Source organism: Corylus avellana, chromosome 7, assembly GCF_965113065.1.
Source record: "Corylus avellana chromosome 7, dhCorAvel1.hap1.2, whole genome shotgun sequence".
Taxonomy (NCBI): domain Eukaryota; kingdom Viridiplantae; phylum Streptophyta; class Magnoliopsida; order Fagales; family Betulaceae; genus Corylus; species Corylus avellana.
This window is the reverse complement of record NC_142496.1, coordinates 21,992,879-22,136,712: the sequence shown is the minus strand read 5'-3', so window position 1 is coordinate 22,136,712 and position 143,834 is coordinate 21,992,879. Positions and strand designations below refer to the sequence as shown.

At 35.9% G+C, this 143,834-nt stretch overlaps 10 protein-coding genes, 1 long non-coding RNA gene and 4 pseudogenes across 16 annotated transcripts; 3 read left to right on the top strand and 12 right to left on the bottom strand.

Annotated features, from left to right (window-relative positions):
- The first annotated feature begins 4,976 nt into the window (after nt 1-4,976).
- LOC132183873 (uncharacterized) lies at nt 4,977-12,443 on the top strand. The gene is made up of 3 exons (XR_009440526.2): nt 4,977-5,217; nt 11,522-11,734; nt 11,982-12,443. It is a non-coding gene; the product is annotated as an uncharacterized LOC132183873 (long non-coding RNA).
- Nucleotides 12,444-14,893: 2,450 nt separating this feature from the next.
- Nucleotides 14,894-15,798, bottom strand: LOC132183872 (ethylene-responsive transcription factor RAP2-1-like). Its single transcript, XM_059597332.2, has one exon. It carries the CDS (start codon nt 15,792-15,794, stop codon nt 15,207-15,209), a length of 588 nt encoding a protein of 195 aa, XP_059453315.1. The 5' UTR covers nt 15,795-15,798; the 3' UTR covers nt 14,894-15,206.
- Nucleotides 15,799-18,269: 2,471 nt separating this feature from the next.
- Nucleotides 18,270-27,521, bottom strand: LOC132185851 (C2H2-like zinc finger protein). 2 transcript variants are annotated; one of them, XM_059599650.2, is made up of 4 exons: nt 26,021-27,521; nt 22,412-22,929; nt 20,547-20,694; nt 18,270-18,451 (listed from the first exon to the last, which is right to left on the bottom strand). In XM_059599650.2, the coding sequence occupies exon 1, from the start codon at nt 27,452-27,454 to the stop codon at nt 26,252-26,254; it is 1,203 nt and encodes a 400-aa protein (XP_059455633.2). In that variant the 5' UTR covers nt 27,455-27,521; the 3' UTR covers nt 18,270-18,451; nt 20,547-20,694; nt 22,412-22,929; nt 26,021-26,251. The 2 variants fall into 2 exon arrangements, with proteins under 2 accessions (XP_059455633.2, XP_059455632.2); XM_059599649.2 differs by lacking the exon at nt 18,270-18,451 and having other exon boundaries at nt 19,613-20,694.
- Nucleotides 27,522-28,369: 848 nt separating this feature from the next.
- On the bottom strand, nt 28,370-32,049 carry LOC132185093 (putative carbohydrate esterase At4g34215 pseudogene; annotated as a pseudogene).
- A 3,147-nt stretch (nt 32,050-35,196) lies between these two features.
- Nucleotides 35,197-37,476, bottom strand: LOC132185094 (putative carbohydrate esterase At4g34215 pseudogene; annotated as a pseudogene).
- Nucleotides 37,477-40,658: 3,182 nt separating this feature from the next.
- LOC132185095 (putative carbohydrate esterase At4g34215 pseudogene) lies at nt 40,659-42,236 on the bottom strand (annotated as a pseudogene).
- Nucleotides 42,237-45,822: 3,586 nt separating this feature from the next.
- On the bottom strand, nt 45,823-48,770 carry LOC132185096 (putative carbohydrate esterase At4g34215 pseudogene; annotated as a pseudogene).
- A 7,155-nt stretch (nt 48,771-55,925) lies between these two features.
- On the top strand, nt 55,926-57,762 carry LOC132185033 (uncharacterized). Its single transcript, XM_059598852.2, has 2 exons — nt 55,926-56,897; nt 56,988-57,762. The coding sequence occupies exons 1-2, from the start codon at nt 56,018-56,020 to the stop codon at nt 57,461-57,463; spliced, it is 1,356 nt and encodes a 451-aa protein (XP_059454835.2). The 5' UTR covers nt 55,926-56,017; the 3' UTR covers nt 57,464-57,762.
- A 1,794-nt stretch (nt 57,763-59,556) lies between these two features.
- LOC132185631 (SUMO-conjugating enzyme SCE1) lies at nt 59,557-63,880 on the bottom strand. 3 transcript variants are annotated; one of them, XM_059599392.2, is made up of 6 exons: nt 63,709-63,880; nt 63,371-63,516; nt 63,178-63,261; nt 60,205-60,357; nt 59,984-60,097; nt 59,557-59,885 (listed from the first exon to the last, which is right to left on the bottom strand). In XM_059599392.2, the coding sequence occupies exons 2-6, from the start codon at nt 63,437-63,439 to the stop codon at nt 59,823-59,825; spliced, it is 483 nt and encodes a 160-aa protein (XP_059455375.1). In that variant the 5' UTR covers nt 63,440-63,516; nt 63,709-63,880; the 3' UTR covers nt 59,557-59,822. The 3 variants fall into 3 exon arrangements, with proteins under 3 accessions (XP_059455375.1, XP_059455373.1, XP_088374747.1); XM_059599390.2 differs by lacking the exon at nt 63,709-63,880 and having other exon boundaries at nt 63,371-63,580; XM_088518621.1 differs by lacking the exon at nt 63,709-63,880 and having other exon boundaries at nt 63,388-63,580.
- Nucleotides 63,881-72,610: 8,730 nt separating this feature from the next.
- FRA1 (P-loop containing nucleoside triphosphate hydrolases superfamily protein) lies at nt 72,611-85,322 on the top strand. 3 transcript variants are annotated; one of them, XM_059597241.2, is made up of 26 exons: nt 72,611-73,129; nt 74,231-74,377; nt 74,459-74,608; nt 75,231-75,484; nt 76,137-76,324; nt 76,412-76,536; nt 77,322-77,358; nt 78,056-78,147; nt 78,238-78,348; nt 78,630-78,743; nt 78,957-79,050; nt 79,208-79,323; nt 79,857-79,955; nt 80,039-80,152; nt 80,276-80,392; nt 80,476-80,556; nt 81,058-81,129; nt 81,916-82,009; nt 82,237-82,274; nt 82,363-82,460; nt 82,541-82,639; nt 82,768-82,989; nt 83,208-83,370; nt 83,759-83,914; nt 83,997-84,303; nt 84,835-85,322. In XM_059597241.2, exons 1-25 carry the CDS (start codon nt 73,013-73,015, stop codon nt 84,204-84,206), a joined length of 3,108 nt encoding a protein of 1,035 aa, XP_059453224.1. In that variant the 5' UTR covers nt 72,611-73,012; the 3' UTR covers nt 84,207-84,303; nt 84,835-85,322. The 3 variants fall into 3 exon arrangements, with proteins under 3 accessions (XP_059453224.1, XP_059453225.1, XP_059453226.1); XM_059597242.2 differs by having other exon boundaries at nt 84,757-84,845; XM_059597243.2 differs by having other exon boundaries at nt 72,612-73,129; nt 79,211-79,323.
- A 7,949-nt stretch (nt 85,323-93,271) lies between these two features.
- Nucleotides 93,272-99,260, bottom strand: LOC132184659 (uncharacterized). The gene is made up of 2 exons (XM_059598375.2): nt 98,884-99,260; nt 93,272-93,974 (listed from the first exon to the last, which is right to left on the bottom strand). The coding sequence occupies exons 1-2, from the start codon at nt 99,058-99,060 to the stop codon at nt 93,609-93,611; spliced, it is 543 nt and encodes a 180-aa protein (XP_059454358.1). The 5' UTR covers nt 99,061-99,260; the 3' UTR covers nt 93,272-93,608.
- A 4,463-nt stretch (nt 99,261-103,723) lies between these two features.
- On the bottom strand, nt 103,724-108,398 carry LOC132184152 (Leucine-rich repeat protein kinase family protein). The gene is made up of 2 exons (XM_059597665.2): nt 106,351-108,398; nt 103,724-104,467 (listed from the first exon to the last, which is right to left on the bottom strand). Exons 1-2 carry the CDS (start codon nt 107,798-107,800, stop codon nt 103,902-103,904), a joined length of 2,016 nt encoding a protein of 671 aa, XP_059453648.2. The 5' UTR covers nt 107,801-108,398; the 3' UTR covers nt 103,724-103,901.
- A 4,398-nt stretch (nt 108,399-112,796) lies between these two features.
- LOC132185020 (uncharacterized protein At4g06744-like) lies at nt 112,797-114,171 on the bottom strand. Its single transcript, XM_059598833.2, is given in 2 exon segments — nt 112,797-112,918; nt 112,920-114,171. Coding segments are annotated over 2 exon segments (1,260 nt in total). The 5' UTR covers nt 114,132-114,171; the 3' UTR covers nt 112,797-112,870.
- Nucleotides 114,172-119,284: 5,113 nt separating this feature from the next.
- Nucleotides 119,285-121,769, bottom strand: LOC132184153 (leucine-rich repeat extensin-like protein 6). The gene is made up of 2 exons (XM_059597666.2): nt 120,907-121,769; nt 119,285-120,122 (listed from the first exon to the last, which is right to left on the bottom strand). The coding sequence occupies exons 1-2, from the start codon at nt 121,682-121,684 to the stop codon at nt 119,536-119,538; spliced, it is 1,365 nt and encodes a 454-aa protein (XP_059453649.2). The 5' UTR covers nt 121,685-121,769; the 3' UTR covers nt 119,285-119,535.
- Nucleotides 121,770-131,518: 9,749 nt separating this feature from the next.
- Nucleotides 131,519-133,924, bottom strand: LOC132184365 (putative WRKY transcription factor 7). Its single transcript, XM_059597978.2, has 3 exons — nt 133,095-133,924; nt 132,882-133,007; nt 131,519-131,993 (listed from the first exon to the last, which is right to left on the bottom strand). The coding sequence occupies exons 1-3, from the start codon at nt 133,820-133,822 to the stop codon at nt 131,828-131,830; spliced, it is 1,020 nt and encodes a 339-aa protein (XP_059453961.1). The 5' UTR covers nt 133,823-133,924; the 3' UTR covers nt 131,519-131,827.
- Nucleotides 133,925-143,834: the final 9,910 nt, after the last annotated feature.

The following is a 143,834-nucleotide window of genomic DNA, read 5'->3' as shown; positions in this document are numbered from 1 at the left end:
TCATCCTTCTTTTTCCTTTTTTCTCGAGAAAGAGAAGGAAAGTTGAGAGAATAAGCATGATCGCATGGTGAGAAAAATAGTCATGTCTTGTAAGGGAAAGTGGGTGCAAATGTGCAGGGAAAGCGTTTTTTGTTTTTGGAGAGAAGTAAATGGATGACAGTCCAAGCACAATTAATTGAATTGATGGCACTGAAAGATCCTCCCTATCAAAATACCTTTTTCTCTTTTCTCCCTCCTTTCCCTTTTTCCTTCATATATTCTTTTTACTCCTTTGTGGCCTTTGCACAAACTCGAAGAGTTAAAATTTTGACTCTTCTTACTAAACGTCTCTTTCTCTGGCCTCCCTCCTCTTCTTCTTCTTCTATCTTCTTCTTGCTAAAGATCTCAAGCGCGTCTAAATCACTCTCTGGTTTTAACATGTCCCACATGCATGTTTCATCTGTATCCCAATTATCCTCAAATGAACTCCATCTACTGCATGTTTCCCGCCAAAGCAAACAGGGAAGAGAGAGAGAGAGAAGAAAGAGCTCACGTTATATCAAGAGCTCTGTTGGTTTCTCGTCTTCTTCTTCTTCTTCTACTTACCTTTTATTTCTTAATCATTTTTGATAACTTTTTACTTTTAGTGCCGAGAGATTAAAGAAGAAAGGGAAAAATATACCTATCCCATCATGCTAATATTCTTTTTGCACATACATCCCTAAACTATATATTATTTGTGTGATATTTGCTCTTTTCAAACTACCATTTGCTGTTGCTTTTAAAACTTAAAATAGACTGAAAATTACGCAAGTGACATGCACATGTAAACTATAAACACTATTAACTTTCATCATATCTCTAATATAAATACCAGTGTTCCCAAGAAGTAGTTCAATCGGTTGAGACTACGCCTAATGAAGTGGAAGTCACTAGTTCGAATTCCCTTCTCCCTCTTGTGCGGACATGTCAAAAAAAAAAAAAAAAAAAATAATATAAATACCAGTTCCCAAAGAGTAGCTCAATTGGCTGTGAATCACGCCTCATGAAGTGGAGGTTACTAGTTTAAATTCTCCAATTTTCCTTGTGTGGACATGTCAAAAAATATATATATATATATTATTCCATAATCATATGCATCAAGTTTGTAACTTTATCAACTTTAAATACTTCCCAAGTCCAAACATAATTAATACAAAACATCAATCAAACATAGGCAAATTCTTCACTGGTTACAATATTATAGATACAATTTGATTTTTTTTTCAACCCAAATCCTATTTATGATACACAAAATAGCATCTCTAGTTAAAAAATAAGTTGTTAGAGTTCGAATCCCTCTTAACATGCATGTTCAATCCTCTAGGATTTCAGCTGGCGCAAAACTTGTTAATCCCATTAATTAAATGGCCAATTTTGCTCTAATTCTTATCTTATGCTTTGACTGCATTTACAATATGTAGGGCATTCCCTTTCAAATTATATCATAAAAGCCCATCTCCCTACTGAAATTCGCAACATGATAAGAAACCAAAACTTCAGCTATAACAGGCTCTGCCAAAACATATATATTTTGTAGTACTACGCGTAGCCAAAACAGCTCCCTTATTATCACGTACTATAATACCAATTCTAATACCCTCATAGGTCTTATCCACAGCTATATCTCAATTAATTTTAATAAAACCAATGTGGGGTTTCTTCCAAAATATCGAAGCCTCTTCATTGATAGGATTTCGTAAATCCAACTCTTGTAAGTCGAGTCTTCTAAAATCATCAAGAGCTAGAATTACTTTCTTCTTGGAAGACTTGAGTAGGATGAGTGAAAGTATCTCAATGCACCACAAAATTCATATGAAACCAGATTTTGCGTGCCACCACCGCCATCGGTGGTGGTGGCTACATTTGATTAGCTATATTTTTATCTATATCATTTAAATATTAATTTTTATATTTTTATAAGGATTGTATTTTTTCTAAAGATTATATTTTTGAACTTTTTGAAAAAAATAGATGTGTGTAGAGAAATAGTAGGAGAAAATTTGGGAAAAGAGAGATGTGGAGAGAGAAATAAAATGGCTCACTTGAATAGTGCCGCTACGAGAAATGCTATACATCCCAAAATTTATTCCCAAAAGTTGGTTCCCAAATGATGTGTCACCATCCCATGAGTTAGTGACACACTTCTCAAAATAATAAATCTCATGAGATGGTGACACATCATTTGAAAACTAGCTTTTGAAAAGAAAATTTGAGATGTGTAACACTTCTCGTGCTGCTACATGTAGCATTTCTTTTTTTGCTAATCCAATATAATATCAATTTTTTTTTTTTGGATAATCTAATGTTAGGGTTTTTTTTACAAGTTGATTAGCCATTTTAGATAAAAATACCATTTAACTCCTCAATTGTGAGTGCTCTTACATGCTCACTTTGTTTATTAATGGATGTGTAACATTCTGTGGTGTTTTTCTGTTTTATGTAGATGCTTGCTTTGCTGTCTTTTTATCTTCTTTGGCTTTTTTTTTTAACGTAGTCACGGCCTAACGTTTATCAGGGAAAAAGAAAAAAAAAAAAGAATTAATAAATTTATTGCATTTCCTGCCCAAAAGAACAATATATATTCTTTCAAAAAAGAAAAAGAACAATATATATTAGAACTTAGTAGGTTGAATATCAAACCACAAACAAGTTAAGACTCATCCTTATTCTAGAACATGGTTCACATTGCAACAGACAACCTTGACATAAAGAAGGAAAAAAGAGCCAAAAGAACGAAAAAACAAGGTGAAGACCTGCCGTGTCCTACGCCATTTTCAATCGAGTAGCTATGATGCTTTTTATTTTTATTTTTATTATTATTTTTTTTTTTTTTGCCCTTCTTGGAATCATAATAAAAATTGGGGGAAAAAAAAAAATCATTTTTATTACCTAGGTTTTTGTCTTATTTGAATTTAATTCTTAGGTTTTCAATTTCAACCCTTCGTTATTTTACTGTCAAAGTTAATAGTTTGTCATTTATCACGGATATCTCATTTAACGTTGTAATACCATGGTAACAAAACAAAACAAAAAAAAAAATCCACTTCACTCTCCTGAAGTTTAAGGAGTTTTTCAATTTAAACCTCAAAGTTTAAAAATTGGCAATATCCCTCCTAATGTTTCAAAAAATTTCAATTTAAACCTTCCGTTACTAATTTCCGTCAAATTGGACGAATATCTCTAAAATTACATAATTACCCTCAGGCTTTTTTAAAAAAATTTCCGTCCAATTTAACGGAAATTAGTAACGGAAGGTTTAAATTGAAATTTTTTAAAACATTAGGGGGATATTGTCAATTTTTAAACTTTAAGGTTAAAATTAAAAAACTCCTGAAACTTTTGGAGGTAAATTGAATTTTCCCCTAAAAAAAAAAGAACTAAAACTAAAATAAAAGATCACAAAAAAGACAGAAGCGGACATATAAAAAAAATAAAAAAATAAAAACAATGACGAAGCGGCAGAGCGAGTAGTTTACCAGAAATATTGATTTTTGTATCATTTATATTGCTGTGATTACTATCTCTACAAAAAGTACGAACAGTACTGCTAGAGAGCTGCAGTGCCAGTGAGAGAGAGGAGACTGTTCATTTGAATCATATTGGGCTAGAGATAGAGATAGACGACATATCATTTGAATCATATTGTTTAAGAAGAAAGCTTCTTATTTTTGAGTGACAATCATGATAGAATCTGTCTACCAACTCAATATATCTTCTTCAGAGATGTTAGAAGGAAGCTACAGTAGACTTCTCCCAACAAGTTTTGCACGCAACACATCCTTCATTGCATCAAGGACCCATGTAGAAACTCTATCATTGTCATGGACAGTTAACATGTAGTGGATAGTTATCATATGAAAATAGAAATTGGCATCAGAGCCAGGTTATGAAAATAGAAATTGATACCAATTGCAAGATTCTAAATGGAAATAGAGAAATTGGATTGATTCTGGAATAGAAACTGTACTGAAATAAACATAGGTAGTTAATTCGAGATAGCTAATCTCCTAATCTAATAAGGATTACAAACAACATTACACATCAATTCTCTTTTGCCCCTTTTGTCTTCTGCAGCTGTATTTAAACAACTCAAACACAATTCCTACGTTACTAACTACCCGCCCAGTAAAGTAACCCTCCATTAACTGCCCGCTAAATTAACTACCTATTATGTTCTAAATTCTCATATGATAACTACCCACTGCATGTTAACTGCCATGAGCCCATAACAGTCATTGTGTGCAAAAAAAATTGTTGCAACTCTTGTTCAAATGGCAAATGTCGTCATCATAGGCAATTCATTACAATTAGTGTAATACACCAGCCAATTACTCTTATTTAGAATAAATGCAAAGGTAAATGTAATCCAACATAGACCAAAAACTAAGGAAGCCATTTTCTAAGAAGTACCCACAACCTCAGATTCTGTGAGCCATAAAAATCACTCCCACCATAGTCTAAACCCACCTTGAAACAATGGAAAAAAAAAAAACTAGGAATCATGAAAAAACAAAGACTGTTTTCTGAAAATAATTTATAGAAACTGTTCTCAAATCGCAAAGAGAAAAATCTTTCCTTTTTTATTTTTATTTTTTTTTCCCGGCAACAAAACAAACCAACAAGTGAGAGCCACATATCAGCATTTTACCCCATATCTGTGGATCACACTACCAGAGGAAATCAAAAGGAAAAAAAGAGAGAGAAGTTACCTATGTAGCCGGTGGTGGCGTTGGGAGTGCCGGGCGTTCGTCGGGCTATCCGGATTTCGTTCGGTGGGCGGCACTCTCGTCTTCCGGTGGTGGTGTCAACGAGTCCGGTTGGCCGTCGGTGGCGGCAGTGGTTGCTGGTTAGTGGTGGCGGAGGCCGAACTTGAGGAGGGTGGGAGGAAAGTTTCGGTGGGAGAGGGAAAAATGGGGGAAAATGAAAATGAAACCTGCGTGAATCTCTACCATGTGTTTTTTTTTGCTCGATGACGTGGCCTATTTTTAGCCTTGGATCTCTTTATCCAGAAGAACCGAAGCCTACTACCGAGACGTTGCATACAGGGACATACTAAAACCGAAAGCCGTTTCCTTCAAACATCCCAAGTGAAGAAAGACCAAGAAAGTGGAACATGATTTGCTGCCCCACCCGGCGGCCGGAGCACACTGGCTCTGTCCTTCTCCGCGCCACTCCAACTGCAAGGTTTTTTTTCCGGTTAGTTAGCTCTTTTTTGTGTGTGTGTATTTCTCAAATTTTGTGGTCCTCAAACAAATTCAGTGTTGAGCTTTGTTAGTTTTCTCCTATCACATGGAAGTTCTAATCGATTCTGTCAATGTTTCTTGAGATCTTTGTTCGGTTCTTTCGGTGACCGATGCTACTTGTGGTATTATGAACGTGTGGAATTATGAACGACTCTTCACTGTTGGAAAGAGGCGTTCCAATCTTGATTATGTATCTGAACATGTCTTAATACAATCACATTATCCAAAAAGATAAGTTTAAGGGATAGAAAATAATGAATTTAATTATTTAATCAATATTTTGACATTCCCTCCTCTTGCGTGTAGATCCAGACTTCCTTTTAATAAGCAGGATTAATATCTTAGGAGGTATAATGTGGAGTCAGATTTGGCTTATGTGCCGTAAAAAAATTACCGGAGATTTTCTATAATTTTTTCAACGGCTTAGATTTCATTCCAAGAAAGAAATAGAAGAATAAAAGTTGGACCGTTGAAAAAACTACTAAAATCTCTCATGTAGATTTTTTTTTAATATATATAGCACCTGAGCTGAATCCTTTGGAGATAGGGGCTATGATAAATTATCATTTATTCCAAAATTTTAACTAATAAGGGATAATAAATTTAGTCTATCTATATTCTAACAGGTAATTGTATATGATACCTTGGGTTATTTGTGGAAGGCTGGAAGCAATGGGCAAGCATAGAACTCATTTAACCCTAAAACCTAAAGGGAGGGGTGACATTGCAAACCTTTTAAATATGCTAAATTTAGTTTCTAAACTTTAGGGGGTGATTGCAAAAGCAATGAAAATTCAGGGGGTCGAGTGAAGTTTTTCCTAACTTTTTAGATTCTAGACACCTCTAGGATGATTGTTTATCATGTATAGTTTTTAGATTTCAAACACCTTTAGGGTGATTGGCGTTTCTTCTCAATAAATTATTATTCAAAAAAAAAAAAAAAAAAATCAAATGCTATAGTGACAGTACCAAGTTTTAGCTAGCAGTGTATAATCAGTTTTTCTGTTGAGCTTCTTCTAGATATCTTTTTTTATTGGGGGGGGGGGGGGGGGGGGGGGGGGTGGGTGTGGGGGGTGTTTTAGGGTCTCTTCTTGTCAGCCAAAGTACTTACTTGGAAGAGGAAGTTTTAGGCATTGTTGGTGGAGGCTGTGTCATGATGATGTTGATCTTGGTATGTTATGTTGCTTCAAAGTTCCAAATTTGAGAATTCTTTTACTTCATCAAAGCAAAGTGTCGTCTTGAATGTTGTTGTTCTATTTTGAAAGAAATTTTTTTTAACTTATAATCTTGTCTGGTCATTGTGAATACGGCCTACCAATAACCTTTCTGGCCAGAAAGATGGTAGCATCCACCTTGTCCATGAACTTGGTTCTTGTAAACTGTGCTTTGCCTTCCCATGAGCATCTGTCATTTCACAGTGTCTTCTTACAGGGAATCCTCAGTCTAGTTGACAGAGGTTATTTGGGCAGATAATGGTCACTGGCACATGGAAGTTCCGTGCAATTCTTGGTCCAAGGCTACAGAACAAGTTTTCTGACTTGCAGATAAATAGGAGTCCCGAAAATTTATAGGAAAAACAGATGCATTGTCAATCCTGCAGAACTAAGGATTATCCAGCCCTTTTTTTTGGAGCACATATAGCTTTTATTCTTGGTCATGGTGGTGCTGGATCTGGCACAGTTATCATAAAGGAAATTCTCATCTTGGTTGTTGGTTGCAGATAACCTTGATGCCCCCCTTGGTCTCTCACTTCTTTTAAAATGTCTTAAGGGGGTTGTCAGGCACCGTTTTGTTATGTTTTCTGGCTTGATCAGCCAAGAAAACAAAATCAAATTGTTCTTTCTTCATGCCACATGCATAGAGAAGCCCGTATCTTTTAGATTTGTCATTGAAGATTTGCTGGCTATTTAATAATTTTAGTTTTCCAAAAGAATTTCAAATGAAAGAGATTGCCTGGTGATCTATTGGATCCCCCTGTGTGGGCACCTGTTAACTGACAATATTAACAGGTTTTGTTACCTTCGAGCAAACAGTCAAGAATACTCAATCAGGAATCCAGACATTGTGGAAACTAACTAGATTGAATATTCAAGTGCGATGAGCATATTGCAACACATTTGATTGTCATTGTAAACATGTTATATTTTCAACAAGTACAATAAATGCAATAATCTTGTGAAAGTAGATGGTCTAAGAATCACACACAATTTTGCACTTTTTATTTAGAAAAAACACCAGGACCTAGCCCAAGATATCACTACTTGAAAGTACATGTACAAGACTTATAAAACTCGCCTTTAAACTTAGGGTCCAACTCCAGCTTCTAGAGATGCATGCTGTACTGCTCACGATTGTTCACTGACCAATGCACAAATGGTCCTCATACTTTTCACTTGCTGATATCACATGTCGGCTCCTTGACACACTCTTCTCACTATCCACACAGTGTATTCAGATTTCATGCTACGGACTTCACACAACAATATAGAAGAATTGAAATGATGACTTATGTCTTTGTTGGATTGTCTTTGAAAAGGCTTTCTCATGATACATTAGTTCTCATTCGATCTGTATATTCGAATAGGTGTTAAAATATGTTCTCAGGTTGAGCTAAATTATCTGTCTGCTTGAATGAAGCTTTGAATAAAGCAATCTGTGTGAGAACCCCAGTTCACCATTCGAATGTAAAATGTTCCGTTTAAACACTTATGAATAGTTTTGTAAAAATTAAATTAAGTCCAATAATAACTATTTATGTATTCTCATGACTTGACCAACTCTAGGCTATGTGTGATCCAATCTAATCACCTAAGTTCAAGGTTTTAGGTTTCCAAATCACTTTACCTCCCAGAATACTTGAAGCTTTTGACGTGCAACTTGTGACGGTGTATTTAGAGGAACAACACACCACTCTAGACTTAGACTTATACCTTGTGTTTTTTGTCTTACTAAATATGTCAATACAATATGGACTTCACATCAAAGATCAATTTTTTTCCTATGGTAAAACAGTTATTATTGGTTTTAATTACTTATCAAAAAATAGAAAGAAGTTGTTATTGGTTTTACACTTTTAATTTTTCAATTGAGAAAAGTGGTTTTCAAATGTTACATTTGCTATGATTTCAGGATTAAATGATCATATATTTGCAGGCAATATCAGCGGTGCATTTTGTTATTTAATGTCGTTTGAAATTCTTTTTGAATCTGTTTGTGAGTACCGAATAACAGTTGAGTTGCTTACTTAGAGGATATTGTAGGCTATTCACTCAAATAAGGATGTAAGTTTTGCTCTTACTTTTATATGGTTTGCATGGGTCAAGGAGAACATTCTTAAAGGGAGAAGCTTTTGGATTATTGAAGTTTCTCCTAACAGTTTTCCGGCTGGCTGTGTGATTTGGTCAAAAATTTTCTTTCTTTTGAGGTTGGAGATGGGAATTCCATACACATGTGGCTCGATAATTGGCATCTTGCAGGTATATTGTTTGAGAAATATGGATATCGGGTTGTTTATGATGCTCAAAGCAGGATTGATGCTCTATTGTCGACTGTAATCTCTAATGGTGGTTGGTGCTGGAAACCTGCAAAGTCTGATGATCTTGTGGAGATACAAGGTAGACTTCCAAAGGTTAGTATTGTGGATAAAGATAAGGCTATTTGGGTCCCTTCTAAGAAAAAGATTTATTCGTGTTCTGATACTTTGGGAATCATCAAGAGGAAGAATCAAGTTGTAGATTGGGGGAAGATTGTCTGGTTTCCCTATGCAATTCCCAAGCAGACCTTTATTTTGTAGTTGGTAATGAAAAATTGATTATATATTGGAGATCAGTTGGTTAAGAGTGGGTATTTTTGGATCGAGCTTTTGACCATCTCATCTAAAAACCAATTGGTATCCAGTAAGGGAAGCTAAAGCCTTTTATAGCAATTCAAAATCGCACCCCACAAGATATGTTCTAAGAGTCGTCTACGTGAGCAGAGCAGTATTGTTGCACCTCAACGTGACGCTCTCGCGACTTGAACCCATGACCCTAGCTCTAATGCTATTTGTTAGATCGGGCTTTTGACCATCTCATATAAAAACCAATTAGTATCTAGTGAGGAAAGTTAAGCCTTTTATGACATTCAAAATCACATCTCGCAAGGCATGTTCTAAGAGCCGTTTACGTGAATAGAGCGGCATTGTTGCACCTCAACAAGTATATTGGGGATATTCAATTTCCTTTTTTCAAAAATGGTTTGGAAAGTCGTGACCATCTTTTCTTTGAGTGTAGCTTCAGTCTTTGAATTTGGAGAGCAGGAATGAAGGCTATAAAGCGATGTAATGTTGCTAATCCACCTTATCTATGGGAAAATGTCGCGGGGATGAGCACTAGTAACTGGGGAAAGAAGACTTTGTTAGCTTGTCTTAGTAGGCTGGTGTTAAGCTCTACAGCTTTGGCGTACTAGAAATGAGATCAAACATGGTGGCACCCCAAAAACAGAGGAGCAGATTTGGAAAGTGATTTTCTGGGAAGTTAGGTCTAGAATTTTGGGTAAGGGCAGATTCCATTTGTGGTTGGAGAGTGATGTTCTAGGTAAACAATGGAATCTTCCTATGGATTTGTTGGCTTGATGTCTTGCTACATTCTGGTTTGTATTTCTGCAGATGTAGTTCCTGTTTTTTTTTTAGTTCCTTTCTTTGTTGAGTAGTTCTAGTTTAGCTTGTTGGTTTGGGTTGTAAGGAGCCTGGTTTGTAGTCTCCTTTTGTGTTGTCCAGTTTTGCTGGTCTGATTGTAGTTGGTTCAGTTGTTGAATGAAATAGTATCTAATTCATCAAAAAAGTTTTGCTCTTACTAGTTCACAATTATGGGCTAAAGCATTATAGATATTCTGGTGCAATTTTTAATGTTCGACTATGGTGCTGCTTTCTTTTATGATTTTATCAGTGAACTCTGCGACAGGGTTTTCTTTCATTTTCTTCATAGTATTTTATTATTTTTATCGGCTAAAGCAGTATATGATGCTTTCTCTGAAATGAAAAAAAAAAATGTTAGGAAGACAATTTAGCTGTTCGAAGTCTTTAAGGATTATTAAGGTAAAATGGTAAATTTAAACTCGCTTGCACAGGTTTACTTGCAAAGAACGATTAAAATAAGTTGCTATCTGATCTCTAGTCTCAAGAGGATTTTAAGGTTGCCCAGAAAATTTTTCTGCATGTTTTGGAATCTATATATATTTTTGGCCAGTATTTTGGAATATAAGAATTGTGTAATATTTAGCACTTCTTTTCTTTGTATATATTGAATTTAACCATAAGTTACTTTCTCTTGCTTGCAGAAGTAAAATTATGTTTTGATCACTCTCTTGAGTCTTGATTATATTATTAGATTTTTCATGGTGACACGGTCCATTAACTTTAAATGAATCCGTAAATCTTGACTGTGTCAACTGTGCACGGGTTCCAGTGTCGGTTGTTCATTCCAGTATTTTTTAAGCTTTCTTTGTTGACGTAAAAAAAGGGAGTGTGTCTTTTCTATTTGCTAAAGCTGAAGTTAGTGGTGTTACTTTTGATGTGCTTTTTTTTTTTTACCTTATTTTTTTCACCAAAACCTTTGCTTCGAGTTACACCCTTTCATTCTTCAGTTCTAGAGTTTCCCAATGCCAAATTTTAGTGAAAAGAACTGACTTCTCAAGAAAAAGCAATCTGTGATACATATTATAATGGTTTTGGACTAAAAGAAAAACTGATCATGCCTCCTATGCTGTTGTCCTTTATTGTTTTTTTCTCCTGAGCACCTCCTACGTTGTCACTGCCAACTGACTGCCTCTTCTACACCATTATGGGTTTGTACCCCCAGCAACATAGCATATGCATATATCACATCTGATGTGCTTGGTATTCCATATAAATGATCAGTTACCCCAGTACTGAGTTTTCACTGAAAGGACATTTTTACAGAGACAGCAAACCGATAAATCTTTTCAATCAGCATTGCCTTTTGTAGCTTTTTGCTTGGTCCCATTTGTGTTAATTGTACCTTTGATTGGATTGCTTGTTAAGGAGAACTTGACATTCTTGTTGAATGCTCCATATTCTTGTGTTAATACTTGCATAGGGTATCGGTCACTATCCTAGTTTCATCTTCTCTAACTGACCTTTACATTGTGCTGAACGGCGACGTAGTTGCTATCGCAAGAGTGCATGATCAAGGTAAGTAAGTTGATGCAACATTTCACCAAAGAGAAGAGTTAACCCTAGAATTACACTTGCATTTCAGGTGAATTAAGAGGTGCTGCTCATTCCTAGCATGAAGCGGCATGCTTTGACTGTGAACAGGCTATCGATGATGTATGTGGGATAAACAACTGCTGCCTGCTACAACAGGATGTTAGCCACAAATCTAATTACATTGGACCACAATGATTACTTTCTCTTGAAGGGTCCAGCTAGGCCTGTTGAAAAGAAACATCTACCAACATTGGACCACCTGGTAACACTTTGTTTAAGGAATATAAAGCTGCTTTAGTCAAACTATTTATTTGTTAGATGTAGTTTGATCCTATTTATCTTTAAATTCAAAGAAAAAAGAAAAGATTTGATGTTAGAACAAGAAAATAAAAGAAACATAACACAAAACGTAAGAGGGTTAAATACAGGAAATGACAATAATAGAAAAAGTATTACTGCTTTTCAGGACCCTTTGATATGATCTGACATCAATTTAACTATTGTGGCAGGAAAAAGACAAGGAGGGATGTTTTTATTAGACCATGAAGTATCATGTGTGTCACAGAATTCCTTATACAAAGAATTTTATTCTTTTGGATGTGAAGTTTCACAGGTGGGGATGCACTATCTGCTTTTGCCACATCAGTGAAGAATAAAGAAAGATCTCCATTCCTTGTGAATAGCATTTCAAGCTGGCTGTATACGAGAGCGACAACCTGGTCACAGTGAGAGACAACCTGTTGATAACTCTATAGTGCTTTGATGGGTTATTGTTTGTCTTGATGTTGGCTCTTGGAGAGCCCTGGCACTCTCCATGTCAACCCAATGAAGCATTTTCTATTTGCGCCATTTTGTATATTCTTGTACAACTTTCATATGGGTGGGATGTGAAAATTAGTTCGAATATGTGAATGTACTTTTGTATTCTTGTGGAATATTAAATTGTGAATATATTGGTAAACATTCCATGGTGTATTGCTGTTAATTGGTTTATAAGCGACCCTTTTTTAATGATTCTTCTTTTTTCAAACACTGCATACTTCGGGCAAGTGTTCTAGGATTAATTAACAACTCATGTTGTTGCGCGAAATGTACTCAATCATTTTGTTATTATTATTGTTAATGTTTTTCTTTTTTCTATTCTTAAAACAAAAATAATAATAAACAATTTATTGAATCATAATTTGGACGACTGAACTGCCAATGGGTTGCTTGCAAAACAAAAAAAATGGTCATCTCCGAATGAAAACGGAGTGGAAAAAGTGCCCTTTTATGGGATATTCTATGCGATGGTGGCGTGGGCCTTGGACAGATTTATTATACCAAAATAATTCAAAACACAAAAACATTTTTTACTTTCATGTCGTATCACTTTTCTAATGAAAATATAAAAATTAGCCACGAAAGTCCAAAATAAATTAACAAACGTAACATGTATGGGCATTTGCAATTCTTAAACAATCTGTAATCTCAACTCAAGAGGTTACAAGAGGTAGCTCAATTGGCTGAAATCACGCCTAATAAAGCGGAGATCACTAGTTCGAATTCTCCTACTCCCTCTTGTGCGGACATGTTAAAAAAAAAAAAAAAAAAGTTGTTAGTTTAAATAATAAATAAATAAAACTCAAAAACTTTGTTCTTTGGGATCGGACGAAATATAGATCGACAGTATCGGTGGTAAATGCCCCAATAGTTTGTTCCATTGGCCGGACGTATTAAACGTAACGTTTACGCCATTGGAGTCGGCATATAAAAACATTAGGAGTGATGGAAAAGAAATAGAAAAATTTCAAAGGTAATTTACTAATAACTCCCTTCGCAGAATATCTTAATCATCAGCTAGTCACGGATTGGCCGCCATATTGAATGGACTTTTCCCATCTAAATTATTATAGCATTTATAGACAGCAATTTTAAATAACATGGCATTACGAGAGCATACAAATAATACCGACCAATTAAAAAAAGGATAAAAAAATAATAATAATGAAGCAGCGTATAGAATAGAGAAATGTTATAGAATATTAAAATAACAGCATGTATGCTGTAGTTGAATCAACGGTTAAGATTGAATTTAAAAGTTGACTTACTTTTAGAAGTATTTAATAGGAGAGAGAAAATGAAAAGAGATTTTGAGAAATTCAATCTTGACCGTTGATTAAACTACAACATACATGTTGTTATTTTACGGCATGTAAGCCAAAACTGAATATAACCTAATTTTTTTAAAAAAAAATATAACCTAATTTTAAGTATAAAGAAAATAAGTCAAAATTTGATTGGGGGAACACTTGGGCAGGCTCAGATTTTTGCTGCCCACAACAAAATGAAGTCCAATTTTTATTTTAAAAAAAATTGCATGTTATGCATCATTTTTTTAATTATTTTTCAATCATTGCTTTTTGGAAATTCAGTACATTTCATTATTAGATTTGTGGACACACGTGGGTCTCATACAAATTCATTAATGGTGATTTCACCTATTCATAGAAACGGGTAAAAGATGGAATGAAGAACATTTCTTAAAAAATAATACTATACTAATTACAATCATTTTAACAGATTAATATTTAGAGCCACCTCACAAAATTTAACACTCTTCAATAACATCCCGACATGTATTGTTGATATAGCATTTTTAAGAAAAAAAAAATTAACAAAGTTCGACGGTGGTCACCATTCAATTAGAGTAATATCGGTCTCCAAGAGGTAGTTCAATCAGTTAGGGACCACACCTAATGAAGCGAAAGTCACTAGTTCGAATTCCCCTCTCCCTCTTATGCAGACATCTAAAAAAAAAAAAAAAAAAATAGAGTAATATTGAATCTGCAACTCTCATTTTACTCGCATTTTATTGGACTAATGTGAGTTTCTCAATCATTCGGATAAAAAGTTAACGCAATTAATAGTTGAAGAATAAAAATGTGATCTTTAATGGTGGAATAAAAAAAATAAGAAAATAAAAATGAAAAATGGAAAGAGCTCAAACCGCCCACAACCCCATCACCCATCAACTTCCAGCAAACAGCGCTTTCGTAAGCTTCCACCATCCCATGACGGTGACAACCTCTCTGATTGAGGACCACTATGCACACTCTCTCTCTCTCTCTCTCTCTCTCTCTCTTTCTCTGGTTTCATGGTTTTTTGTGGTGTCCACAGGCACGTCATGAGTACCGGTTCTTGGTGCCCAACTCTGCCTTATCTTCTTATCTCTTCTCCTTCCTTCGCCAACTGAAATTAAGAAAAAGAAATTTTATAAAGCTTGGTTGGTAGGCCATCGCTGTTCCCCTCATTCCACGGCCGCTCTTCTTCTTCTGGCCTCCTCCTCCTCCTCCTTATCAATTTCCCATTTTTTTATATTTCCAAACACACACACACACACATATATATATATATAAAACAAGATTTATCCAAAAACATAAAATCAAACTATGAAACAAGTTAATCATTAAATTCAAAAAAGAAGAAAAAAACTTGGTTTATGATTAACAAAAAAAAAAAAAAACTATTGCTTGCTGCTGCTGCTGCTCAGCTGCTGCTTAGGTCTTGTTACAACTGAGAGACAGAGATCATCTAAACCTATCAAACAGAAACTTTTGATTCTATTTTCACACCCAACATCAACTTTTGGCGTGTCAGATATTTTCCTTCTTTTTTTCTGTTTCTTGCAAACCAGAGCGAACGACGTCGTAGAAGATCGATGGAAATAAAGCATCTGTATATATATTATTCATTCAATCTTCATCGGAGTTTTCCGGACCTGGGTACTCGTTTAAATCGGGCGTCTCGGAGACCCGAGCAGACTTTGACTGGGACGACGCATGGAGGGCGGTTTGGAGCGCGTCGACTCTGGCTCCGACTTCGGTGGCTTTCTTGCGTATAGAAGCGGCGGAGACGTCACGAAGTTCGTCGTCGTCTTCTTGGAAAAGTAAATCGGGGAAGTTAAGGCGAGCGGAAGGGCCGCGGAGATAGAACACGGCTGTGTCGTAGGCACGTGCGGCGGCGACAGGGGTTGTGTAGGAGCCAAGCCAAATCCTAGACCGCTTGTTTGGTTCTCTAATCTCAGCCACCCATTTCCCCCACTTTCTCATCCTAATACCCCTATACGGCTTCTCTTGCTGCTGCCTCTGCTTGCGCTTTTCTGCGATTCTCGACGAAGAATAACAGTTTCCTTCCATGGCAGGATATAAAATCACCACTATTTTTTCTATAACATATGATAAGGAAAAAAGAAAACAAAACCCAGCAACGGCAAGAGATTCTGATTTCAGTTCCAGAAAGTACACTTGGCCTCCGATGGCAGAAACAAGGTTGTGGAACATGTAGTCGCAAATATATATATATAGAGAGAGAGAGAGAGGGGCAAATTAGTTTCCTACTTGGCTGCTAGTCTGTCTTCAGGGTACGGCCGCCACGTTGATCTTCCTTTAAGATAAATCCAAAATTGGCCGACACAATCCATCAGCTCCCATCTCTATTAATCCCTCTCTCCCTCTCCCTCTCCCTCTCCCTCTCCTTCCTATGTTATGGTACATGGTATATGTGTATGCTACGTATGATTTAGAGGTGCACGGCTACAACCCTACAAATTACTTTAAATTAAGTAATTAATATTCCTTTGCATCTCTACGTCACTATTGTAAAATAAAAATACGTATATAAATTAATAATTTTAATTTAGATAATTCATTTTAATTAGTAAAGGGTTCTTCTTAAAGTTCTCTTAGAATCATTCTAAATATGATATGACTTTTAAAATCACAAATAGATCAAAAGTCAATAAATCGCATCTGAAATTCAACGGTGATTTTAAAAGTCACATCACATTTGAGGATGATTGTAAAAGAACTCTAAAAAGACTTATAGCATTACTTGAAATCAAAATATATATAATATGGAAGAGTTTTCGTATCTCGTTTTTTTAACCGTCTTTTTTAATTTATTTATTGACTGCTTTTCCATTACTCTTTTGCGACGTCTTCATCACCGTCGAGTTTCTATCCCTCAAACCTCTCTCATTGTCATCTTGTCGTGTAGAGTAGCCATATTGTAAATTGTAAATTGTTTTTAATGATCAAAGGGCACTGTTATTCAACTACTCAAAAAGTGGATTTGATCATCTCATGCGATAAGATAATACTGAAGAATGCGGTGAAATAGGAGCTAAACAATGGTAAAAAGGTTATAGAAAAGCAAAGGGAGAGAGATCCGTGGGAGGTGGCAGGATAAAGATTTATTATATTTTTTGGACCTTTTTTTTTTTTTTTTTTTTTAATATTGGACTTAATAGACTATTCATTAACAATATTAAAGTTATTTTAAAAAAAAAAAAACAATAATAAAGTTATTGCACCATACAATAAACCTAGAAAATTGCACAATATCTCCCTTCTCTCTCTTAAAGCATCAATAATAGATTGTTTAAAACATCATATTCTTTACAATTAATTTTTTCAAATTCACTCTAACACAATCTTTTAAATATAGAGAATGCTATAGTAATTCTTTAGTTTCAATAAGTATTGTAGCATTCTATTTCGTTTTTTTATGCAATTTTAAAAAAGTTTATATATATATATATTAAAAAACTAAATAGTTAAAATACATAATGTTGCTTTTAGAAGAGTTAAAATGAATAATAATAACCCTAACGGATTAGCTCAAGTAATAACGTATCCATTAAGTTTAAAATTTGAATTATTTTAAGTGCAAACAATTTTTTTAGCCACGTTCATCGGTAAAGTCATTATTTTATTCGATATGAAATTTATCCGACATGAGTAAATATACATTAATACGAAGCGGCCTTGCCTTATATCTAAGGTCTCTCGACATAATAATGATAATAATAAGATGAGGTAAATATTGTAAGTGGGAATTGAGAGAAGGGCATCTTTGAAATAATATCCACGTAGCGGGTTGTAGGAATGTGAGCGCCGACGTGGATGGTTACATCTTACGTACGCAATGAGTTTGTCAAACTCTGGTAACTTGTGTGAATGACAACGCGACATGTTCGGTTTTATGGACAAGTGGATCAAATTTTTGAGGGGTAGAGAGATAGAGAGATAGGGGTCGGTGGAAGACGGATGGGATGGATAGAGTGCCTGTTGAGAATGACTTTCCGTCCACGCAATGACGAAGCCAGGTAGTGGAAATAGCAAAAGCTGGGGGGACTTTTTATTTATTTTGGTGGGTGGGGGGGGAAAGGAAAAATTATTATTAATTAGTAAAATTCTCAAGCCGTTCCTTTTGGATATTTGGCACGTGTGTAATTGTTTGGCGGTAATTAAAGGTTCTGGGTTAAAAAATAAAATAAAAAAATGCCATGGATCAATACAATACAAGGCTCACCGTCTAAATAAGAAAAAGAAAAAGAAGTGGAATAATCAGCTGCTTTTAATTAATTGGGAAATCATACAATTTTTACTCTTTTTGGCACAACACATGATCCGACGGATAGGAGTTGTCAGATGATTGGTCATGATCAAATAATACACCTATGCGGCAAGTGGTGAGTGATATGTTTACATGTCTGGTCTGGGACACCCAACACACAAACCCAATTTCATTTGCTTAATTAAATCATTTTTTTTTTTAATAAAAAAAAGTAAAGCCTCCACTAATCATGCCGGTCTTTTGACTGAAAAAAGAAAAAAAAAAAAAATAGACATAATTTGTATACAAGAAGTGGGGATCAAGAATCTGGAAATACTTAAAATATTGATTGATTCTTAATTAAATCGTGGTTGTTTATTATAAATGAAAGATGAAGATTATATACGTCACTGGAAAAATAAAGATTCACATGTAAGAATTGCAGACCAAGCTCTCCAACTTGGAGATCTCAGTCGGCAGAAGTGACAATAATAATGAATAAATAAATAATCATATACATGTATACCACCATAACCATGTCAATCATGAACAGGAATTTTGTGGATAGTATCAGAAAATATCATGGAATTTGCAATAATCACTGCAACAGGAAAGATGGAAAGAAGGATTATTAGACTTCAATCGATTGAATTTTTGTAAACCGACTTTACACGTGAGCTCTTAAGCATCCAAAACTATGAAAGCGAGCAGCACACCTTCTAATATTTATGCAAGTATTAATAAATAATAGAAAGTTGGTGGAAAAAATGTTCTTAAAGCTTGTATTGTTTTAAATTTGATCGGTGCGTTTGATAAAATAATGTTACGAAGCAGACGTGATTTTTTATGTGTTGTGATCTAAACCGTCCATTTAAATCGTGAGGGCCCTGTGATAGCCTTACTACTTCATCTTGAACTTGTTTAATCATGATCTAACGACTGTAGTCATTTGCTTCAAATTTAATTCAACAGTTTCTATTATGGATTCCTTTGAAACTTTCTTGGCTAAGAAAATAGATAGTGAAAGAGAAAAGGAGAGAACTCAAATCATCCACAAATATTACATCAGATAAGACTATGATCCAATCTTTAATCTTAATTAAAGATCCAGCTTCTAAAGGCTTTGCTTTGGAGTCTCTTATTTTGACATAAGATAAAGTTTTCAACCAAAAATATTAAAATGATTTATGCTTTGATGTTTGTTTGAGGACACCCCTCCCCCCCCCCCCCCAAAAAAAAAAAAAAAAATCTAATGTTTAGTTAAATATAAAACTTTTATGTTAAAATTAGGGTTTTAAATTAAACGAACTTAAGCTCGACTTCAATTTCTTTATTAGACGAGTCAAGTTTGAAATAATAATTATTGTTCGAATATTAAACGAGTCAAATTTGGATAAACTTGACTCAGCTTGTTCAAGTCGTTTATATATATGTCTATATATATATATATATATATATATATAACATCAAAAAATTTATAGTAATGGAGGATGTAAATCCGTTGGAAAATAAAAGACTTTAGGGTTCAGGTTTGATTGTAACAATTGAAATTTTATAATCATTATGTTAGAAAAACAAACCAAATGTGGACAAAAAATCTATTTAAGAACAATCCAAAATATATGAACTTATTTGATAAAATTATAAACTCCATGATCTATTTAATAACAGTCCATAAATACAGGAGTTAGTTTATTATTTTCCTCCTTTTTTTAACCATTAGAAAAGGTTTATTCATTGGTTAATGGTTTTCAATTGCATCAGAAAAATAAATAAATAAATTAGAAGATTATTTTACACCGAAACAAATAGACCTTTCTTCTTTTCTCTTAGTATTACATACTTGTCAGTTAAAGAAGAAGACAAATACTTAATTTTTGCAGGTATAAAAAAATTGAAAAAACAAAAAAAGTAGTTGTCTGGCCATATTCAAGGGAAGAGATGGGTGTTCTGGCTGCCCCAGTTACCAAAACAGGCCAAGGGCGGACGTGGGGTCTCCATAATAGGCTGGGGGTGACCGCAGGCGGCTGCCCGGATCAAACTTGTGTTCACTAAAAATAAGTAGATGTACCCACATAACATTTTCTCAAACGTAGACCCCACTAAAAAACACATCACATTTATATCATATCAAAACACATAAATGATAAATCCACTAGCATAGACCGACCATGTACTACTGACTGCTCTCTCTACCCACACTGTTATACCCACTCCATTAAGACACCTAAAATGGTTTCCTGATAATTAACGGCACAGCAACCATGGTATATCAGACCCATGTTTCTACCAGGGGATTGAATTTGAGGCTGTTAATCTCATTTCAAGACACCTTCATTTGACTTCCTATAATGAACAGTTTTTGACATCTACCGTCATAACCGGAGGCAACCGTCATTTCTGAAATTCAGTGAACATAGTCCTCACCTCCTCATCCATTAATGAACCCCAGAATAGTTGGTCAACAAACTATTTCTGTGAGATTTAACTATTTCATACAACTATTTGCATCCACAATCAAGACAATAATACGTGATAATGGGGTTGTGAATTCCCCTATCAGGGGGTTTCAATAATTTAATCGTTAATCCATTTCTAAATTATATTTCTAGTGCCCCACTACAATTGGACCTATGCATCTCATAATTGATCAAAAGACAAAAAGTATAGAAGCATTGTGCATAATTAGGCCTGACCTCAGGAAGCGTAAGGTGAAGGACCCTCCATTGTGTGAAAGGGACTTCAGCGTCTGGGGCTATGAAAACCACAATAAATCTTCATATAAACAAGCCTGCCGCCCATGATCAATAAGCCAATTTCACGTCTCATTTATCAAGTCAATCACTGCATAACTCCAATAAATAGATCATCACAAGGCAAGTTGGACTCTATTATAAAAAGAATCCATTTTCTAATCACAAATCAAGATGAAAAAAATTGTGGTGGGGAGCAAATCCTGTTTGTCTCTAGTAAAGCAACAAAACAGGTAAAATCCCAGTTGGTAATATGCATATGGGGAATTGGTGATGATGGATTAAACAGATAGAGCAGAGTGAGCAGGCACAGATGTTATATTTGATGACATTACAACCAATAGAATAATATAGCATAGAGTGTTCAGAAAAACTTCCATCACTGAGACAAGGACATCGTGATAAACATAAAATGTAACATAAATCTGCAAAATTGTAGAACCAGTTCAATCTAGTAGTATTCATGAAAGGAAAAGTAGTTGAGACTGCTGGACAAAATAAACATCATCAGATAACTATGTGAGAAACTCCATCATACAACAAAACATTTTCAACAACTAAGTAGGACAGAAATTCCGTATTATTATCTAGACTGATCAGTGATCAACTATTGGTATTTACTTCTTTAAGTGTTTGTTTAGGATGAATAGACACAGAAATCATACACCAGGCTCCAGACCAGACAATAGGGATTATGAGCATAGAGGAATTATATAAAAAGTATTTATTAAATTACTTAATCTCTAATCTCGTGTTTTATATTGATAAATAAAGTAGTATGAAGAAGAACTAGAGTCTTACTGCCTCTATAAATGACAAGAACTTAGAGAGGGCCAATTACTTTATTAAAAAAAAAAAAAAAAAAAAGTTCAGAGAGCCTAAAGACCAGTGAATCAGTGCAAATAAATGACACTAATAACTTCCAGAAAAAATCAAGAGAAGCACAAAAATCATGCTCTCACACTCCCACTAAACTAATCAACTCTTATAAATGTTCATGAGTTGCATTTGCGTTGCCCTCCCACCTTCCTAGCCCCAAGTGTGGCTGGGGACTGTGCTGGGTAGATAACTGTGTGTTTTAAGCAGTCCCAACAAGGTTTAGTCAATTTTAAAGGCATGATCATCTGTTGCTACTAAAGAATAAAATATTCTATTTTCACCTAAACATTTTTTACTAGTATTTAGCATTAACATCTTCAATACTACATTTGTAACCTCGCTCGGTACCAGAAATATAATTTTTCTAAGGTTTTAATTCCTTCTTAATAAAATAGTCAACAAAGCCCTTACTCCCATCTAGCCAGACAAATCTTTCTTCAAAATGCAGCTTCTTCCAGGAGGTATTCTAGAAAATCACAGGCTTTGTCGTCACTAAAAACCTTTCTGCTACATGAAGCTTCATTTCAAAATTTAGACTTGGCATTGATTTTTTTTTTAGCAAGTACATTTTTTGTCCAATTTTAATAAGGTTTCTATTTAATCCCCATTATTCAATTGCGACAATATTGTCTTCCAATCTTCAACATCATTTCATTATCATCCCTGCATCCAAATCTGTTTAAACTTGATGAAAATGGACATGATATTTGATAGAAATTGTTGACATGGCATCACTTATCCATTTTTTTTTCTCCCTTAAAGAAAACAATCTCCTCCTCCTCCTCAATCCACCCCCTACTCACTTCAATCCCAGAAACCTCAAAAAAGAACAAACCAGACAGCCACATATAAACCAAACAAATCTGTAGTTTCACACCAACGAAATAATAATAATAATAATAATAATTCCAGGAATAAAAATTACTCACCAGATCACCAATCCTGCGGGGTAGAAGAGGCTTTTGGATTGTGAGAGGAGCTCTAGGGAGGAGCATTAGTTGGGGTGCTTGGGCAATCGTGGTGGTGCTAGTCTTTATGGGGTGAGTCGAGGTTTGCATGTAAGGGTCATTTGGGTGGTTTCCTCTGAATTGGTGGGGCAAGTGTTGTTGGTTTGGATGTTGTCCAATTTGGTGCAGGAGGGAGCACTTGGTGACAACAAGCGTTTCAACAAGAGATTGGCGGAGGAAGAGAGTTGGGCAATAGGGGTTGTGGTGTTCCCATTGAGGTGAGGGTGGGAATCCATGGGAGGAGTGGAAGCATGGGTTACCTTCTGTTAAGTCAATGTAGACAGACTTGGACAGAGAGATGACATTGAGATAATGATGACAATTAAAAACATCATCACAATTGGGAAAACAAATACCAAATGGAAACACTATTACAGGTTGGAGGACCAAAAAACATAATTTGCCCTTTTCCTTTTCCATTCATCTTCCTCCTGCCATAACTACAATCACTCAAGAAAAAAGTTATAAGGGATTTTTACATAAAATTGAAATAATTAAGATAAAGCAATAGTAACAACAATCACAACCAGCAATTAAAACTGATCTTCAGGCTTTTACTAATTAACTCCACAAAGCAAAAGAAACACAAACGATTTGAAGCATACATATACCATTTTTGCAGACCTGAAGACCATGAGCATTAACCTTAAGAGTCCGATGGTGAAGGAAAGAGTTCATGATGGGAAGAACAGATTATTATCTTCAAGTGTGTTTAGCCAAACAAACAAATATCGTATTAGAGATGTTTTCGTACTACAAATGAACATTTTGGTTTTGTTAGACACGTTTCAAACTTGCTTGATTTGTGGCTGCGCCTGATGATGAACTCTGAAGACTGGCACAATCAAAATTCCTAACTCATAACCTTGGTTGGATTTGCAAATAAATGATAATTTTATTATAAGCTTGGCAGTTCAAGAAAGTTCAACAGTTTGCATGACAAGATGAAACATCATCAAAAGAACTATGTGAGAAACTCCATCACACGATTAAGTTTTTCAACAATGAACACCAGTTAAAGTAGCCAAAGTAGTTTCTGTTTTATCAAGGATGATCCACACATGTTCTTTTATATGTAATTTAATCTTATTAGAAGCACAGAAGCGCGCTCTAATATAGAGAAAAAGAAGAACAAAAATCCAAAAACTCAAGAAAAGTAGAACATGGCAGACTATTGAATGTTATTGTCCATGTATAGAGGGATCTGAACAGAATACTTTTCAGCTCTAACACCGAAGTTTCTCGATTTTCAAAGCTCCTTGCATTCCGCTCTCTCGAAATATACCGCATTAAACACAAAGGAGCATCCTCCAAACTTCCAAAACATTACAATTTCCCATCTATCATTTCCCACTCACCAACAACTCTCGCACTTCTAGGCATAACCTAGTCAATGCTAAAAAATTGGAAAAAGGAACTCCATAATTCTCTTACTATTTTATAATGAAGAAGAAGGCGATCAATAGATTCCACACTTTTCTTGCACATACAACACCAATCCAACAAAGTGACGTTCCCCTTCCTCAAATTATCCAAAGTCAATATTTTTCCTAAGGCCACCGTCCATTCATAGAACGCCACTCTCGAAAGAGTTTTAACTCCAAATACTCTTCCAAGAAAAAAGGTAACTTACGGGGATAAATAACACATGAAAGTAGGATTTCACTTCAAACTTTTTTCCTTTCAGAAGGAATCCAACAAATTCTATCATCACCTCTTTGTCTTACTCTGTGAGAATACAACAACTCAAATAAAGAAGAGACCACTTTGCATACCACCATAACCACTTTCCCAGAAGAGCTTAGTTAAACTGAATCAGATTCTTTCCTCCCAAACCTCCTAATTTTACCAGAATACAAATTTTCGACCAACTCACTAAATGGAACTCAATCTCATTAGCCAAGTCCAACCCCTAAAAAATCCGTCTAAAGTTTTTCAAGCCTATTAGCCACGATTACATGAATAGGAAAGAGAGACAAATAATACGTTAGCAAATTAGAAAGAGTGGTTTTTTTTTTATTCAAAGTCAACCTGCCTCCTTTGGATAGATAAAGCCTCTTCCAACCCGCCAAACGATGTTCCATTTTTTTTTTCCATAACGTCATTCCAAATAATTGTAGCCTTGTAAGAAGCTCCTAAAGGAAGACCCAAGCACTTGGTAGCTAATGATATTATGGTAAGTCAACATTCGAGGATCAATTGTTGGCTTTGTTTACTGCGATCATAGAAAATACAGGGAACACCAATCCACTAAATAATTGAAATCTTGGCTTCAGGATAACTGGGACCATGATACGAGTATAGTTATGTACACATAAGAATCATATAAAAACTAATTTAATCTATTAATTTATCTAACCGCAAACCTCACTTTTTGAGCACATGCAAGATAATTGATGAGCAAAGTAATAGAATTAGAGCTCTACTAACTCTTTAAATAACAAGAACTTGAGGGGGAACACCATCAATGGATGCTATATTCTTTAAATGGATAAATTCTCATATAAAGTTGAGATAGCCTAAAGATTAGTGAATCAATCCCCATATTATATATCACATTTTATGAGTTCCAGAAAGGACAATCATGCTCTCAAACACCATTGAACTAATCAAATTTTATGAATGCTCACCTAATAAAAATGTTACATTTTCCTTTCTCATCCCACCGCCCCACCTCCAAGGGTGGGCAGTGCTGAGTGCTGTGTGCGCATATGCGGCTTTGTATTTTAAGTAGGCCTAACAAGGTTTTAGTCAAATGCAGAGGCACTATACTCTGTTACATATAATATTTCCATCTAAACATTTCCAAAATTTTAATCTCTAACCTCATTATTAGCGGTAGAAATATAATAGGTTAATTTTTCAATTCCCTAGTCTAAAACTCAAGAAAACTTATAAACCCATCTAGTCAAGGTCATGTAGACATCTTTCTACAAAATGCAACTTTACTTAGAGCCACACATCTTCTAGAAAATCACAGGCCTAATCTCCCCTCAAATGTTTCTGCTAGAAGCCCAAATGCATCTTCCTTTCAATCTGTAACCAATTTCTTTCTCTCTCTTTTTTCCCATTCATTTATCCAATATTCATCTTGGCATGACTACAACACCTCTGGAGCTTGTAAAAAGGGTTTTCACATAAACTTTTAAGTAGCAAGAAAAAACAACAGCAACGATATTCAAGATCGGTAAATAGTATTATGATATCAAGACAAAACCAACCAAACCAGTGTTTAAAGTAAAGCAGCAAACAATTTGTCTTATAACTGTGCGAAAATTTGTTCCCCGTGGAAAAATAAACTAGTTCTTGCGCAGATGAATACAAAACACATAATGCTACCACAACTAAACACCTTTCTGCTACTGATTCAAATTTCAGGACTAAACACCATACCAAGGCAAAATGCTAAGAAAACCATCAAAACAGAAACAGGTCCTGAATGAATTGCAGTATCGTTCCAATTCTCATTATAAATCATTTATAAAATCAATTCCAGCTTTTGCTAACTCTACGCAAACATTGGAAACATACTTGGATGTTCTGGAGCAGACAAATACTATTCTGCAAATTTGAATACCACACTACAAGCGACTTTCAGAGTTTTGATGAACATTGTGGTAATTTCTAGAAAAGCCAATCTATCAACTTTGTACATCTCGGAAACAGTGAGCTGCATATTCAGTCTCTTCCCATTTCCTAAGCGTAATTGCTCCAAAAATTCAAGCGAAACATCCTGGTTGCTTAAAACAATGCATTACTACATCAGTAATATCCATCCTCCTCCTCACCATCCCATTCCTCCTCCTCACTATCCCATTCCTCCTCTTCCCCTTCAGAAAAAGCTGAAATCCTCAGACCATTAATCTCGGTCCTCGCAGCAACAAGCTCATCCACCAGACCGTCCAACAAGTCGCTCTCACTATCCACATTCCCATCCAAACTAGAAACCGAAAACAACTCATCCTCCTCCTCCCTCCGCCTTTCACTCTTGGGCACCAAATCCTTCTCCGCCACCTCCCCATTCTGCACACGAATCCAGGGCATCCAAAGATCCGCGTGCCTACCTAACGCCCTGTCCCAATCTCCCACCACCACCGTCCCCAAATTCGCCTCCCTCGCCTTCCTCAACATCTCCGAGAAATCCGAGTCGTCCGACACCAGAAACAACCAATCCACCCCTCGGCTCATCGAGTGCTGCATTTGCCTCTTCACCGCCCAATCCGCCGCCTGAGGCTTATCCTCCACCGTCTTCACGAATACCCCGGCGCGCCTCAGCTCGGAGGCCAGCCCGTACCCGACCTTGGGAGCGATCAAAGACCTAGCCGCCTCGTTGTACTTGTCGTTTCCGGATATGAACCTCTCCTTGTAACGCTGCCGCTTCTTTCCCTTCAGCGACCTCATTCGGTTCAGCTTCTTCTGGCGCTCCCGCTCGTGGAGCTGCTTGAAGTGCTTCTTCAGGTCGAGATTGGTCTTGCACTTGCGGCCGCATACCCCGCACACGTAGGGCTGGGAGGGCACGGTCAGGCCCTTGCGCTCCAACACGTCCAATTGCTTGCGCTCGCGCCGTTCCTCTACCACCCACTGCGGCATGTGGATGAACGCGTGGCGGTTCGCGTAGGCCGACATGTCGATGACGTCGCCGAATCGTTGGGCCAGCTGTTTCAGCGCCATGGCCGCCTCGTACGGCGGGCCGCGCGGGGGTTTGTTATCGAGGTCCCAAAGGACCACGACCTTTTTCTGCTTCGGCGCGTACACGCCATGCTTGTTCTTGACCATGTCGATATCGGAGGCCGCCGAGAATACGACGCCGTTGGAGGCGCTTGTTATGGTTCGGCATCGGGGAGGAAGTGTGTTGGTGGATTTGAATGGGTAATTGAGGAGGAAGGAAGATTGAGAAGAAGGGAAGGAAGTTGTGTGGAGGAAGAGCGAGGGGAGGGTGTGCATTGCATTGACGAGGAGATTCATCGTTCATTTTATGCTTTGCTCCTCCGTAAGAGATGGGCGTTATACTCTCGTTCACTGATTTTTTAGCTTGGTGTATCAGATGGTAAGGATAAGGAGGCTGTACATATCCAGATATTCTATAAGGATCCCTTACAATTTTAATTTTAAACAAATATTTTATTCTTAAATTATGTAATTTTAGCTGCTTTTAGGCTTCGAAATGATCTGAGTATAGTCTTTACAAAAGTGAAGAAAAAGCGTTTTTGAAAGGAAAACACTTTTTGGTTACTTCGATAACATGCAAAAATTTTAATAGATTGTATTTTTTTAATCATTTTGATGCCTAAAAAAAGCTTAAATTACGTAATTTGAAAATATACAATGTTAAAAAAATTATAAGAAATCCTGATCGTTCATGTTCATCGGAGTTACTAACAAGTAGGAAATAGTCTATCATTATATTAGATTAATACTACATATTACATGTTCCTGTTAATGTGGTAGTCTTAACGAAACATTAGATTTTTTTTTTATTTTCAACAAGAACGGATATAATAGTTGTTTGAGAGTGTCACATTATTTTTGTAAAAAATTATTTCTCTGTTATTTATAACAACTCTTATGTTCAAATTTCTCACTCCCAATAGGACGTGAATTCATACGTGAGTTCTACAAATTTAATGATAAATTTGAAAAACACATAAATAAAATTAAGCAAAGTTGGACAGGAAAATGCAAAAATAAAATTGATATTTCTCATTAGATAAAAGCGATCATAATAAAAGTTAAAACATGCACCCCCAAAACATTTAAAATTACTGTCAAACAAACAAAAAAAAAACAAAATCTTTAAAAAACATTAACAAACATAGTATTAGTTGAATTTATTTAATATGAATGTAATAAGAGATCCGAGTAAAATGTTAGGTAATTGGACTAGGAGATATGAGCAAAGGAGGAAAGAAAGGCGTCGGCCAGTTTGAGACCCACGCAAATCTCAGACTTGGTATCCAAGTGCTTGTCATCTGCTAAAAAGGTTGAGCCCATGCCATCAACACACTTGACATTTTTCTCATCAAAATTCAGCTGAACACTTCTTATAAGATTCATAAATGGTCCTTGATCTGCTGAGCATATTCCAACCTGCACACAAAAGGTCCACAATTTTTAAAATTTTTTTTTTCTTCTTCTTCTAATTATCTGCAAAAAATAAATATATTTAGTGGTTGAAATCTCTACTTCTACCTTTTCTCTAAAATTTTAACAAAAGACGTACCAGTTAACAAATTCTTTATTCAATGTTAAATTTAACTCTGGTCAATAATGCTTTTTAAATGTAAGCATTTACGTATGTTGAGCTCTTCAAAATTTCTTTATACTTATTCTGACGGTTAGAATATAGAAATATTCAGAGAGTTCGATGTTTAGTAGTTTTGAAAAGTGGATAACTAAATCAATTAAACTAGATTTTTAGAGTTAAATTTAGAAAAATATTAAAGAACTCATTGTGAATGCTCTAATTAACCGGGTGAGATTTGAGGGAGCCTATTGTTAGTTAATATTTAGTTATCCTATATCTTGGAGGATTTGATTAGTTTACATTACTATAAATAAAGGGATTTGATTAGATTTGAATAAATTCAAATCATCAATATATAAGGCCTATAAATAGAGGCTAGCCCTTAGGGCTTTTTAGTTGATTCACTCAAATTATTAATAATTCTCCATGGTTCATAATATTTTTGGACAACATTAACACTCGAAAAATACCCACTATTAAGCAAAGAACTTGACAAAAATACCATGATTATGGGGAGATCAGGTTGGTCGAGATCCTGTCGGAGATCATTGATGAATTTCTCAAATCTGCCCTTATACAACTTGGAATCTTGCTCCGACGTATCGCTCTCACCTTGGTACCAAAGCAGCGCTCGAATTTTACCCCCACCGCCATTCAAGGAGGCCTTCGCCCTATCCACCAGCTGGTTGTATAATGCAGCCCCCCGAGCCCACTCCACTATCCTGGTTCCTCCTATGGCACAGGGGACCAGACCAATGCTCCCAAAGCTCGGGTCTTTGGCCAAGATTGCATTCGCAAAAGGCATCCCGGGTCCGATCCCACAGGTCTTCGAACAATCAATATCCTGGTGAAGAGGCTCGTGGGCTTCCTCCCAGCTGTTGTTTGCATTAAGTCGGAGGATATTTGGGTTGGGGCTGCATTCCGGCGGGATTTCGCCGTCCCATTTGATGATGTTGTTGTCGGTGTCGTCATAGTTGCCTCCTCGTCCGGACATGTTGCTCTGTCCGGCCAACAGAAAAATGTTCTTGGGTTGACATCCTTCGACCTTCACTTGAGCCATGAGTGCGTGATAAGAAGAGGAAGAAGGAGATCAGAAGAATCGTTTTATTTCTGGGGATGTCTCTTGTGCTATGTTGAATTAAGCAAGATGGTTTCCTTTTATATATATAACTTCCAATTTGCAACTATATTACAGATGGACTGTATAATTTGTTTCCAGGTATGGTATATAATATTAATTGTGTGACAAAATAACAGATTTTAAAGATACGGTTACTTGTTTTATTACATTTTGTTGTAATTAATATATTCTTAGCATCCAAAAAAAGAAATAATGACCGTAGCCTTCAATTTGAGCCTCATTTCCGTAACTGATAAAACAAACAAAAAGTTTCGCATTCATGATGTCCTTAATTCTCCTAATTGACTGTTTTATTTTGTAACAAAAAAGAAGCAATTAATGTTTCGTAAAGAAGAGGTTAAATGCTTTGCTTGTTACATGACTTGTTAATTTCTCATAATTAAAACGTAATGACAAATGCTTTGTTGTTGTTGTTGTTGTTTTTTTTTTTTTTTTTTAATATGTCCATGCAAGAAGAGAGAAAAGAGAGCGGGAGATTCGAACTAGTGACTTCGCTTTATTAGCCATGGTCCCAGTCGATTAAGCTACTCTTTGAAAACTAAACTATTGATGCTGGGAGAAGAGAAATTTCCTTTATTGTCATGTCGTTAGGTATAAGTTATAATGCTCCTGAGAAAATTATATTATTTTATAATATTTATGTTGCGCTACTAATATTTTCTTTATAAAACTCCCAACAAAAGTGTCACACATATATATATATATATATATATATATATATGTATGGCTTAATAGATTTTGAGGCTTAAGACGACAAACTTAAAAAAAGCATTTTTTATATTCAAATATTTAATTAAATAATTTTTATTTAAAATTATTCTTCTTTTTTTTGTTCTTTATTTTTTTCAAATGACTTTCAAAATTCATCTATGTTAGGAGACATTTAATTTCAACATATGTCATATTTTGTATTAAGTTACATATTATTCTTTTTAGGAGAAAGTCTACATACCCCCCTCAAACTACCACCTAATTGACAATGTTCCCCCAAACTTTAAATTGCGACAATGTACCCCCAAACTATCAAAACATTGTCAATGTCCCCCTCATTGACGAAACTACCCTTAGTAAAATTTTTTTAAAAAAAAAAAATAGTAAAATTTCTGAAAAAAACCTAAAATAAAATAAATAAAAAATCTTTTTATTAGAAAAAAAAAATTAAAAAATTTTGATTTTCTTTTTATAAAAATTGAAAAATTTTCGTTTTTTTTTTTTTTGTGTTTTTTTTTTTTAAAGTTTTCTTTTATAATTTTTAAATAAAAATTTCCGTTTTAAAAAAAATTAAAATATTTTTGTTTAAAAAAAATAAAATTTTCGTTTTTTTAAAACATATTTTAAAAAAATATAAAAAAATAATAATTGATTTTTTTAAAATAAAAATTTCGGTTTAAAAAAAATCATTTAAAAATTAAAATAATTTTTTGAAAAAAATTAAAATTTTCGTTTTAATTTTTTTTTTGAATTTTAGGGGTATTTTTGTCATATTGATAAATATAAAGGGGCATTTTGATATTTTTGCTAGCTTTAGGGGGGATATTGACAATATTTTGGTAGTTTGGGGGGTACATTGTCAATTGAGTGGTAGTTTGAGGGGGGTATGTGGACTTTACCCTTCTTTTTATGTATAATTTAATTTGTGCAAAACAAAATTTACTTTATTTTAAAAAGTAGTTTAATGAACGACTTAGCCAATATGTTGGTTTCAAGTTCATGTGACATTATGAGATTAGTAACTGCTTTAAGAGTGCAATTAATGTAACTTTTCATTTTTCTCTTTCTTTTTCTTAAAAGTCTTAATATTTTGGAATTCAATTCTTTATATTTATGTTTTACTGTTATTGGAGCCTTAATTAAAGAGCACCGACAAACAGGCTTCAATACAACTTAAAAGTTCTCCCCCTCCCTTTCCCACCTCTTTTCCCCCATTTACTTTTGTTTACTTTTCTTTTGTTACAGGCTCAAGCTCCACTGGTTCGAGTGTGTCGTCCACCATTTATGCTGTGTCTTTTTTCAGGGTTGATGGGGCTCTTGGATTGAACTGTTCAAAGCTCAATCTACATCCCTCCATTAGACCCACCTCGACACGCGCCCCTCCATCGCTTGCTTCCAATGGTACTTACCGCTTCTGATTTCGGCAACCCCGCGACGGATTGTGACTTGCACACGCCTGCGCATAGTTTTTTCGCGCTTTGGCTAGAATCATCCGGCAGCCTTCCTCTGGTGGTGTTTGTGGGCTTTTATGCCTTTTCTTTATTTTCTTTTTATTTTCTATTTTCCTTGTATTTTGTGGTCCCGACCTTTTGGATTAAGGATGTGAATAATTTTCTGACTTGCGAGTCGAGTAGGATGAGTTTTGGTATGGGGTCTTGGCTCCTTGTTACTACCTATGTATCAGATTGAGTATGCCTGAAGTAGACCTGTTGTTACAACTGAATATTAGTCATGGGTTAGCGAATGTTGATGTCATAGATAGGTCTTGAATGGAAGATTCTTATGTATGTATCTATGATGTTGTAACCTCGTAACTTTGGTTATGATTTTCTCAGAACTTTATACTTTACGATGTAAGAGCTTTATGCTCGTGATCTTTCTTCAATTAATGAGAGCGGAATGATTTCCTCTTTAAAGAGCACCAACTAACCTTTTTATCATAATATTATTTTTGAGAAATGCTTCCTCTTGATTTTCTCATAACTCTACTTGAATATTGTTTTCTAAAAAACTAGGAAAAAAAAAAAGAAAAAAACTTATCCCACCAGTCCCTCATATTTATTTTAGAAAGCAATATCCACATAGGATCAGGAGAATACCAGGAGAAACTGTAGCATTTCTCAAATTTTTATTTATTTTTATTATAATTGGGGTCTTAATTAAAGAGAATTTGGGGCTTTAATTTGTTTTTTAATAAAAGAAAGGGGAAACTACCTTTTGCCCCAATGAACTATAACGCCTTGGCACTTTCCCCCCATGAGCTGTCAATTGTACTACTTTGCCTCCATAAACTACCATTTTGTGCCTAAAACCCCATTTCATCAGTCAAAGCCGTTAACTCAGACGGTCAACCCATCACTTTGCGTCACTTTTGCCCCATGAACTACAACGCATTGTCACTTTGACCGTCTGAGTTAATGGTTTTAATTGACGGAAGGGGGTTTTAGGCATAAAATGGTAGTTCATGGGGGCAAATTAGTACAGTTGGCAGTTCATGGGGGGGAAAGTGGCAAGGCGTTGTAGTTTATAGGGGTAAAATGTAGTTTCCCCTAAAAGAAAACTTAATTATACTATCGTTATTTGATGCCTTATTTCATTGGGGACCTTAGGCAATTTCCTAATTTTTCCTATGCACTAAATACTAGATATTCACATTCATTCATAACTTATATATATTAGGGAAAAGTCCACATATCCCCATCTCAAACTACGATCTAATTGACAATGTTATCTTAAACTTTCAATTGTGACAATGTCTCTCTCTCTCTCTCTCTCTCCCCCCCCCCCCCCCCCCCACCCCCCCCCCCCCCACCCCAACTTTCAAGTGACAATGTCATCTCCCAAACTATCAAAAATTGTCAATGTTTCCCCTAATGACGAAATTAACCTTAATAAAATAAAAACAAAAATACGAAAACTTCCTTTTATTTATAAAAATTGAAAATTTTCGTTTATTTATTTATTTTATAATATTTTTTTAAAATAAAAATTTCTGTTTTAAACATACTTAAAAATTTTCTATTAAAAAAAATTGATTTTTTTTTGAATTGATAGGGGTATTTTTGTCTTATTGAGAAATCTATATGGACATTTTTATATTTTTCCTAGTCTTGGGGGGACATTGACAATATTTTAGTAGTTTGGGGGGACATTATCACAAGGACAAAGTTTTCCTCCAAACTAAGTTGGAGAAAATTTCCTCAAACTTAGTCTCTAAAATTGACATGTGTCCTCAAACATGTGCTTCTCATATGTTTTTTTTAATACCCTAATTTCCACAAACTATAGTTAACTCCACCGTTAGTTTCTCTCTCTCACGTTCTCTCTCTCTCTCTCTCTCTCTCTCTCTCTCTCACGTTCTCTCTCTCTCCTTCCCCTCCCACACGAGACCAAGCTGTCTTTCCAACCCAAAAAATCTCTCCATGGAGTTTTCCAGTGAGCTGTATTGTTGGACATGTTAAATCTTATTGATAGTTTAACTACAACACTTCCCCCACCATGTTTTGTAGCCCCTACTCACATTGCAAGCCCAGATCTCCACCGCTTGGTATTCAACTTTCATAGCATCCTCTTAGGGCATGTACTTGCGTTGGCTGCAATTCTGGATTCTGGTGGGGGTCTGTGGTAGGAAGAGTTTTTTTTTTTTTTTAAAAAAAAAAAAAAGAAAAGATTTTTAAGAGGGGCGATTGGGTTTTTAAAAATCTTTTCTTTTTTTTCAAAAAAACTCTTCCTACCACAGACCACCACCAAAATCCAGAATTGCAGCGAACACAAGTACATGCCCTAAGAGGATGCTGTGAAAGTTGAATACCAAGCAGTGGAGATCTGGGCTTGCAATGTGAGGAGGGGCTACAAAACATGGTGGGGAAGAGCTGTAGTTAAACTATCAATCAGATTTAACATGTCCAACAATACAGCGCACTGGAAAACTCCATGGAGAGATTTTTTGGGTTGGAAAGACAGCTTGGTCTCGTGTGGGAGGGGAAGGAGAGAGAGAGAATGTGAGAGAGAGAAACTAGTGGTGGAGTTAACTATAGTTTGTGGAAATTAGGGTATTAAAAAAAACATGTGAGAAGCACATATTTGAGGACACATGTCAATTTTAGAAACTAGGTTGGAGGAAATTCCTCCAACCTAGTTTGGAGGAAAACTTTGTCCTTATCACAATTGAAAGTTTGGGAAGACATTGTCAATTGAGTAGTAATTTAAAGGGGGAATGTAGACTTTAACAAAAAAAAAAATTTGGTTAGAAATTTTTAAGTGTTCAATTACACCCTCCTAATTTCTGTCTCTTCTTTTTCTTCTACTTCTCCTCCCTCAACCGACTACCACGATTATGGAGATTAGTCTCCATGACTGAAACTTTATAGGAATCGAGGCATTGATATTTCTTATTTCAAAAAAAATCTGAATATATTAACGATCAATTCAAAACACAAAATACTTAAAAAATATTTTTAATTTTACATCATATCAGAACACATAAAAAAACAATCTTTAAAAGGAATTAACAAACATAGTATTAGTTTAATTAATTTAATGCGAATATAATAGCATCAGACTAAAAAGTACAAATACATTTTCCATTGCGAGACATCTTTGGTAGTTGGACTAGTGGGGATGAGCAAAGGACGAAAGAAAGGCGGCGGCCAGTTTCTGACCGACGCGAATCTGGGACTTGGTGTCCAAGTGCTTCTGATCTGCTATAAAGGTTGATCCCATGGCATCAACAGCCTTCACATTTGTATCATTATAATTCAGCTGAACAATTCTTATACGATTCATAAATGGGCCTTGATCTGCTGAGCATATTCCAACCTGCACACAAAAGGTACACATTTTTTTATTATTTTTTTATTTTTCCTATATATACATTTTTTTAAAAATTTTTTCCTATATATAGTACATTATTTAGTTTTTTTTTTTTTGTTGATTTAGCTACCTACTTTTAAAACCACTAAACATTAAATTTTCTAAATATTTATCTACTTTAACTAAATATTATTCTTTATTGATAAAACAATTACCATAAAACTAACTTTAAGCCATACTTGCTGATATGGCATTTATGACAAGACAAATGGTATGAAAAATAAGATTAAAAAAAAAAAACTTTTACTCTGGCTCTTTATATTTGGAGAGGATGTTTAAGAGCATTATTAGCAGTCTCACCAATTATTTATTAGTTATTTTGGTGAAACAATTTGGTAAAAATGCTTCAAAACTCTCATTTTCAGCTTCGCCAATTTGATGGAAAAAAAAAAAAAAAAAATTGATGAGTGGAAGTACTCGCTATTCTCTTCATCCACAAATTGAATAAAAAATAGTTTTCCTCTCCCCTTTTTCTTTTCCATTTCTCTCCACTTTTAATAGTTAAAGAAATAATAAATAAATCTTTGACAAATAATATTTAAATGGAATAATATTGAAATTAAATTGTTAAAATAGTAAAGATAGTAGGGTGCTCTAAAAATGTAAGTAGTTAAAATAGAAAAAAAAAATGTACTTTTAGTTATTTTGTTGAGTAAAATTTGATGAAGCTGTTTTAATAATGTTCTAACAAGAGCTATATTTAACATTGACTAAAAGCATTATCAATGAATGAGCCAAATTTTTATGTAAAATGACTCTTCGAAACTCACTTTATTTAGTTTAGCTAATGAATTTTTAAATGCCTCATACATCCGATTAGTTATATTTTTATCTATATCATTTAAATATTTTTTTTTTTAATTTTTTTTTATAAGGATTGTATTTTTCCTAAATATCCTATTTTTCAACTTTGGGTTAAAAAAGAGATGAGAAGACAGAAATAGTATGAGAAAATTTTGGAAAAAGAGAGATGTGGAAGAGAAATAACAGGAGAAAATTTTGGGAAAAGAGAAAACAGGTGAGAGAAACAATAAAAAAATAAAAGGGCTCCTGAGAAATGTGTTGCTATATGTAGCATTTTTTTTTGGTTAATCTAATAAAACATCTATTTTGCATTTGTTTTTTTTTTTTGCTAATCCAATGTGAGAGGTTTTTTACAAATTTGATTAACTGTTTTGGATAAAAGTACAATTCGGCTCCTCCATTGAGAATGTCTAAAGAGTTTTTTAAATGATGTTTTTTCTGAATTCTAGTTTCATTTTTGACTCTTTGTATTTCGCTTCTAATTATATCTGACATGCAACCAGAAAGTTGATAACCATCATACAGATATCTGAATTTCTCTTATTTATTATAGTTGTGACTTGTGAGTGAAGAGTACGTACGTACCATGATTATGGGGAGGTTAGGATGGTTGAGATCATGTCGGAGATCGTTGAAGAATTTCTCCAATCTGACCTTATATAACTTGGAATCATGCCGTGACGTGTCGCTCTCACCTTGGTACCAAAGTAGCGCCCGAATTTTGCCCCCACAAGTCAAGGAGGCTTTTGCCCTATCCACCAGCCGCCGGTATAATCTAGTCCCTCGAGACCATTCTATTATCCTGGTTCCTCCTATAGCACAGGGGACCAGACCAATGCTCCTCAGGCTCGGGTCTTTGGCGGCCAAGATTGCGTTCGCAAAAGGCATCCCGGGTCCAATCCCACAGGTCTTCAAATAATCAATATCATTGTGGAGAGGCTCATGGGCTTCCTCCCAGGTCTCGTTTGCATTTAGTCGGAGGATGTTTTTGTTGGAGGCGCATTCCGGAGGGATTTTGCCGTTCCATTTGACGATGTTGTTGGTGTCGTTATGGTTGCCTCCTCTCCCGGACATGTTGCTTTGTCCGGCCAACAGAAATACGTTCTTAGGTTGCTGACATCCTTCTACCTTCACCTGAGTAATGAGAGCTAAGCCGCAGAAGAAGAAGAAGAAGGAGAGAAACATCCTTTTTCTCGGGAGGTCTCTAGCTTGCATGTGCTATATGTTGGGAGCAACAGGGTTCTTCCCTTTTATATATATAACTTCCAATTTGCAATATTACAGACTGTATAATTTGTTTCCAGCTATGGTAATAGTGTTAATTGTGCGACAAAATAACAGATTTTAGAGACAAGGTTGCTTGTTTTATGACATTTGTTCTAATGAATGTATTCTTACCGTCCAAAATAAATAAATACTAACCGTTGCCTTCAATTCGAGCCTCATTTCCTAAACTGCTAAACAAATTATAATTTTTTTTAGCTTTTTTAGAGTGCATCTGACATTGCGATTTTATAGACAAAAAGTGCGATTTTAAATCAATTCGCTTGTCTGACAAACGCTTGACTGCGCTTTTAAAAATCACATTTTCAAATCGCAATCCCAAACAAACTTATATAATGTGTTGGTTTTAAGTTCATGTGAAATTATGAGTTTAGTAATTGCCTTAGGAGTGCAATTAATGTGACTTTTCATTTTTCTTTCTCATTTCCTTTAAAGTCTTAATATTTTAGAATTTAATACAAAAAGAGAAATGTTATGGGTCAATAAGTTTTCTATACTTGGTCCTAGCATTTCTCAAATATTAGTTACAAACCCGTTTGTAGCTAATTCCTACAAACCAATATAATAAATTGAGTAATGATACAATGCACGCCTGGCGTGCGTGGCACGCCCACGCACGCCAGTGCAAAATTTTTTTTTTTTTTTTTTTTTAAAAAAATAATAAAAAAAAAATTTTGTGCCTGGCGTGCATCACTGTTAATGCACGCCAGGCGTGCATTGTATCATTACTCTAATAAATTACCATGTATCTCTTATCATGTGAGAAGCACATGTTTTTTTAATAACATGTAGTTCTCATATATTTTTTTAATAGCATTAATAAGAAAGCGTGTACTTTTCACTTGTTTTAGGAATACATGCATGTCACTTTATTAGACTTATTTGTAGCTAATTTATGTCTGAAGCCTTAGGCGATTGCCAAATTTGCCTAGGCATTCAAAATTATGTACATACTCAAAAGCACAACTTGTAATTTAAAAACACCATCATTTAACAAGCCATGAACTTTAGGTATAAGATCTTAAATCACTCTCATGAGAACCATCATTAGTCAGACCATTACATACTTAATTCTTAAAAATCAATTCTACAAAAATATATAGGTTAAATAACTCACAAGCCCCGATGAAAATTAAATAAAAATATAAAAACAAAAACAAAAAAGATAAATTTAAACTTTAAACTTATAAAATGGGAGTGGTTGTTGAACCGCACATCTGCACCTCTAGGTCTTTGAGAGTGAATTGGTTACTCTTGAAACTCATAAAGTCACTCCCAAATCAAATAGGGTGGCTTAGTCACCCTTAAAGGTTTTTTTGGGGCGGCCAATTCAAATGGGTTGACGAGCCGCCCCACCTTAAAACACATAGGCTTTTGAGAAAACCAGTAAAGTAGTTTTCCCGCAAGGATAAAAAGTTTTCACTCTTGTGTGAAAAGTTCAAAAGTTGGTCTCATATTTAGGGTTTTGGCATATTTTTGTCTTGAAATCCAAGAGTTAAGATGATGTAATGTTGCTTTTCTATAGTCTAGTGGTCAATTGCATTAAAAGTTTCATGAACTAAGGTTAAAATCATGCAAGGGTTAATTAAATAAATTATGGTTAGTGGTATGTAAATCACCTTATTTATCGAAAAATTATGTTAAGTTGAAATCAAGGAATTTTAAATCCAGTGCCCTATATGTCATTTGCCATGAATCAAACCATTAAATCATGCATATCATTAAAAAAGAAAAAGAAAAAAGAAGAAGAAATTATTGTCTCTTTAAAAGGCTTAGATCTAATCTTTACTAAGCTATCTAAGCATGTTCAACCAGTTGCGATTAATGGATATTAGCTCTAACGCTAAACGCAGCCACCTAAGGCGGTTATTGGATTATAATAACCACAACTACTCCACTTAGGTGGTTAGCTAGCAGTTACTAAAACCCATAACTGGCGGTTAATAACAACTTTTTATATATGGGCTTTTGGGCCTATTGATGGTGTTTTGGGCATTCCTTGAAGGTGTTTTTTTGTTTTTGTTTTTGTTTTTTTTGTTTTTAAGCTTATTTTAAATAGATAAATGCCAAATCAATCTATGTAGTTGACTTAAATTATAAATTGCTTCATACAGTATAAAAATTAATTTAGAGGTTATCGGGGTAAACCAAAACAACAATTTAGTTTCTACAATCAAATTTCGTCAAAATATTTAACGGATTCCGTTAATGTGCCACATTAGCACCAAAATGATGACAAAATGGCACGTGCCACTCCACATCATCCGAGATAGATGCCAAAAACAAATGCCATGCTTGTTCTTGACCATATCAATATCAGAGGCAGCGGAGAATACGACGTCATTGGAGGCACATGTTATGGTTTGGCATCGGGGAGGAAGTCTGGTGGTGAATTTGAATGGGTAATTGAGGAAGGAAGATTACCTAATTATTGGAGTAATGTTATTTATTACTTTTTTATTTTATAATTATTTTACGATGTTGGCATGGTAATCTTAAAGAATAATAATTTTTTCAACAATAATTTATCTAATAATTGATATTTGGAACTGTCATGTTACCACTCTTTTTATTATTCTTTCATAAGACATACCTCAGTTTTTAAGATCATGATTTTAAAACTTGAGTTTTGGTTTGTTTTTACTCCCCGGACCTCAGTACTTTTTCTCCCAATATTTGGATAGAAATTTGTTAGTGTTCAATTACACCCTCCTTAATTTCTGTCTATTCTCTCTTTCTTCAACCTCTCCTCCCTCAACTGACCACCGCGATGATGGAGATTAGTCTCCATGACTGTGACTCAAGTAGAGGGCAAGATAGAAACTAGAAAATTAACTCTATAGGGATTTAAAAAAAAACCATCATAATAAAAGTTCAAATATATATATATATTAACGAACAATCCCAAACACAAAATATCCATAAAACGCTTCAAATTAATTTTACTTTTATCTCGCTTTATAAAATTAACACTTTCACAAATAAAAAATACAAAAATTATTTTCCAAACACTAACAAACAAAGTACTAGTTAAAGTTATTGAATTTGAATGTATTCACATCCAATACGACTAAAAAATATAAATGCTTTGTCCATACATAGCGAGACATCGACTACTTTGGATGAAGACCATCAAAAGAGGAAAGAAAGGCGGCGGCCAGTTTCTGACCGACGCGAATCTGGGACTTTGTATCCAAGTGCTTGTGATCTGCTAAAAAGGTTGATCCCATGGCATCAACAGTCCTGACATTTGTATCATTATAATTCAGCTGAATAGATCTTATAAGATTCATATATGGTCCTTGATCTGCTGAGCATATTCCAACCTGCACACAAAACGTCCATCCACAAGTACACAATTTTTTTAAAAAAAATGGGGAGATTTGGGACAGCCTATTGTTAGATTATATTTTATTATCCTAGGTTTAGGGGATTTGACTTAGATTAGAATAAATTCAAATCATCTTTAAGATCTATAAATAGAACATTTTTGTACACAATCAAATCATTGATTTTTTTTAGTTGATTTACTGAAATGATTAATAATTTTTTGATTTTTTGGTTTACAAGATTGCAAGAAAAATGTTAAGACCATGACCCCTCTAGAACAGTCCCTACCTATATGGGCACTTTTATTTGGTGTGGGTAAGTTATATATATAAAAGATATGATAAGGGTTCAACTGGGCTCTATTTAAGATTCAACTTTTATTTACGTGGCACAAAGCCATATAAGATTTATGTCATGTTCAAAACTGAAATTCAAAAAAAAAAAAAAAAAAAGACAAAAATCAATACATATGTCTACAAAAATTGGATTTTAGTGTTGGGTGTTCTGGGGCCTATCTTACCCTGAGCCCTAGGTTAGAGCAGCAACAACCTGTTTCTCGAGTGAACTGTTGGGCTGATGCTTGTTGGTAAAGCTGAGCTCTAAAACTAGTGTTGGATGGTCTTGTGCTTATCTTAACCTAAAAAGCTAGCTCAAGAGGTGAGGTTTTCCCTTACACTTATAAAGTCACCACTAGCTCCTTCTACCATGGATGTAGGATAACCCCAACACTTAGATGTGACAACTTTTTAGTAACAAAAATAAATAGAAATCCTTACCATGATTACGGGAAGCTCAGAAATGTTGAGATCTTGTCGGAGATTGTTGATAAAATTCTCCAATCTGCTCTTATATAACTTGGAATCCTCCTCCGACGTATCGCTCTCACCTTGGAACCAAAGCAGCGCTCGAATTTTCCCACCGCAATTCAAGGAGGCATTTGCCCTATCGACCAGCCGGTTGTATAGTACAGTCCCCCGACCCCACATCGCTATCCTGGTTCCTCCTATAGCACAGGGCACCAGACCAATGCTCCCGAAGGTCGGAACTTTAGCCAAGATTTCATTCGCAAAAGGCATCCCGGGTCCGATCCCACAGGTCTTTAAAACATCAATATCCTGGTGGAGAGGCTCATGGGCGGGAACCCAGGTCTTGTTTGCATTTAGTCGGTGGATGTTTTTGTTGGAGGCGCATTCCGGAGGGATTTTGCCGTTCCATCTGACGATGTTGTTGGTATCATTATAGTTGCCTCCTCGTCCGGACATGTTGCTTTGTCCGCCCAACAGAAATATGTTCTTAGGTTGAGATCGTTCTGCCTTCACATTAGCAATGAGTGCTAAGCAGAAGAAGACGGAGAGAAACATCCTTTTTATCGGGAGGCCTCTTGCATGTGCTATGTTGGAAGCAAGAGGGCTCTTCACTTCTATATAACTTCCAATTTGCAATATTACAGACTGTATAATTTGTTTCCAGCTATGGTATAGTGTTAATTGTGTGACAAAATAACAGATTTTAGAAATAAGGTTGCTTGTTTTATGACATTAATTTGTTCTAATGAATGTTCTCTAACCATCCAAAATAAATAAATACTAACCGTAGCCTTCAATTTGAGCCTCATTTCCGAAACTGATAAAACAAACAAGAATTTATCTCTTTGATAGTGAAAAAACTTTTTCTCGTTGGTTTTAAGTTCACGATTAGGCTTCTACGCTGTTATTGAAATAACAGCACATATGCGGTAAAAGTGATGAATGGTTCAGAGTCAATATGACGCACACGGAAAGCAAACAACGGTTTTTTTCAAGGATGCCGTTTGCAGCCTTTCATTGCCATCACCAAGACCAGTCCGTCGGCTCCAATGATCCTCTCGAGTTCATTTGAACTGGATAATATCCAGTTAGTTATAGTGGAGGGGTATTTTTGTCTCCTCAAAAAGTGAAAAGACAAAAATACTCTTCTACTACACTACAAAAATATAGGAGTTTATGATTGCCATATAGTGACCATTTTGAGCCAAAAAAGGTCACTATATGGTTAGTAACGTGCCTTTAGCTAGTGACGTTTTTGAAATGAAAAAAATTGCACAGACTAGAAAAGGGGGTAGCGTCATTTTTACTGTTCAACAGTGCAAATGTCACTACCCTTTAAAAAATTATAAAAAAATAATAATTTTTACAAACAAATATTTATAATAATAAATATATATTTATATTAAAATATAATTTTTATTATATATATAAATTTTTTCAAATAAAATTTAAATTAAAAAAAAAAAATAGAGGGCAGAGCAGTTTGCAACAATTTCAGAGGATCCCTGTCTGGACGGGAAGAGTATCCATCTGGACGGACAATGCAGTGCTTCACTAAACTCAACCCCACATACATGGCCAAATCAGTAAACAACACCTCAACCAATTAACCTTTTGAAAACCTAGGATTTATACCAAAAATTCAAGTCCAAGAACGTACACCCCAAACTGAAACAACAAGAGATGGAGAACCCATAATTAAACTCTGTTACATCCATGAATCAACCCAGAAACAACTCATAATCTCCACCCATTAGTTAATCAAAAATCCTCTAGAGTACCCAAAAACACAAACCCATTCCAAGATCAAGAATCAAAATCAAATAATGATTCAAAACTTACTCATTTATTGTTCGAAAAATTGTCCCTCTCTTCTGCTGTCAATGCTCTCCGACTTTCTTTCTCAATCACGTCTTCTCTGTTCTCTCTCTCTCTCAATCTCCCTCTTGATTTTATCTCTCACGCCCATCCTCCCTCTCCGTTCTGCTTTTCTCCATTTCGTTCTCCCTCACTCCTGCTTCGTTTCTCCCTCTTGATTCCTTGTGAATACTACATATTCACAAGGATAAAGCGTTTTCACTCGTGTCAAAATTTGGTCTCATAATTAATTAGGGTTTTGGCATGTTTTTGTCTTGAAATCCTAGAGTTAAAATCATGTAATGTCGCTTTTCTATAGTCTAGTGGTCAATTGCATGAAAAGTTTCATCAACTAAGGTTAAAATCATGCAAGGGTTAATTAAATAAATTATGGTTCATGGTAAGCAAATCACCTAATTTATCAAAAAATTATTTTAAGTTTAAATCAATTGCCCTATATGTCATTTGCCATGAATCAAACCATTAAATCATTCATATCATTAGAGATAAAGTTGGATTTTTTTTTTTTTTTTTTTAAAGGCTTAGATCTAATTTTTACTAAGCTATCTAGGCCCAATATCAACAACATGTACATCTATGTCCAATACTTTGGACCTAACTCACATGCTAGGCATGTACAACTAGTTACGATTAGCGGTTATTGCTCTAACTGCTAACCGGAACTACCTATTGGGGTTATCCCATATTAGTTGTGGAAGGGGTTAGTGATTAGTTTATAAGTATGAAGGGAAGCTTCACCTCATTAGCTAGTTTTTTGGGTTGAGATAGGCCTAAGACCATCCAATACTGGTATCTGAGTCTAGGTTTACCAACAAGTCTTGGCCTAACAATCTACGGGAGAAACGGGTTGTCGTTGCTCCGACCTAGGGCTCGATGTGTGAGGGGGAGATTGTTAGGGTTATCCCACATCGGTTATGAAAAGAGCTGTTGGTCAGTTTATAAGTGTGAGGGAAAGCCTCACCTCTTGAGCTAGCTTTTGGGGTTGAAATAAGCCTAAGACCACCAAATACTACTTAATCTAGTTATTAGATTTTAATAAATACAACCACTTCGCTTAGGTGATAAGCGGTTATGAGAACCCATAAGCACTAGTTGATAACCACTTTTTATATATAGGCATTTGGGCCTATTGATGGTGTTTTGGGCATTCCTTGAGGTTTTTTTTTATTTATTTTTATTTTTTTATTTTTTTGGGCTTATTTTAAAAGGATAAATGCAAAATCAATTCATGTAATTGACTTAAATTATAAATCGCTCCTTGCGGTATAAAAACTAATTCATAGCTCAACGGGGTAGGTCAAAATAACAATTTAATTTTTACAATCAAATTTCGTCAAAACATTTGACGGATTTTATTAGTATGCCATGTGAGCACTAAAATGATGACAAAATGGCACGTGTCACTCCACATCATCCGAGATTGATGCCAAAAACAAATGACATGCTTGTTCTTGACCATGTCAATATCGAAGGCCGCGGAGAATAAAACGCTGTTGGAGGCGCATATTATGGTTTGGCATTGGGATGGAAGTCTGGTGATGGATTTGAATGGGTACGTAATTGAGGAAGGAAGATTACCTAATTATTAGAGTAGTGTTATTTATTACTTTTTTATTTTATAATTATTTTACAATGTTTTAATAATTTTTTGAACAATAATTTATCTAATAATTGATTAAACCTACGTTACCATTATAAAAATTTGTGGACTCCTTTTATTATTCTTTCATATATAAGACATACCTCAGTTTTTAATTTCATGATTGTAAAACTTGAGTTTTGGTTTGTTCTTACTCCCTGAACTCGTTAGTTTTTCTCTCAATTTTTGGATAGAATTTTCTTACTGTTCAATTACACCCTTCTTAATTTCTGTCTATTCTCTTTCTTCAACCTCTCCTCCCTCAACCGACCACCGCGATTATGGAGATTAGTCTCCATGTCTGTGACTCTAGTAGAGGGCGAGATAGAAACTAGAAAGTTTAACTATATATATATATATAATGGGAATTTAAAAAAAAAAAAATCTATATATATTATAAAACAATTCAAAACACAAAACATTTACAAAACACTTCAAATTACTTTCACTTTTGTGTCACGTTATAACACTTCTATATATATATATATATATATATATATATATATATTCTTTACCAAACACTAACAAAGAAAGTACTAGTTAAATTTATTGAATTTGAATGTATTAACATTCAATACGACTAAAAAATACAAATGCTTTTTTCCATATATAGCGAGACATCGACTAGTACTGTGGATGAAGACCATCAAAAGAGGAAAGAAATGCAGCGGCTAGTTTGTGACCGACTTGAATCTGGGACTTGGTATCCAAGTGCTTCTGATCTTTTAAAAAGGTTGATCCCATGGCATCAACAGTCTTAACATATGTATCATTATAATTCAGCTGAATAGATCTTATACGATTCATATATGGTCCTTGATCTGCTGAGCATATTGCTACCTGCAAACAAAAGCTTGCTACTTCAAAATCACTAAATATGAAACTCTCTAAATATATCTCTACTTTAAATATTTTGTTTTAAGGTTAAATACTAAAAACCTCTCTAAGGTTTGAACCCTTCAATTCCCCCATCTGGCCGGAAGCCTTTGGAGCAGATTGGAGCCGTCAGCACACTTTCCCATTCAAAGAACAATCACCAGCTCCACCTCCCCCACTTCAAAACCCCCACCCTCCTCCCTCCCCAAAATCCCCTGTTTTAAGCCATTCTCTTCTTTATGAAAAGCGCACTTTTTAGCATGTTTTAAGGCCAACAGGCAACACCCTTTTCCTCAACGCATAAATAGTGTAGAAGAGATCAAACAACGAAAAGGGCTTTTTCTGAAAGAACTCTTCATTACTGAATGTGTGAATGTTTACTTATTTGTCTGTATTTGTATCCGGGGCATAAAAATCTGATGGTTTCTGTTGGATAGATTTTCGGATTGCACAAACAGTTTTCTGTTAGGTGTTCCGATTCCAAAAAGCCTCGAAAACAGCAAAGGCAATAGCAACCCTTCAACGTTGCGGTGGGGATCCCAGATTATGAACGGCTTCTTGGCCGACAAGAAAGAGCAGGCGCAGCAGGCGTCGGTCCAAGCGAAGAATATAATTTTTTTTTTTTTGGGTTAAATACTAAATACCCCTTGGGATTTCACAACTTTATTTTTTTTTTCCTAGGGTTTGATTTTTATCACAGGAGGTCTCTGTGGTTTTGATAATAGACCAAATTAGTCCTTCGTTAGTTGGTCGTTAGTTGACTTAACGGAATTTCACGTGGATCAATCAGATGTTGACATGTGGCACTTACTTAATTTTTTTAAAATTAAAAAAAAAAAAAAAAAACAAAGAAAAAAGAAAAGGAAAAAAATTTGGGGTGGATCGGGCCATTTGTGGGTGGCTCGGCCACCCCCTTTGGCCATGGGGGTGGCCAGGCCACCCCCATCTAGCCGACCACCCCCTGGGTGCCCAAGGGGGTGGCCGAAACCACCCCCAACCACCATTGGGGGTGGCCGAGGCTCCATGGGGGTGGCTCGGCCACCCCCAGTACCCACTGGGGGTGGTTTCGGCCACCCCCTTGGTCACCCAGGGGGTGGCCGAGCCAACCCCAAATGGCCAAGAACCACCCCCAATTTTTTTCCTTTTTTTTTTTTAAAAAAAAAAAAATACATTTTTTTATTTTTTTATTTTTTTAAAAAATTAAGTAAGTGTCACGTGTCAACATTTGATTGGTCCACATGAAATTCTGTTAAGTCAACTGACGGTCAACTGATTGAGGACTAATTTGGTCTATTATCAAAACCACATGGACCTTCTGTGATAAAAATCAAACTCTAGGGAAAAAAAAATAAAGTTGTGAAACCTCATGGGGTATTTAGTATTTAACCTTTTTTTAAAAAAATTTAATTTAATTAAATATAATTTTTTAATATTTTTAATTCTTTAAAAAAAATCAAAAAATTAATTATAGAACACGTGGCACAATTTGATTGGTGCTGACGTGGTATTCCGTTAAGTTTTGAATAGAATTTTAATGGATGTACCATCTCCGTCTTTATGAAAACCACAAATACCTCCTGTGATAAAAATAAAAACTTACGGAGCAAAAAATAAAGATTTTAAACCCCAGGGGGTTTTTAGTATTTAACCCTTTGTTTTATTGGTAAAACCAACTTAAAAAAAAAAAAAAAAAAAAAAAAAAAAAAAAAAAAAATTCAAAGAATAATAGGGAAAGAGATAAAAATTTATATTATTTCATATTCATTTGGTGAGTGACCAAATGGTACTCACTATCATTAGTGAGTACTGTTTACTCTCCCTTTATTTTGGATTAAAATGATGAGGCTGAAAATAGAAGATTTTAGCCACTTTCATCAAATTGCCTCATCAAAATAACCAAAAAAAATGAATTTAGTGAAGCAGCAAAAAATGCTATAAAATATGACTCTAAAGAAACTATATCTTATTTATCTCACTTGGTTTTAAAAAAATAATATATATGTATCTAAAGACCCAGAAGACACAAAAGAAAACACTAAGGAGTTCAGCTAACATTTTGATGTATAATATATGACAACTTTTTAATAACAAAAATAAATAAAAATCCGTACCATGATTACGGGAAGGTTAGAAATGTTGAGATCCTGTCGGAGATTGTTGATGAAATTCTCCAATCTGCCCTTATATAACTTGGAATCATTATCCGACGTATCGCTCTCACCTTGGAACCAAAGCAGCGCTCGAATTTTCCCACCGCCATTCAAGGAGGCTTTTGCCCTATCCACCAGCCGGTTGTTTAGTACAGTCCCCCGACCCCACATCGCTATCCTGGTTCCTCCTATAGCACAGGGCACCAGACCAATGGTCCCAAAGGTCGGCACTTTAGACAAGATTTCATTCGCAAAAGGCATCCCGGGTCCGATCCCACAGGTCTTCAAAACATCAATATCCTTGTGGAGAGGCTCATGGGCGGGAACCCAGGTCTTGTTTGCATTTAGTCGGAGGATGTTTTTGTTGGAGGCGCATTCCGGAGGGATTTTGCCGTCCCATCTGACGATGTTTTTGGTGTCGTTATGGTTGCCTCCTCGACCGGACATGTTGCTTTGTCCGGCCAACAGAAATATGCTGTTAGGTTGACATCTTCCAACCTTCACATTAGCAACGAATGCTAAGCAGAAGAACAAGGAGAGAAACATCCTTTTTGTCGGGATGTCTCTTCTGCTATGTTGGAAGCAAGATATATGGTTTCATTTTATATTAATTACTTTCCAGTTTGCAATATTACAGACTGTATAATTTGTTTCCAGCTCTGGTATATGATATTAACTGTGTCAAAAAAAATAACAGATTTTAAAGATACGGTTACTTGTTTTATGAAATTTGTTTTAACTAATATATTCTTACCATCCAAAAAAAGAAATACTGACAGTAGCCTTTGATTTGAGCCTCATTTCCATAACTGATAAAACAAACAAGAATTTCAGCATTGTGGAGATCGAGAAAAAAAAGTACTGGTATATATATAATATAGATATAGATAACTAGCACCATACATTAAACAAAGACCATAATTAATATATAAACAAAGAGTTAATTTATATATAAACAAGTTATGTATGAAGTGTTTGTCAATAGTTTAATCCTGTCATGGCTGAACAATTAATGCGTGAATTAAGAAGAATTGTCTTACTCTCTTCATGTTTGAAATCAACGTTGCTAACACAAGTTAATTTCTTGACATCCATCTGTTATTAACCGACACCGACTCGGCTGTGACAGTGGAAATCTAGAAACTGGTTTCCTACAAGAATGAGAGCGGATGGGCTGTGCTGAGCAAAGGGTCCAACGTAGTGCTCAATGGTCATGGGACAACTATCTTCAAGGTCGTAGAGGAGTAATGCTACACTTACTCACTTCTTGACACTTATTTTCAAACGAGTAATTCTAAAAGTCTCTATAGTATTACTCTTGTATCCTTCCAAAAATAAAGTGATATTTAAAATCTAATAATGATAAATCACAAGTCTAATGGTGATTTTAAGAGCCACGTTATTCTTAGAGAGACACAAAAATGACTTGTAGCATTACTTATTTTCACACACCTGGCTTTTAAGCCATCATTGGATTAAAATTCAATAAAAATTCATCTCATATTTGGTAAATTAAGACTATCTTTAGTTCAAATGAATTTGAGAGATCCGATTAATTATATTTGATCCACATATCTATCTCTAATATATATATATATATATATATATATAACTGAATTCTCACTAATTCAAATGATCGAAGATTCAATTCCGTTAAAAGCCACCTATTCATTAAAGATTTCGTAAAGAAGGGGATAAATGTTTGCGTCATCGTAGGTTATTTAAAAAGATAGACTATTGCTGTTGGGAGAGATAATTTCCTTTTTTGACGACTTTGTCGTTAGATGGGAGGAAAAGGACAATAATTTCCTTTATTGTTTTTTTTTTTTTTTTTTTTTTTTGACATGTTCACATTAGGGAATGAGAGAATAATTTAAATTAATGACCTCTTTTTCATGATTGAACTATCCCTTGAGAACATAATTTCCTTTATTGTCGTTAGAACAGGTGTAACACCACGTGGAATAATTATATTATTTTATAATATTTATAAATTGATATCCCTTAGAATTCTTCTTAATGAGGAAGCTGCTAAGTGATAGAAATTTAATAAGGTAACTTCCTCATTAAATTCTGAAACATAGCTTATTTTAGATGCTTGGATGAGATAGACAGCTGAAATTTATGAATTTGAGAATCTCAAATTTAAAAAGAATTCTAGGAATCTCAATTTTGTTAAGTAAGTGGCTTAAGTAACTGTCTTAGGAGTGCAATTAATGTGACTTTCCATTTGTTTTATATTTCTTTTATTTTAAAGTCTTAATATCTTAAAATTCAATTCTTTGTATTTATATTTTATGGTAATTGGAGCCTTAATTAAAGAGCACTAACTAACCTTTTTTTTTACCATAATTGAGGCCTTAATTAAAGAGCATTGGCCGACTTTTTGTCATAATTAACCTAATGATCTCCAAATAATTTGGGACCAAAAAATACACTGTCACTCTAAGTTTTAATAAGAGTTGAACTTGTCTAAAGTATATCAATCTATATGAAATGGAGGTCATTAGTTTAAATCTCCCTCCCTTTCCCTTCGTGTGGACATGTAAAAAAAAAAAAAATAAATAAATAATAATAATAATAATAGGGGTCAAATCGCACTACCTCGTCAGGCCACTCTGAGTTGTAAGTAACTACAGTTATAAAAGTAACACATTTTAGAGGTGAAACTATGCGTCAACAACTCAATAAGTAAAAGCCCAACTATTTTTTTTTTTTTTTGGACATGTCCGCATAAGAGGGGAGATGGGAATTTGAACTAGTGACTTTCGTTTCATTAGGCGTGGTCCCAGCTGATTGAGCTACCTCTTGGAAACAAAAAGTCCAATTAAATTGGTGTGCGGTGTGTGCCCTCTTTATTCTGATAAAGTATCTCTCTTTTATTGAACTGAAAACGTTAAAATGCTAAAAATTGTTTTTCTACGATCAGGGGACAAAATATTTCAAAATAAAATACTCTTTTTTGCTTGAGAATTCAATAAACTAATTTACTCTGGTTGAAAATTGCGGTGAAATTCTTTTATTCAAACACAACGAGAGAGAAGTTTTCTTTTGGTGAATATTAAAGCTGTAAAGTAGTTATATCTCAAGCTGGTTTTCTACTATCATGCTTACTAAAACTGGAAAACAAACTCATTTGAAATACTTAGAAAATACTAATCAAATCTCTACTAGCAACAAATACTTGATTGTAAAAGACTTGGCCCAACTAGTATGGGCCTAAACTAGCATACTACACAAGTCAATTTGGCCCAACAAAACCAAAACATGATTAAGAATAAACACTTGAAAAAATTGGATCAAATAACCTACTAAACATGTTTTGGATAAATCTCAAAGTTGATTCAATGGTTGTTCTTGATGCAATTTAAGAGAAAAATGCTTTAACACTCAAAAGAACCATTTGATATGAGATTTTTGGCCATAAAAGTTTATGATATGACCTAAGAATCCATGTTCATTACCCATTTTAAAAACACCTTTCACATCATTTAACAAGCCATGAACTTTGGGTATAAGATCTTAAAGCACTCTCACAAAAACCATCACTAGTTAGACCATTACATAGTTCTTAAAAATCTTTTCTACAAAAACATATAGGTTTTCACTATTGTCTCAAAAGTTGGTCTCTTATTTAGGGTTTTGGCATGTTTTTGTCTTGAAATCCAAGAGTTAACATCATGTAATGTTGCTTTTCTATAGTCTAGTGGTCAATGAATGAAAAGTTTCATGAACTGAGGTTAAAATCATGCAAATATTTATTAAATAAATTATGGTTAACCCCAAGGAGTTAGATCAAGTGGTAAAGATCTTGGTCTTGGTAGCATTCTATCAGGTCTAAGGTTTGAATTGTCTTGGGTACAAGCAATTTTTTTGACCAGCCCGACAACGAAGTCGGAGTATTTCTTGGTCATAAAAATAAAATAAAAAATTATGGTTAATGCTATGTAAATAGCTTATTTAGCAAAAAATTATGTTATGCTAAAATCACGGAATTTTAAATTATGGTTGGTGTATAGAGCTAAACACTTTGGATCAACTCACATGGTAAACATGGGCTAGAGTAAGGGTGTGACACAAATATCTTCTAAGTTTTTTAAAAATTAAATGGACAGGCCTTTTCTCAAGAATTCTTATTTGAGAATTTAATCACCATTAAGTTGCGTGTTAGTGCTCCAAGTAACATGGGGCACACGTTTAAATGCAATCACTTAATTGCATCGGACTAATTTGTACTTAACAACATTAATTAACCCATTTGGATCTGGATCCCCTCTAATTGGGGAAAAATTGGAGATTCTCCAATTGTTAATCGTGACCCTTTATTTTAAATCTAATGGTCTATAAAATCATTTAAACCTATGTAAAACAAAAGTCAACATTTAATGCATAGTTATACAAAAACAGCTAGCATTTTATAAATTATTAAATTTAAAATAAAGAATCACGGTTAACAATTAAAAAATCTTTAATTTCTCTTCAATCGGAAGACATCTCAATTCTTTTACAATAATAAGATTGCGGTTCCATTCCTACCCCGTTCGATCCCTTTGTTAAAAAAAGATGACGGTCGCATTGAGTCTTGACTTATTCGGTCAGAAAGTTCGTCGCCCGTGCCTATCCTTGTTTGTTCAGAAAAATCGTTAACTCAATTTGTTTGTTTGTGCCGACTAGGCAAACCAAAAATCGTAGACTTTACTTGTTTTTTGAAAAATTATGGCACATATTCTTTCCTCCTGCTTCCACATTTTTTAACATTAGGCTTCGTTTGTTTTGGTGTATAATAATTTTTAAAAAATATTTTTTTAGGTGTTTGGTGCAATGAAAAATAATAGTTCAAGAAAAATATTTTTAGTTTGACCAAAAAAACCTCTTTAATTTCCGTAAAATGGTTTTAATTTTTGAAAACAGTAAACTATTTTTTAAGTTTGAGGATTTCATTCTTAAATCAACAAATCCAACCTGAACGTTGCTGGGACCCCGCCAAGACTTCACGAGGCCACCGTTAGGATCCAGTTAAGACCCTATCGAAACTTGATTGGGATTTGGCCGAGACACCATCGAGACCTAGTCAAGACACCGTCGAGATGTAGTCAGGACCCCGCTTGGATTTGATCAGGACTCATCGAGACTCAGTCAAAACTGCGTCAAGACTTCACCGGGACCCTTCTTGGACCTGGTCAAGACTCGTGGGGACCCGACAAGGTCACTGTCAAGACCCGGTCGAAACATTGTCATAATTTGCTAAGGGTACCTTTTTCATTGGGAGGAACATCGACAAATTTTTTGTAGTTTGAGAGAACATTGTCATAATTGAAATTTTGGGTGTAACATTGTCAATTTTGTGATAATTTTAAAAAGATACGTGAACTTTCCAAGAAAAAAAAAAAGTTTTCATAGTTGTTGGTGATACCATTTACTAGAGATCCCTAAGGGCCTACTCATATCCAACGAAGCCTGTTATCTGAGGAGTCCAAGAAAGTTTATCCACGTCACCGACAAACATAGTCCCCCTCTGGAGTGTCACTAAATATTGTTTTCCCAAGAACCAATCAGCCTATCAAGAGATTCACTGGCCGACGATCCCTTGACCATCGGACGCCTAACCGATGGATATATGGAAAGAGGGACCATAGAGGGAAAGGCATCCCATCATTAACGGCCTTGCACATTTGGACTTGCAATAATGATGTCATTCCTATAAGTAAAGGAGACGAACCTTATTATGAGGTATGCCCAATTTTCCCTTCTCATTCTCTTGCTTCTCCTAGTCTTCCCCAAAAACCCTCTAGCTACTAACTTAAGCATTAGAGTATCGTTTATCGGCACCTTCAAAAAGTCACCCTTTTTCTTTTTTTTTTTCTTTTAGGTATTCTTGGCTAGACTACCGATGTACGATTATATTCAGATAAGACACAGAATTTAAACATGAATCTTGTAACACCAGTTCCCTACCATTAGGACAATATGGCATCTTTTTTTCTTTTGCAATTTTCAAAATTTAGAATCTTTTGCCTTTTCATTTTCAATTTAATAATTTGCTCCTTGATTTATGGCAATTATTACTAAAATTATGTATGATAGGCACTTTTTTCGCATATATTCCCAATACAAAAAGGATCATCATTCATCCATCCTAATTATATATTTTCATAAAGCTTATTGGGCACGGGATTGTTATCACTTATCAGTTACTCAGATAATCGATTACTCTTTCTATTTTTTAATTGTAATTGATTATGAAAGAAATTGATTAAGTAACCAACTTTGGTGGTGTTCTCTAGTTTACTCTTCTTGAATCTGAGTTGGCATATATGAAGCATCACATATATCCAAATCCACAACATTTTCTGGTGCTTTGTTCATTTCTAGCATAAACATTTTTGTTTTATCTGTAAAAGCATTTTTGTTCTATGTGTAGAATGGGAACTGCTACAATAAAGAAAGATTGAAAGGGGTTGAGTGAAATATTTATAATCCAAAAAGACTTGGACGTTTGGAAGTCCATGACAATGATCCTTCGAATACTATTGCATTAAAATAAAAATAAAAACACAGTTTAGTCAGTGTTTTCAGCAAAGTGTCACCACAAATAAAGTTGAATAGTATTAAATAGACACAAGTGACTAATTTAAAACTAAAATGCCCTTATTGTACTAAAGTTTCTAGTGCGACAAATCTTTTATATGGAATTTGTTTTCCTTCTCTAGATATTATATATGCTCTTGGAGCTCATTTTTGGAAAATGAAATGCAAAGGATTAGTGGTAATTTCTGTTAGGGGATATATTAATCATGTGGGAAAACTAATGAGAACCTTTTGAATTATTGCAACTATTTCCCAATAGTTGCATATCTTGCAAGAGTTGTGCAACTCAATCGAGAGAAACACAATTCTTGAAATGATAGGCGTTATCCTTTACCAACAAACACCTCGTATGGAAACCTATCACTCAATGAGAGATAATTGAATGAGTGAAAGTGCTAGCATACATTATTATACTGTGATCGCTTCATATAAATCGTAACTCATTTCGAAAAATGCCCATGATGCAATGAGACATTAAAATGTTTATATGATCTTTACTTGTTCTAAGAACATTCAATAATAATTTTTATTGTCACGTTAGACAGTAATCACTCAGATATTGGATAGTCCTTCGTTGAATCTCCTGTACTTGATTGGTAAATGATATTAGTTACATAAGATTGGATAAATTGTCAGTCGACAAGTAACTACCATCACGTACAACAAAAAGATCCCATGTTCCTCCGTTTTTCTCTCGTTTCTTTTCACACTTTTTAACTGTCTCCGTCGTTGCCGGTTTGGCGATGTTCCAAATGCTCTCACTGTCCCCTCACAAAACCCAAAAGACAGACAACAAAAATAGGAAACAAGATGGAAAAGACGACAACATGAAAGCCCCCAGTTTTAGAGTTCAAGAATTCGGACCCTTTGGCTTTCTTCTAGAAGCACTGCTTATGCCGTCTTGTTTTCATCCTTTAGAATCAAAAACTGAATCATGGAAACGCGTATTTTCACGTTGAATTAATTAATTAATTAAAGAATTTAGACAATTATAAAAAGTCTTCCACTGTATTGAAAACGTTTCTGCCATCTTTACTGTATTTCACACACCACGCTCGCTCCTGACTTTCTTGAACCAGTCGTCGTCCACGCCTCTCTGTCGCTTCTGCGTAATATACCTTTCTTCCATCCCACAAAAAATCTTCAAAATTCTCCACCTTCTAATACACTAAAATATTCAGAGGAGCCAAAATTGGGAGAAAGAAATGGATGGATTGACAAACGTTTTAGTGGTGGCCTTCGCCGCCGGAGTTTCTACGTTTCTTTTGATACTCGTCATCTGGCGCTGGCTCTGTTTCAGAAAACGTGAAGACTTGGTTCAGACGATCACCGCAAAAGCTCTGAGCTTTCGAGCAACTCATGGGATTTCTAGAGTCCACCAAGCTGCGAGTGTTCATCATCAACCTTACTATCCAGACGGGAAAAGAAGAGGGAATCAGCATGTTTTTCCTCGCGGGGTTTCCGGGAAACATCTGTTCAGTTGGGCTGATCATCCGTCGCTAATTAACGACGCCGTGGAGAATGGATGGTCCCAATTCGCTTTCTCGGGCAACACGTCAGCGCCGGCGAGATCAACGGTGTTGGGTTTGTCATGCGCCGTTGGCGATCATGGAAAAGAGGCAGAGGCTGAGATAATCTGGGAAGTTTTTCAGGGATCGGCGGAATTCATGCAGAAGATAAGGTTTAATTCTGGTTTGAAAAGGGTGAGTACAAGCCAACCTTCTTCATATGCTGCGTCTGTTATCAGGACATCTTTGCCTCTCCCAGGCCCTTCCTTGGGAAACAACTCTGCTTTCCCTCAAGAAGCCTATTTCGAAATCACGATTCTAAATTCTCATAGCGATGATGATGGGTCGGTTGGCAAGGTTAGGGAAGGTGAGAAGATGAAACTCATACAAGATAATTCAAATGCAAAAATTAGCAAGGTTGAAGAGTTGAAGATGGAAGGTGAAGAAAGTAGCAAAAGAGATGAGGCAGTGAAGCTGTCATTGGGGCTCACAACAGGGGGCTCTACTCCATCAAAACTTCCCGGCACCTACCCAGGAAGCATCGGATTCAATTCCAACGGTTCTGTCCTTCTTGACGGTAAATTCTTTTCTGTTTTTTGTTGAATTTCTCTGTTACAGTATTGGGTATTTTTACATTACTTATCTTTTGTTGGGTTTCTTCTTTCAGGGATAAAACTTGTGTTTGAATCGGAAGAAGAAGCAGAATGGGGAAGAACAGAAAAGGTGATTGGTTGTGGGTTTGATCCGAGACAAAAGAAGGTGTTTTTCACGGTAGATTCACAGCTGCTGCATGTAGTCCATTGTAAGTCAGAGGAATTTGGGACTCCATTGTACCCAATTCTAGCAGCAAACGCAGAGATTTTGGTTGTGGTTAATATGGGACAAAGTCTGTTCAGATACGGGCCAGCAAATGCACAACGGACATCAAATCCTTGCTTCATACGCCCTCCTCTAAACTCCCCTGCTGCTGCTATGGGCTATGAAGACAGCAGCGATCTCTTCTCAATGACATTTGACTCCCAGAGCTTTCATGCATCTGCAATCAGAGGCACCCAGAACAGCAATAATAGACAGGCAAAAGCTCCTGACCATGATCCTGAGGTGGAACTATTTGAAATTGTCTTGGAACATGGCAGAAGATAAACATGGGTTTGGGTGGTTCAACAATCAAACTTGAACCAACTGCTCAGAAAGAAAGGAAGGAAAAAAAAAAAATTAACTAAATTTTGGAGTTACATTTTTCTGTTACATCATCAAATGAAGATGTTTTGGGACCTCATTGGCTTGCTCATCTCCGACAGCTGCAGTGGGCAAACTTGTTTTGTTATTTTTTGGTATTCAACCCTTTCTTTCTTAATGTATTTTGTCCCGAAAGGAGTATTTGTTCCTTGTGAATATCAAGACACTATTTATTGTTTGTTCAAGTTGTAATTTTTGTTGTATCACCAATAATGTATTTTTGTAATCAAAGAGAAGGTGATGGCATTAACAAGTAGTTGTAAAATACGTTTATGGATCGTTCATATGAACCATTGTCTTGCATGGGCAATTTGGCATGCAAATATTCAAAGCTATTAATGCACCCATTCATAGAAAAACAGGGGAATTGAAGCAGGATACCAGAGCGATCGATTTTCTCGATGTTCTTCAATTTGCTCACCGATTTTTGACTTATTTATGGCATTAGAACTTTCTGTATTTTCTCTAGTTTTCCATCTTCAAGAAATTTTCTTGCCTTCCTTGGACATTAGACTATTGTTATATATATATATGAACAACGTTGTTGTAGTGAAGAACACAAGTTTTGGCATAATACAATTTCGACTTTTATCTCTTCACAAAGCTATTTTCTTTAGCTTGTTAAGAGTTTTTGGATTGAAGACCCTGATTTTCTTCATTTTTATCGCTTCAGCTACGTCAATTGGAATCAAAGCCTTAATTAGCGTGGTCTAATTACAAACAATGGGCACGCTCTAATGACGAAAATCATGGAGTGCAAGCTTTTTGAGCATATACATTGTCACATGGTGAATATGTTGTCACGTCATTTAAAATTTAAAACATAAAATAATTTGTCCGTTTTATGTTCAATGAGAATAAAAAGCATCACGTCCCTTTAACACAAGGCTAATGAAAGTTTTTTATTTTATTTTATTTTATTTTTAACATGTCTGCACAAGGAGAGATAGTGGTCTTCATTTCATAAGCTATGGTCCCAGAGCTACTCCATAGGAAGAGGGCTAATGAGAGTTTAACATAAAAACCAAATGAAAAGCAATTGACAGACATTGAATTAATGGGCCGCACGTAGTTGTACCAGGAAATAATTAATATGGGTAACCAAAGATTTTGGAAATCAGCAAATCTTAGGAGTTAGGATAGGTGTTTAATTAAATGATATTTAAATACCATACGACCCTTTTCTCTAACTTCTCATGCTTAATTAGCAGACTTACGCCAAGTTCGCCAACGTGATGCCCATACGAAATAAAATTGATATTATATTATTTTGTGAATAAAATCTACTCGGAGAACAAGGGGCAGTTCGGTCCTCAAGCTCCGGTTCCCTTCCCAAGGGGTGGGTCAGCCGGAAAGTATCGAAAACTTCAGCTCTGCGCAGGGGAAATGTTCAGAGGTTTCGTGATGCTCCAACAACCAATGGGTGCAAATTATCCGGGGGCACCCACCCGATTGCCTCGTCGCCAATATGGACTACTTTTGGGCCTCTGAGTAGTTTTCGGCGGAGCCCAATGTGATGGGCTTAGAATATGTAGGCCCGTTTAATTGGGCCTTAGTTTAGAACATGGGATTAAAAGGCTAATAAACTTTTGGTTAAAAATTTTATTTTCTAAATGTCTAAAAATAGCATGTAGTTTAATGGCTCAAGCTAATAAGACAAATGGGTAGGGGTTCAAATTATCATTGGGTGATTTATTAAAATCCCAAGCAAATCACCCACCTAGCTGGATCCTGCATGCCATCTTGAGGAATTGCTAAGAGCTTTTTTTTTTATCAAAACCTAGTCCAAGAAACTCCATTATAATCCCATGGCTTACTTTACATTAAATTGGCCTTTTTTAATCACAAATCAAATTATTAAGGCCTAGCCCAGAAGGAAAGAAAAGAAAAGAAAAAAAGACTAAGGCCTTGCTCTCTGACAAAAGCATACCAAAGCTGAAACACAAACATCAGCTAAAATGAGCAAAACAGGCAGAAATGGATACAATAGAGTGGAATAGACCAGAATGTTTGAGTGATATAAAACAAGGAAATCAAGTGTTTCAATTTACTTGCCAGTGACAAAACTCTGACAATTGATGTTTTTAATCCATTTCAGCCAAAATGGAATGCATAACAGCAACTCCACTATAAGATATAGCCATGTTTAAAAGACAGCGAGAATCCCTCTAATGAGGTTGTCCAATCATAGAAAGAGATTTAAGCATGTAATTCTGGAACCAGTAAAATAATTTAACCATATCCAGCAAAAGCAAGCACAAAGCTAGACAAGAGGGGGAAACTGCTTGGCCTGCTGCCGCACCCTTCTTCTGTACTCAGTTAGTTCCTGCAAAACGGGACCATAGAAGCAACAATTCCAAATTAGCAAGACTAAAAATTTTGGACAAGAAGTCTAGAATTAGAGATTTGTGGGATTGGAAAAACCTGGATGAAGAGCTGGTAGCCATCGGTCTGTGCTGGATCAGCAGGGTTGGGTTGGTCCAGCAAATCCTGAATGCCCACTAGAATTTGTTTTACAGTAATGGCTGGTCTCCACCCCTGAAAACAATATTAAGAGATCAGTTAACTGCAATTTTTCTTAGTCAAATGTGTGCACTAAGAAGCACAATCTGCAAATACATGCAATGGCAATGTTGAGTACTTACACTGTCCTCATTGAGGATTGACAAACACACAGTTCCAGATGGGTAGACATTTGGGTGGAAGAAACCTTGTGGAAACTTGCACTTTGGGGGCCTGCTAGGGTAGTCTTCACTGAATTGGAGGGTAAGAGGAAAGTAGCCCCCTTCCCAATCAGTCTGCAATGTCAGGAAGATAGACGCATTTATAATAAAATGAGGCATCAAACCAATGCAATTACACAATAAAGTTATATCGGCCTTATACTTCCAACAAATTAAATCTTCTAGATTCCTAAAAGCTAAAAGAGCCTTTACTTTGCTTTCACTTAGCATTTGAAATAACCTTTAATCCATAGAAATGGAAAATCATTAAATCACATAGCCTCAGACAAAAGAAAAACCTGATAATTACCATTACCAACCTCAACATTCAAAAGTAAAAAGAATGTATCAATAGAAATGTTTGTCACATAATTACATCACCTCTAGTTCCTCATCTCAGGTGGTTCGTTATCCATCGTATTGGATAATGTCTCAATAAGCCACTCAACATCAAACAGGAGGTTACGAGAAGTGAACTTGGCCTGGTTTAGTAAATGTATCGGCAATCTGAGACTTGATCTTGCATGAAGTGATAATCAATGGAAATGTGCTTTGTTCATACATGGAATAGAGGATTTTCCGTGCACCTTGTTGTCACACCAGAGCACAGGTGACTGAGGAAGGGAAACCTCAATGACCATGTATTCAGCCTCAATGCTGAAGTGGGAAACAGTTTTTTGTTTACAAGAACTCCATGAAATGAGATTATGAAAAGGAATAAACAATAACTGCTGGTTGAGGGATGGTCGTCTAGGAAATCAGCTCGCTTTGCATCAGAAAAGGCTTGAAGATGACATGTGGAGTTTGGATGGTTGCACGAAGCAACCATGAAGAAGTCCAACGACACGTGCGTCTCATCAAAAAAAGAATCACTCGTGAATTGAGAGAGTGACGTTGACGATGACATGAGAGAAGAAATCCCCTTGCCACCAAGCATGTTACTTTTACGTAGCAGCTTGGTGATGTACCGGTGTTGGGATAGAAAAATTGCTGATCAAATAACACCTCGACGCCAAGGAAATAATGAAGAGTCCCCACATCCTTCAAGGCAAATTCCTTCTATAGATTGCAAATAAGCTAAGATTGACAAAGACTCAGGCCCAGTTATAAATATATCATCAACATAGATTAAAATGTATATAGGAGACCGGCCACTGTTACACACAAACGAAGAGGCATCTGATTTAGAGCCCGGAAATTCTAATTCCAATAGTCGAGCGCTCAGCCGTGAAAACCAAGCCCGAGGAACTTGTTTAAGGCCATAAAGTGCCTTCTGTAAATGGTAAACACGATCAGGGAAAGATGGGCAAGCGAAGCCCGGGCATGAGTCATGAAAACATTTTTCTTCAAAGACTCCATGAAGAAAAGCATTCTCGACATCAAGTTGACGAGTGAGCCAGTTTGAAGAAATGGCAAGAGACAATACCAATCAAATGGGAACCGATTTAAAACAGGACTACAGGTCTCCTCGTAATCATTCTTGTTGTCAATGAAAACCTACAGCGACAAGACAAGCTTTGTAACACTTAATTGAACCATCAGCCCTTCTTTTTATTTGAAAAACCCACTTACAACCCACCAAATTCATGTTAGGCCGTGGAGGCACAAGATTCCAAGTTCCATTCTTCATTCATGGCCTGTCGCCATTCAGCATGCTTGGAAGATGAAAAAAAAGAGGTGGGCTCGATGGAGGAGGGACCTGAAGTGGAGACAGTGAGGGCCTTGGCTTAGGGTACTGTATGAAGCCATCAAACACTGGCTTTGGTTTGAAGTTGTTATTTCGAGCTCTGGTGTGCATTGGCTGCACTGGTGCAGTTGGCACAACTGGACAATGATCAAGAGGGGACTGTGGACATGATGCAAGGGCTGAATCATGATAAATAGCAGGTAAGGTGTTGAAGAAAAACCACAAAGAAACAGAGGATTAAAAAAAAAATGACATTTAGTAGGCGTGTTATGATACCATAAAGAGTTTTAGTTTATGCATGACTTGAATTGATTCCTTTGAATGTTATTGATTCTTTAGTTTAAGCATCACATTGACAGCTGTTACAAATCTACAATTGTAATCTAATCATTATTTGCTTTTGTTTCTTAGTGTCCTTGTGTATACTTCAGGTGTACTTAGGGGCACCTCACACTTTTCTATAAAGTAGCTTGATTGCCTATAAAAAATAAAATAAAAACAATTTTTATCTAATCATTTGAATTTGGTTTAAGTTCATCTTGAGTTTGAACTGTTGCCTTCTTATCTGCATTTATCTTCTTGCTATTGCTGCTACGGTGGTGATTCTTATCATGATCAGGTGGTTCGTTATGCATCGTATTGAATATTGTCTCAATAAAAATGAATACCCATTATCATGAAATCAACAAACCCTTGTTTAACTATTTGGGTCAGCTACAAAAATTCTGCTTCACAAATCAAATCTATCCAAAAGCATGTATTTTCTCACATCAGAGACCATCATGCCATCCAATATCCATCACTACTCGACCCACATCCATATATCCTTTTGCAAGCTAGATTACCTAAAGATATCACTCCCATGTCCTTGTTATGTGCATTTACTAATCTCTGTCCCACAAGACCAGTTCACCAAACCAACTCTCTTGCGATCATGTCAAAACACCATAGGATGTAATTCAAAATTAAGAATTAAAAGGAACATATTGCACTTAGTGAAAGCTCAAAAAATTAAAACTAGCAAAAAGCAACGGATGAACGGTGGACATGAAATCAAATATTATATCATCACCAATAGAAGCACCCAGAAAATAAAGAAATTTCACAACCACTTCTCTACAATTTGCATTAATGAGATATTCGTCAAACTTGCAAAGTTCCCAAATTGCACTAATTGCATCAAGAAGAAAATAAATAAAGGGACTCACCCCAGGCTTGCCAGGGATGATACACTGCCAGTTCATCAAATTCACAGACCCATCTGCAGCGGTCTCCGGCTTCGCCACAAAGCCCTAACAATGAATGAATTGAACGAATGAGTAGATACCAAAAAAAAAAAAAGTAAGGAAGAACGTCAAGGGAGGATATAGAACAAAGGCAATTGAAAGTGAGCGTACGGACATGGGGGTGATTCTTACGCCAGGATTTCCGCTCCTCGGCAAGACGGCCACGCGCAATACCTCCAGACATTCTCTCTCTCCCTCTCCCTCTCTTGCTCTGCGACTGGAATGGGGTTTCGGATTCTGACGCGCAGACTTGGAAATCCTCTACCGTAGCAATTGAAGATAACGACAGAGTCCCATTTCAAATATAGTCTCCATTAATTTATTAATTATAACCTAAATTTTTTACATTTAATATGCAAGATACTTTAGCCATCTTTTACGACTTTCCTTTCTCTTTCCTCAAAAAAAAAAAAAAAAACAAATAAATAGAAAGAAAAATTGTCCAAGTAATACCTCTGACTTTTCAACTGACATGATCAAATCCCTCTCATCCATGACCATTCGGAAGCTTTTGCATGCATTTCATCATTCATCTTTGCTTTGGTAGTGTAGAGAGGATTATTAGATAAAACAATTACATGATAAGAGATGCCTTTTCTTTATTCAAACCCCAAATACTAAAAACTGGTCCACGGATTTTCATTGAATCATTACAAAAAAAACAACTCTTGAGTTTTACCTTTAAAAAAATCAATTATGGGGATTGGATAGAGAGGGATGCCAAGGTTGTGGGTCTTCCTGGAGGTGGGGGTGTGGCCGTAAATGAACAATGTTACTCATAAACATGCCTAGACTCTACTCAGTCTAATTCGACTCAATTATTAAATGGGTTGTTTAGGAGCGCAAAATTAGACTCAATTATTAAACGATATATATTCTTATAAAACTTAGTATAAGGCTCAATTCATATATATATATATATATATATATATATATATATATATGAGTTAATTAGACTCAATTATTAAATGGGTCGTTCAGGAGTGCAAAATTAGGCTCAATTATTAAACGATACATATTCTTATAAAACTTAGTATAAGGCTCAACTCATATATATATATATATATATATATATATATATATATGAGTTAACTAGACTCAATTATTAAATGGGTCGTCCAGGAGCGCAAAATTAGGCTCAATTATTAAACGATACATATTCTTATAAAACTTAGTATAAGGCTCAATTCATATATATATATATATGAGTTAACTATACTCAATTATTAAATGGGTCGTTCAGGAACGCAAAATTAGGCTCAATTATTAAACGATACATATTCTTATAAAACTTAGTATAAGGCTCAACTCATATATATATATATATATATATATATATATATATGAGTTAACTAGACTCAATTATTAAATGGGTCGTTCAGGAGCGCAAAATTAGGCTCAATTATTAAACGATACATATTCTTATAAAACTTAGTATAAGGCTCAACTCATATATATATATATATATATATATATATATATATATATATATGAGTTGAGCCTTATACTAAGTTTTATAAGAATATGTATCGTTTACTAATTGAGCTATATATATATATATATATATATATATATATACCTTGGAAATATATATATTTATTTAAATGATAATGGTAATTTACAAACAAAACCCTTAGTTTATACTCACATAGAATTTTTTTCATTTTTTTTTTTTGTAACACACAGAAAAGATTTTCAATAATGTAATTATAATCCTCTAAATTAAAGCCTCAAAGTATTTTAACAAAATGTGTGTTTTAAAATAAAATGTGTTTTCAAACGTTCGACTTTCCTCTCGAACGGTCGAGATTCTCACCTCAAACATTCGACTTTCCTCCCAAACAAATGAACTTTCCCCCCGAATGTTCGACCTTTCTTGTCAAACAATTGATTACAGTCTGCATGAAACATGTCAAAAAAGTTTTAACTTCTTGTGCGACCTTATGTGAATTTAAGGACCTAGAATAAACCATAGTTATTATTTTTGTCACATTTTGCGCACCATATTCTTAGAGAAAGTGAGCTCTTGAGAGAGAATGTGACTCTTGAAAGACTTCATCTTCAATAGAATGTAACCCCAGGGCCTAAACCCGATCTTGCTTTGGTATTTATATTAACCTTATTATTATCAATAAAGTTGTTTTTAAGATTTAACACGCATCATGTGGGTTTAAAGCATTTGGGTTTACTATCTTAGGGGTTTTTATGTTAATTCATGCATGGGTTTTACATGAGTTTGGTTGGTCTTGTATTTAACCTGTTACTATTACTTGTTAGGCTTTTTTAAGATCATTAGGAGCCGTGGTTTAGCTAGGTAGTATGTTTGTATATGAGATCTAAGTTGTTCGTGCATTCTGGCAATCGCCAAACGTTCAATCCTAACGATCGAACGATCGACCTCAAAGCCGAACATTTGATAAAGACAATAATCTACATGATTAGGGTTTTAATTATGTCTTATATTGAGGTTCTAGTTTAGGGAATACTAAAGTATGATTGCAGTGACATGAATGTTAAGATGTCTGAGACTAAGGAGAATCGCCTGAGGTAAATAAATGCTTACAAAACTGTTCTTTTTCACTATGCAATATGTTTACGAATTGAGCATACTTCTATTTCTTATTTCAATACAAAATATGTCATGAGCCTATTTTATTGATCAAATGTTTATAAATGCTTCAATTTGATAATTGCATTGTATAGCATGATAAACCATGTCATGGGATAATGGCCATGAGCTACTATTATTCGGGCACGACCATATGGCCGAAGAGTTTTATCTTTATTGCTTGGCTTTGAATCCAATGGTTTTTGCTGGTGATCGATACACCATGTATGGATGGGGGTTACAACTATGGCTTTGTTAGTGGTGTGAATCACCTAAGGTTTAAATCTAATTGGGCCACTAATGACTACATCAATATTCAAGGCACCAATATTGTACTACAAGTCCTCTAGGACAAGAGTAACCCTACAAAGAAGGAGTTAAGGGCTTCGATAAACCATATGAAGGAAAGTTATAAATTTATTATTAGGGAAAATTACAGTTTACCCCCTCAAAGTTGACAGCGTTTTTCAATTCGAACACCAAAGTTTCAATTTTTGCAATCCACCCCCCCAAAGTTCCAAATTTTTGCAATTTAACCAATTTTATCCAAAACTTCCCATATTGCCCCTAATTTTTATTATTTTTATTTTTTATAAAAAAAATTTAAAAAAATTTGTGGTGGCCGTAGCCACCCTTTTGGTCATCTGGTCATTTTTGCACCCCCAAATTTGTTTTCGTTTTCATAAAAAATAAAAAAAAAATAAAAAAATCAGGGGCAATATGGGAATTTTGGGATGATATTGGTCGAATTGAAAAAAATTGAAACTTTAGGGGGGTGGATTGCAAAAATTGAAACTTTGGAGGCTGAATTGCAAATCGTTGACAACTTTAGGGGGGTAAACTGTAATTTTCCCTTATTATTATTAAATATATGTGCATAATGCTTAATTGCTCTTCATTAAAACGATTGATTTGTTACTAGGATTATGTCTATCCTATTTTGAAATAACCAATTTTTATACTAGCATAATAACAAAGGCAACACATATTGTTTTGTGAAATCTCATGACATTCTTGGATTACTAGAGTTGATGTGAAACGTTACTAAATGCTCATTACATAAACAAGTTTCAGAATACTTTACTAGCTAAGTTGTGGACTTATGCAATTATTTTTTTACCTTGATGTTTTGCAGATTAGTAGGTTGCCAGGCTATAGAATTAGCATTTTATTGGGATGAAGATGCCGATCGAATGGCTCACATTTTCAGGTTTGCATAGATAGATACTAGTTGTTAATCTTATAGTAATATTCATTTGGAAGCTCTGAGCATGTATTGATGATAAATGATGATGTTTAGAGATATTTTAGTTTCTCTTAGATTTTTTTTTTTTTTTTCTTCTAATGTTTTCCACTGTAGTATACTCTGATAGATTAGTGTTTTGTAGTGTTTTCAAATAATTTCTATTTAATTAATATGAAGGCACTACAAGTAACATTCAAAGTTAAGTATTTTAATTATTCAATTTTGGGGGTGTTACAATATTAGTTATCAAGTAACCATAGTCAATATATATTAGGGAAATTGTATATAAAATCCTTAGGTAAACGCGCCTTTATTAAAAACTCTCTGTGTTTTTTTTTTTTCCGGAAATTTAGTCCCTAGGTCACTCGAAACTACTAGAAAACTCTCTACCGTCAATTTTTGTTAACTGCAGTTAGTCCACTCAAAACTCACCGTTTCATCTGATTAAAATATTAATTTTTTATTAATTTAATTTAAAAAAATTAATTTTTTTTTTTTAAAAAAAAAAAAAAAAAAAAAAAAATTGAAGGGTGGCCAGGGGTGGCACGGCCACCCCTGGCCACCCCTTAGGTGGTTTGGGGTGGCCTGCGGGCCACCCCTCCAAGCCAGGGGTGGCTCGCGGCCACCCCTGGGGTGGCTCGCGGCCACCCCAAACCACCCCTGGGGTGGCCGCGAGCCACCCCTGGCCATCAGGGGTGGCCCGCAGGCCACCCCAAACCACCCGGGGGTGGCCGCAAGCCACCCCAGGGGTGGTCAACCCACCCCTGGGGTGGCTTGCGGCCACCCCTTAAGGGTTGGGGGGTGGCCAGGGGTGGCCCGGCCACCCCTGGCCACTCTTCAATTTTTTTTTTTTTTTTTTTTTAAGTTTAATTTTTTTAAATTAAATTAATAAAAAATTAATATTTTAATCAGATGAAACGGTGAGTTTTGAGTGGACTAACGGCAGTTACCAAAAATTAACGGTATGGAGTTTCTAGTAGTTTCGAGTGACCCAAGGACTAAATTTCCGAGAAAAAAAAACCTATGGAGTTTTTAATAAAGGCGCGTTTACCTAAGGATTTTAAATATAATTTTCCTATATATTAAGTAACAATAATTAATTGGTTATATGTATATTAAGGACAATAATTACACCAAAAATAGTGTTTTATTTTGATATGATTCATAAAAGATAAACATAGTCTATACATAACTTAACTCAAGGAAATAAGAGCTTTTTTTTTTTTTTTTTTTTTTGTTCATTCAGAATCATTAACCAATGCAGTTTTGAATTGATTGAAGGAATTACTAAAATAAAATGACTTTTCTTTATAAAAAAATTATGTATGCTTTAACACATTAACTATGTGTCTCATTTTGAATTTGAAAATCTTATTTAGGTGCACTCTTTTTTCGAGCTTGACTAATTAAGCAATTAATAAATATATATATAAAATTAAGGGTTGGCTTCTAAACTTTTTGATGTATCTTATTACATGTATAAATATAGCACGTTGTAGATAAACAATATAAAGATAAAAAATGCTACACTTCTCAAAACTTTCTCCAAAATTACTTCCCTAATAAAGTGTCACAATCTTATATAATCTATTATTTTGAAAAAATGTGTCATCATATCATGAGATTGTGACACATCATTTGGAGATCAAATTTTGGAGAACAATTCTGGGAATAAAGGGACAACTACTTCAGTTTATATTATTATTATTATTATTTTTTTATGAGAGATTATAATTTAGACTATAAATAGATAATTATATAGTAAGTAAAGAGCAATTGGTTTTGAACAAAGATGTCTTTTAGATTTAATCATACCACATTATATTGAAAATTAAAAAAAAGAAAAAAAGAAAAGAAAAAAGAAATGCTCATATAATGAGCATAATATGATGGTGGCGTTGGGCATACTTGCCCTCATCATCTAGTGGTTCAGGACATCTCTCTTTCAAGGAGGCAACATGGATTCAAATTTTCCTAGGGGTAGGGTACTAGGAAAGGAAGTTGATCATGGATTATCAATAAGTGGGAAATTGATTCTTCCTGAGTTGATGCCTGAGCAGTTAATGGGAACAGACTGTAAATTTATTGGTGGTTCAGGTTCGGGTTCGTGTTGTATATGTTGCTCTAGATGTACGTCTTCTAGAGATTGTTGTAGTCACGGGTTATATACTAACATGTCTTTTTATGGTTTTTGGGCATGCCACTTAGCCTTAGCCCATATAAGGACCAGCCCCAAAACATAGTATTCCAAAATCCACCTATAGAAGTAGCTCTAGGGGTGAGACCACATACGAGGCAGGGTCATAATGAATATTTGCAGTAATGCACATGTTGTGTCTCCACTCTCCCAAGCTTTTAAGGTTAGAGCTAGAAATAAGGGAGTGGTGGTACAGAACTTTAGAGGGCATTGCAGGTGTTATCTAAGACAGGATATATATGTAATATGATGGAAAGACAAAACTAAAAGAAGCACAATTAGATTGCCTATTCCCTTTTGAGTGGACAAGAGGACCGCAATGATAATTATGCCATCAGAATCATATATATCTCCTCTATGAAACCATAATTTTATGTTTAATGGTCTTAGAATTGAGTGCACTGACTAAGAAAACTGCGCTATTGAAACATAAGATAGTCCAAATGAGTTATAATTATAGTATACTTATGGTGGTAAAGAGAGAAGGATTTGGTTGTGAGAATGACAGAATGAAAAGGGACAGAAAGATGAGAGCTTGGATAAAAAGGAGAGGCTTGAGAATACTGTCATGATGTGAAGGAGAGGTGGGAGCATGTGATGCAAAGCTCCACATGGGCTAAAAAGCTCTAGCAAAAAAGGTCCTTGTGAGAAGAGGTGTTGAAGAATAAACAGTAAAGAAAGCACTAGCAGCCTCTCTGAAAAAGGAATACTTCATTGCTTTCTTTTTTTCTTAAAAAAAAAATGAATTTGTCCATCCAAATGATGTGCTTGTCCTCATGCTCATGCCCTAATGAGAGTTTTTCTGTTGGATTACAGTAAGTTTTTCCATGGCCGAAAGCTGGTTAATTACTTTGTTTGTCTTTTTTTTTTTTTTTTCTAACCTTTAATACGACGACTAATTAGTACCATAATGGGTCTTTGAGAAACTTGTTCAAGTTCCGTGCCACGGAGGACTTTTCTCAAACATAGGATCATTTCCATAATCTTAGCATTTTAGTAATCAAAATCTCAAAGAGATGCCCCTTTGCAGTCAAAATATCAATCATTATTAATAGAAATAACAAATGAACATTAATTATTCAGATCCCTTCTCAAGACACAAACTCAAAAAAAAAAAAAAAAATTAACAAAACTACATATATTGCCGGAATTAAGAAACTTGTATGGGACAATTTACGTGGGACCCTATCCTAGCTTAGTTGCTTGGTCTTCATCCAATCTAACGGTCCGATCATGAAAAGATCCAATGGAGGCAGGAGTTAGGTGTGAAAGAAAAAAGGGAGCTCTTGGTCTTGGGCGCAGCAGCTCTTCCTTCTGATGAAATGAGTTGCTTAGCTTGCAGTCTACCCACAAGAGAAAAAAGGGTCTCTGCGCAAAAGATGAGTGGTTTGTTTTTTACGAAAATCAATATAAAAAAGAAAACAAATAACTTTCAATCACTTGTCCAAGTTTATTTTTGATTGTCTGTCTATGAAGAAAATTATTGGGTATTTGATTCTTGGGTGCCCGGGGAAAAAATAAAAACAAAAATAATATATTTGATCAATTGGGGTCAATATGTATATCCTGGCATCTGATTGGATATATTTGTCTTCAGCTTTCCCCAATTTTTCGGGACTGATCCGTAGTCTTCGCTCGTTAATGGTATTGTGATTATATCCAGAAAAATACAAAAGAAGAAAAAAATAATAATAAAAATAAAGGAAAATAGAAATGACATTTAGCTGTGACCCACTTAAAAAGTATGGCACGCTTCATGATATATGGTGGAGTCGCCTATTTGCGAGTGGGGCAATGTTATGTTCCTAATTTCATATCCACACCTTTAGTTTGTATGCATCCGGAGACTTATAAATTTGATACCAAATTATAAATTTAGGGTAAAATAATTTGACCCGTTTAATTAAATAGAGTAATAATTTTATATTTATATTTCGATACGACCTGAACTAAATACACGACATTAAAGATGACAATTTTTTACACGACTTATAAATTTTATATCAATATGATACAAAATTAGTAAATTAGAATTGGAGGGTCTGACATATACTTGAAACCCAAATTATTACTTGTAATGTGATCCCCATTAGGGGTGAATAAGCTTGGTGTACTTCTGTGATTTGGACCTGAGAGTTAAAGATGCAGCAGGCAATGATGGAGCAGGCTTGAAGGGGAAGGCTCCAATGATAAAACCAAGTAGGAAATGCGTAAGCTCACCTTCTCAATTAACCTGACGTAACAAAACCAAGTGATTGATGGCCCTGGTTTATCTACTTTGATCACTTCTTTAAATCCTCTTAATGATCCAACAACTCAACAACCAGCAGCAACGGCTTCAACAAATAATACAATTATACTTTCTCTCTACTGCCTGGCTATAGCCGTCGGCTACTCCCAACGCCATCCCACCGCCACACCTAAAACTCATTAGATCGATGAGTAGGGTGTTAATGGTCACCAAAACAGTTGCATAACGGAGAAACATTATTGTAATTTGAGTCGTAAATCGACCGAAGATCATGTGATATTGATATATTTTTTTTCCCAAATGTTTATTAATATTCCCAAAAACGTAGTCAATGAAAGATGTTGTTGGGTCCTGAGCTTACCTGAGGTGTTTCCGATGAAAACATGGTGGAAAATAAAATACAAACACCGCCAGAACAAGTGTAAAAGGGTGGGCCAGAGAGAGAGGTGTGGGGTCCACTTGGATGTAGACAGTAAAAGGCCATGTGATGAGAGGAGACCACCAGCTGGCTATGTCCACTGTGTGGGTCTCTCTTCCCGATCCCTCGCTTTACTTCTCTTCCCCTGCCACCACCACCACCTCTTTCTTTCTTTTCTTTTCTTTTTTTTTTTTTTTTGGTTTGCCTTTTACTTTCCAACAACGCCAGTTAGGATAGGCGCCCCCATTTTTCCTTCCCAAACTACCTCACCATCTCCACACTAATTTCTTAATCCGAAAGTCTTCTTAAACTTATTGATTAAAAAAAAGATTAGTTTAGTAGCCCATGAACAAGCACAAAATTTGTTGTCACGTGGATGACCCAGACACAGAAACAAGTTCTAGCTACGTAATCGTATTCCATGATTCTATGATTCCGCGTCACGTGCCTTGTGTGCTGTGATTGGTCCTCACTCTTGACAACAAGCAACGTGAAAGCTGGATTAATACACGTATTTACTAGTAATTTGGAGAATTAAGAATAGTGGGAGGAGAGGGGTAAGATGGTAAAAACGGCGGGAAGGAGGGACAAGTCCTTGATGCGGGGAAGGTGAGAGCCGTTGCGAAAGGAGAAGTGGGGGCATATTGGGAAGGAGTGCCATAAAAGTTTCACAAACGCAACCGTCTGGGCTGGTGGTGTGATGTAGTGAAGCTTAAGGCAAAATGATAGTGGTTGTTGCTGTCGTTGCAGTTACCTGCTACTACTTCTATGCACACCCCAGCCGCTAATTCCCCAACTACCCCTCCCTTTCTCTCTCTCTCTCTCTCTCTCTACCATTGTCTGAGCTTCTCTATCTCTTTCTCTGTCTGCTCCTCTGGTTGCTCTATCGCTTTCTAGTCATAGGAATTCTTGGACAATGAGAACGTGTTTCCACGGGAATTGATCTTTCCGGGACTGCTTATCACTCTCTTTCTCTCTCTCTATTTCTGAATTTTCTCAAGGATTGTTCGCTCTCTTTCTCGAGCTAGCTGCTTCCTATGGAAGCCGGGGAAGATTGCTGTGTGAAAGTAGCGGTTCACATCCGACCGCTCATCGGCGATGAGCGGCTCCAAGGGTGTAAAGACTGCGTCACTGTCGTCCCCGGGAAGCCTCAGGTATAGACTCACACACACACACACTCTCTCTCTCTCTCTCTCTCACTCACATTCAACCACTCAATGTGATAATTCTCAGTTCAACCAATTCTCACTTTGGTCGTTTAGTGACCGGTGATGATGGAGTGTTTATACTTTTTTTGTCCTTTTTCACCAGAAAATTTTAGACTAGTAAATCTTGGGAGATCTGGATCCATATATGGTTCGTTACCCATCATTGAGGGCTTAGTTGTTCTTTTCCTTGCGTTTGAGTCACTGGATTGTGCTGTCTAATCTGATTGTGGATCGGAGTCATTTATATAGTCGGTTAAATTTTCTGAAATTTTTTACTGACTTCATGTTCTTGGTCCAATTTGGGCAATCAATGGGCAACCGTTTTTATTTTGCTTATAGTGGCCTAGAGTTTCTCGGGTATTAAGGTTTTATCAGCCAACGGATTTCTGGTCAGATAAAAAATGTGTAACACGAGTAAAGGAAAGTAATTCTTTGATTGCATAGGGGGTTATACCCTGCTTGCTATGTCAGTTTTGACTTTTATGTTTTTGGATTTTTGTTTCCTAATTTGGATTAAAATTTACAATATTGTGTTCTTCTGCTAACTTCTAGCATAAGACCAGGTCAAAGCTTCTGCTGCCTTTGCAAATTATATACTGTAAATATCTCCATTAATTGTCCCTTTTTGTTAATTTTTAATTTCACCTGCCAAAACCTTCTCTATCCGACCTTGTTTCGTGCTCCTTGTTGCACTTTCTGTACCCAAGTTCAAGTTGACATACATTTTTTTCTTTGATAAATATTGGGTATCTACTGGGTTCGTCGGTTGAATGAACAAAAGAGTTGTAGTGGTTGTTAGATGAAAATTGCATTAAAGTTTGCTTGTTCGGGATAAGAATTTAATCTTGTTAAAAGGAAAAAACAAGATAATTACTAATTACTTGGATTTTTTGTACTGTGTATCTCCTACATGAGTCATGACTAACTGAGAAATACACAGCTAATTTAGGATTTCTTTCCCTCCATGTATGGTAACGTTGCATTTTAACTTATTGTCATAAAGTTATTGTTGAGTGGGATTACAAGCTGGGTGTGACTTCGGTGCAGGTGCAAATTGGCACACATTCCTTTACCTTTGATCATGTCTACGGAAGCACTGGTTCTCCCTCATCTGACATGTTTGAAGAATGTGTTGTTTCACTTGTTGACGGTCTTTTCCAAGGATATAATGCTACAGTTCTCGCTTACGGTCAGGTAATGGTTGACTGCTCATGCAATGCTTACATGCTTTTCCGTTTACTTTTCCTTAGGGTGGAGATTTTCAATCTGTTGCAGACAGGTTCTGGTAAAACATATACCATGGGCACTGGCTTCAGAGATGGTTGCCAAACAGGAATAATCCCTCAAGTTATGAATGTTCTGTTCAGCAAGATGGAAACTCTGAAGGGTCAAACCGAATTCCAATTGCATGTTTCCTTTATTGAGGTCTGTTGATGGAACTTGTTCCTTGCTTGTTTTAAATGATTTGAAATGCCATCAGTTATGGATATTTAAATTAAAAGATTGTGTTCACTACAAATAGGAGTCACGTGTTATATTTCTGTCTTCTAGAAAGTAATTATTTTCTCAAGGGTTAGGATGCATCAATCACATCACAAATAGCAAGAAATTAGATGAATTTTTCATCTTGGCTGTAGAAGTATTTGTCAACCATTTATATTTATACTATAGACTTATATAATATGTGACTAGCAGTGTAAATTATTTCATATTATTAAGCATAGTTTATGTAATGCCTCCTTTTTAATTAGTTAGGTTGGACTAGGTCTCTTCCATTATTTTTTATTGACTTACATCTTGTAGTGCAACATTCCTGTACCAAGCAACAAAATCTCCGTATTGGTTTAACTAATTGCTATGAAATGGTTTGTCCTATTTCTGAATGTAACTTCAAATCTTTATTGATTTGGATTTCCCTGTGGATTTATGTAATATTGCGGTCCTTGTCTGTGAAGTTTCACCATACTTGCTAGTGCCTATGCCATGCATTTGAAGCAATTCTGCCTTTCTAGAGCATCTATCTAACCAAAAGATTTCAATGTGAAAGATTCTGAAAGAAGAAGTACGAGATTTGCTGGATACCGCTTCTTTGAACAAAACAGAGACTGCAAATGGGCATGCAGGGAAAGTTCCTAGTCCTGGGAAACCACCCATACAAATTCGTGAAACATCGAATGGTGTAATTACATTGGCAGGTTCCACCGAAGTCAGTGTAAGTACGCTTAAGGAAATGGCTGCTTGCCTGGAACAAGGATCATTGAGTAGGGCAACTGGGAGTACAAATATGAACAACCAGTCAAGGTTACTTGTGCATTTCACCTTTCTTTCTAAATTATACTGTGTATGAATATTTATGTGCTTTCATTTCTTCTAACTGAAGAATATCTTTGACTTGTATATATTCCTGGCATATAGGGAATGAGCTCTCTTTTTCAGATTTTATTGATCAAACCTGGAAGATTACGTTATGCATATTGTGATCTTATGATGGGTGCAGTAGGGGGCACAGTTGGAATAAATTTCAAAGATAAAATTAAATGTTTGGCAAGGCTTATTTCATGGGTTACAATTGTTTTGAAAAGAAAAAAAAAAAACCGAGGATGACCTTGCGTGTTTATCCATAAAACCCCATTACATGTCAAATTTTTGGGACACTCTAATATAATAAAATATTTTTCACATTGCAAAATATAGTTCAAGATATAAAATGCTTAGTTCACTCAATGATGCCTTACTCAAAATACTTAAGAATTCAGGTTTATTATACAAACATTGGAACAATATCTAGATTTTTTTCCCCTCTTATATTTTACCTTTCTGACCAGTTCTAATATCTTAATTCTGTCTACCAACCTTTCTTTTGTAAGCGTTGGAGTAAAATGAGTTCTTATTGTCCCGTCTTGCAGTCTATTGGCTTTAGTGACATTCTTCCATTTTTTGTTTGACTTTATAGTCGTTCTCATGCCATATTCACCATCACATTAGAGCAAATGCGCAAGCTCAGTCCAGTTGTTCCTAGTGATAGCAGTCTTAATGAGTCAATGAATGAAGAATATCTATGCGCCAAGTTGCATTTAGTAGATCTTGCTGGATCAGAGCGAGCTAAAAGAACAGGCTCTGATGGTCTGCGTTTTAAGGAAGGTAGGTGACAATATACATGACATGTTGCATCTATATGTCATTTCTGTTCGTAACAAAATCACATGAACACTTTTAACTTTTAAACAGGCGTTCACATTAACAAGGGCCTTCTTGCACTTGGTAATGTCATCAGTGCACTTGGAGATGAGAAAAAGCGCAAAGAAGGTGTTCACGTTCCTTACAGAGACAGTAAACTTACTCGCCTTTTGCAGGTTTGATATATTTGAATATGCAACTCTCATGCTGTAAAGGCTAAATTGTCCTTCTTTGTTATAATTAAGGAGGTTAAAGATGTGAAGAATTGGATTCTGATGGGAAATTCTTTTGCCAAACGGACGTCTTAGCTATTCCTTACTCTGCTGTCCAGTCTGTAGTTTTGATGATAGCCATAGAAATGACATCCATTTATCATCAATGTGGACCCATTATTCATCCAAAAAAAAAAATGTGGACCCATTAATTTATTTCATTTGATTGTGGATTACCTTATGGACAAAAATGTACGAAATATAGCTCATTGGATTCTTAGAAGTTTTTCTTTTTCTCAAAGCCAAATCAAGTCTTACTATTGAACAATCCTCAGCTAAGTGTTGTCCAGTATCTAGACATCTGGAACTTACTCGACAGCAGTATTTGACATTTTTACTTAGATTATCCATGGTCATTACCTTATGGACAAAAATGTACGAAATATAGCTCATTGGATTCTTAGAAGTTTTTCTTTTTCTCAAAGCCAAATCAAGTCTTACTATTGAACAATCCTCAGCTAAGTGTTGTCCAGTATCTAGTCATCTGGAACTTACTCGACAGCAGTATTTGACATTTTTACTTAGATTATCCATGGTCATTACCAAAAATGAACATGATGTAATCTAATAAGTGTATTCAAGGCCAGAAAACCTTCCTTTTTCTTGTTCTTTTTATATTTTAATTTTATATACATTCTTTGTTATTTCTTTATATTTTTTGTTTAAACTAAACTAATGCATTTTGGCAGGATTCACTTGGTGGTAACAGCAGAACTGTTATGATAGGTAAGTTACTTATCTTTATCAATTTGATTTGCAGATGGGCATCCTATGTTGCTTTTGGCAATGGGTTGACCAGACTTTTGTATTTTCTTTCATAGGAGACACCTGAATTGGATTTTATTTTATTTGTACATGGAACTCATATGAAAAATATGTGTATGCGAGGCCTATTATATTGTAAGCATGATAAGAAACCTCATTTTTCTCTTTGTTTCTTATGAAAGTTTCCCCTCAATAAAATCTGTCTATTGGTGCAATAATTGGTCTACATTGCAATTCAGTACATTATCTCAACTTTGTCCCATCTTGTTCCCAAAAGGTGTTACCTCCAAAGTCTCACAAACATGGTCATATTGCTAAGAAGCTAGAAATGAAGATGCATGCTTCACATTGTCTATCATTGCTCATGCCAAACGGTCAATAATACATAAGCTCAATAATCTAGATTGTGCATTCTGGCATCACCATTGTTTCCATTAAATTCTTTTCAACATATTTTAAACAGTTTGCAGGTTTTCAGAAACTTGAATAAGATACTACAATAATAACTACTATCTGTATGCCGTATTTATGTGTTTCCTCGTTTCTTCTATCTCCTATATTTTCCTTCTATTTTCTTCCTAGCATTGTCTGTGGGATGCTTACTCTTACCTGCGGTTGCAACTTTGTCACATTTTCCTCATATCTCATCCTTTTCCAGCCTGCATTAGTCCTGCGGATATCAATGCTGAAGAAACCCTTAACACTCTAAAGTATGCAAATCGTGCTCGCAACATCCAAAATAAGCCTGTTGTAAGTCTCTCAGATTGTCCCTTATTATAAATATTTGTTGCCATTGTGAAAGTTCCATGTATATAGCTTCTTTGTTATATCCTTGAACAGGTCAATAGAGATCCCATGTCCAATGAGATGCTAAAAATGCGTCAACAACTAGAGTATTTGCAGGCTGAGCTCTGTGCTCGCACAGGAGGATCTTCATCTGATGAAGTACAGGTATTGGGCAACTTATACTCTCATTAAATGTTGATTAGTACAATAAATTGACCATGTTTTTCAAATACCTTCTTGGAGATACTTGAGTCATCAATGAAAGTTAATTAATAAAACTAATATGCAGATTGTTAGGAAAAATGTCACTTTGGCTTATTTCAACTTATATCTCTAAATGTTTCTTGATTGCTAGAATCAACTTAACTATTCTTTCTTCAATCTTTTGTTGAAGATAATGTTTTTTATTATTTAAATAATTTATCTAATTGGACTAATTTGTATAGGTTCTCAAGGAAAGGATTGCTTGGCTTGAAGCTGCTAATGAGGATCTTTGTCGGGAACTTCATGAATACCGCAGCAGATGCACTGGTGCTGAACAATATGAAACAGATGGTCAAGTATGTGCAAGATACTCCAATTGATATTCTTTTGTGACTTCTAGTCATCTACTATCATTTATGTCCATAATATGTGACTGATTATATTATCTTGTGTTTTTTTAGAAATTTTACACTGTGCCTTATATTTTGGTAATGTAAAATTGTTACCAAAAGACTAGGCTCAATATTATCAGCTGGATACATGTGTGAACCTAAAACTTTATCTTCCAGGATGGTAATATTTGCCCTGTAAAAAGTGATGGCCTTAAAAGGGGCTTGCATAGCATGGAGTCATCTGATTATCAAATGGCTGAAACAATAACAGGTATGACTCTTTTCTTGTTTGGGACTAGCTCAATATATCTTTTTTTCAACAATGATATCAACTGAAATTAAGTTTAAGCTTCATCTTTAGTTTGTTGTATTTGTCTTAAGTTTTCCCAGTTGGGACCATTTCATCAAGGCTACAATGCCAAATTTAGCAGGTGATTCAAGGGAAATTGATGAAGAAGTAGCAAAGGAGTGGGAGCACACCCTTCTGCAAAATACTATGGACAAAGAGCTAAATGAATTAAATAAGCGTTTAGAAGAGAAAGAGGTATGCATGTTTGTTTCATCAAAACACTTTGTTACGGCATTCTACTGCTATCTGACTCTTCTATATGTAATTTATCTTTACTGGATAAGTGTGAAAGCCAGGAAAAATTATGATTGTAGCATTGATTACTTATTTTTACTGGAATATTATTCTAAAAAGGAATATTATAAGAAATATGGCATTTTCTGGTTATAAAATAGACATAGAAAAATCCGAATCTGGAAATATTTTATTGGTACATTTGAGCATTTATGAAATTTACTTCCTGTATGTATTGATTGGCATTAGTTTTTTATTATTATTAGAGCGTGTGTGTGTTATCAACCCACACAAAATATTATTATTATTATTATTATTATTATTATTACTATTATTAGTCTTATTGTTATTGTTGTTGATGTTTTTGTTATTATTATGATTATCTGTTTAAGAATCTCTGTCCATATTGCTTAATTTAAACATACACATGGAACATAATTACATGACATGTTCATATAATAATGTATCTATGTTTGGTTCGTACGTCTGTGCAGTCAGAGATGAAACGCTTTGGAGATTTTGACACTGTGGCACTCAAGCAACACTTTGGAAAGAAAATCGTGGAACTGGAGGATGAGAAAAAAGCAGTGCAGGTTAATAGAACTTTTGAAATTTGCGTGGTTTTATTGAGGAAACCAATATTTACTTTACTTGTTCACCTGTATTATTATTGCAGCAAGAAAGGGATCGTTTGTTTGCTGAAGTTGAAAACCTTGCTGCTAGTTCTGATGGGCAAACACAGAAGTTGCAAGATATCCATGCCCAGAAATTGAAAACACTTGAGGCTCAGGTGAAGATCTTCTCACTTTTTCCTTTTTCTTTTTAATTTGTTCAAATGCCAGTTCTTTTAGAATGTACCCCTCAACTCGTCATAACTAAAATTATAAACATGTTTTGCAAATATAAACAACAGATTTTGGATCTTAAGAAGAAACAGGAGAGCCAGGTTCAACTTTTAAAGCAAAAGCAAAAAAGTGATGAAGCAGCAAAGCGATTGCAAGAAGAAATTCAATTTATAAAGGCACAAAAGGTTGAATCTCATATAGGTTTTGATTATCTTTACATTCTTTGTCCTTTTATGTTTACTCTATGTGCTACTTTTTGGCCTTTTAGGTTCAATTGCAACATAAGATAAAACAAGAGGCGGAACAATTCCGGCAGTGGAAGGCCTCTCGAGAGAAGGAGCTACTGCAGGTAACGTTCTCCCTTCTTTGTTTTTTTTTTTTTTTTTTTTTTTGCATTTAACATTTTTAATAATGCTGGTCCACCCACTCTTACATTCTTACCTGAAATTCTTTTGGGGCTGGAGGTGTGGTCTATGTTGCTTTTAAGGAAGTAAATTTTCAAGTTCTGTTAGTTGAGCTCCTTTGTGACAGAACTTGCAATTTCCTTTGGGCCAAATGCCACCTCCACCCCCAAAAGAATGGGGTCGTGGGCAAGGTCATAGGTTCACATCCCATGGAATATGAGTCGCTTGCAAATTTCAAAAAAAAAGAAAAAAAAGGCCCTTATGATAGAATAGCACCTTATGTGAATTTCGCAATTATGCGAGCTTCTTTACGATATTTTTTCCCCGTACAAAGTTACAAGCTTCTACCGAGTATGCTTTCAGATTTAAATTAACTGTAAATCTTACTTGGATTAACTATGTTATATTATCATATACATATTCTTATTATACATTTGCAAAATCAGTTACGGAAGGAGGGAAGAAGAAATGAATATGAAAGGCATAAACTTCAAGCTTTGAATCAGCGCCAGAAAATGGTAAGTGATTCTCTGTTGCTGGTTTGTTTAGTTATTTTATCATGCCTCTCTAAGACAAAATCGTATTTAATATTTTATATGCTGCTTCCATAAATTGTGTTTTTATGGATGTCGAGTAGTTCCACTAGAGTCACCAGGATCTGGAATAAATGCCTCTCCTTCATTATTGAGAACACACCTCAGATGTTGCCATCAAAGAAGGAACACTTACCTTTGAAGAGTTGAGAGAGAGAAGAAAGTGTTAGAAACTGTTGGCATAGAAGGTTTTGAACTCTATTAGAGGATATGCTTTTAGATACATGACCTTCCGACTTCAGAGTTAATTTTTTCAGATTTATGAGAAATGATTAAACAAGGAGAAACAACAAAGTCGCAATGACTTCAAATTCCAAAGTCTTCTAATATTAGAAACTGTAGGAGTTAAATGTTTTGATCTGTATTGGTTATCGGTTAGAGAAAATGCTTTAGATATGTTACCTTCTGACTTTAGAGTTATTGTTTTTAGATTTATAAGAAATGTATGCGCTAAAACAACAAGGAGGAACAACAGAACCTGTTATGATTCTGAATTCTGAGGTCTTCTAGTGATGAGCTTAATACTTAAGGAAAAAGGAAAATGTAAAACGAAACTGACGAGCAGTTTTGCTATTCCATGCCTGTAACATACTTGTATGTAACCAAATTAATTGCTTCTATTTATTGATACTTTTTCTATTTTTGGTAAGGGTTGGTACAAACCCTTTTTTCTTTGTTTGTTTGTTTTCTGATGTCTGTGTTCTTGTTTAGGTTCTTCAAAGAAAGACAGAAGAGGCTGCAATGGCCACCAAGAGGCTAAAAGAATTACTAGAAGCTCGAAAGTCTTCTGCCCGTGACAGCTCAGGTATTTTTTGTTTGAGTTGATGAAAAATTATCTCTATATGGAAGCCCCTTGTTTTCTACTAATGTGTGACTCCTCTATGAAACATTAAAATGTCAACTTTACCCTTCATCAGATAGTATGCATTCAATAGAGTAATGCCTTGAACAGAAGGGCCATCCATTATAGAAAAATGTGGGGCATTTCCTCCCTTTTATTCTCCAATTTTCTAATTGTGTGTCTTCTTCCAGTTATTGCCAATGGAAATGGAAATGGAACAAATGGGCAGGTAATGATGTTTATTTCTTCTTCTTGGGATATGTATTTGATTGTATCCTATGATTTCAAATTCATCCTAACATAAGTTGCATCTTTAGAGCAATGAGAAAGCCTTGCAACGTTGGCTTGATCATGAGCTAGAAGTCATGGTGAATGTGCATGAAGTTCGTTATGAGTATGAGAAGCAAAGTCAAGTGTATGTATAATATATATTTTCGTTTGATAATATCAGCTGTGTGGTAATACTCTATTTACTAGTTTTACTGCAATCTCCAGGCGAGCTGCACTGGCAGAAGAGTTGGCCATGCTTAGGCAAGTGGATGAGTTTGCTTCAAAAGGCCTTAGTCCTCCAAGAGGAAAGAATGGATTTGCTAGGTAAATTTTGTGCAATGAATTTGTATAGTTACTCTTGACTTTTATTCTCAATAGCCTAGGATTTGATAGACAAGATAGCATGCAGCAGGTAGAACTGAAGATTTTACTACTTACTCTTACTTGTTCAGAGCATCCTCCATGTCACCAAATGCAAGAATGGCCAGAATATCTTCACTTGAGAACATGCTTAGTATGTCCTCAAATTCACTTGTAGCTATGGCCTCACAACTTTCAGAGGCAGAAGAGCGGGAGCGTGCCTTCACTAACCGTGGACGTTGGAACCAGCTGCGCTCAATGGGAGATGCAAAGAACCTCCTTCAATACATGTTCATTTCTCTTGCAGATGATAGGTGCTTTCTTTGACCTAGCAATATTTTTAATAACTTAAAGTAACACGATGTAAAGTTGGCCAACTTGTTTGATTCTGTCAACTTATCATTAATATGCTCATTCTAATTTCACAATGATTCTAAGCAATATCAGTATTTCCTATTTCAATAATGGTAGTTAAGCATAATGTTGCTTTCCTTATCGAAATTTTAAATTTTAGGTTCCATGTTTTCTACAGGTGCCAATTGTGGGAGAAGGATATGGAAATCAAGGAAATGAAAGAGCAACTTACAGAACTAGTAGGACTATTGCGGCAGAGTGAGACTAGAAGAAAGGAAGTTGAGAAGGAGCTAAAATTGAGAGAGCAAGCTGTTGCAATTGCGTTGGCTACGTCGGCTTCGGTGAGATTATGACATTGTGTCTGTGTTTTCTTTTATGCACTGATATAAAGACGACTTTTAAAGCCTAATTGTAGCTAAAAACTAAAATTTATGTACCTGATTTTAGACTACCTTAACTATAAGATTGAATTTTAATATTGATAACATCATAAATTGGTCAAGTGACTTTTAAGCAGCCATTGGAGTTGCAAATTTACCTTTAATTGTATTGCATTAAATTTGTAGAGGTATGTAGGCCTATGGGATTCTTTCTACAACTTTATGAAGCTATTGTTGGTGTTGTTATGGTTTCCTTAACCTATGTTTCAAGAGTGTGAAATACACTTTTATTATGAACTTTGTTGTTGTAATCATTTTTATTGAAGCTCTTTGGGCTGGCCTTGAACAGGTTAACTCACAGAATTCATTGAAACACTTCTCTGATGACATGAGTGGTCCCTTATCTCCAATGTCTGTGCCAGCACAGAAACAGCTCAAATATACACCAGGCATTGCTAATGGCTCCGTCAGAGAATCAGTGGCATTTAGAGATCAGACACGAAAGGTTAATTTTCTGATCCTTCAATTGTTCATTTGCAATCTGCTTTCCTCTTTGGCTAAGAAAGTTGGATTTGTTGTTGGCGCAGATGGTACCATTAGGGCAGTTATCAATGAAAAAGTTGGCAGTTGTGGGACATGCTGGGAAGCTCTGGAAGTGGAAGAGAAGTCATCACCAGTGGCTATTACAATTTAAATGGAAGTGGCAGAAGCCATGGAGACTTTCTGAATGGATTAGACACAGTGACGAAACAATCATGAGAAGGCCTCGTCCCCAAGCGCTGCCAGATATGATTTAATGCTCTAAGCTCACTAGGTTTTGGTTGCCAATATTCATCTTTGACCTGAAACTACAATCCAACACATATCACGGGTAGAGGAAAAAAATAAGTGCAGGTAATCTTTAGTAAGTGTGACCAGCACATCTTTGTTAAATATTTACAAGTCTACATTTAAACTTGTTTTCTTTTTCTTTTTCTTTTTCTTTTTTCCCTTGGACAGGGGGGCTTGAATTGTATGTATAGACACCACTGAAAAAAAAAAGAAAAAAGAAGAAGAATGTGATTACCAGGAATTTCATAGTTATATGTACATGAAACACTAATATCTAAGATCTATAGCACTCAGTGATAAGACTTCTAGGTCTCAAGGACATACTTGTGTCATTCATGGTGGCTATGGTAATGAGTAATGTGTGCAATTCTTGTATTCATGTAAAATAGAACTCGCTGTACTTATTTAAAATTACTAATAAAAACTAGTCCTAGCAATCAAGTACTTGAAATGGAGACCGGCTTCTTCAACGAAATAGCCAAATGAACTGATGGTCATCAATACTTTTGTATGTAGGTCAAATATCAAAAGGGTTGGTTGATAGAACTAAGTACACATGGGTGAAGCTTACCTTGTTATTCTCAATGTATGCAGTGTGCTTTAAGTGGTTGTCGAGGATATGTGCTTGTAGCAGTCTTCGATGAGTTGATTTTGAAAAAGTTTAGTCTGTGATCTTGAATTCTTTTGCGGTGGTTGCTGCATTCGGAGCATCTTGTAAAGTTTTGTTGATGCTGCCAGTAATACAAGATAATTAGAAGAAGACGCTGAAAGATGGTGGTGATGCGTTGGTGAAGGGGTATCTTGCTCGAGGTATCTGCCAATTTTTGGCATATTTTCTCTCCATAATCATAGTTCAAAAGACGAAATTCTTTGATCAAGTCGTATAAATGTGTATAAAGGGTTTTATTTCTGTTCTCTCTTTTTTTCTTTTCTTTTTTAAATTGTAATTTTGACTGGCCAATATGTTTTAGTGCTTAACTGTTTATTGTGTGTAAGCAATAGTGATATTGTTGAAAGAAATGAACTCCTTAGGGTTTCTGCCGTATGACAAAGAAATTCTTTATAGAGATTATATTTTCCCAGTTCTTGTTTTGTGTAAAGCTATGGTCAATTTCCATATATTTTTATCTTCCTCTGGACAAAGTTTTGCTCAAAGCGGATATAAAAAGGCCAATGGCTTCAGTTTTCTTAAGGTGTAGGTTAATAGGCTTTATAGCTGCTGCTTTGATAAGCAACCCTCGTTGTTTCTTCTCAAAAATCCCTTTTACACTTGCAGTGCCCAAACTGCTTCGCCAAACCGGTGACAAATAATTTGCAGGTAACGCTTGCTTTTTAAAAGCTTAAGCTTTAGAGAAGGCCCACCAAATGGCGCATGCTTGTCCAATTATTTTTGTATTTAGGTGAAGATGATAGGGATTACTGATTAGGGACCCTTCATTGCTATCCACAATTTATCCCTTTTTTACTCTGCGTACACTTCATCTTTTGCGGTTCACCGAGAAAAAAATAATAATAAAGTAATTGTCATTTTCCTACGCAGAAAAAGACTTGGTTATTTGGACTGATATGAGGGTAAATTAGAACTGTGAAATTAATATTGTGAAAAGAAAAATATTAAAAATTATATTTTTATCTCACAGCTATCTCATAATACTGATATGTCAATTTTAACCAATCTTTGAATCAATCATTAAAAAAAAATAAAAAATAAAGGTTGATTGAGACTGACACGTCAATATTGTGAGATAATAATGCTAGAAACTATATTTTTACCTCACAATGCTACGTAGCAGTCCCAACCAACTTTTGATTTTTTTTTTTTTTAAATATGGAATACAGCACTAGTCTTATAATAATTTCACTTCTCCAATACATTGAATTGCATTCAATTATACAATCAATCTCATCCTTACGTCTCACTTCATTGAGACTGAGATCAAAAGTTATTTCCCTTCTATTGCCAAGCCAAAAAGCAAAAAGAAAATCAAGTCGATTTACACTAATGAGATATGAGGATTTTCATTGCGAGAGTCAAACTTATGTCTTAGTATTTATTAAGATTAACTTGAAACCACTGAACCATCACCGCTGATAGTGTCATCAAGCTAAGTTGGCGTGCAATATTGTTGGCATTATGGTAAATTTTTCTGATATTCCAAGAAGGCGAATATCTTATAGGATTGGAGCAATTTGTAATTTTTCTCGTCAAGGTCGTGCCCTAAAACCCAATTTTGAACTTGATGATATTATTTAAATAAAATTATTTTATTTAGAGAATCATGATAATTGAGCAGTTATAATTCATAAAAGATAAATTAATGTCCTCACGTTATATTGTATGTGATTTGTGTGCATCGAGTGTAACTCATGTATAAAATATCTAAATCACCAAATTCCTTTCAATTTGTAAAATTGAGATCACGATCAGTGATAAAATTTGACATTTTATATGATAGAACTGTAACTTATTAACTATTTTAAGGAAAAATATACTTGAGCCTTCATGAACTGCCAAACGTGACACTATGATACGTCAAACTACCAAAGTCGAAATGGTAGATATCACTCGACCGCATACACATTACAAATAATCAGCTGCATGAAATTATCTCTTCATAACTGAACCAGATGCACTGGATGCACGAGGCAGAAGAGGAGAAAATGGATTATTTTGCGATATTTAGTTTGAAGCAGCTATCATGTGTACTTGATAATTGGAATATGAATGGCATCACCAGGACAAAAACAGGCGCAAGTAGAACACTTGAAATGCTAAAGGGCACCATTGCCCAAAACCTCAAATGTTTTTTTTTTTTGATAGGTAAGTACTGATATTATTAAAAGCGTAGGGCGCCCCAAAGTACACTAGAAGTATACAACTAGGAACACCTAACTAGAAGGGGAAAAGCGTACAAGGAAATCAACAAAGCTAAGCGGAACCGGAGAAACATAAGCTACAGTCCAAAGATAAAGAGTATGGAAACAATAGGCTAAAGTGTCCTCAATAGACCTCTCCACATCCTCGAAACACCTATTATTTCTCTCTCTCCATATACACCAAAAAAAGCAAATAGGCACCATCTTCCAGACTGCAGCACTCCCCCCCCTTCCTGCAGACCACCAACATGCTAGCAACTCGAAAACCCGTCTAGGCATCACCCATGATAACCCAAAACGGCCAAAAAAGGCACTCCACAGAGCAGACGCCACCTCACAATGAAGAAGAAGATGATCCACCGTCTCTTCACTTTTCTTGCACATCCAACATCTGTTCACCACAATCACATTACGCTTTCTGAGATTATCTAATGTCAGAATTTTCCCCCACGCTGCCAACCACACAAAGAACGCTGCCCTAGGGGGAGCCTGAGTCCGCCACACCCTCTTCCAAGGAAACCTCCTCCCTTCCGAACAAGCCAAAGAGAAAAAGAGATACTTGACCTTGAATGATCCTCTTTTGGAAGAGTTCCACCATAACTTATCTTCCGACCCTCTTCTTACTCTAGTAGAATGTAACACCTGGAAAAAGGAGGCAAAGGCCTCCACCTCCCAATCATGAGCCTCTCTGGAAAAACTCACATTCCACTGAATGGACCCACCCAACATCTCCACGTTATCCGCAACTGAGGCATCCTTCGCACAAGCAATACTAAAAAGGATTGGGAAGGCTATCTTGAGAGCAGAATCTCCACACCACCAATCATGCCAAAAGCTAATCCTGGTCCCATCCCCCACTTCAAATCTCGTAAAGCCTTTGAAAGTATCCCACCCTTTCCTAATATTCTTCCATAACCCCACCCCACACGTCCCTCCAGGCTCAGCAGAACACCACCCTCCCCATAAACTTCCATACTTCGCATCTACCACAACTCTCCACCAAGCATCTCTTTCCGACCCATAACGCCACAACCACTTCCCTAAAAGAGCGCGGTTGAAGATCATTAGATTCCTAATACCCAACCCTCCTTCCTTGATCGGAGTGCAGATCTGCGCCCACTTCACCAAGTGGTATTTAAACTCTTCTCCTATCCCTCCCCATAGAAAATTGCGTTGAAGCTTCTCAATGCGCCTCGCAACACTCGCCGGAATATGGAAAAGAGACAAAAAATAAGTGGGCATATTAGCAAGGGTACTCTTGATAAGGGTGACCCTGCCCCCTTTCGATAAATACAACCTTTTCCAACTGGCTAACCGGTGTTCAATCTTTTCAATAACTTCATCCCAAATATGCTTGGACTTATAAGAGCCTCCCAATGGGAGACCAAGATACTTCACTGGCAAGGTAACCGCCTCACACCCTAGGATACCGGCTAGCATATCCACGTGCTCCACATTCCCCACCGGAATAAGCATCGTTTTAGCCAAATTAACCTTCAACCCTGAAACAGCTTCAAACCACAGAAACAAACACCGCAGGTAACGTAACTGGGCAGGCCTGGCATTGCAGAAAATCAAGGTGTCATCGGCAAATAAAAGGTGAGAGACTGTAGTGTTGCTGATTTTGAAGCCTTCTAACAGCCCCCTCTGAACCGCTGCCGAAATCATCCTACTCAATATCTCCATCACAAACACAAACAACAAAGGAGAGAGAGGATCCCCTTGTCTCAAACCCTTGGAGCTGCTAAAAAAACCTTCGGGAGACCCATTTACCAGAATCGAAAACCGCACCGTGGAAATGCAATGTTGAATCCAAGAACACCAAACCCCTCCAAAACCACATCTCCTTAGCACATACAACAAGAAGCCCCAATTCACATTATCATAAGCTTTTTCCAAGTCCATTTTGCAAATGACCCCTGGCTCCCCAGATCTCAGCCTACTTCCAAGGCATTCATTAGCAATCAATATGGGATCTAGAATCTGTCTACCTTTGATAAAGGCATTTTGCGACTTGGAAATGATCTTATCCAACACAACCTTCAATCTGTTTGCTAAAACCTTGGCAATAATTTTATACATACCTCCCACAAGGCTAATCGGGCGGAAATCTTTGAGATTGGTGGCACCAGGAATCTTCGGAATAAGCGAAATGAAAGAAGCGTTGAGGCTCTTTACAAACATCCCTCCCTCATGGAAAGCACTAAACACCCTCATAATATCCTCCCTCACCACATCCCAACAAACTTGGAAGAAAGCCAAAGAAAACCCATCGGGGCCCGACGCCTTATTGCCATTCATCTTAAACACGACCTTTTTAACCTCTTCCTCTTCAAAGACTCTTTCCAACCAGCTAGCCTCTTCCTCCGAAATGGAGTCCAAAGAGATACCATCGACCAAGGGCCTCCCATTGTGTTGCTCGGTAAAAAGCTTTTGATAGAAATCGACAATATGCTCACTAATCTCATCCTTATTCGAGCACATGTTATCCCCAATCATCAACGTCTCTATCGAATTAAATCTTCTATTAGAGTTGGCAATGGAATGAAAGAATTTGGTGCACTTGTCCCCTTCCTTCAACCAACACACTCTAGATTTTTGTCTCCAACTAATCTCCTCCATAAGAGTACACTTCTCTAATTCTCTCACAACCTCGGCCTTCCTCGCTAGCTCCTCCTCATTCAAAGCCCTACTTTCTTCGTGCTCATCAAACACCCGAAGATCTTCAAGAAGCACCCTCTTATTCCTCTCAATGTTACCAAACACTTCCTCATTCCATGTCTTCAGGTTCAACTTCAGGGCCTTGAGCTTGCAAGCGAAAACAAAGCTCGGCGTGCCTTGGAACTCATAAGAATCCCACCATTGTTTCACTAGATCAACAAACCCATCCGCCTTAAGCCACATATTCTCAAACCTGAACGGCCTTTTCCCCTTGGAGACCTCTCCCAACTCAAGAATGATCGGAAAGTGATCCGAGCAAAGACGAGGAAGCCTCTTCTGCCTCACCCCAGGAAACCGAGCTTCCAATTCTGGAGAAACAAGAAACCGATCGATCCTAGACCATAGAGGAGGATCTTGAGAAACTGACCAAGTGCACGCACCCCCTACAAGAGGCAAGTCCATAAGCCCTTGTTCAGAAATAAAATCAGAGAAGCTCATCATAGCAGAATCCAGACTAGCTCCTCCTGATCTTTCACTAGGGAAACGAGTAACATTGAAATCTCCCCCTACACACCATGGCAAGTTCCACCAACTAAGAACACCAGCCAACTCGTCCCAAAGTAACCTTCTATCCCTATCAAGATTTGGACCATACACTCCTGCGAATGCCCACACCGAGAGATCTACCACATTCTTAAAAGACACAGCCATGGTAAACTCCCCTATACAGACATCGATCTTCTCCACCACCCTAGTATCCCACATGATTAAAATTCCACCCGAGGCTCCTCTCGAATCCAAGCAACACCAATCCACATGATTTCGCCTCCATAAACTGCGAACAATGTTTCTAGACATACTCCGTATCTTGGTTTCTTGAAGGCACACAACATCTGCATTCCAATCCCTAAGCAAATTACTCACCCTCAATCGCTTGTCCCTCTTGTTCAACCCTCTTACGTTCCAAGAAAGTATACTTATCTTCATTAAACGCCGATATTCCCCCTCTCCTTCCTGTTACCCCTAGTCGAGCTCCCACTTCTAGCATCATAATTCACCGAGCACTCCAAATTCTTCATCTCCCTTTTCCCCTTAGTGCCACTACTTGCATTAGTTACCATTCCATTATTGCGGCGCTCCTCTTCCAGGGAATTTAGCAAAGCTAACAGCTGCATCTTATGGCCCACGAACGAAATTCCCAATATCGGATAAATCTCATTTGCACACTGAATAACCCAATCTGAGTGCCCTGCCTCACCCCCTGAATTAGGATCATAACTGTTCAAAGGCGAAAGCCTCTCTGTTTCACCCTCCCCTGCCTTCCCACCTTCCATTCTCCTAGCTTCAACACTGCCTTCCCCTCCAGAACTCATAGCTACCAGCTGACCAGCCCCTCGAGACTCAGTCACACCTGAGCACCTGAATCCTAGATTAGAATGATCACCATCCCAAAAGGAACAGAAAACATTCAACCCGCCCTTATCCCCTTGTTCTTGCATCTGACCCAGACCCTCACTAGCCTGACTGTCAACTTGTGTCACTTCGCCGGCTGACCAGGGCACCAGAATACCCTCATTTACTATATCTGGCATCACCGGCAGCCTCTGGTACAAGGCATCGTCCCCGCTACCCAGAACCACCTTCCCCGGCGAGCCTCCATCTCCATACACCTCCTCGGACTCAGCCCACTCAAGAGACTCACCAGCGGCACTCAAGGACTTTACCTCCGGCGAAGTCTGGACTGGCAAAGACCTCCCCCTGTCCTTAATCTCGACCGCCGGAGCACTGGGTTTATCGCCGACCAGTTCTATGGCCCCAGCGACCACCACTAGAGGCCTCTTCGGCGTTGTCTGACACGAGTTAGTCTTCCCTCCGGCCTCTCCGGCTTTGTCTGTCACGTCCTCCAGAGTGCTACAGCTACTTCCGGGCTGAATCGACGTTTCCTCCCCACCGGAAGGCACTCCGGGTCCGTCAGTAATAACTTCCACTACAACCGGCGAGATCTCCTCTGTGCGCTCCACTACTGTCGCCGACGTCGACGCACCTGGATCACCTGCCGGGCACCTACGCCAACCCTCCGGCGAACCATTCGATGGGTAATCGGATCCCGTGGGTCTAACCCAGTTAAGGCCGGACGAGCTTGGGCCGGTCTGACCCAGACCCAGGCCCACCTTCCGACGCCTATACACAGCCACCACTTTCTTTTTCCCCTTAAACCTCTTTGTGGGCCGTTGGTCTCCCCTCTTAGACATTTCCTTCCCCTCCAGATTATCACCCTCCATGTTCATCTTCTTGGGCTGGGCCTCCCCTTGCTTGGATGAAAACCCTCCAGCCAGACCACAAACACACTCCCCTCCAGCCCATGAATAATCATTCTTCTCTCCCAGATATTTAATAACAGTTTCCATCCTTTCTAGACCCACGTCAATCTCTCCCCTCAGCCTACTCAACGACTCCTTCGCATTAATTAGTTCATTTTTCACACGACACCAGTTCTGCACATCGAGCCTACCTACCCCCTCCCATCCCTTCACGTGATCAGCTCCAATTTCCGATATTGTCAGCTTTGCCGAGGAATTCAAACTACTCACCGGAGGCGGTAACCTGCTTAACGGAGCCCAATTGCGAGCATCCCATGACTCCCCTACCTTCATGTTGCCCAATCCCATCTCGTCAGAAAGTTGGTTCTTCTTTGGACCCTCCACACCACCCCCGCCAATCTTTGCCTTAATGCTTGCCTTGTGCGAGCCCATCTCCTTCTCCGTGAGAGCATGGATTTGCTTATCCTTCACTGCAGCGGCCTCCTTCAACCATATGGGTACCCTGGCAATCGGCTTGGAATAATCAACAAAACAATCATCTGCTGGTTTCAGTGACGATCCCAAAACTTCTGCAAAACTCCTTCTTCCCGCCCCCTCAAACTTCTTCTTTTCTACCCTTACCTCCCTGACCTCGCACAGGGATGACTTAGCCAAACGCACCTCTGAGATGAAACGTTCCCAACCTTGTCCAACTCGTCCTTCTGGAACAATAATCGAACCAGTTCTCTGCCTACCCTCAAACTCTTCTACCGTCAGAAAACGCCCATTCCTGTTGGCACACTTCTGCGCTATAATCCGTGGAAACCCTGCTCTGGATTGGTCCCAAAAAACCTCAGACGTTTCCCCTGCCACCAAGTCTTCCACAATGCGCACCAACCACAGCACCTCATCCTTTTTCAAAAAAATGGATTTTTGCAATCTGCTGCTCCTTTCAAATATCCTCACCCCTGTACTTTTTATCAGCAGCTCAAACTTCTTGGACTCCACAGACCACCTTCTCGCATCAGCCATACCACCAAACAAATAACTAAACAATCTGGACACCCTAACAGATCACACGCGCCACCCACGCGCCTGTACTCAGGCTGTGGTGGAAGAGAGTGATACTCAACTATGGCCTTTTTCTTTATATTCAACATAAACCGAGAGATGAGACTCCTTGTCCCTCATATTCTTTACTTCTAACTCGCATCATTTCCACTCAAATGTTAAAATACATATTACATACATCAGCTTGAAATATCACCTTTGAAAATTTTGTTTATAATGACACAATTCAATGACTAAGAGGATTACAAGATGATTCTAGACCACTCTTACAAGGCAACAAATTTTATAGTATGACCTCCTCTACATACCATACTGTGTCGATTGCATGCATATGTGACCATTAGAAGAGCAAAATACAATGTCTAGTATAAAATCAGTAGGACATTGGTATGGTCACCATGCATATAGAGCAGCATCACATCAAGTGAGAGCAAACTACCCGTTGCACGTACCTCGGCATCAGATTTGGCAACACCAGTATGCGTAGTGCTCGTCTTTCCGATGGTTACTAACAAGGCCCCCACACTGTAAGCAAATGAAGCTGCTCCCATCTGAGAATGCATCCAGCACTACTTGCATCCTGCCACTTTCTGCCAGTATAGAAGTCCCTTGAGCATCCGGTGAAATTGACGAGCTACCCTCGTTACTTGGTGATGGTTTAGTTTTTAAAGGATGGGCTTCAGCAATTGCGCACTCAGCAAACAAACTAGCCAGCTGATCAGCAGCAGCATTTTCTTGAAGCTTGCTTCTGTAAAGCTCACGAGCCCGATTCAGGGACTGAAGTACAGCCTCATCCCCACCTTCTCTTCTCATTGCCACTACAACCTGTTTCAAACTTTAGATAAGTACCTAGATACTGAATATTCTCTTAGGCCATTTATTGCTAATGTTATCATTATTATGGTCGCCATAAATGTACTTCCATCTACTACCTTTTATTCCATAACTTTCCATGATCAAAATTTCTGATACATAAAACTAAATAAATAAACAAGGAACAGCAAGCGTAAAACTTAGACATGAATAAATGACAGCAATAAAATACTAACAAGAGCAAGCCCAAAAGGCAAGGAAAAAGAAAAGAAAGAAAAGAAAAGGAAAGAGCACGCAAGAGAACATATGACAGCAAAAGAATCTAAGTACTTGTTCAAGTTTCAATCAACATGTGAAAACAACAACAACAAAAAAGAAAACCAAAATTAAAGAAATGCACCATCATTTCATCGTAAAACTTAGAATCTACTCTTTCCTCTCTATCATCATCCACCACCCCGTTATCACTTATCATTATTTTTAGTAGGCAAAAAAATCAACTTGTGAGGAAAATTGCAGAAATTTATTAAAAAAAATGTAAAATTAAAATTACTACCACCCCCCACAGTGAGTGATTACAACCCAAACAAAACCCATAAAATTCCCATGAACCAAATAGAATTGATTAGATAAGACAGGAAAAAAAAAGAAAAAAAAAAAAAAAGAAGCCTAAATTAATCCATCATCAAAAGAATAAGCCTAAGAAAGTTGCTCATAAATCTAGCGCATAACCACTTTGATATGGTGCCAAAAGTCCTCAACTCCTGGTGACTTCAACTATTAAAATCTTGCAGCGTGACTTTCTAGGTTCAATTCTGTCGCCTTAAGTGATCCATGATTTTCCTCAAGCAGTTGGAGAGAGCTCTGTCACTCCCCCACCTCCCTGCCTACTTTTGGGGGGCAGGGGGGAGATAGACCGCGTCTCCCTGTCTTTGCACAACGGAATTTTACATAGCAAGGGCAATGGAAGCATTAGAGCACTAATTTTACACCATAAAACAAGGAAAGAAAAAGCCACCAAAGTCTGCATAAAGTAAACCATAAAAGGTCCTCACAACATGAACTGAACTAAATAACATAACTTATGTCAATTCGCACTAAATGAAACACCTTCAAGATGACCCTTAGACATTGGTACCACCTTCTAGGCCCACTGATCGGCATCCTTCTCAGAATCCTCTATAAAATAAAATTTACAAGTAGAAGGATAAGTCCACGACTCAATAAGTAAGGTCTAAAACAATGTGTGAAGTGAGACCCTTTCCCTTTGAAATTGTATAACATGAACAAAAACTCAAACCCATTTCTTAACAAAAGAAATTTTTTAAAAAAAAAATTCGAAATTCTAACTTTATTTTATAGGCTTTGTAAAGCATATATATCCTTTCTCTCAAAAAATTCATTTAATTGGAAAATCATATATTTTCTTTTTCTAGCTTCCAAAAATCATAAACTATCATATTGTTTTGCAACTCTCCCCCTTGGTTATACTCATGTTATTAACCTCTGTATAATCTGCGGCTGAAGCGTCCTTGAGGACCTCTTTAAGCTTAACTTGTAGCCACAAGGAAGCTGTCTGTGAAGTGGGAACTTCCCTGATCGACCATGGCTTCTCAAAAGTCCTTAACCATGGCTGCATACTCAAAAGAAGACCACTTGGTGATAGCACACACCTTCTCAAACATCTTTTAGTGTGGTTGCCCCAGCTATACCTCATTCCTTTTACATCCGGTACTGATAACATTTATGCCACTCCATGGTTTCTGCGGAGTTGAGCTCATAGAAGAAATATTACCCATGCACCTTTCATATAACATAACTCATTTCATTTCTTTGTAGAACATGGCTCATCGGCATAACAATTTACGGATGTTTTTTTTTTTCATGCATATTTCTCAATCACAATCTTTTATCAAACTTGACTTTTCAAGTTATTCTTTCATTTTTATTTTTACTTTTGATGACGAGGAGCCTCTCCAAGGTAGGACCACTTTGTGTACCCACAACCTAGAACCCGTGCAAAAGTTATTCCTTCATTAAAAACATGGTAAAACCAGTTCATGGTAAATGCCATGTGAAACTCAGTCGTTTCGTTTCATAGCAACTAGCCATCTAAAATTGGCCATTTTCCCTCGTGGCAGTTATCATAACATAACAAGTTATTAACACATGAAAACTATAGTAATTTATTTCTCTTGGGCTTGGATTCACACCATTTATGAAAAGACCCAGGAAAAAGCATTAGTCATATCTACGTTGTGGTTGGTTTTGTTTTTTAACCACATCACCTAATCATGCACTTCTCCTTAGGAAGTCAACATATGCTACACAACATGCTAAACCTTCTTCAATCTACCATGCATGTTCATAGTATACCAAAACATTATGCATTTTGCTTGAAACACAAAACATAATCACCTTTCATGTTTGTTTCAACCAATCAGCCACCCTTTTCTCATCATCCAAACACGATTTGAACTTAAAGGCTGAAAAAGGAAGGTGTTTAGACCTATTTTCTCCAGCTGGACAAATCATTCCTTGGTGTCTTTCTATCCTTCTCTAGCTCTCTTCCTTTTTCTTCTTCCTCCTTAGCCGAACAGCACGTTTCCTTTACTTTACTCCCTTTTCTTCCTTCTTTCTTCCTTTCTCTCTCTTGCTGGCCAAAAGTGTGGCTTGTACAAAATGAAGACATTGTCTTCATTTTGAACTTGAATACATCCAGTTAACTTGACTAAGGTTATAGCCTTGGTCAAGTTTTTGTTTTTTTTTTACCACCATGCATGAAAGCTCAATGATCAAAAAATTTATGCCATCTCCCTTAGCTAAGGGGATGGCATGGCATGGCCTGGTGTCATGCATTTTTTTTTTTTTTTGTAAACCTTAAATGGGCCAGACCTCGGGTGGGCTTTTCCAAGGCCCACTCCAAGCCATTTCATCCAACCTCAAGTCCATTTAGTCCAATTTAAAAATCTGGTTTTAATAGGATGAAATTATTTAGAACAATAAAATCCAATTTAACACCAATTTTCAAGCCCATTTTCGAACAATTTTAAAACTCCTCCTGAATGAGCCGAAAAATACAATCAGTAAACCCATAACATTTTTCTTTTCTAATTATGGACCGAGGTCCAAGATCGGCTCCATAATTGATCTCCAAACTTGGTGAATTTAATTAATTCGATTTAGGCCCTCTTACCCTAACCAGGCCAGTGTAATTTCCTTTGCTGGTTCATAAAAAATCCGCTACCCGCCCATCTTAGCCTTAATTTTCCTTTCTTTTTTTGAAGTGTAAGTCAGGGTACAACAAGATCAACAAACAGATCCCAGTGATCTTGCCGTACATGACCATCAACAACCTTCTAGTGTCATCATACACCTACAACAGAGAGACTGTTCGATCTGGAAACTGTGGACACACACAAGCGCTTTTTTGAGCCCACACCCAAAATAAGGGAATGATCTTTCAAGCAGATGTAACTCTGTAAAGTTTCCTCTCCAGTTTCCTAGCAGACTTCAAGAAGAAAAAAGGGATGTTCATAGTCATTTCACGTCGCTTTTTGGGTTCTAACCAGCAATTGCGCATCACATGTTTATGTTCCATTTGTTTGAGTCCCAAAGTGTAACCAACTTGATCACAAGAGGTGAAAGTGTGGAGGCTTTAGTGTCAGACTACTTGGACCTCTCCAGTTCCCCAATCCATTGGAATCCAATCTTCATTAGGGCAGCCCATGATTGGGAGCTAGAATCTCTTAACTCCTTTCTCAATCTATCATACTCCTTGAAAACTCATCCAGGAGAAGTGGATAGTATGTTGTGGATTCCATCTAGCAGCTACGGACGGCTTTACAGTGAAGAGCTATTATAATATGTTACAGTCAGGTGAGTATAGTTCATTCCCTTGGAAAAGTATTTGGAAGGTTATGACCCCTCCATGCATGCTTTCTTCTTATAGACAGCAGCAATGGGTAGAATCCTTATAGTGGATAACCTTAGAAGGCAGGGTTTCCATCTAGCTAACTGGTGTTGCCTTTATTAAAAAAATGAGGAAACTATTAATCATCTTCCCATCCAGTGCGAGTATGTTGTTGATCTCTGGCACTTGGTTTTTAGCATTTTCGGGGTTTCTTGGGTCATGTCTAGTAACATCCTAGAGCTTCTTCATTGCTAGAAATTTCAAGGGCGGGGACACCCCAAAAAGGCATCTGGAAAGTTACTTATGCTCTCTTAATGTAGAGCATTTGAAGAGAAAGGAATCCACGTCTCTTTGAAGAAAGCGAGTCCAATGTACTTTTTCAAAAATCCTCCTTTCTAAGATCTCTTTTGGATTGAGTTATTGTATATGATCCTAATTTTAACTCAGATAATTTGGTAGATTGAATTTTTTTTTTTTTTTTTTTTTTAAGATTTTAGTAGCCTTTAAGGTAGTTGCTCTCTTGTATACTTCTTTTTCAATAAAATTATTATTATTGATTATTAAAAAAAAAATCCCAAGATATCTTTCAAGGGACAAAAATAGTTGAACCCACAACTTAATGAAAAAGGAAGCATAAGGAGTAAAAGATAGGAGCACCATCTTAGTGTAGAGGCTTTTTGAAAGTGCTGGCAATGAAACTTTACCTTGGCAACCATCTAAGATTGCCGCAACATCATAGAACCTAAATTACTGATAAAGTTGAAAATTTTCAAGCATCTGGGATCGTTACACAAAGAATTGCATTCAAATACTCCACTGACACATGGTCACCCAACGACTGATACTGTAGCCCTACCACTGAGTATTATAGGAGTGAATTCTAATAATGTAGATACAAGAGATAAAGATTCTGTGATGCATCTATTTTACACCTCAAAACGTCTTCGAAATATCAATCACAGACACAAAAATCAAAAGAAAGGGAAACAGAATGTTTGGAATGGTTACCGCTTGGAGAGCCTGGGAAGGCTTTCCTTGCTCGATGAATTGGCGAGCCAACGTGAGCAAGTCTCTGACGACGTCGTTTTGGCCGGTGTTCGAGTCCAGCTCCTGCTGCGGGTCGCTGGTCTCGGTCTCCATCATCTCCGTGTCCGCGCGGTCCATGGCGCAGGGCATTTCACACATTACTAGGTTTCTGAAGATTTTTACACGGATATATCTCCGAGGATCACACAGGGATTTGGGTTTCTGTCTTTTGTGGAAGTTGTTTAATTTAGCTCGCTAGATGATTCTAGCAATTTCTGCAGTGCAAGCTTCTCTTTTCCATTTTTCTTCTGGCCTTTACTCCGCGACAGAATTGGGTTTCCAAAGGTGATAGACCAGGCTTTTGGACTATTGGCCCAAAGAGAGTCTAGGCCATCGACAAATGGGGCGGTTATAATTAGCCACTAACCACTTTGGTAAACAGTAATAAAAAAAATTACTAACCACCTCGTCCGAGGTGGCTAGCTGTTTTAAAAATAAACAATCAGAAAAACCGCTAAAAATATAAAAAGGACTATAGTCTTCTAAATGTGAGTAAAGATATAAGGAGGATTATAGTCATTTCAAATGTGATGTGTCATTTAAAATAACTATTAAATTAAAATTCAAAAATATGCATCTCAAATTCAATTGTGATTTTAACAGTCATGTCACATTTGTGAGGACTCTAGTCCTCCTTTTATATATATATATATATATATATATATATATATATATATATATATATATATATGAGTAAAGATATAAGGACTCTAGTCTTTCTAGAGTTATCATAAATGTAATGGGGCATTTAAAATTACAATTGAATTTGAAGGAATAAGATCATCTACAGTTCAAATAAACTAAATAATATCCACTTAGTTATAGTGAAGGGGTATTTTTGTCTTTTCACTTTTTGAGGAGACAAAAATATTCATACACTATAACTAATTGAATATTCTTCACTTCAAATGAAATGAAGACCATCCTAACTCGAATTTCAAATGATCATATATTTCCTCCACTTTTGAATGTGTCGAACTGACTTTATATTTTTCGATGTTTTGAATTTGAAATTTTGGTGTTTTTTTGGCTTTGGGGTTTTTATTTGGATTTCGGTGGGTTTTTTTTTTTATTATTATTATTTTGGCTTTTGGCTTTTGGCTTTATTTAATTTTTCTGATTGTATGTTCTTTTCATTTTAATTTGTATATGGATTAGTGGATTTGGGTGAGTAACTGAGTATGTGTAAATGAGTCGTTGGCTTGTTCACAGTATTGTGAACATAGCCTAGCTCAAAACACATCATGTTCTTTTGAGGAATACTTTGACCCAAAATTATTTAAATTAAGCCCAAAAAATGTCCAAAAGCTCTATTAAAGTTTGTATGAGCAGTCTAGACATAAAAAGTGGAGACCATTATATTATTCGGCTTATTAAATTTAATACAAACAACTAAATATATAGGCTAAACCCTACTGACACAAAGACCAAACTATCCTTAAAATCCTAATGACCCAAACCCTAATATCTCTTCTAACACTCCCTCTTAAACTGGAGCATATACATCATATGAATCCAGTTTGGAAGATACAAGTAAATAAAAAAAAAAAAACAACTAGAAAAACATAAAACAACAACTAGAAAAACATACACCAACACCAACACTCCCCCTAAAGCTGAAACAGCTTGAAGTTCACAATACAAACAATAAGATAATTAAATAAAACTTCAACGCCAGCCGAAAAACTCGTCGAAAACTTGAACAACTATTTGATCGGTTCTCGCCGGAGAATCCAAGGCCGGTCGAATACATCGATCTTGGGATTGGTTCTCGCCGTAAAACACCAAGGCCGATCAGATGCAACGATCACTTGATCGATTCTCGCAGGAGAATCCAAGGCCAGTCGAATACATCAATCACCAACAAATAACAAATAACAAAATTTTCACATGATTAACCAACAAGATTCGTTGGAAAATAGCTATTGGAAAAAACTTTGCTGGAGCTTGCCGGAACTGGCCGGAGAAGATAGAACAAGCCAACCACACCAAAAAAGGCAACAACAGAATCAAACAAGGGCCACACAGTAACGTTTCAACAACAAAAAACATCAAATTGCCGAATTTTTTTTATTTTTTATTTTATCGATGGCCGCTGCAACTTTCCCAGCCACCATACACCAACCACTATAGACAACATCGGCAACCACAGAACAGGCCGGCCAACATCACAGAACATCAAAACACAACCAAAATCTTTTTTTTTTTTCTCATCGGAAGAGTGTTCCGGTCACCATGAAAGAAAGAAAGAAAGAAAAAAAAAAAAAAAAAAAAAAAAAAAAAAACTGCTCTAGAGTGCTCTTCGAAGGTACTACCATGCCCACATGGGCGGTGCAGCCACCAAAAAAAAAAAAACAACAACAACAACAATACCACCACCACAAATATAGCGGAAAAACACTACTCCAAAGGATTCAAACCCTAAGGCTCTGATACTATGTTAAAGTTTGTATGAGCGGTTTAGACACAAAAGGTAGAGGCTATTCTATTATTCGGCTTATTAAACTTAATACGGACAACCAAATATATAGGCTAAACCCTATTGACACAAAGACCAAACTACCCTTGAAACCCTAATGACTCAAACCCTAATATCTTTTCTAATAGGCTCGAAAGCCCATATATAAATAGTAGTTATAAACCAAATGATTATTAGTTTAAATAATCGCTAACCGCCGATTATACAAATAATGGCTAACTGCCTAAGCAGGGCAATTGCGGTTTTTAAAATTCGAGATGATCATTATTAAATTTTCATATATTAGTGATTTTAAAAGTTATATCACATTTGCAAGAGTAATGCTAAAAGTCACTCTTGTGTCCATCTTGTGTCACTCAAATAATGATATATCTTTTAAAATAACCATTAGCCTTGTAATCGATTATTATTGAATTTTGATCAAATTGTGATTTTAAAAGCCACCTCATTCTTAGAGTGACACAAAAGGAACACATGAGTGACTTAAAGAATTACTCCATTTGGAAGGACAAGAGTCTTCTTTTTAGCATTACTCTGGCCCAAAACATTCAAATTGCATTTAAAGCTATTCTTGTTTTGACGTGAAATGTTTCTATTGAAAAATATTTGGAGAAATTTAACTTAATCGTTCTAAACTTTTATTACTTTTGCAATCAACCCCTAAAAGTTCAAAAACTCTCAATTTAGTATATCCAACTTAAAAAAGTTTGCAATGTCGTCATTTCGTTAGGATTTCAAGAGTTTTTATACTTTAAGGAGGTGATTGCAAAAGAAATGAGAGTTCATGGGGCTTAAGTGAAGTTTCCTAAATATTTTCAACTTCAACATTTAGCTCGTACAGAAAGTCACCAACAATAGACAATGGTTGGCGACCTCCGACGGCGGCCAAAAACAGTGGTAACTTTTGGTGAATACTGGCAAAGGATTTCTACAAACTCTAATGGCGACGACTAGTGGTCAACGGAGAATTATGGCGGCTGGAGGAGGTTTTGTGGCAAACCCATACGACAACTGATAATGAATTGCAAGAGAGTACATACAAGATAGAAAAGCTAAAATTCAAAAAAATAATTGATGTTTTAAAAAAAGTAACCATTTTACATAAACTAAAAAAAAATCTGGTTAACCGAAAAATGTTTTCGATTTGATCATAATTTTCGATCGTACCAAACATCAAAAAATATGAAAAATATTTTTTTAAAAAAAACATTTTACGTCAAAACAAATGAAGCCTAAAGCAGTTCGCTTTCTTTAATCTGAAAGAAACAATGCATCTTCATTAGCAAACTGTTATAAGGCGCAACATACCGAATCACTACCACTCCACGTCGCTCTACCTTTCGAACATACGGGATAACTTCCTCGAGATTCCTAGTGAAGGATACTCTACCGTTGCAACTAGAAATGAGCGGGAGTCCCAAGTATGGAACATGATCATCTCTAGTTCATTTCAGTTAGTTATACTTTAGAGGTATTTTTGTGTTTTTCACTTTTTGAGGGGACAAAAATACTGCTGCACTATAACTAACTGGATATTCTCCAATTCAGTTGAACTGGAAAGGATCATAATTCTTCAGGTACTCCCCTAGAGCTCATACTTCAGTGAGAAGAGGCGGGAAACAACGGTCTATGTGTAGAACATGAATCTCTTTCTACAACAAAATTACAAAATGATGCAATGCCATCGATACCACAAAGCATAAAACACATAGCCACCCATTTGAACTACGAAGACTCACTTCCATGCAGGGGCAAAACCACTCATTGGCTTGGGCGGCCCAGCCCCCCAAGACATAGGGTGGTCCCTAAAAAAGTAATTTTTTTTAAAATTAAAAAAGAAAAAAAGGATCTTTAAAAATTAAATTTTGGCAAACCAAGAATTTTTTTAAAAAATTTTGCCTTCCAAACTAAAAATTTTAGTTTCACCCCTGCGTTCGAGCATAGAGCAAAGACTAATGGGAGATCGCAAAAGTAGCAGCGAAAATCGTAGAGAAAACCCGACCAACAACCGGAACATCCAACATAGGAAAGTTGGGTGGATGCTCGCCATAAAGGATCTACATGCCAAACCACCTTGTTTATTTGTGTAAACTAAAATTTTTTGACCAAATGATGTATACTAAAACATATTTATATAAAATCATTCAAAACTTGGGGAGGCCATGACTTATGCCGGTCCCCTGTAAGTTTCGGGTGAAAGAGAAAATATTTAGCACGCCAAGTCTATGTGCTGACATGTCGCTTTGTGGGCGGTTAATTTAAATAAACAGCTGCAATAAAATGTATTGCATTACCAGAACTTGCATGCATTCTGAATCCTGCACCCACCATAATAAACAGGGGAGACGGGAAAAGGAAGCAAGTTTCGGAGGAAAAGCAGAGGGAAAGTAGCATTGCAATATTTGCTGTCATCTATATATTTTCTATGCATTACTTAATGGTGTCGTACAAATAATATTAACTAGGACATCCCACTCTGCGGGTCCAATTCACTATCCACCATTAATACAGTCTCTTTAATCTCCTGTAACATCTTCAATACCTGCCACATAGTGGGCCTCTGCTCAGGCGAGGTCAAGCTACAAGCTATGGCAACCTCAAGAAGCATCTCCATCCTATTGTCTTCCCCATCTTCTTCCCTTATGGACCTAACCCAAGTTACCATATCATTGGGCGCCAAAAACGGGTGCTCTGATGGGTGCTTGCCAGTGAGAAGCTCTAGCAACAAAATTCCAAACGAGTAGACGTCGGATTTGGAGGTAGCTTGGTGATTTGGATTCCGCCTTTCCGGGGCTTTATATGTGGCCGAGTCGTTGTCATCGTCGGAAGATGCGTTGGTTAAGATGGAGAGGCAGTAGTCAGCGACGCAAGCCTCAAACTCAGGCCCGAGGAGGACATTGGAGGACTTGAGATTGCCGTGGACGAGCCGCCATGCTTGGTGGATGTAAGAGAGGCCTTGTGCTACGTCCTCCGCTATTTTTAAGCATGATGTCCAATGGAGTGGCCTTGCCCTTGTTGATTTTGAACCTGCACATGCATTTTTTATACGTACCACATGAAGGGGGAGTTTATCAGTACCAAATTACATATATAGGATATAACAAATTGCGTAGTGTCTAAAAATGTCAATATATATATATAGCATGTGTCAAGTAAGAATGCGTGTAACATTTTTAGGCTTTTGTACCTAGCTTTTAAAATCAATATTAGATTAAAATTCAATAATAATTAATCTTAAATTCAATAGTAATTTTAAAAGTTTTGTTAAGAAGTGTGAAAGTAAGAATGTGCGAATCATTACTCTTTTAAATTTGTGCTTTAACATTCATAGACGATACACATATGATATCATAGTTTAATACTAGAAGTTTTTATCTTTTGTTTTGAATTGAGGTGACATGGCTTTTAAAATCATTATTGAACTATTTTAATTACGATTTTAAATAGTTCAATAATAATTTTAAAAACCACGTCAAAAGTCATACTTTTAACATTACTCAATACTATATAAAGCATGTGAACATATGTTGAGTTGCTGTAGTGCAGTGGTTATCACGTTAGTCTTACACACTAAGAGCATCTCCAGCAAGAGTTTCCACTTTACTACTCAAAATACAACTTTTTTTCATTTTAGCTACTAGTTTTTCAGTACACACTCTAACAAGAACATTTATTTTAACTATTTACTCTAATTAAATATTATTTTTCAGTATTATTTTATTAGTTTTTTATTATTTTCTTGTTTTTCTCATAAAAAGAGATGAAGAAAGAGATAAAAAAGAAAAAAAAAAAATATATATATATATATATATATATATATATATATATAAAATAAAATATTACTTACAAATTACTACAATAACTTTTTAAATATAAAAGTTGCAATAACGTGAATGGAAAGATTTATTTTGCTATTATTTTGGCGAGCCCAATATTAGTCTTTTAACCTCTTTTTTTTTTAATTTTTTTTTTTTTTAATACAGCAACTATCAAAATAATATTTTTCACTCATGTCTTACAAACTATCTATATCAAAAATTAACATTAAATTTTGAACAGATGGATCCAACCAGAGCCTATCATAATTGACTGACAGAATTGACCAATCAATTCCAACAGCTACGAACGGAATGAAGGTCCACCGGAACAGTAGCCGTCCAGTTTCTGGACCTTATTAAGGCCCCCCACATATGACTTGACCGGACGTAGGTTCCCACAACTACCAGCCAAATCCTAGCTAGCTAAACAAACGATCTCCTCTCCTATTGAGCGAATGTGCATCCACGCGCGTGGGACAAGTAAACTTACAGACAGACAGTTCTGACTGTTGGTGGGGTCGTGTCAAAATTTCAATTCCTCGCAAACTCGCTAGATGATCGGGCGTGATCGAACAATCAAGCGAAGAACACAGGACCACCTGGTCCTCACTCGTACCGTTTCTAATATATTTAGGTTCACAAGCCATCAGGGTCAAATCAATGGACTCAATTCCAAGAAAGGTGCTTTTATCGTCAAATCAAAGTCCCAATGTACCCAGCAGCAATATTCTCGGTGTTAATTGAAACCCAGATACCATCATAATCTAGTACTAGCATGATCTCTAGAGCCAAAAGCCCTATTTAACATAATTTTGTACTTTTTTTTAAATAAAAATAGAAAAAACAAGAATTGTCACATAAAAATGTGACCATTAACACCATGTCCTAAAAATATAACCAACCAAAACACGATCCCATCATGTGCCAATAATGATCCTCCATTTACTGGCTACCAATAAAGCTTTAAAAAAGCATCAATTTTAATAGACCTAAAGATAAGGGGTAACTATCCTAGTACTGAGTCTACACTGAGTGGACTCAGTGAGCGATAATGAGGAAGATAATGAAGCGGAGAAAGGAGGAGGAGCTTACCGTGAATGAGAGAGAAGAGACTGCCGTTGGGCTGGTAATCATATACTAGAAGCCGTTCTTCCTTGGCGTGAAAATAAGCCCGAAGCGGCACCAGATTAGGATGCCTAAGCCCACCCACTGATTCCATGTGTCGCTCGAACATTTCCTGATTCGTGCCCGCTAATTTTGCAGCATCAAGCCTCTTCACGCTGACGATCAGACGGTTATCAAGCACGGCTTTATAGGTGGTCCCTATGGTCCCTCTCCCAAGCAACTCAGCGGAGGCTCTCATCAACTGGTCCAGCGTATACAGCTGCGCCTCGCCCGCACAGAATACCAAGTTTCCACTCTTTGCCACTTGCATTCCTTGCACTCGCTTCACCTTCTCTTCCAACTCCTCTTGCTCTATTTGCATCACCGCCGCCGCATGAGCCGTCGCCGCAGCGTCCTCCGTAGCCATTACAGGCGCCGACGGGTCTTTCCGGCTCCTCTCTTTCTTCACGGCCATCACGAAGCAGATAAGCGAACCGATGAGGACCAAAACACCGACGGAGAACCCCATAATCACGGTGGCTCTCTTGTGCTTCTTTTGAAATGGTTCATGAGCCAGGTCAACACCGTGTACATGCGCGCTTTGACCGAGCGGCACCGTCGGTGGCGGAGCCTCCAGCGGAGCCGATTGGCCGAAAAACGGTTGGACAGGCTGGCACTCTTTGTGTATGATCTCGCCGCAGAGATTGGGGTTCCATAAGAAGGAGGATGGACCGAAGCGTATCAGAGTGGGAGTAACCGGAATGGGACCGGCTAGGTTGTTTCCTGATACGTTGAAGGACTGGAGGGAGGACTGGTTGAGCGGAGGAACGGTTCCGTTGAACCGGTTCCACTCGAGCCGGAGGTAGTAGAGGCGGTCTACAGTGGCCAACCAGGCGGGTAAATGTCCGGTGAAGTTGTTGTAGGAGATATCAATGGTACGGAGCCTGTGGAGATACAGAATCGAAGGTGGGAAAGAGCCGGTGAAGGAGTTGTGGTCTAGAAAGAGGGTTTTGAGGTTGACGAGTCCGGCGAGGTCGGGAATGGGTCCGGTGAGCGAGTTGTTCTGCAAACTCAGGACTCGGAGCTGGTCAAGGCGGGTCAATGTGTCGGGAGCAAAAACGCCGCCAGCTAGATCTAGACCTTCGAGGACGAGGCGCACAACTTTTTGCTGGGCGCATTTGATTCCCTGCCAATGACAGAAACCGACGCTGGTATTTGGAGAGAAGAAAAGTTTATTGCTCAAATCAGCTTTGGATTTGAATGCGAGAAGAGCGAGTACATCATCACCATGGGGTAGTGATAAGTTAGCGGAAGATGGAGAGTGGGGAAGCAAAGGCTTAGAAGAAGCAACTAAGGTGGTGCAAAGTGAGAACAAGAAGGAGGCATTTGATAGAAACAACAAGAACAGTGGAAGGGGCTGCTGCCTTCTCCTCAGCATTATTGGAAGGGGGAAGCAACCTCTGAGCAGTGAGCCCTCTTCTCCCCCTCTCTTTCTCTCTCTCTCTCTCTCTCTTTCCTTCTCACTTTTTCTCTTCAAAAACAAGAAGTATATGATTTGTCCATATTTTCATCCCCTGGTGGCTGCTAGCCTGCTAGAGCTAGGGGATTAGGAATTAGGATTTAGACAATGAAGAGTAGAAAGAAAGAAAGGATGGGAAGAGGAGGCAAGCGGTACGTGACAAAAGCATGTAAGAGCTTAGGAGCAGTTGTCGGACTGCAAGCTCAGAGAATCACGTGAAGGTAAAACATGTATCTGACGTGTAACTGTTGGGTCGTACGCTTCCCGATAATTACTGTTCACTTATTTACTATAAATGCTCTAATAACAGCTGGGTTCCGCCTTCATGGCATGGGCTGTCCCGCTCCGGAGTCCCACTCCCAACCCGCCGCCCGCCCTACATCAACAGCCTCAGTCTCCAGTGCTTTGCTATTTCTTCTCTCTTTTGAAGAGAGACTGTCACCTTTGTCGCTTTGTATTCGTTACACCTTTTTTGGGGCTTTGGTCGGCGCCATGTGACTTCACAGTTAGCGTAATTTTAGATGCTCTGTCCTCTAATTTCAAATTATGTTTCACGAGATCGTTAAGATTAACCCCGTTATACGTAAATATAGTTAATGATCTTTCAGCTACCATTTGTTAAAGTGGACTTTCATATTTGAAGCTATCTTAATTTGAAAATAAGTTTCACCAAATCTTATGATTAACCCTTGCTATTTTAGGCTTTTTAGCTATTTAGAATGGAAAAGGCTATAATTACTAAATTTGTTTTTCAAAAATTAATTATATGATGGTTACATATTACTTGAAAAAAAAAAAAATAGTAATAAAAAAAATTATTAAGTGTAACATTTGACCCCCTTGGCTTTTCACTTTTTTCGTTTTAAATTTTATTTAAATTTTTTTAAAATTTTAAATTTGTGTTACAATTTTAAGATTTTTCTTTTAAAAAAAATTTATGAAGGGTATTTATGTCATTTGAGAGTATATTGATATTGTTTTGATAGTGTATGGAGCCATGGACATTAATAATAAATTACTAGTTTGAGAGAAGTATGTGTAGTTTCTTATTTTTTAAACCTATTACCTTTAATTTTTAGTATTTTCTTTAACTCCACTTCAATCTCCCCCGCACTAGTACACCAACAATCATCCCTCTCACGTTTGGATTGAGATCCCCCCATATTTTTTAAAATTTGAATCATCCATTACATCTAACGATCTAAATAAATACAGAAGTTTGTGTGTTACCGATGTAATTAATTTTAGTTTTTAATATGTCAAATCTACTTGCTTTGGTAACACAAACTTCTGCATTTGTTTAAACCGTTAAATAAAATTGATGGCTCAAATTTTGAAATATAAAATATAATCCCTCCCATTCGGCCATCCCATGCAGCGAATTTTAGCAAAGAACCAAAGACACCCAAAGCAAGGACAAGACATGTCAACAATCGGCTACCACCCACGAGGCTGTGTTTGGCAATGAAATGGAAAAAAGGGAGTGGAACGGTATTGTAGCAGATTTGACTGATATGAAAAAAAAAAAAAAAAAAAAAAAAAAAAAAAAAATTATTTTGTAGTAATTTTTTTATTTGAATAGTAATAAAAAATGATTGATGTGACGTTAAAAATAAGAGTGTTGAAGTTGATTTTGAAAATAATTTTTTTTATTTTTAGGTCCGGTCCGGTTTAGCCTTTGCCGAGCACAGCCAGAGACAACACAAAATATGCCACTACCTTCAATATGTGGAAAACCACAGCCAAAGAAATCACCCCTAATCGGACAACGACAGCCAGTGATTTTCTTTGCTTCAAATCAACCACTCAAGCCTCACAACAAACCACAATGACTCTTGAAAGATTTTCAAATTAATATATATAGATATTTATTTGAGTCTTGTGAATGTTTAAAAATTGAAGGGGTTTTTTTTTAAAAAAAAAAAAAAAAGGAAAAAACCCTTAATTGATAAAAGTGAGATTGCGCCAACTGATCGAGAGATTGTGGAGGATTGCACATATAAAGAGGGAGGTGCATTTTTCCGCTCATAGTCTTGCTATTTTGGTAGTGTAATAACTAGAGAGCAGTTTGCCCCTACTTGATTGATTTTATCAATATATTTTCTAATTCATTAAAATAAAATAAAAACTTTAAGCCGTTAGAAATGATTGGGTGTATACACTTGGGATGCACGCATGGATACTTGTTGTGACTTGATGTTTTCATTTCCTAAATTGCATAGTCGCTTTGACTCTTCAAAATTAATTTTGAAAAACGGATTTCAGGAATGATTTTAGGTTATGAATAGAAACTCCTAAGGCTTATAAATTGATTTAAAGGTTTTTAAATCTAGAGTTTTAAGCATACAAATCAAACTACATCGTTCTAGGCATTATATTAAATCTAGAGATGATTGCCTTTGTAAGCATCCTAATTCCCAACCACTCTGCTCAAACAATTTATTCAATCACTTTATGCCCAATAATGTTGGTCCATTGAAGACCAATAAGGCTTTAAGCAAATCGGCAAGCTTCGAGATAATTCATGCCTAGGCTTAAAATAAAAGATAAAATAAATTAAAGCAAGTAGAAAAGTATGGATTGATTTGATTACCGTCAAATCTTCTTTCGATTAGATCTTTAAAACTAATTATACAAGATAATCAAATATACTCTGACATTTCACCTCAAACTCGAGATAAAAGATAGCTTGAATTTGAAAATAATGATCTTTTTTTTTAGGCCAAATATAATGGCCGAAAACTCATTGGAGTTGGGCTTTTAACACCAATAGGCCGAGAATCTTCAAAACATGGCTAATTATGGGCCAAAATGAAAGTCAACAAAATACTAAAATGAGGCCAATAATGAGCCTTAAACGGACCTGAATTTTTAGACAATACCACAAAGATTAGGAATAAGCCATCAAGGGCCGAAAGATGGGGCCAACTATAGACTATAAATAAGCATGAGTATTCAAACAATATCACAAGGTCAAATGCCTAGGCCAACAAACGGCCAAAAGATTGGCAACTTGGTCTCTTTTTTAGGGGGGCTGAAAACTAAAGAAGATGAGCACACCATTAGATCATAGTCACAATGGAAAAGAAAATAGACTCTAATATATTGTTTTGATATGTGATGCCATGTGAAAAATAGGGACAAAACAATAAGAAGAGAATAGAAATGAAAAAAAAAAAAAATTGAAATTCCCCAAGATTGCTATGATAGAAAAGATAAAAGTTAAAGGAAATTAAAGGGGAATAATAAAATAAAGACGGGTTTTAAGTGGTTTGATATATGACATACGTCTACAAAAGTAAAGCTTCAAGAGCTACATTTTTCTCTTATTCAATTGATAATGTTACAATACAAAATACTCATACTTCAAAAGGAGAATTAGAGGTAGATAGTTGATTACCATCAATGCAATCAAATTCCATAATATATGATAATCAAATATACTCCCATCACCAATGGAATTCGTACTGTTCCACAAACACCTCATGAATAAACATCCAATTTCTTCGCAGACGTGATTAACGGGATTAGCCTGCTTGCTGTTGATAGTTATCCAAACTTTTTGCTGACGGGATACACGATCTTGTTGCAATTTGAGCTAAATATCTGCATCAGGATCAGGCCCACTCCCAGTTTATCAATATCTTAATTAACAGACAACTTGGACTATCTGCTGTTTCCATTAACATTAGAAAAAACACAAATTAAACGAAGAACAGTGATCCGTGACGAGGCTGTCGACTGATATTATTATTACAATATAATTTTGGTGGCTATTTAACTGAATTTTATTTTTGATAGGCTCTGTTTGAGGTGGACCACATGGTTCATGGTTGTAGTTGGAGATTGTAATGCGTTGGGTTGGTTGAGGAACTTTCTGAGCCATAAATCATAATCACTTGAGCTGCCTGCCCTGAAAAAAAGCGAGAGTTGCAGAGCGGTAAAAGGTTTTAAGGCAGCAGAAAGAAGAAGGCACCGAATTCTCATCACTCATCCCCTTTAATGGACAAATTTTGGACCATTTTCTTTATAAAAGAAACTTTTCTTCATTGTCATGCATATGTGCCTTCTCATGGAGGGATATTTTCTTATTAATTGGACCACTCCTGTCATAGGCTCATAGCAATTAAATATACAATGCTTAAACACTATTTGATGGCTACATATTCATTAGCAATTGATAAAGTTCAATAATTTCAAACTATAATCAGGCTCAAAGTTTAATAATTACATACAACAAACAATGCTAATAGTGAAGGAGAAGAGAATCTACTCCTACTAGTGTGATTATGGAGCATTTTTAGCCGTTTTACTCTTTTAGGTTTTTTTTTTTTGGATGATGACGTGTTGTGGCTTCAAGGGAGAGTTTGCACTTAACAAGTCTTGAACTTGGGATCTAAGGGGTGATACTCCCTAAGATTATAAACCTCAACCAATAGGCCAATCCCTTGGGGTTAGGGTTTTGTTTTTAAATTGTTAAAGAATAATAATTATTATTTATATTTTATACCGGCTATCTAGGTCATCCACATGGGTTAGGTGAATTTGATCTAAATTCAATTATACAAAATTTTAACCCGCTAATTTTGTGTTGGATTTGCAGATAATCTCAAAATTTAACAGCCCTAAATATGTCACAGTTAACATCCACATGAGTTAGTGAGAAGCGGCATTATTGGTGTGATTGTGGAGTACTTTTAGCCTGATGCTCATTTAGGGTTCTGTTTTGAATTAACCTGCAATGGACCCATCGACCCAAATAAACTCAAACCTAATTATACAAAACCCTAATCGGTCAATTTCTTGTAAAAAATTGCAGCCCTAAGTGTGCCCATGGTTAACATGTACAATATTCATTACACCGAAGGAAATTAATGATAATCTGTCATATATGCACACAAATGAGAGTTCCATGCATTACAAGACAAAAATCAAAATCGAAAAACCAATGCCTTCTATAAACAGAGTAAGAGAAGGTAAAGGGTCCCATTAAGTTAGAGGAGCCAATATTTCAGGAAATGAGGTCACAGGAGGGCCAGTAAGGAAGCTCACAAGTTACACAAGTATAAGTTTCCATTCTTGGACAAATCCTTGGGAATCTGAAGAAATCTCCACATTCAGCTGCTGATCTTTGAAATGGAAGATCAAGGATGCAGTTATTACTAACATCAAGCACTCCTCTCTCAATCAAGCTCCTACAACGAAGCCCCACATTCATAAAATAATTATTGGACAAGGAAAAATTGACCAAATTCTCTAGCCCACAGACCACCTCCGGCACCGTGCCGTACAACATATTACCGGCGAAATTCAACTGCTCCACCTGGTCTAGGCAACCCAACGAGAATGGCAAAGGCCCAGTTAACTGGTTGTTGCTAGCATCAAACACTATGGCCTCCTTCAGAAATCCTATCTCGTATGGCAGACAACCTGTTAGTTGGTTGTTCAGAAAGAGCACCTCTGTTAGAAACGACAGAGCTTTGACAATGCTTCCTGGGATTGGACCGGTGAAATTGTTGTTTGCGAGGGTGAGATAGAGAACGTGAGAGCTGCCCAGATTGTCAGGAAGCTTCTGCATAAAATTGTTGTCGTTTATGAAGAGGACGTCGAGGTTCTGCGTGAATATTTGAGGTGGGACTGAGCCGGCGAACAAATTGAACCGAATATCCAAGAATGTCAGGCTGTTCATGAACAGAAAAGCCGTAGGAAATGGACCGGAGAATTTGTTGTTGCTTATGTCGAGCTCGTAGAGATATGGAAGGTTGGAGATGTTTGGGGATATTGTGCCGGCAAAGTTGTTGGAATTCGCGTGGAACAGAGCGATGTCGGGAAGCCGATCAAGAAAGCCGTCAAGCGTTGGGGCGCCAAGCTGGAAGCCATTGAAGTCGATGGAAGCGAGAGCCGTTGCTGACTGGTTGTCAGGGGGGGTTTCACAGTAGAAGCCTCTGTATTTGCATATATCCGACCCAACCCACGATTTGGTAATGCCCAGAGGGTCAGAGGTGATGATGGACTTGAATTTTTGGATGACAGGGTAAACCACCGCAAGCCTTTGCTCTGCAAATACCAAAGTTTCAGCTTTCTGAGGTGAAGGCGACGGAGCTTGAGAATTTGTTGGTGATTTCTTACACCTGTGGAATCCACTGTTGCAGCCTCTGCTATGTGCTGCAACACCAGAGTTGACAATCAGAGAGGTAAGGAGAATGCTGAAGGCCATAACTGCAGCTTTGGTGCTGGATTTGCAGCTCATCTTCTCTCCTTGACCTATTCTGCTATGGATTGAATTGAAAGGTTTTCAGAGGAAATTCAATGGAGAGAAAGGAGTAGTTGTAGTTATAAGAAGAGGTGGCAAGATGGGCCAATACAGAATCATGTTGAATTGTTTTCAACATCTATGCTCATTTTTGTACTTGTTTCAACCCCGTATAATAGTTAAGGATCAGATACGCATGCAAATGTGAGCGTGTATTATTTCGTATGATGTTTTTTGTTTTTGTCCTATATTTTCCGTATAACAAAGTCAAGAAGTGGCGTGGGTTGTGACTTGTGCATTGGTGATAAATCTCTCAAGTGGTCGACCGTCCTCACTTACTCCACTCGACATGTATTCTGTCAATATCAAATGATTGCTGCTTAGAAAGAAAAAACTAACTCTATCGACATCGGATGATAACCCTCATTCTTCGGTAAGAGCATTCACATTGAGTATTCACATTGAGTATTTTAAGTTATATATATATATATATACTCACATTGAGTATTTAAGTTTTATATATATATATATATATAACTCTTGAGCAGATCTAGCAAGGCCTTCAAACACGTGTTTTAAGTTAAATTTAACTATTATGTGTTATTTTTATCCTCCAACAAACCTTTTAAAATGAAAATTTTTCAACAATTTGTTGCATTGAATTTTCAAATATGAAAATCTATTCTATCAACATATAGGATTTTTTTAATTATTTTATCTCCTCTTTCTGTTTCCTCTTTCTCTAGCTCTTTGTTAAAAACATATTATCTGAAAAAAAAAAAAATAACTTGTCAACGGCCGGAGTTTATATTGAAAAATGAGCAAGTAGAATAAAATAGATGAGGTTTTAAGTAGCTAAAATAACTCTATATTGTTGGAGATGCTCGTACTATTTCTAAATGTAAAGAGCCCAAAAAGTAAAAATTGTCTCTTTGTTGTTGTTGTTTTTTTTTTTTGTAATTTTATTTGCCGTATCATTTATCATCTTTTCTTTCACACTTGAAACAAAGATTTACGAACTATCCAAAAGGGAGGAAGGATGGTTTCCTTCCTCTTTTTCCTTGTTTTTGTTTTAGATTTTATTTAGACTCTAGCAGCAGCGGCCAGCCTCCTCCCCCGCTTTGGCCATTATACTCCACCTCTCCATTCGTTTTCCTCCCCAATCTTTTGGCTTTGTCGATTTCTACAAGGGTTCTTAGATCGGCTTTTTCCAAAGCAGATCTACGTTTTCGTCGCCGGTCCAAGTTCTGTACGTGTTATTACACCTTCTTCCTTGGCACCAACGAGTCCTGTAAACAACAGACATTTTCCATTCGGTCAGCACACGACGATTGTGGTTCGAACACACTAGAGCGTAGATCGCATGAATCTCACGCGCTTTTGTGTGTGCCTGCTGCTGTTTGTGATTTTTTCTTTTTTGTTTGTTTATGTTGTTCTAGTTTTCAAGTTGAGGACGGATACATTTCGATGTGAGAGCTTATCTCTAACGGCGGTTAAATAAAAATTTTTATTATAAGGATATAATTTATCCATATCTTATATCTAGTCTACCATAAACAAAAGGCAAATCTATGCCATAAGTAAAGTTTTTACATAGGTCTTTACGTACTATTCCTGCCCGATCTATGCGATAAATAAAGATTTACGAAAATCACTCAGATGCAGATGCAGATGGAACCGAACATGCATGTATAGGCCAAAACAAAAGGCAAAAGTTGAAATTGATAAAGTTGCATACCAACTACCGAATTTTTATTTATTCTTGTTTTGGCCTTTTGCTTTTAAAAAGACTGAAAAAAGTTGAAAATTGATTTTGATGACTTATTATAAGAGAATTAAATAAAAAATTTTGTGCAATTTAACATTTTATGTTGTGAGTGAAAACAGTTTAAATTGAAGTTGTAGTTGGGCAAATTAGTTAATTATGTATATGCCATTTTTTTTGACATGTCCATGCAGGAAAAGAGAGAAGGAGATTCAAATTAATGACTTTCGCTCCATAAAGTATGGTCTAACGGATTAAACTGTCCATCGGAGACATGTACATGCCATATCAGCTAGATATTAAAGTTAGTTTCATGGTAGTTTGTTTCACTAATAAATAATAATATTTAGTTAAAGTATAAAATTATTTGGAGAGTTTGATGTTTAATGGTTTTGAAAAGTGGCTAGCTAAATCAACAAAAATATTACTTAAATTGAAAATCTTTTCAGTTGACAAAGAAAAATAACATTCACGAGTCTTTAAATAGTTTACGCTTTCATATATGTAAACTATTTTCTCCATCCGTAAGCGTAAACTATTTTTTCCGCTCTCCCATACTCTTGGACAAACAACTGTGAGATAACTCTTTATAGGGCCTATCTGCCCTCCCCACAAAGATCATCTCGCAATTACCTACTCAAATTGCAAGCTTTACAGGCAAGCAATTATCCCTGAATGCCTTATATTCTCACACATTCTTTTTCTTTGTAGCTCTTCATCGTCGTCTCTATCTTTTTCGCAACTTCTCAGATTATATGAAAATATAATAAATATTTTTTGATTTTCTATAAGAGCTAAATTTCGAAAAATATTTTTCTAACTAACTATTTTCAAGATTACAAAACAAAAAACGAAAAATAACCACTTTTTATTAAAAAAAAAATAATAAAATAAAAGCTAAACTTTTTTTTTTTTTCGATATAACACACTTTACATGGAAACAAAATGAACTTTAATTTAATTCAAGAGATCTGTTACACATTTATTTTTGAGAATTGATGGAATTAATTTTATTTTTAACTATTTTTATAGTGAATGAATGAATTCACCATTGAATTTGTGTGGAGTCTACAAATCTAACTGTTAATATATTGAATTTGTAGAATGAGATGAGAAAAATATGGAAACAAATATTGACCTAAATCATTTCTTTTTATTTTTTGTCCATCTCTTTTGTAAATTCACAATTGAATATATATGATCCACATGATTAAATATGTAGAACTCACATGTGGGTCATATAGATTTAATGATAGATTTACATATTTTGGAGTTAGACAAAAAATAAATAAATAAATAAAACATTTCTCTTAATTTAAAATCTCTTAAAACTAATTTTGGGTTATCAGTCTAGCTTTAGCCAATTTTTTTAAAAAGTAATGTTTGGTGAGTAACAGTTGTCCACTTCACTACCTGCCCAGTCCAATATCCATTAAAGGAGAGCTGCAGGTTATTCTCAATTCTTTCTTACTTATAGCTCCCTTTTCCCAAATGGATTCCCACATCAATTTCCTTGTGGCGGCTATTGCATATAATTGGGTCCAGCTGGTAATCATGTTGGCTTTGAACCATCTAACAATTTTAAAGATAGTTTAATCGGCTAAAAATCATGTGTCATGAGATAACGATCACAAGATTAAATATTGTTTTTCCTCGGGCATGTTAAAAAAACAAAAAAAGCAAAGGTACATACATTTATGCAATCTAGTTTGTTTGACCGACAACTTTTTTTGTTTAGAACAAGTTGTGAATATATTACTCACAATCAAATTATAAGTACGATTTTTCCTGTTATTAATATGTAGAACAAAATGTTATAAGCATTATAAGACCATGTACGACTATAAGCACATTATTAAAAAATATATATATGTGCTTCTCATATGTTAAAAAATATTTAATAATTTTTTAAACTGATTTATAAGAATTAACTACGAATCAGTTTGTACGGATACATCTCATAGTTTCTATAAACACACAACGGATCGGACAAAAAGTGTTGTCGAAATATTTGGAGAGTTTGATGAGTAAACTTATGTTGTCGTCCAAATAATCATGAATGTTGGGATCCAACATTTGGCACACCACTTGCAGGAGCTTTTAGGTGTATCCGTTACTGGGTTGGGCTTGAAATTTTTGAATGAGTGTCCGAAACCTGTCTCAACATAACATAAGCACAGACCTATAATAGGCCGCCAGCTCACTAACTAACACACCAGGCTAGGCAGATCAAAGCCTACATTCGGCCCAATCCAATCCACAGCTTGCGTCCAACGCTCTAGTGTTGAGCTCTCCGGGTTCGAATTCCGTCTTTAAAAGTGGTATATGCTGTTTAACACTCATTCAACAATTTCAAGCCCAACCCAGTAACGGATACACCGTTACTTGGAAAAAGAAAACCACTAACGCCGTTACTTGGAAAAAGAAAAGAAAAGGCAGTCTCTCGCTCTCTCTCACAGACTTTCTCTCTCTGTTCTCTTTCTTTAACCTGAACCAAATCTCCGGCAAGACGCTTGTGGTTTTTGTGCCAGCTGTTGGAGTCACAATGCCAGCAGCCATCAATGGGATTGCCGGTTCCGCATAAGAAGATGCCCAGCTTCCTCCTCTCAGTGCTGTTGCGGATGCTCCTGCCACAACAAACACATAGCTGCCATTAATGTCATAGTTTTAAGCATAGGATGCAAAATTGTGTCTTACGTACTCATCACTATTTTAGTCACTGTGTCCCCAGTTGAAGATAACAGTTGAAATTCAATTATTTGTCCATATCTATGATTGCAGTGCGAAAGACTATTGATTCCTTTGAGCTTCATGGAGGCAGCATACACCGACAAAAAACAAACCGTTCTGTATATTAGTGACGACAATTAATTGGGTTCTTTTCAGTATAACGTATGGAATTTTTTACTGTTTTTTTGAATAGAAGCAAAACAGTCTATCTTGGTTTTGTTTACCTAAGAGAGAAACGAAGCAAGAGAGAATATGACCAAAACAACGTTGAAAAGGGTGAAATAAGGGTCTACACGTTGAAATCAGATTGGAGAAAGAAAGAGAGAGAGACAGTAATTCAGGTTCGCGTTATAGAGAGAGAGTAGAGAGAGTGTGACAGATTACAGAGACAGAAAAAGACGGTGCCTTTTCTTTTCTTTTTCCAAGTAAAGGTGTTAGACACGTAAGAACACACTTTAAGTTAGATTAAATCTGTCATATATTCTGTAGTTTTAAACAACAGCACTGAAGCCGAATCTGTAAAATAGTGCATCACACTCCCAATAAACCACAAAAGTCGCATATAGGATATAGCGTAAAAAAAGGCTGTCGATATATTTTTGTTTCTTTTGAATACTAAAAGACAAGAGAGAGAAGAGGAAAAGGAACGAAGACAAACACAAACACCAAGATTTTATTAATTTCAGATGAAAGATCTAACATCCCAAATAAAAAGTAGTTACATTACATACGAAGCAAACGCGAAACACTTGAACCTAATTACAATTAGCCACAATGTTCCGATTCTGACGAAAAAAGAAAGAAAGAAGATAATTAATTAAGCCTCTTACAACACACGCAGATAGCAGGGATAACAAACAGAGCACTAGATGGACCAATTGGATAATAATGTCATCCGATCGATCATCAATGGTGAGGCTTCTCGAGCGCAGCGTAGGTCCTCGGTGTAGGAGCTGGCATCTCATCAATTGTAGCAAGACGCCGCCCTTCTTCCTCATCCTCAGCATCAGCCAAATTAGCCGTACTAGTAGCTAGCCTACAGGGAACGAAGTTGAAAGTATTCGCTCGGGCGCAGCTTTTAGCCCTAGCGGAGAAGCGCGTACACTCGGCGGCCGACCTCTGCTGCGGGAGCCCCACAATGCAGTTCCTCCTCACGTCAAGCCTCCTCGCCCTTATCAACCTCAGGCACGCCGGCCCGACTTGGCTGAAGTAGTTGTATGACAGCGAGAAATTGTACGCGTTCGGTAGTCGGCACAAGTTCTCCGGTATCGTCCCGTAGAACTCGTTGTGCGCCAGGTTTAGTAGCTGCAGCTTTTGCAAGCACCCGAATGACTGCGGTATCGTCCCCGTCAAGAGGTTGCCGCCGACGTCGAACACGGTGGCCTTTATCAAGTACCCGATTTCAAATGGGAGACAACCCGTCAACCTGTTGTTCAAGAATAGCACCTCCAGTAGGGTCCTCCAAGCTCGGCCGATACTCCGAGGAATGCCGCCTGTTAGATTATAAATCAAATTATTAATTTGGTAGTAGAGAAGAATTTTTGAATCGAATTCAAATAATCTCTTCATCCTTAAATTTTGTCGGGAAATAAATGCAAAGGAAATCAAACAAAAGTAAATGGGTAACTTCACTTTATACTCTTAAATTATTAAGTAATTTGAGAAGTCCCAAATTTCAAAATCTCTTAATTTGATTTTGAACTTTCAATTACAATTAATTTAAACCATTTTGTCAGATTTTAAACCTTAAAAATAAGACAATGACGTTTATAACCCTAAATTTTTTATAAAATTTCAAATTAAAAAATAAAAATAATAATAAAGTTTTTTTTTAAAAAAAAAATTGAGGTAAATCAAGAAAGTTAACGGCTAAATCTGACAGAAAAGTTTAAATTGATTGCAATTCATGAAAGTTCAAAGGTCCAAATTGAGAAGTTTTGAAGTTTGAAGACTACTTAAATCAATTAGTAATTTAAGAGTTTAAAGTGAAGTTACTCCAAAGTAAATTAATTTAAATATTAAGACACGAACATAATTTTCCTCCAAACTAAAAAAAATAACATGCATGTGAGAAATGCATGCTTTTTTAATGTATTTTTTACATGAAAAATTACACATGTTACTATGTCAAAGGAAATTTGGGTTAGAGGAAAACTTTGTCTTAAGACAATGGGCTTAATCATTTAAGTATATTACTCTCTTTCTTTTTACTTTATTTGATGCGAGAAAAACAAATCTCACAGTTGCATCCGCGGAAACTTTACTTTTTAAACGTACCGGTGAACTTGTTGTTGGCTAGGGTGAGGAAGAGTGCCGGCGTGTTTCCGAATGTGCCAGCTGGAATTGACCGGTTGAACCCGTTGTTGTTGATGAACAACACGTCGGTGTCAACGTTGAACAACGAAGCCGGGACCTGCCCGGCGTAAGTGTTGAACCTAAGGTCCACGAAGGTTAGATTGGTGGCGCCGATGACACTCGAGGGGAACCCTCCGAGGAACTTGTTGTTACTCAGGTCGAGCTCGTAGAAATAGCGCAACTGGTTGAGATTTCGGTTAATCACGCCGCTGAAGTTGTTGGAGTTGGCATGGAAGATGGCAATGTCGGGCAAGTTGCGGATAAAGCGGTAAAAGTTTAAGAAGCGGCCGCCAAACCTCGCGCCGTTGAAGAGAATGCCGGCGAGTCCGGTGATGTTCAAGTCAGGCACAGTGTCACAATAGAAGCCCTTGAAGAGGCAGTAGTTGTTGCCGACCCAGGTGCCGGTAAAGTTTTGGGGGTCGTAGGTGATGTTCCTTTTGAGCTCCTGGGTGATGAAGAGAATCCTAGCTCTGTTAGCCAAGGGTCCAGGATTGTTGGGTGGGCGGCGGGGCATGAGATGAAGTGATGGTGGGTATAGCGGGGCTCGCGGGCGGCGATTGATCAAAGGGTTGGGACGAGGTGGTGGTGATATTAAAGGACATCTCGGACATCCGGCAGGTTGGGCAAGTGAATATTGCAAGAAAAAGGAGAAAAAGACGAACAGGGGTAAAAGAAGCCGAGGGAGCATCGTCCTGTGCATCAACAGTTCGACAGAAAGATGAAAGGAGCAAGTTTGTGCAGGCAGAAGAAGCGAATCGCTACTTTTATAGTACAGAGATGTCCCTGGGAAGGAGATGGCCCCGACGACTATAAATCTTTGTTTATTCTAGGAGAGTCTTTAATTTAACTCATTAAACTTTAAGGCGATTTTGATAATTTTTAGACGTTTAAATCTCTCATTTTAGGCATCTGAACTTTCAATTGCTTTTAATGTGGATCCTTTCATCAGATTTTAAACATTACATAACATTTATACTCCTGATTTTAATTTGTATAAAATTTCAACTTCACCCTTAATTCCAAAACTTTTTTTATTAAAAAAAAAAAAAGAAAAGGAAAAATCATAGATATTTTGGTTTTTTTTTTATATATTTTTAACGGCTTAAATTGTCGGAGGGGTCCACATTGAGAGCAATTGAAAGTTCAGAGGTCCAAATTGAAAGATTTGAAAGTTTAAGGGATTTGTCAAATCGTGTAGAAGTTATGGGGCTAAAGTGAAGTTTATCATTTATTTTAATTAGGCCACTATGAAAAAAAAAAAATCGACCAATTTTAATAAGTGACAAGTGTCCTTAAACTAAAAGCTTCTAAGTTAGTAGAATGATAATAGATGACTATTAAAAATTTTAAATAAAATATAAGAGAGATAACACTTGACACTTATTGAAATAGGTTTAAAGGAAATTTTTTACAAACTGTTTTAGAGGAAATTTATGTCCTAAAAAAAATTATTTGATATGAAGGGTTATATTATTTTTCATTATTGTAAGGTTAAATGTTTACTTCATATTCGAGAGTACAAAACACTCAATTTATATCACGACCTAATTAAAGTATTATCTACATTTTATGGTCATCTCTCTTTACTGTCACTCTCTTCAAATGATTGTTGTTTATCAATTGTTTTTCATCCAATTAGGAATGCATATACACTTCTTCTTTTTTTACATGTCCGTATAAAAGGGAGAAGGAAGATTTGAAATAGTGATATCTACTTTATTATACACAGTCCTAACCGATTGAGCTACCTCTTAAAAATGAATACATATACACTTAAATAGTCATTGCAATGCCGAGCAGACGGTACTTATGCTTTTAAGTTTATCAATTGTTTTTATGCTTGTAGTTATGCAATAGGGTTAAATGGGTCAAGTAAAATAGCACACCGACAATTTTTTTTTTAATTTTTTGCATTAAAATATTTTTTTAAAAAAATTTCCTACACGGCGTGCCACTACTCGGGTTAAATAGAAAAGTGCAGGGTACATGTGCTTTTAATGTGTATCAAATCAATCCTTGAGTTTTCGAAAGTGATATATATTACTCTTTGTACTTTCTGAGCTTAAAATAATTTATTCATCTATTTTTTTCAGTCATGTGTTGAGAAAAAGAAAAAGCCAGTTGGTCAAATTGCGGTCCACCATATGTAATGTCTTCACATAATTATTGTTGAACAATCATCAAATACTATTAAATCAATTCTCTATTTGATTCTTTCGGGAATCTCACCATATCATTAAAGATAAAATCATGCTTAGCCTGTAATCAAATCGTGGGTTTTCTTCTACATCTAACCCATCGTTATTTGCTTTGAAATGTCATTCTTCACTTATAACTAGAAATTGTACAAGAAAAAAAAAAAAAAAAACTCTTAACGGAAGTAGACAAAAAGATTTATTTTACATTGTCAAAAAAGCACAAAAATTAATTTGATCACTTTTGGAAATTCAAAGACTAATTTGATACCCACAAAAAGCATATATATGAACCACTTTATATTTAACCCTGTACATTGAGTACATGGGAACATCTCTCTTTTCTTTTTCTTTTCTTTTCTCCCTATAGTTTATGGACACATAACATCTACTCTATGATAATCTAATACACGAAAACTACCTTTTTTCATAATGTAATTATATGAGCAATTCATTATTATTTAACCAAGAACCATCAAATAGTGTATATATATGTTTGGTGAGTTTATTGACGTAGATCATATAGCGAATAATTTCATGAAAAGGTTCGAGAATGAGAATTCCATCAATTGAAAGGTAACGGTTGGTCAATCGAATGGAAGGGATGATGTTCAGTACTAGTTTTTGAGTGACTCCATCGCTGATCCGATTAATCCAAGTGATATGTACGGTGCAAATTCTTGAGAGGTTCGATCAATCGAGAATGAAATGTTGATAGATCAAAATTAATGTTTGATCGATCGAACTTCCAATAAGGGTATTTTTGTATTTTTCTTTTCTTAGCTATAATCCTATTTCTATTTAAGCTCAATAAAGACAGAATGGCCACCTAGTTGATGTAATTTTCAGTTTTCTTAGTAAGAATCACTTGAGGAGTGTTTTTTCTTTAGTTTTTATGCACTTTCTTGATTTTTTTTTTTTTTCTTGAAAAATCAATTTGATCTCATTTATAGAAAAGTACTCAAGAGCATAAAAGCTCTTACAATCAAGATCCGAGCCGAAGTTAAAAGATCAAAGTCGAAGCTAAAAGATTATACATCATAGAGGGCAATAACAAACAGATCTTATATTGAAGTCCAAACTATGACGCCAAACATCCACTAACCCATAACTAATCTTCAGTTGTAACAACAGATCTACTCTAGGCAAACAATCCAATACATAGGTAGTTCTTATTCCTCGACCCTATGATTAGAAAAAAACCCATGCCGACACTCATCCTCCTCGATTTTTCTTGAATCTATGGAATAGTTGCTTCCCACTAGCTAGGTTAGGATACATCACTTTTTCTTTTTCTTTTTCTTTTTTTCTAATTGAATAAAAAAAATGGTTACGGGGAATGATCCTTACCACTCTTAATTTGAATTAAGATCCATCACTTATCTTAAAACCAAAGTGGATCCATAAAAAAATTTCTTCCTAATTTGTATATTTTAGTTTGAAGTGACACAATCATTAATATAAAAATAAAAGTATATGGAGTCATTTTATATATATATATATATATATATATATATATATATATATATATATATATATATATATATATATATTGTTGTTGTAATTCTCTTACACATTCTCCGTCCATTCTTTTTTTTTGTTAATTTAACATTGAATTTATAAAATTGGGTTCCACAAATTCAATGGTGAAGTTGTTCATCTCTCATATGGAGATGGAAAAGAGAAGGGCAAATAATAAAAACCAAACATTTCTCATTCTTTTTAAAATGTACTTTTTATATTTTTGTTATGGTTTGATTTAAAGATGAACATAATTTGGAGTGCTTGTTTTATATATTGAGTTATTTGTTACTATATATATATATATATATATATTTGGTAAAGAGTAGTCCTAAAAAAATATTAACAAACAAGCCCATGCAAGAGTTTTAAATAGGAACAAAAGAATATTCGATATACTCAATGGAGCAGGTGATTGCAATGACATTAGCTATTCATTGAATAGAATGATATGCATGTGTGACACAAATCAAATATATGGTACAAAAATAAAAGCACTCATCAATCATTTCATTTGATTCAATCATATAAGAAACCTCCCACGTGATTCTGCTTCCTCTTTTTTTTCTTTTCTTTTTTTTTTTCTTCATAAGCCTATAAAAAGAGGTGCAAGTAAAAAGAAGAAGGAAAAAAAAAAAAAGACAGTGGGCCAATCCAAGCATAGAGCCGAGTGGGATTCCTTTGCTTTCTTTAGAAATTTCTATATCTGCCGAGTGGGATTCCTTTGCTTTCTTCAGAAATTTCAATATCTGCCGAGTGGTTCTGTGTACGGAGAAATATATATATATGTTTCTTTTATGGACACAAGAGAGATAAAGCAACTAGGTACTGTTTTCTCGAAGAAGAAATCAGAAACAAAAAAAAAAAAACAAAAAAGGAAGTAAGGATAGGAAGGAATAGATTAAAAGATCTCTTGGCAGAGAAAAAAGCTAACGAGAATAAAGGCATTATCAAAGATCAAAAAGTCGATCTTCGTGGTCCATTGTAGTAAGCCCGTTAAAAGCAGGAAATAATTTCCATACGAACGACCACCGACACTATGAGAAAGCAACATATAACGTTGGCAAAAACTTGTAATCAAGGGCGTCGTCACTGGTTAATTAAGAGCTTGAACACTGGGCTTTGATAAGGGCAATAGATAAAAAGATTTATTGGCAGAGAAAAGATTATTTATTTTACTTGTTATTTTCTTTAATTATTATTTTTCAATGTAATAAGAGAGAGAGAATGGTTAAAGAAATCAATAAAAAATAAACTATTGTTCTCGATATTATGTGCTACAATGAACTTTCGTATGTGTAACAAATGTTTTACTTTTGAGCATTTGCTGGAGAGCTAAAAGGGTTCATATGAGCAAAATATGAACCCTTCTAACATCGGCTGAAAATGCTCTAAAGTGATGCGTATTGTTAGAAGGAGAAGAAGCAAGTAAAATTAAGAGTTTTGTTTCAAAATAACGATAGAAACCACTTTTTATTTGATGATAATTATTGCATAATGAATCAATGATGATGTTGTACGTAGTCCCAATTAACTTTTAAATCCATCTTTGTTAAACTTAAAAATCCACCCAAGTATTGATAGAATGATAAGTAGATTATTCATTGTGTTATCCCAAATATAACTATGTCACATTTAAAATAACACCAAAAATAATCTTGTCATTCTTCTAACTGTTGGGTAGTCTTGAGTATTTCTCAACTCTAAAAGTTAATTCAAAATATGAGTCTTTATTCACATTTATAAACTAATGACCAATCATTTTCATAACTAATGTAAAATAACCCAAACACTAACATTATTTATATTCACACCGACTATTCAAGTAAAGATTCACTTGGGTGTGACACTGACACAGATTCGGCTTACACGCTGTTATTAAAATAATAACATGTATGTTGTAGTTTAATCAACAGTCAAGATTGAATTTCTCTAAATCTCTCTTCATTTTCTCTCTCATATTAAAAACTTTTAAAAGTAAGTCAACTTTAAGAGTCATTATGGATCGTTGATTAAACTATAACATACATGTTATTATTAAAATAATAGCATGTAAGCCAAATTTCACCGACACCCACATCATTTTCAGTTTCTTGCTTTCTTTCCTTTCAATATGAAAGGAGGAGTTGTTAGGAAACACAAAAGATGCTTAACAAAGGAAAAGCAAAAGAGTTAAAAAAAAAAAAAATTTAAACAAAGAAAAAGCAAAAGAGACGAAGAGAATTTCCACTTGGTTGTTGTACTAAGCACCCGATTATCTACTTTCATCGTTTAAATTAAGTGAAATTAGGTGTTTTAATCTTCTTGACTTGGTGTTTGTTTTCGCAGTCAATGGAGAAGGCATTTGGGTCTCCGGGAATAGTGCGTGCATTGCGTGCATGGCCCAGTTGCTTCCTTTTTCGAAAGGAGAAGGAACAAAATTCCAAAGTGCAACGTAACTTTGCTGACTCAGCCACTCACGTCACTTCAATTTGGACGGTCAAGATGGCTTTGTAATCTATCCTGTCGGAGAAAATTAATGATAAGGGATCAATAATGACGACCATAAATCTATTTTATAATTGTAATGAGTGACACCTGTAAAGATAATATGTTTTTTTATTCATCTATTTTCCACATTGTTTTGTTCAAAATTGTCAGAGATGCCAACTTTATATGTCATCGAATGAGGATATACATACTTGTTTTTTTTAATAAATATCTTTTAAACTTTAAAATTTCTTAATTTAATATATTAAACTTTTAATTACAATTAATTTAAACTTTTTCATCAATTTTCGCAGTTAAAAATGTCAAAAAAGACCAATATATTCTTGATTTTCATTTTTTTTAAAATACAAAACGTTTTAGAATTAAAGGTAAAGTTGAAATTTTATACAAAAATTATGGGTATAAACACCATGTAACATTTAAAATCTGACAAATGGGTTCACATTGAGAGCAATTGAAAGTTCAGGGAACCAAATTAAGAGATTTTAAAATTTGAAAGGATTTATCAAATCGAGTGGAAGTCCAACTTTCTGATGTATCTAATCCCTAGTGTAGAGCATATTGAAGAATTAAAAAAGAAATAAGAAATTTATAAGTATTTTAGTCAGAGGTTTTGAACAATCCAATAGAGAGAAACATCACAGCAAAATTATGAAGCAAAAATAAGATAGATGTTACTTTATTTGATAAAACTAAGGTAGTTAATTAGGTAGAAGAAAAAATATCTGCAAATCAAGTATATTCATATAATTGGCATAATCTAAACTGGGATTATGACACTTTTTAGACAATGGTCAGATATGTACTCCTATTTAATCTAGTAGTGGTCTTAAACAAAAAGTTTAGTGACCCTCTTGAATCAATAATCAGAAGAGTTGATCAATATAAGTCAAATTATTTTATCTCAATTAATGATTCTAATTTAGAAAACATGGTTAAAATAAGAATAAACAAGTCCATGGTCTATCAATTCATTGATAGTCTATAAATTACTACCATTTTCCGTCCTTGCACGCTTGTATTTCAAGCAAATATAATTATGTCAATCCTTTTTGTTCTATTTAGTCTGTTATCTTGCTGAATATTATGTTGTATTACTTCTAACCGCAATAAAACTCATATACCTGTATTTGCTTCAAAGTTCATATCTTTCGATTTCGCTATGCGGCCTTAGGGAACTTCTTTTAAGCACCAAAAAATATATAGGTGACATAAGATACTAATCACAGCCTAAGATAATAATAATAATAATATAGAATGTGTTAGTTTAACAACCCGTGTTATTATTATTCGAAGACCTTAAAAAAGTTTAAAACCACACCTAACCATTTGTGTTATTATTATTCAATGACCGTAAAAAAGTTTAAAACCACACCTAACCATCCTTGTTATTATTATTCAAAGACCGTAAAAAAGTTTAAAACGACACCGACGAAGAAAAGAGTGATTGTGCTGCATGGTAATTACACTTACACGCACAATTATGTCGCTGCAGAAAGTGACATAAATTATTTTTTTATTTTAATCTTTTGAGGTTGTCTTTTACTTAACTTTTTTTTTTTTTTTTTTTTGTCTTTACCGGACTTACTGAACAGTGAACGAGCATAGTGTGGTGATCCACATTCTAATGGGCCTTTCAACTGACCCATTCTTACCCGGTTCTACCCAATAGCATGGGCCAGCTGTGAGAAACAGAAACAGTAGAGAAGCAGCATGCCAATATTCGATGCTTAGCCCACCCAATTACCTCTTAGTCATTGAGAATCAGCATTGGTTAAGATTTCAGATTTTTCTTTTTTCTTTTTCGCAAAATTTCACTTACCCTTCGAAGTATGATGACTTTTATAATCATAATTTTGAATTATTAAAAGTTGCAATGTCGAAATCTCAAATTTTAGGCCGTTTTAATCCTAACTTTTATCCACATGACGATTAGGATCGATGATACCATGCAGAAACTTATAATGAAATGAAAAAAAATAAAGCCAATAGTAATATAAGAGAAAATAGAAGCACAAAATTTTTGAGTGGTTTGGTGTTGGACACATAGGTCCACCACTAGGGAAGAGCTCAAAAAGGCTACATTATGCTCTTATTCTTGATGATACTTTAGGTACAAAATGCTCGTATTTTATAGGAGTATTGAGATAAGTGAAGATAATACAAATATGGTAGGTAGAGATAGTATTTAATTTGAAGACAATCAAATCCAATTACCTGAAAGGTAGGTGATTACAATCAAATTTGAATACAATCAAAGTAATGAAAGGAAGATAGGCAAGTGTCTTGAAGAGTAAAGAATGGTGTTGGCGAACTGCTAGATCAGAAGAGATGTTTGTGTGCAGAGCAAATTGTGTATGGTTAAGATTGGTGAAAATGATCAACCTATTTGGGTAGTTTTGAAGAAGGGCACTTACTCTTGTTCTATTCTGCAACATATGTCAAAAGTTGATTGTTAGATGAAGAAATTTGTAGGCCTAACTCATCTCATAAAACTAGTTCAATAAGAGAGGGTTGTCAATTTTTTATAAACATGTCAAAGATCTTGTCCATAGACAATGTGGAATCATTTCTCAACACCCTCCCTCACGTGCAGGGCAGTATTTTTCCTGGTCCTTGTTACGGGGTAAGTAGTGTAGGTCCCATTCGTTCTGTGCTAGGCTCTGATATCATAAAAGAATTCTAGAAGAGTAGAATTTTGCGGAATACTTTTCATTGCATTCTCATTGAGGATATATAAGAGAGGAATTACAAGTATAATCAACTTCAAGTTTACAAGGTTAACTTGAAGTAGAAGTAATCTAATGAGAATGTTAGATATACTAGAAGACTATAGAGAAATACATACAAAAGAGAGAGAGAAATAGTCGATAGGTAATACAAGAGTTGTAATTGAATGCAATCAATTACTGGTTGCATTCAATACTAGAAAGAGAGACACGAATAAGAGTTGCAGTTGATGCATAACTCTTATAGCCGTTGGGTTACGCTCGAGCGCTACAGAGACTGCGCTCGAGTGCACTTGCGATGCCATATCTGTTGTGTGGATCATTAGGTGATACTGCTACACTAGAAGCTACTGGCTATGTGATTAGCAGGATCCTCAGGTAGCTTAACATTAGACACATAGGTCTACTACTAGCTTAAGCTTTAAGGAAAACTAGTGATTTAACATGGTATTGGTATTAGAGCTAAAGGTTCTGGGATCGAATCTTGACTCCGTCAAATCACCTATATTTAGATTAAATATTTTACTTGTTGGTCCTTATCTATTAAAAGAGAGTTTGACCCCATATGTGATAGAGAGTGTTAAGGTAATGATTAAGTGATTAAATTTATCTCTTCTTATTAGTTTAAACTTTTAAAAAAAGTAGTGATTTAACAAATGTAGTTTGGTATTCATTGGCCATCCCAAAAGCATGCGTTTGTTCTTTGGTCGGCTATGAGGGATAGTTTAAATACGGGTGGAAGATTTATGCAATGGGGATTTAATGTAGTAGTAATGTGCTTGGATTTGTAGGAGTTGCATTGAGGGGAGGGATCACTTGTTTTTTGCTTGTGGTTTTGGTAAAATGATTTGGAGGGAGGTTATGAATTAAGTGTTTAATTGATGATTATCCTACTCCTAGGGAAGATATTCTGAAATGGGGATACAATAATGGAAAGACAGAAAGATGAAAGTTGTTGCAGTGTATCACTTGGGAGATGAGAGTTGGGATTATGGCTCCAGGAAGGTTCAACAGGGCACACAAGAAAATATAGAGCTTTGTAAAAGTTGGGGAATCTCAGAAATATAAACTTTGCTGCAGTCTGCAGAATGAATGTAGCTGCTGTAATTTTGAAAACTGTATTGTATTGGTTTGGTTGTGTTTCTTTTGGTTGATGGATGTTTTTGTTGTTTGTCTGATGTGGTAAGCTTCTGTTCCAGGAATTCTGGAGTGTTTGAAAGTGTGTTGTTTCTATACAACTTACAATGTCACACTCTCTTGGGGGTCTAAGTGACCCCTGAATGAGCCAGAAGAGCCAAGAGGAATAGGAGAAGCATCTTTACTCATCTTTGAGGTTCAATCTTGCCATGAACGATATCAAAACAAACAAAGCTCAAGTGGGGATGGTGAATTCCCTCAAAATAGGGATCTTCTGGAAAAGCTTTTATCCCCTCAATTTACATGCTCAACCTTAAAGGCTCTGTTTCTGATAATGTTTTTTGGTGAAAAATGTTCTGATACGAGTCATTATAAGGAATTTCAAAATTCTAGCCTGCCCATTGATTGCAACTTTTTCTTTTTCATAAAAAAATGTGTAGTGGAAATTGGAACAATTAATCATAAAAGCAAAACTCTAATGAGTATAATAACTTTAAAAAGTTAAAAGAAAAACGAAACAGTACTAGTTGCATGATTAACCCCACAAAAATCCACCATCTTTACGCTCGCCTATTCTTTCTTTTATCTAAACAAAGTTTTGAAGGGGTGAAAGGAAAGAAGAAAACAAAGGAATCCTATTTTGTATAAAGGAGCTAACTATTCTTCTTCTTCTTCTTCTACTACACAAGTACACAAATCCAAGCGTCGATGCTGGCAATTCCGAACATACCCACTAATCGTTTGGGCCTTTGGATGAGTGGATCGGATCGACTAGGATGATTCCAGGACAAGAGCTGCCGTTGCTTCCGTGATGGAGTGATCAGAGTGATTGTGATCGCCCTCGTAGGTCACAATCAGCATCGTCGGATCATCCAGAGCACGCTCCACGTGTTTCCGTGCAGGGCAACCCCTCAAGCTACTACACTTGTAATATCCCCTGCAATTCTCACAAGTCACAAAACTCGTCAGCGACTCATTTAACACACCAACCAAAACTATTGAGTCTCAAAATACTCTTATCCTTCTCATACTTCTAAAATTTATCATACTTTTAAAATTATCATTTAATTAAAATTTAATAATAATTTATCACAAATTTAATGATAATTTTAAAAATTACAATATTACATTAATTTTAAATATACACAAACATGACATTTATTATTACTCATACACAAAAAGTTGATTTTTATTCTACTTAATAAAGTTTGACATTTTTTATGAACCCAATATAAAATTAATAAATAAAAATTAAATTATCAAACTCAATTAAATAAAAGAGTTAATTGTTTCAACACAAAACTGACACTAAATGGCAAATTGCCATTGCACCCCTACAGGCAAGTGATTGGGGGAATGGGGAAGTGAGATCTCCTCTAATCGAGGAGAAATATAAAATTTTTTAATTAATTGTAGTCTTTTATTTTAAATTTAATAATTTATAAAATGTCAATTGCTTTTATATAATCGAGACATTAAATGCTCACTTTTATTTTATCGATGTTTAAATAATTTTGACCATTAGATCTAAAATGAAGGATCACAATTAACAATTAGAAAACCTTCAATTTCTCCCCAACTGGAAGGGATCCGGATCCGGGAATCGGGTTTAATTGAAAGGTCAACGAATTGAAGGTTAATTGCCCATGAAAAAAAAAAAAAAATTGAAGGTTAATCTGAGATGAATATTGAAACAGAGTGTCAAGCACCAATTTTTCAATGATTTTTATTTGAGAATATTTTATATTTTTGTGAATTTCAAAAACAGGAAACAAAAACAGAGGAGTTATAAGAAAGAAGGAGTGGGCACCAGACATAAACACACCTTGGATGCGGAGAACCTTTGATAGGTTTCTGGCCGTATTTTCTCCAGGAATACTCATCGGGCGGAATATCCGCCATCTTCGGGCTGATTGCAGGGACTCTGGTCACTCTCTTCACTTTGGATTTCCTGCTCGAACAAATAAAATCAAGATGGTGTTCAGTTTCAAAAATCAACCCAAACATCTTTTCCAAGTGGTTACAACGATGAACCAACCTTTTCTTGGAACAGTGGCATCGGGCAGAAGACGAGCCGCACTTGAGGGCTGCCGTGCCGTCCATCGAGTTACATCTCCTCTTCAGAGACGAGGAAGACAGAGGTGGCTTTCCGACTGACGACACCTGGGACACGTGCGTGATTTGAAACCCGGACGACAGAGACGGCTGCAAACTTTCCGTGTCCCCTGTCAAACTCGACACGAAGGAATTCGCAGCAGAAATCGGCGGCGAAGGCGAGAAATTGATGCTCGTCGCCGCGGCTGCATCCTTCCTCTCCGAGGTCTGAGGCTGAGGATGGATTGGGAGCGGAGAGATGCGAACAATCGGTGTGGGATTCGGACAATAAACCTTAAAAGCGGAAACCGGTTCAGTTTTCTGAGGCTGAGGAGGAGGAGGAGGAGGAGGAGGCGCCACAGGAGCCCTGCGAAACCGGGCGTGGCCGGTTCTTCTTCTATCTAGCAGAGAGATTACCCTCTTGAACCTGTCGACAGCCACATCCGCAACAGCGCCAACCTCCATAGAAGCTTTGTTAATGGCAGAATCAGCGACGGCCTCCTGGTATTGTTCTTGAGACATCAATCTCATGAGCTTCTCAACGCTCTGAATCCCAGCAGACGCGGCTTCCTTTACGGCAAAAGCGTCCTCTTCAATCTTCCCTGCCGGAGTGCTGTTGCCCCCTCCATACCCCAACATCAGCTCCACAGCCATTAATTTCCCCAACACCATTAACAAACCTTGACCCTTCTGGACTGGCTGTCGAACAATAAAAATAAAAATAAAAAATTTATAGTACAACAAAGTCGGATTAGATCGTTGTTGAAGAATATGGGAAAATGATGACTAGGAAAGCAAAAAGCGGAAAAGAGGATTCGAGTCAAACTGATGCCCTCCCAACGCAAGGCAAAGGGCCACTGACCTGTCGCTTCTCTTTATCTGCCGTCAAACAAAACCCGCCAGTTCTGTCCTTCCACGTGGCAAAGATATTGACCGCTCCTCTGCGGTGGGGGTCCTCTAGACGGGATAAACCGGTTGGAGACCGTGTAAAATGATGAAGGTAGAGTGAGGATAAGGTCAAAAGGTCGTGATTAGCCGTTGGATTCTTGACTCGGTAAAATCGGAGAAAGAACGAAAAAAAAAAAGTTTAGTTGGGGACAGTGAAGCAGAGTTGACCTTTTACAGCCTTTTAATGCAAAAGTCGTTTGGGTTGAGGAGGTGCGGGGAGTGGGACCAGTGTGGTTCCTTTTTTACCGGACACCGGAAGCGGCGTCAAACTCTCAGCCCTCAAGTCACATGGGATTCTTTCTTTCTCACCTCGCCAACAAGTTTCTTCTTCGGGAATATGACCCATAACCCATGACCCATGACCCACATCTAGATATATTTGTACCGTTTGATGTCACTGTTGGGCGTGTCTAAAATGGGATTTGATTCGGCTGGTCCAACGTTGCATGGACCTTTTACCGTTTTAGATTTTTAAAATAAGTGCTAATCACTAATCAAATTGACCCAATCACGAAACAAATCACACTTTCCCCAATAACCCGTTTCGTCAAACTTGGTACATTTCTCTGAATTCAACACCGAAATTCGTATCGTGTTAGATCACATGGCTGTTAAAATATTTTTTTGAAGAAAAGCGTTTTTTTTTTTTTTATCTTTATTAAAGTGTTTTTGCACAACATAAAACAAAAAAAAGAGTCGACCAAAACAATAAGTTATATAACATTCAAAATGCCTAAATCATTTTTTGCCGCTTTCCTATCCTTTATTGGCAATTGAGAATGGGTCTTTTTGGGGCCTACTTGCTACGAGCTTATTGTGAGATTTATTATATTTTTCAAAACAATTGAGACGTGTAAATTACGAAGAACGTAAAAATCAAACAATCACAAAACACATATATCTACAGAGTTTCAATAATATTTCACTATTTTTGAGAGAGACAATACAAGAGTAGTCAAAAATACATCTATACAAAACCTTAGTTAAGAGCAATTATAAATATGACTCATAACTAGGTCAAAACATCAAGCATTCGCTCCATGAACTAAGCCATACAAAAAATCACATTTAAACCGTAAGGATTCCAATGTCGAATCAAGTCGGATACAAAATCAGGCTCCACATAACCTAACATAGCTCTCTTACAATGGTATGTCCAAATTACAAGTAATATGGATAACAATCACACTATGAATGCCTTTATTTTTATGCTCTCTCTTCTTTTGCAGCTTTTCTTCATTGTTTCTCTCTTTTTGTCGCAATTCCTCTAATTATATGAAAAATAAATAAATAAATAAAGAATTTGATAAGTTGTCATATGAACTCGAAAAAAATAATAATAATAAAAAAAAAAATAAGAATTTTCCAACCATTTTCAAGGCAAAAAAAAAAATTAGCTAAAAAATTTTCCACCGAAACAAATGTGCTTAATATAGAAAAACTTCAACCCAGCAGAAAATCTTTTTATATTTATTGCTTCTAAGAACAATAAATTTTTTTTTTTTTTCGAGCATCTAAGAAAGAAAATGAGTTGATATAGATGTGGACCTACATGGTGGGGAACAAAGAAAGGCAAAAGGAATAACTAATGTCTAACTTGACATTAAACGTAATAAAGCATTAAAGCCACAAAACAACAAATGGATGGGCTCGAGGCAATCATTTGACTAGGTTTTAACTATAATTTTTTAACTTAGGATTAAAGTTTTTATCTTTTCCACTGCTTAATCATCACCAGTGTCGGTATTTTTCAAATCCTCCAAGGGCAACTATAGCATTTCTGATGATGTTAACTTGGACTATATATATACTATTCATATGTAAAATGGCTCTAATATCACTTAAAACGGTATTGTTGATGTTTATAAAGTTTTAAATTTCTGACATAAAAAACTCTCATAAAGAAGTCTGTTAATGGCTTTAAACTTACAAGAATTGAACGCTTCAAATCTTTCTAAATCTTGAAAAATGATTATATGATTAATTGCAATAACAACAAATAGGATTGAAATCCAATTTTTCTATTAATATCTTGATTTTGTATATACTTCACAAAGTACTTTTAGGATAAGCAGCCTCTAGTTTTTTTTTTTCTATATGGGACTTAACTACTGATAATTAAGTTTTTTTTCTCCTACCAGAAGGCTCAGAAAGTCCGACGGCCCACAGTCCAAACAACGAACCAGGATCCAAGCAACTTCCCCAAAATATAACGTCCAACAATTGATTATTCACTTTGCCAGCTTAGTTAACCATTTGTCCATGTCATGCGTCCTTTTCCAACAGATTTAGGACGAAAAGAAAAACCTCTACGTTAATAACAAATTATTAGCGAAAGTCCTTATAACCCTAAAGAGAAATGGCAGGGGATGACATCATACATAAACTGGAAAATGACATTCCCTCAAGTACGCCTAATTTTGCTTTATTAAGATTTTGCTAAATTTTTCTCTTCATCCTCACCAACTAACTTGAGCGTCAGATTCAGGCTCGGTAAACCACCTCTAACCCAAACGGCGTGCGGTTATTGTGCCAACATTTTATAAATCGTTAAAAATTATATAATCGTTTTTCTAAATTCTTTTAACTCTATCAATACTACATTTTCCCTAAATACAATATTAATATAGTAAGTGATTCACGGGTTGCACAAAATATTAGGCTATATACGAATTAGGTGGCCCACAAAAGGAAGATGAAAAATGGATGGAGAGAAGAAATTAAGTAATCATTTTTGTAAAATAGATATAATAAATAAGTGTGAAAATAGTATTATTATTTCCAATTAGTGATTTCAATGTGTTGACTTTCCTTGTCCAAAATCCCTTGAATGGTGTAATCAGCCTAACTCGAAACTCAAATACAACTGTGAAGATAATGACTTGCTAGAGAAAAAAAAAGAAGGGAGAAAATCTGGCAAGTTGTAATGATGTAAGCTTAATTCTTTCTTTATTCTCCTTTTGGTTTTTTATTCAACATCTCATCATTTGTTGAAAATCTAATGGAGACGGAAAAAGAGTTTGATCCAGAATGGTTGTGGTCAAAAGTAAAAAAAAAAAAAAAAAAAAAGGAAATGAAAATGGTCAGCACGGTAGCACCCTCCAAATTGGTGGAAGCCAGCTTTCCATTCTACCACTTGCCGCCAAAATACTGGTGTTTGGGTTTTCTCCATGTGTCAAGTTTAGGAAATAGTTACTTCAAAAAAAAAAAAAAAAAGGGAAATAGTTTTCTTAATTATTTGAAATTGTTAGTAATTTATACTGTTATTATATACATAAAAAATAAAAAAATAAAAAAAACAAAAAAAAAACTCATATGAATATACTTGTCAATAGATGGCCAAAGTTCATGTTGTTATTTATTGGGTTCTTATTTATTTATTTTTTTAATTTATAATAATGCTTATTCTCTAATCTCTATTCATTTTATAAAAATATAACATGTTGCTCTAACAAAACAATATTATAGATAGTAGTAAAAAAAAAAATTTATAGATATAATGAAAAATTTCTCACATCCTAATTTGATCTATGCTTTGTTTAACTCTTTGAATGGTACCGTTCCAATCAGTTTCCAGATTTTGCAGCATATTTTGACGAATAATTTCTATGAATGCTACCCGGTCCATCACAACTTTTTCCATTAGACAGTGATTTTCTGATTTTTCTCTCTTTGTTACAAGTGCATTCTTAAATGCAATTCCATTTCTTATCTCTACCATCGGTGACAATTTTTCCATATGCTTGATAATTCATCCTCCATTGTTTAATGATTTGCTCCAAAAAAAGAACCAAAGAAAAAACAAAAGACAAATCGGAGATCTAAAATCGTTACTGTTAAGATTTCGTATAAACAAATTCTTAGAAAACGACTAAAGGAAATGGAAACCAAAAAAACAATTATTACAATGTTTACAACAATCTTCCTACCTATTAAAATTTAGTTGAGAAGGTGAGCCAATATGTGCTCTCTCATACTGTCGTTTGGACAGCAAATTGTTAGAGATCTCAATCTGCAAATAACCTTGTCCACACATTTCCTAGTTTTTCTTTCATGTTCATTTTGGGTGTGATTAGGATCAATTTTTTTTTTTTTTTTTCTATTTACTTTTCTCTTAATTTCTTTCATCTTGTTGAAAGATCATTACATAGATTTGAAAACAAAAGCTTTCATTCAACACCCTGTAGGAGACCTTTGAACAGCTTCCAGCATAGAATGGTCAGAATCCAAAGGTCCAAACAAGAGACTGAATAGGTAGGAAGATTGTATTCCAAATTAATATGACCGACTTCCTCAAACTTCAGAATTTGCATTTCCATCTTCAGATAATGCAATAGCTAAGGTTAATTTAATCACAACTTTTTCACCTAATTGCCAACGGGCGTATGAGAAGAACTTTTTCACCTCTCGATGCCAAACAAGTGCTTGGATTTTTCCTCCATTTTGCAATGAGGCTGTTGCCCTATGGCCCCCAAGCCCACTCTGATATCTTCGGGCCTAACCGACCCAGTATGAGCATCGCTTTATTCTTTGACGCGCAAAATTATATCAGGATGGGTCTTTTTTTTTTTCTTTTTTTTTTTTTAAAGTAAATATTTGGATAAATTGGATCTCATTCATCAATAAACTAAAACTTAGCACTATAACAAAACGAAATCACAGATACAACTAAGAATTTCTTTCAGCTGAATCTAATCTATAACTTGTTTAGCTGCAATCTTTAGGGGTGTGTATCGATTCGGTTCAGTAGAACCATTTTCAGTCGTTTAACTTAATTTGTCGATTAAATTGGTTAACTTATTGATTATATTTCGATAATGATTTATTTCGAAAGTATTTATTATCAAATAAATACTTTCGAAATAAAAATTATTATTTATTATCGGTTAATTCGGTTAACCAATAATAAAGAAAAAGTATACCGATTAATCAAACCGAACCGACGTCGGTATAAAAATCTTTAACTGATTATCGACCGACTTCTGGCGGTAGGCAATTAATATTGGTTCGGTCGCAATCGGTAAGTGATAAACGGTTAATCTGCTCACCCTTTAGCAATCTTTGCTAGGCATAGCATTCTCTTTTCTCTCAAATATAAAACTCTTTGGTGCCCGGCATGAGGCGGGAGGGCTGCAAAATTTGCGCTGAGCAAGATAATCACTTTTTTTTTTCGACATGTCCACACAAGAGGAAGGAAATGAGCCCATAAGTTATACTTGTTTGATTACGTTTTAATACGCATTTTTGTTATGACCAATCCATGAACCAATGAAACGAGGAGTTCCACTGGGCTCTAGATCTATCGTGCAAAATTGTTAATATGTTATATGTGGACCAGTCTTGAAGAATATTTGTACAACATTTAAATTTGTTTCTTTCACACACAAGAAAGAGACGAAGATGTCTCTTCTTGTTTGGAAATTAATATGTTTTTGCTTTTGCTTTTAGTACAAATTTTTATGCAAATTTAGGCTAAATAATTTATTGAGGGGACAATTATAACTTTTTAAAGTTTCTGAGTAGATTACGAATTTAGTAATAATTGGAGGGAGTAAGTGAAAAGTTTGGTTGGGTATTAGTGACCATTCAAATTCCATTACAAGGAACAACTGAAATTCAAAAGAATTAGAGGCCCTGCAAATGCAATAATCAAGGTATTGCAGGGAATCTGAATGCGGGCTTTTACATGGGCTTTATTCCCCATACTAGATTTAACTGTGCACCACCATCTGGATTTTAGACACTTATTTATTTATTTATTTATTAATAACTATGCTTCTTCTTTATTTATTTCTTAAAAATATTATTTTTAAATTTATGTTGACTTATTATTAGACTTTGGATCGACTAGTGATTTTCATTGCTACGTCAATTAACCAAATGAGGCCCTCAAAAGGTAGCTCAATCGATTAGGACCACGTCTAATGAAACGGAAGTTACTAGTTTGAATCCCTCTCCCCCTCTTGTGTGGACATGTCAAAAAAAAAAAAAAAAAAAAAAAAAAAAAACTAACAAAATGAGACTTCTGTTCTAATAAATATTCAGGTAAAGTCCACTTAACCCTTTCAAACTACCACCCCAAATTATCAATTACGACAATTTATCTCTCAAACTACTAAAACAATGACAATGTACCCCCAATACTAAAAAAATGACGAAATTACTCCTATATAATTTTCAATAAGACAAAATACCCTTAAAATTTTGAAAAAAAAAAAGTATTTTTGTTTTTATTTTAGTAAGGGTAATTTCGTTATTTTTTAAAAATTGGGGATACATTGTCATTGTTTTAGTAGTTTTGAAGGTAAATTGTCGCAATTAATAGTTTGGAGGGTAGATTGTCATTCAAGTGGTAGTTTGAGGAGATTATGTAGACTTTACCCTAAATATTCTATGCCATATGAAACATGATCATCCATCTTCCTCTAATAAATATTTTAAGCCATGTGAAACATGATCATCCATCTTCCTCATGGACTAAGAGTCTCTTCATGGATATATATGGTCACATAGTCGATATATTAACATATCATTTAAAATTTTTAAATAACAAAATATTGCTTATTTAGCTTCAATAAGCATGTCAGTCTAAAATACAAAGGACCAGGCCAATAAATATTTGCTTATTCTGGTGAACTTACTCCTTAGATATGTGAAATCATGTGTGAAACCTACACGAGCCTTATAAATCTAATATTAATTTTAGTATGAGAAGATGTGAGAAGAACCGAAAAAAAAAAATAATAATAAAAGCATTTTCTTTTATATATAATAATAATAATAATAATAAAATAAAAAATAAAAGGTGCAAGTGGATCTTGCTGTGGAGAAGATAAGGGTGGGTCCCTCTTTCCCAACTGGAAGAAAAGAAATCAGAATCTTGAAAAGTTCATAAAGTGGGAGAGTGGAAAAGAGAGTTTTTTTTTTTTGGTTGAGTTTGGTGATGCATGTGGTGTGGGTGGTGCCGGCGAGGCGGCCTTAAAGAGTTTGGAAGGTTGTGTATTATTGCGGGCAACCCCCCGGGTTGCACACGTCCGACTGGTTTGGATGTTTTAAGATTATTGATTGTTTTGATTTATGGGATGTGGGTCCGATAGTCCATCATGTTTATCAATTATCATCAATCTTCACATGGGGATGCGGGGCCGCTTTCCCGAGATTCATTTCTGGTTTGCCAACTTGTTATCCTTTTTGGACCTCTGGATACAGATTCATCTTCCGTCTGCATCTCCTCGAATCTTTTACCAGACGAATCAAAATTATAAGATCACTTTTTCTTTTTCTTTTTCCAATTTTGTATTTATCATTTCTTTTAAAATAAAATATTGCTACCCAAACGGCCAAACTTATCTCGTGGAAATATATATATATATATATATATATATATATATATACTTCTGGGTTATCTCGATGCTCGATGAAGATTTGGATAGGGACGAAAAAAAAAAAAACAGAAACTTTGTTTTGTTTTTTTTTTTTTTTTTAAGTGTTTTGAGGTAACATAAGAAAAATGTTTTGGTATCGAGTAATGTTAGAAATATTATTTTTGTCTTATAATTATTTTACAAATTGACAAGGCAGTCCCAATTTACCATTAGTCCGTTTCAACTAATCTTTGAATTTTTTTATTTTTTATTTTTTTTAAATGATTGATAAAATGGTTGGTTGAAATTGACAAGTTAATATTGTAGTATAGTTGTCATCTTGGTAGATCTCATTTTGAAATTGGGAAGCTTTGTACACTTAATTTTTCTTTCCTATTTTATATTTATCAAGTATGTTACAAGTATTTTCTCATTTGAATTAACAAATTTGAAATTTTATATTAAAGAAATAAATGATAGAATTATTTATGAAAATAACCTGTCTTCAATAACTGCATAACCGCCGGGTGTGATTAACAGCAACCAGTACCGGCCTAATGGTTATAGTTATTTAAAATTGAATAACCAACTAAACCAGTTGCTATTATATAAGAAAATAACCACAATCATAACCGATTGTACACCCCTAATTCTATGTAGCTTGTGACATCCTATTTCATGTCTCTCCACCAATATAGCACCTCAGGTCTTGGTACATTTTTGTACTTTCTGGATCAATGCACAAAGTGATTGGTGATCTTCCTCCATGAATTCCATTTTTAGCTCCTCATTGCTTGGAACACAAAGCTGGTCTTTTTGCCCCAGGATCCCATCTCTTATAACAAAAAAGTAGCACACTTCCCCTTTCTACAGATCCCTCCCTTGCCCTTCCTTAACCCTTTCTATCAAGCTTGGCTGAATTACCATGGCAGCCACCAATGTTGGCTCTCCCTCCGACACTACCTCCAAACTTATCCTCTACATGTCCATAATTCCATTTTTCAAAAACACCTCCAAACATCAATTTTCGGCATTCAAAACTACTTTTTGTTGCTGTTGACACCCTCCTTTAGATTGTAGCATTAAATGGATGGAAAGTTCAACATGAGATGGGCACGTGCAAAATTGTAATTTGAAATGCTCAAATTTTCCTTTTGATAAAAATAAAAAGAGAAGGGAAACTTCACAAAACCCCACATAAATTTCCACACGTTTTGAAATTATTCTCACCAAGTTTAAAAACACACAATTTAGGATATTAAACTTTCAATTTTTTAAAATGTCCCTCATTTGTTAGGATTTTCTGTTATATCTTTTCAAAATTTCCAAAATACCCCTATTGTTAAATAGAAAATTGCAAAGATTCAAAGGTAAGTAATTTTGGGAATTCCGTTAAATCCTAACTAATGGCTGAATCTTTACAAATTTTTATTTTAATTTTTTATAATAAAAAAAGCACGGGTATTTTGAGAATTTTGACAAGTTTTAACAAAAATTCTAAAGGAGTGAAGACATTGGAAAAAATTGAAAGTTCAATACCCTAAATTGAGAGTTTTTGAACTTCGGTGGAAGGGGCTAATTTCAAAACACGTGAAAGTTCATGGGAATTAAGTGAAGTTTTCCAAAAAAAAAAAAAAATGTTTAAGGTGATGGAAGAATAATTTAAGTCAACAAAAATTGCCCATGCGAATCACATGTACAATTTTTCATCAACTAAAAAAAAAAAAAAAAAATCTAAAAGTGTGAAAATTGCAATAAAATGGCATTTTTGAAGGAGCTAAGTAACATACATGATAATTTGGTCTTTTTGCAAAAGAAGTTGTAGTTTAAGTAGATTAGATAAATTTTTCTCAAGAGAAAAAAAAAAAACAATGAGCCTTTTATTGCAATCTTGAAAATGTATAAAAATGCTAAATTGTTCTTTTAAAATGTATGAGAAATTTTTTTTGCATATGTTGTGGAACAATATCTTGTGTGTATTCATATTCATGAAGAGGGAGCAAGGAAAAAAAAATTGTGAACCTTTTTCCAAATTCGGAGCTCAATATTTAATGGTTATTCATTGTCTCTTCATAGCAGTCTACTATACATGGCGCATGACGGATGCCAAAACGTTGCAATGTGAAGTAACAATTATCATAACACTTGATTAAAAGCTTGGGAAAAAGTTAACTATATTTAAAAAAAAAAAAAAAAAAAAAAAAAAAAACATGTAACATATATCATCATCCAAGCTCAGGAATTTTATTTATTTATTTTAAAAAAGGGGTATCATCCAATATTCGCAACATATTAGATAAAATCATTCATTAATAGTCTTTTGAAAAAAAATGATAAGTATGTAATATCGGAGTGCCAAGTGTAAATCATCA

What these genes read in the sequence shown, in the direction of transcription:
- LOC132183872 (XM_059597332.2), bottom strand. Translation starts at nt 15,794, where the DNA reads ATGTTCCACAACCTTGTTTCTGCCATCGGAGGCCAAGTGTACTTTCTG.
- LOC132185851 (XM_059599650.2), bottom strand. Translation starts at nt 27,454, where the DNA reads ATGAATCTCCTCGTCAATGCAATGCACACCCTCCCCTCGCTCTTCCTC.
- LOC132185033 (XM_059598852.2), top strand. Translation starts at nt 56,018, where the DNA reads ATGGATGGATTGACAAACGTTTTAGTGGTGGCCTTCGCCGCCGGAGTT. An exon ending in CGGTTCTGTCCTTCTTGACG is followed by an intron (nt 56,898 to 56,987) that starts GTAAATTCTTTT and finishes TTCTTCTTTCAG; the next exon opens with GGATAAAACTTGTGTTTGAA.
- LOC132185631 (XM_059599392.2), bottom strand. Translation starts at nt 63,439, where the DNA reads ATGTCTGGAGGTATTGCGCGTGGCCGTCTTGCCGAGGAGCGGAAATCC. An exon ending in GGCGTAAGAATCACCCCCAT is followed by an intron (nt 63,262 to 63,370) that starts GTCCGTACGCTC and finishes ATTCATTGTTAG; the next exon opens with GGCTTTGTGGCGAAGCCGGA. An exon ending in TCATCCCTGGCAAGCCTGGG is followed by an intron (nt 60,358 to 63,177) that starts GTGAGTCCCTTT and finishes CTGACATTGCAG; the next exon opens with ACTGATTGGGAAGGGGGCTA.
- FRA1 (XM_059597241.2), top strand. Translation starts at nt 73,013, where the DNA reads ATGGAAGCCGGGGAAGATTGCTGTGTGAAAGTAGCGGTTCACATCCGA. An exon ending in CAGCAGAACTGTTATGATAG is followed by an intron (nt 77,359 to 78,055) that starts GTAAGTTACTTA and finishes ATCCTTTTCCAG; the next exon opens with CCTGCATTAGTCCTGCGGAT. An exon ending in ATGAGAAAAAAGCAGTGCAG is followed by an intron (nt 79,956 to 80,038) that starts GTTAATAGAACT and finishes TTATTATTGCAG; the next exon opens with CAAGAAAGGGATCGTTTGTT.
- LOC132184659 (XM_059598375.2), bottom strand. Translation starts at nt 99,060, where the DNA reads ATGTGTGAAATGCCCTGCGCCATGGACCGCGCGGACACGGAGATGATG. An exon ending in CTTCCCAGGCTCTCCAAGCG is followed by an intron (nt 93,975 to 98,883) that starts GTAACCATTCCA and finishes AGTTTGAAACAG; the next exon opens with GTTGTAGTGGCAATGAGAAG.
- LOC132184152 (XM_059597665.2), bottom strand. Translation starts at nt 107,800, where the DNA reads ATGCTGAGGAGAAGGCAGCAGCCCCTTCCACTGTTCTTGTTGTTTCTA. An exon ending in TCTCTTCTCTCTCATTCACG is followed by an intron (nt 104,468 to 106,350) that starts GTAAGCTCCTCC and finishes ATGCATGTGCAG; the next exon opens with GTTCAAAATCAACAAGGGCA.
- LOC132184153 (XM_059597666.2), bottom strand. Translation starts at nt 121,684, where the DNA reads ATGCACAGGACGATGCTCCCTCGGCTTCTTTTACCCCTGTTCGTCTTT. An exon ending in AGCCAACAACAAGTTCACCG is followed by an intron (nt 120,123 to 120,906) that starts GTACGTTTAAAA and finishes ATAATCTAACAG; the next exon opens with GCGGCATTCCTCGGAGTATC.
- LOC132184365 (XM_059597978.2), bottom strand. Translation starts at nt 133,822, where the DNA reads ATGGTGTTGGGGAAATTAATGGCTGTGGAGCTGATGTTGGGGTATGGA. An exon ending in TGCCACTGTTCCAAGAAAAG is followed by an intron (nt 133,008 to 133,094) that starts GTTGGTTCATCG and finishes TTGTTCGAGCAG; the next exon opens with GAAATCCAAAGTGAAGAGAG. An exon ending in AAAGGTTCTCCGCATCCAAG is followed by an intron (nt 131,994 to 132,881) that starts GTGTGTTTATGT and finishes TGAGAATTGCAG; the next exon opens with GGGATATTACAAGTGTAGTA.